General features: G+C 38.4%; 5 protein-coding genes across 13 annotated transcripts; 3 read left to right on the forward strand and 2 right to left on the reverse strand.

Annotated features, from left to right (window-relative positions):
- Positions 1 to 9193: 9193 nt before the first annotated feature.
- Positions 9194 to 27611, forward strand: CCNJL (cyclin J like). The gene is made up of 6 exons (XM_026681648.2): positions 9194 to 9498; positions 10227 to 10340; positions 18451 to 18661; positions 21284 to 21583; positions 23177 to 23336; positions 25137 to 27611. Exons 2-6 carry the CDS (start codon positions 10263 to 10265, stop codon positions 25582 to 25584), a joined length of 1197 nt encoding a protein of 398 aa, XP_026537433.2. The 5' UTR covers positions 9194 to 9498; positions 10227 to 10262; the 3' UTR covers positions 25585 to 27611.
- An 8277-nt stretch (positions 27612 to 35888) lies between these two features.
- On the reverse strand, positions 35889 to 71531 carry FABP6 (fatty acid binding protein 6). 2 transcript variants are annotated; one of them, XM_087955514.1, is made up of 4 exons: positions 71377 to 71531; positions 40991 to 41166; positions 37273 to 37362; positions 35889 to 36080 (listed from the first exon to the last, which is right to left on the reverse strand). In XM_087955514.1, exons 1-4 carry the CDS (start codon positions 71468 to 71470, stop codon positions 36027 to 36029), a joined length of 414 nt encoding a protein of 137 aa, XP_087811640.1. In that variant the 5' UTR covers positions 71471 to 71531; the 3' UTR covers positions 35889 to 36026. The 2 variants fall into 2 exon arrangements, with proteins under 2 accessions (XP_087811640.1, XP_087811641.1); XM_087955515.1 differs by lacking the exon at positions 71377 to 71531 and adding an exon at positions 41806 to 42029.
- Positions 71532 to 71540: 9 nt separating this feature from the next.
- PWWP2A (PWWP domain containing 2A) lies at positions 71541 to 84630 on the forward strand. Its single transcript, XM_026681500.2, has 2 exons — positions 71541 to 72412; positions 81886 to 84630. Exons 1-2 carry the CDS (start codon positions 71748 to 71750, stop codon positions 83570 to 83572), a joined length of 2352 nt encoding a protein of 783 aa, XP_026537285.1. The 5' UTR covers positions 71541 to 71747; the 3' UTR covers positions 83573 to 84630.
- A 13739-nt stretch (positions 84631 to 98369) lies between these two features.
- TTC1 (tetratricopeptide repeat domain 1) lies at positions 98370 to 117653 on the reverse strand. Of its 7 annotated transcripts, none has more exons than XM_087955513.1 (8): positions 117572 to 117653; positions 115914 to 116220; positions 112688 to 112748; positions 104495 to 104607; positions 103377 to 103413; positions 102471 to 102619; positions 100633 to 100687; positions 98370 to 98939 (listed from the first exon to the last, which is right to left on the reverse strand). In XM_087955513.1, exons 2-8 carry the CDS (start codon positions 116211 to 116213, stop codon positions 98803 to 98805), a joined length of 852 nt encoding a protein of 283 aa, XP_087811639.1. In that variant the 5' UTR covers positions 116214 to 116220; positions 117572 to 117653; the 3' UTR covers positions 98370 to 98802. The 7 variants fall into 7 exon arrangements, with proteins under 7 accessions (XP_087811639.1, XP_026537434.1, XP_087811638.1 ...); XM_026681649.2 differs by having other exon boundaries at positions 117556 to 117592; XM_087955512.1 differs by having other exon boundaries at positions 117534 to 117592.
- A 9724-nt stretch (positions 117654 to 127377) lies between these two features.
- RTBDN (retbindin) lies at positions 127378 to 141082 on the forward strand. 2 transcript variants are annotated; one of them, XM_026681509.2, is made up of 6 exons: positions 127378 to 127659; positions 135629 to 135796; positions 136197 to 136281; positions 136512 to 136640; positions 137851 to 137947; positions 139634 to 141082. In XM_026681509.2, the coding sequence occupies exons 2-6, from the start codon at positions 135631 to 135633 to the stop codon at positions 139928 to 139930; spliced, it is 774 nt and encodes a 257-aa protein (XP_026537294.1). In that variant the 5' UTR covers positions 127378 to 127659; positions 135629 to 135630; the 3' UTR covers positions 139931 to 141082. The 2 variants fall into 2 exon arrangements, with proteins under 2 accessions (XP_026537294.1, XP_087811642.1); XM_087955516.1 differs by lacking the exon at positions 127378 to 127659 and having other exon boundaries at positions 134375 to 135796.
- The last annotated feature ends 722 nt before the right edge of the window (positions 141083 to 141804 follow it).

Raw genomic sequence — 141804 nt, forward strand, 5'->3', positions numbered from 1 at the left:
CAATTGCTCTTGAGTTGGATTGACCAGGAAAAAGAGTTCAGCTCAATAACAAAGCATTATTTTGAAAGCTGTAGAAGACCATATCCCCAGATAGTTTCTTATAACACACAATTTTTGTTTACTCGTGTTTTTCTTTAAAAGTCATTCTTGTTGGTAGATATTCTCATGAGTGGCAGTGTGGAAGCAATGTACATGAAAAGTCAGTATTTTACAGTACTTCAGGATCAGATCGAGACTAGACTAATTTCAAGATGTAATATGTTTTGGGAGCTTTCAGCTCTTTCCTCTCCTCACTTTTGCTGTCCTGCCAGGTACCCAGAGGATGTGCCTGAGTGCCTAGGACATAGTCATCTCCTCCCATCTTTCATTCACAAGGAAGGGAAGAGAATCTTCTGCTAGTCTAAGACCTGTGGGTGACTGTTTAGTGTCCTCCTGAAACAGCAGAAAATCTCAGCAAGAGCTGATGGCTTAACTTGGCTAATTCATCATGTTTTCTATGGCTTCTCAGCTGCAGGTTTTTCATTCATGCCTTAAGTTATGCTTCAGATAATGATATATGTGGCCAGATTTCTAAGCAGGGGTTTCTGATTTATCAAAACCAGTGGCTTCACTGGAATTTTCAATAAACTAAGATGATTCAGGCAGTTATAACCATGTTGTGAAGCCCCTATATATTTGGGAACATATAATGAATCAAACTCGAATAATGAAGCAAACTCGAAGCATTTTATATTTTCCAAAGATCTCTCTGACCACAATTCTTTAAATAAATCAGCAGACTAATTTAAATTAGGATCTGGTAATACCATGCTGTGGACTACAGGATAAAAACTGCTGTTATAACAAGGAATACTATGTGTTATGATAAAAATTAAAAGAATATTTGAATTAAAAGCTATTGATAAGCCATTTATAAAGTTGTCTGAGAGGGAGTTCAGGCTACAATAATGTATTTTCCTGTTAATAGCACAACTGGTTTTATGTATTTCCCATGCTATGGAAAACGTTTAAATCACTTAAAGCCAAAAGTAGTTTTCAGATAGCATTTAACACCAATGTAATAATTGAATTCAAAATCATGGGAACAGAACACCTAACAAATAGAACATTCAAATTTCAGATATTTGAATAAAAATCACCCATATCACTGCAAAGTAAACCTTGTCAGCACAACTTGCATCCTCAGAGATGAAGCAACATTTAAGAAGCCTGGGACAAGGTATTCAGGTACCATAATATGCTTTGAAATCATGTTTCAAAATTGCCAGACTGTAGCTTCCTAGTAGATCATCGTATAGTCATTTACGGGCCTTCCAGACATCTAATCTTTGTCTCATTACAAAATGTGGTGTTATGTGGTTTGTATCTCTAGGGTGAATATCTCCAATGTATGGGCTCTGCTGCTATCTAAATATTGCATTAATTTAACAGTATTAAGTATCATTTTAATAACAAGCAAGAACCAACTTCAAAGTACCTAGTCCAACATAATTAATTCAGTTTGTTCAAAGATGCCTTAAGGCCTATATTGAGTGCAGGTAGTAGGGAGATTTAAGTGGATTCTAAGTCCTTGATTTTTGACAAAATATTGGGATCTCCATGTTCTGATTTACTGGAAACCATACACGGTACAGCTCTTCTCAGTAGTCTATTTTTCCATTAATGGGAATGCTTGCCTCACCCTTTCTCCTGGATCAAACTAGCCATTATTCTCTTCTCCTTTCCCTCACCTCCCCCTTCCTTCAGAACTTGTTCCTGAGTCATGTCTGTTCCTGTATGCATTGTTTAAACATATCTCTGCCTTTCCCCATCCCATGGATACAGTTATAAGAAAAAGCACTTAATTGCAAAATTATCAGAATGCTAGCATTTTACCTTCCCACTCAAATGGATAGAGGAATATTGTTAGATGGCTGGGTAACCTTTACAATCTTTTTTCCTCTTCAAGCATCTCCTGTTTTTGCATACGACCAGAAACATGCACACCAAAACTGTATTTGTACCAAAAGACATTATGGATGCAGGCTGTAGGAATTTGTTTTATTTCCTTTTTCTGTGGAGTTAGATTTTGTTTCTATATGTGGCAGTAACTCTGGGGTGGGATAAAGTGCTGTGGAAGTGCCCAGATGAAGTTAATCAGAAGGTAAAAAACAATAAACTATAGTTGGTAACTTTGAGCCTTTGCTATAGTTGGTAACTTTGCTAAAACAATCAAAATGTCATGTAGCTAAGGACAATGTTCCAAATTCCACAGTTTTCATCAGGCTGAATTATTGATCAAAACTAAGGAGCAGGAGAAAAGTAACAGAAAAATTGTAAAGAGGAAAATTATTTTCTAACATAGGAAGTTGGGACCTGTGTAATAAATGATGCAGAGATCTGCGAGGAAAATGTCTGGTGGATCTCACATCCTTGCATGTATAAAAGATAGAATTCTAAATCCAGGAACGCTTTGATCACTTGTGTCTGCTCTGTGGACACTGGAATCCAAGCAGATAACTGACGGAGGTGAAATTTCCCTGTGGCTTTGCAAATTTTTATAATAAAATATTGCTAGATGTGACTTCCTTACTGAAGAAATACATCAGTATGTTCTTGCTTCCTTGCTTCAGCTGACCTTAAAGTCTGTTGTCAGGCAGAAGATGTTTATGTATCTCAGTGCACCAAAAGCAGAAAAAACAAAAAATCCTCCCAAGTAAATAATGCATATGTCCACCCAAAGTAACTATATAGTTGGAGGAGGAGGATAGTGGAAAAAGGTACAATTTGTGATTTCAGCTCAAAACTGTCCTCTTTAAAAGATGTACCATTTCATTCAGACCCAAAATAAAAATATATTTTGGTAGATTTTTATATGTACTGATGTTTTATCCTGATAGTTCTTACAAATCTAAAGTGAAACTGCTTGGTAAGGAAGGAAAAGAAAAGCCAGAAACTCAGCAAAGTATTGGCCAAATAACCTACTACCATTCTGAAGCTTCACAACAGTGCTTACTGCACAAGGCCATTCAGAAGCTTAACAGATAATGCCTGCCCTCTTTACTTTCCTTTGTGCAAAATGCTGACCCAGAAATACGATTTTGAAGTAATTAAAGCTGTTTCTAAAACAGAACTAAACAAGTGTTTAAGCCCATTTTCTTAATGAACACTTGCAAATAACTGAAACATCAGATGGTTTTCTATTTGCATGTCTAAATTCTGGAAATTTATCTCTTCTGTAAACATAAGAAGTCTGTTGCCTCTCTCATATTTCCTGGGGCTCTTTGAAGTATGCCATTAATGATGCATTCCAGATGAATCAAGATTGAAGCAGGAGAATGTTGTCCCACATATACTAGAGGTGGCATACTAACTTTTACAATGGAAGGATTCCCATACATGATAAGAGAGTGACTACGATACAGCTGCCTCTTTAAAATTGTCTGATGTTTCTCAAGCTTTTGGCTACTTCAATACGTCCTTTTGGAGACTGCAGAATTCTAGAACAAGTATTTAAATTCAACATAAGAAACTCTGTATCCATTAGTATTAATATTCTTATACGAAGTGCTATGACCACAGGAAAAGAGGTGTTTCATATTTTCTAATTTGATGTGAGCTCTATTTTCTTCCTACAATCTTTCAAGCATATTGAGAAGATTTCACTGTTACTTGTAAGCATATGAACAAAAATAAGTGTATCTTGGCTAGACATCGGTGCTATTGGCATGCAAGGTGGCTTACCTTTAAGCAACCTAGAAGGCTTCTCCTGGGTATTCCAAGATTCTGTTGTTTTGACAGTTGGGCAGTTGTGAGAAGTTCTCAAGAGATCAACTTAGGAGTTTGCCTTTTTTACTGATCTCACGTTTGGTAAATATTTCAGTTATTTTTCTCGCATACACACTCTATTCTTTTAAAAGTCATAGGCAATGCACTTTTATGTTGCTTAGTAGTAGTATGTATATATTAATATTAAGTACTAATGTTTACATTTGGTGAGTTGCTAAGACTAGCTATAATCTCTTCTGTACATTGTTATGAATCAACCTTACACACTTACAAGAGAAGCTGTGTGCAACTCAGCACTATAATTAAACTCTAGGAGGTAAAGTATAATATACACAACACCACCTTTGTTGATCCTGGAGTTTTTAACTGCATAGTCTTCTTAGAAAAATAATTTTAAGAACTATATTCTGATGAAGGTCTTGAGAAAGGTAGATCCTATCAATTTCCATGTCATAATGTGATTTGTGCCCTCAAATCAATATCATCTCTCAGCAACTACATAGATCTTCAGATAATCTGTCTCCAGGTTGACCCTGTTAATGGTTCATTCTTCAGTAATTGAGACCATCTACCTTGTTGGTGGTCATCTCTTTTTTCACATCCATCTTTTCAAGCAAGGACATATAATTCCAATAACAAAGTTACCTTCAATGAATAAGTCAGTATTCCTCATTAAAAGGAATATTTTCAAGAGATCCAAATCAATGATATTTAGATAGTTTAGATTGGTGATAAGATTACAGCTAAGAGTTGGCTTCTTGCAACCTACTAATTAGAATACTCTCCCTCTCGCGATATGATAGATGAAAATCTAACAATGTTTGGGGTCTATAAATTTTCTTCATTTATATACTTTCAGGGCAGATTGTTGTGCAATAAGGCCAAAATGAGGGAAAAAAGAGTACGATGTTTTTTTCTGACACCTTCATGATATTGTGCTGGAACTCTTTGTTTAGATGTGAAGAAAGTAATGGGTATGGTTATACTCTACGCTTAAACATAAAAAACTGCCTTATAAGTTTTTTTATTCATGCAGGTTTTGTTATCTACACATTTTGTTGTACAATACACATACTTGGATTTTCCCCAGCCAGTGCTATTGGACAAAAAAACCCTGAAGTGTAAGACTAGAAAATATAACTTTCTCCCATCTAATATCCTCCAGGACTACTCTGGTTTTCCTCAGTCAGTGTGCCAGATTGACTGCAGACAATGAGAGATGTAGTCCAATACATCTGATGGGCACATGTTGAAAAAGACTGTTCTATACCTCATTATTTCTGAGAGTTTAGGGATATATGAAAAGAATATTGGTTCTTCTTCTGTTAACTCGCTTTTAGCTCTTGATTCTTTGTACTATTCAAATATATATTCAAAGCTTTCTTGATATATCTCATTTTCATCTGTATATATATAAGTACCATGATTTTGCAAAAAAATGAGATAATACATTGATCTAATTGTGTGAAAATATTTGATGTTCTTGCAAAAATTGAAAATGTTATTTGGGAATACCTCATGAATAACTCGGAAGTAAATGTACATATGCTGTCATTTGGTTCATTGTTGGCATTATTTTCTTTATCTAATTTTAAATATGTTCTCAAGTGTGATTAAAAAAACTGCTGAGCAAAAGTAGGAAAGAATCAGTTCAATGGTGTTGTAATTCAAAACTTGCTGTATGTTTTATCCCTCTATCCTGCCTTAGAATGTGCCTTAGCTGGTAGCTGTGGAGGTAAATTAGAATGTCTGATCTAAAACATAATAATGAAATAGTTTATCAACTCATGCATATAATTCCAATGACAAAGTTACCTTCTATGAATAAGTCAGTATTCCTCATTAAAGGAAATATTTTCCATTTGGGTCAGTCTCCCTAAATCTGTCTCTTTGAACAAAAAGTTTTATTGATTTTAACAACAAACAAAAGCACATAAAACATAAAAGCATCATCCTCCTTCATAAATTTACAGACAGTGTATCGGTTGGTTTACCACTTTTTTTTGTGCATCCATTTCTTGGTCTCCATTGTAATTGTATTAAATAATAACTCATATCATCAATCAACAATTATATAGCCTGATATCATTATTAAACAATCATTTGACTATAATTTTATTAATTCATACTTTAACGAGATAACTATAATTTACTTAATTTATTTTATAACAAATCATAAAGTCATACCAAGTCTATCTTAATAAAATTTTATAAAAATAGTATCAAAGAAAGAAAGAAAAAAAAGTTTCTAAATATTCTCCCTAAATCTGTCTCATTGATCTTCTATAGATAGTCCTTGACTTATAACAATTGGGAGAAGAATTTCCACTGTTAAGCAAAGTAGTTGTTAAGTTGTGCCTGATTTTATGACATTTTTTGCCATAGTTAATTGAATCACTGCAGTCGTTAAATAAATCCAGCTTCCCCTCTTGACTTTGCTTTTTGGAAGCCAGCTGGGAAGGTTACAAATGGCAATCATTTGATCCCAGAACACTGCAACTGCTACATGCCACGCACTCAAATTTTGATTGTGTGACTATGGAGATGCTGTGATAATCATAAGTGTGAGGACCAGTCATAAGTCACTTCTTGCTCTGCTGTTGTAACTTTGAATGGTTGCTAAATGAATAGTTGTGTTGAAGACTGCCTGTATTTCTCAGCAATAACCTATCTGTTCTATCCTTTCTTCTGTCTGTTTGACAAAATAAAGGATAACAATAGCTACCCAACAAAGTCTCCCTGCTTGCACCTCTTCATAGCATAAACATGTCATGGCTTTATCTATCTATCTATCTATCTATCTATCTATCTATCTATCTATCTATCTATCTATCTATCTATCTATCTATCTATCTATCCCTGTCCCTAGACCATAAGAAAGCATCCTTCAAAGAAACATTATCTATTTCAATATCATTCAGCAGCAGTTTCATGGTGTATAAAATTGCTAAGCTTTTGCACTCATCCTGTAGGGAAGTCAAATGACTGGATAATGACTGAGAAGAGAAGCAATTGATATATACAAATCAACAGTAGCCAGGTTCTTGTCAGTATAGTTTACTGCAGATTCAAGGATGGTAGAAATAGCACTCAATGGTGAGAAAAAGCCTCAAGCAGTATTAACTATAACAATTTTTCTCAGTCAAATTTGTAGACCTCAACTTCAGTAAGTATTTCCCATCCCTTGTACATTCCAAGTTGGTTATCTGCAATAAGATACCAACACCTTAAGTCTGAATAATTTACTATATTGGCATTAGACTGAGATAAATCCTTAAAACTCAATATCTAAGAATTTGCTGTTGGTGATATTGAAAGCTAGTTTGGTGTAAGGCACTAGTCTAGTGACTAGGCTATAGAAAGTGAGACACTAAAAGTTCAAATCCCACCTTAGGCACCAGCCAGCTGGGTGATTTTGGGCTAGTCACTTTCTCTTGGCTCTAGGAAGTAGACGAGGGCATTCCCAAAAAACTTTGCCAAGAAAACTGCAGTCACCAGGAGTCAAAATTGACATGAAGGTACTCTTCCCAAATGACCATATTGAGTATCACTGTACATCTAAGCACTCAGTATTGCAAATTGCCCGGATGTTAAGCATGTGTCTGCAGTCCTTCAAGATGGCTTGATGTTTTTATGTTTTGTTTGTTTATGTTTGTTTTAAAAACCAATAAAAACTTTTTTTTTAAAAAAAAAAAGAGAAGCCAAGTCAGAAAACAGATTCCACAAGAATGATCACAACTCTTATATTAGCTATAGTAACAAGAATCTTGAAACCCTGTGTTTTCTCTACCCTCCTCCTCCTTAACTCAAGGCAGTTAAGGCAGAAGTAGTATGAGTTTGTTTCTAATTGTCCTACCTACAGTAAAATAATGTTTTTAAATGGATCCAAGCAGTTTCTCCAAGATCATCCCTGTGTTCCCTGCATTTAATATCAGTAACCTCCTACAATCTGGCACTGTTTCTGGGGGGAGTGTGGATCAAAGCTCTGTTAGCAAGTTAACAATCTGGGTCTCCTGCTTGAGGGGGGGAGGGGGTTGGACTAGAAGACCTCCAAGGTCCCTTCCAGCTCTATTCTGATTGATTGCTCATTAAACTATAATTCCTAAGATGCACTGTGTGAAGTCAAACTTCAGGTTTGTTTAAAAAGTGACTATTCCCTTGAGTTGAGTTTGACTTGTTCTCTTGACAAAAGTCTAAAGTTATTTTGACAGATTTTTTTCCTACTGTTTGGTCTACCCTACAACCTAGGAATTTCCAAGTGTCACCTGCTAAGGCCACTGTCTGGAACCAAACAAAATTAACAATGAGATATGCCCTAGATTGCCTTTATTCTCTTTAAACACTGGATGCCACCAGCTTCGGCAATTAGCAAGAATTTAATAGGATGAGCTTTTATAAATTTATCTTCCTGCAGAGCACACTTGCCTAGTAATTCAGTTGCCCCTCAAATTTCTGTCCTTAAAAACAAAATGCTGTAACAATGCAGCATCAAACCAACAATACAAGCACTGCATCTCTCAGGTGGTTTCCAAATACTCTCTAAAGAAAAATAGTAGTGATTTGCTGCTCACAATTAATGTGAGGAAAGCAACAATAAAGCATTTTGGGAATAACTGCTAATTTTTTCAGGCTAAATTTTATGAAGTTTCCACGAGTTTGTCCATATTCAGGAATTTTTAAGAGCACTTTGCTCCAGTTTACACAATTCATGTTAATTGGCCAGATCATTTCTCATAAAAATCCTTTATCATTTATTTTTCTTATATGTACCCATTTCATGTATTCACAACTATGTATACACTTATACTTATTATCTTGTAAACAATTGGCAAATCAAATAAATAAAATAAATAAATAAATAAATAAATAGCAGTTTGTTTCAGTAAACGTGCATATTGCAAATCCATATTAATTTAATATCCCGAGTGCTGTCACACCTGTTAAGATAAAGGGGCGTCAAAAGCAATGCTATGCGATGAAATGTCAAAGCAGGGCTGATCAAAGCAAAGGCAAAACTTAGGGTGGGGATAACGAAACTGAGCAAGCATCCCCTGTAGTTAAGAGATATAATTCCATTACCACGACTCAATGAATAGCAGCTGAGAGGGGCAGGAGCCATTATTCTTATTCAAGCTCAAGCGGGCAGAACCCCATATTTTGATAACGCTCTATCTTAAATCCCTTAGAAATGGAGAATGGCGCCAAAAATGGGCTGAAATGCAGCAACAGAACCGCCCAGGCGGCTTCAAGGTACATATGAAACAAGCATCCGCGAACAAATGAGCCCCTTGGGCGCGCAGACCGCGAGCCAATCCAGCGCTCGCCCAAAGCCCAGCAATAAACAGAGGTGGAAAGTGTAGGCAGAGGAAGCGGGGAAGGACTACAACGTCCAGAAGCCCAGTGGGCGGTAGGTGTGCGCGTGCGTAATGTAGAAAGCCGGTGTGTATGTAACCTCTCCAATAAATTAGGTCGTTTCTTCAAGGCGGAGGCGAGATTTGGGGCGCGAGGTGGTCTGGGGGCGGGGAGACATCCTCTTTCCCTCCGCCTTGTACCTTTGGGTCATGCAACCAATTGCTGACCTTCCCTGCTGGGATTAGCAAAGGGGGGCGGACAGGGGTGCAGTTTGATTCTCCCTTCCCTTTCTCGGGGCTCTAGGATTTTTTTCCTTGCAAGAAGTCGTCGGAGTCAGGAAAAGGACAAAGGCTGTCGCTTTGCGGGCAATCGGCAAAGGTAACGCTTAACACGGGGTTTGTGGGCAGCTTGTCAGAAGTTTCAGTCCGCGGACTTCTAAAAAGTTTCGTGCCACTTGTACTTGTAAAAAGAGGAGGAGGGAGATTGAAATCAGCCCGGGGAAAATGCTGTCTTGATTCTCGGCGATCTCAAAGCAGATTGGGGGCGGGGGAAGCGAGTTGGATCTGAAACTCGCCGTTTGTAGTCGGGTATTGGGTTTTGTTGCCAAAAAAAAAAAAAAAAAAAGCCGGGCCGCCGGGAAGTCGGTGCCGTTTCCCCACCACAAGCCGAAAGAAAGGTGGGCGTGAGTCGGAGATCAATAATGACTTGTATTGCAATCAATACCTCTTCTTTGCTCTTGTTTTGAGCAAGAACAGAGCTACAGGGGTTGTGCTGAGAAGATGACTTGATGTTGGCCAAGACGGCTTGAACCCTTTTGCACAGATTCAACTCTGAAAGGGGCATCCAGGTGTAGAGAACTTTAATGGACTGAATTATTTCCATGCTGGGGGAGCGGAATTATATAGTTAAATTTGCAGCCATCAACGGTATCTTGTTAAGCTGCACCTACATATCCCTAATTTTACACTGCAATATGTTTTTAGGCTCCTTTTTTTTTTTTTTTTTTACAAAGGAGTAGGTGGGATTGTTGAAAAACAGTGGGTGAAGTTTAAATGTCTCCATGTTTCATTTGTTAATTTACTTTTTGATTTCTGCCTACCTTGTAGGGGCTGTCTGTTTCACTAGAGGACACTTTTCCTTGGATGAGAAGTCCAAGGATGGAACAGCCATGGTGGAAAGGAGACCTTGCAGCTGATGTTCATCAGACACTAAGACTGAAGGTTAGTTTAGACAGCTGCTTCCTTTTCCCCCCCTCTATCCTCTATTTTTTACTGTTGCTACAATTCAAAACAGGTACAACCGGCTGTTTAGTTGTCCTTCCAAAGTAACTTCCAAATAAGAAAGACTCAAGCAACTGGAAGGTTTTTTTTTTAAATGACTGAAATTAAACTAAGGTTTCAGATTTGAAGTAACTGAGAGCCGAACATACATGGCAATTACTTTACTTAGGAAAGATCTGTTTGGAACAGATAGGTAATAAATTGTTATTAAACATATGTACTTTATGTATTAAGGAAGATGACCTTGACAGAGAGAGGCAAGGGAGAGGCTGAGGCTGAAGAAGGGTGATGCAAGTCCATTTATGTCTGTTGTATTACCTTCCCCTGTCCTCACATCACAATGATATCAGGCCTTGCATCTCTCTATCAGTGCAGTTCTACACATTTTTCAGCTGCAATCCGGCTGGCTGGATCTGCCATGGATGTAGTTGAACCACAAACTTGGTGACAGAAGTAAGGTGTAAAACAAGTTATGTAATGGAAAAAACCAAACCTGATAAAATGGAGACTGCCCTCCTCCCCTTCCCCCTTTCAAATATAGCCAAAGTCAAACCCAGTTCCTCTCTTTGCCTAATCCCATCATAGCTAAGTTGACCCTCCCTACCTCCTGAAAGCCTATTTGCCTAACAATAGAACTAACTCCAAGGACAGTGCAAAGACCTGGGCAACTTTCCCAAAGGCCAACCAATCACATCCCCAGGGTTTCCTGTCTTGTATCACTCAATTACCATTAAAATCTTTGAAAATTTTGTCTGTTGTTCAGGGTTCCTCTTTCAAGCACTTACCCAACATAATTGCAGTAGATATGGCTCTTCAGAGCTGTGCTTCTTCCTTTGACAAAACTCCACAGCAGTTATATAATTGCCATTACTATGACATCCATGCACCTTGAAGATGCTAGTATAATTATTTCAAATAGTGTGATAAGCATACATCTGGGGTTTTATTTATCTAACAAGGCCACCCATCTTACCTTCTTCAACTAGGGGATATATGGATGAATGCTCTATTTAAGCACATTTATGTTTTCTTCTGAGTAAATATGGAAAGAATCACTTTCCATGGGAAAATAATAGACTTAGTACTCTTAACCATAATTAGAACCAGTAACTTGGTTGCTAAGCAGAAAATTGTGTGACTGTGATAGGCCTCCTGTCACTTATTGTCATTAGGTGATTCACACTAGTCATTAAGGGAGACATCAAGTGACCATGACTTGTGATTTTACTTCTGTGTTCTCCATTAACTCTGGTTTTCTGGAGCTAATTGGGAAACAGGCAAATGGTGATTCTGTGACCAACTATTCTAAATTCACACCAGTTGCAAAGTGCCTGAATGGCAATCACTGTGATATATCTAAACACATGAACAGATGATTATTTAATAATTTTGACAGTTTTATCTTGAAATATACTCTCTGAGGGGAAAATATTTTAAAAAATCTATATAGAGATGTGGTATAAGTGCAGGGATACATTCTTCGCACTGATTCAGGAGCCAATTTTGAAGCCCCAGGAGTATATGTGAACGCTGGTACATCTACAAAACCAATTAGGCTACAAAATAAGCATGGTTACTTGGTGCCAAATCTTGTTGATCCTTGGCTTGGTTATTCCTGAGTTGATCCATCAAACAAAGAAAGGTGGTCCTTACTCAAGCTACTATAGTTTTAGACCTAGAGTCAGCAATCTTCTCTTAACACAGTTGGATTTACTTCTCAAACCTGCAATGGAATCCACTGAATGAAAGATGACTATTGGTCCATTACATATCTCCTACAATTGTAAAGATTCATGAGAAGAGTTCCTGATACTGCATAGCAGATGTCTTTTAGCTCTGAATAATTCTCTGGTGGTTTTTAACCATTATGGCTTTGGTATGGAAATTTGCACTTCAGGAATATTCATATTTATGTCTGTTAAATAACCTACTAGTTGGGATAACCTTTTATTGCCAATACTTCATGAGAAAAAGACCTTTTGGAATTTTTTTTAATCTAGCTGTGTTTTTCAGCACACCGCATGAAAAACAAACTGGTTTATGTTTCTCAATTAAGATGAGTGAACTGTGTGACAGGTGTGTTTTCGAAAGCACACATGGCCATAGGTTGCACATTTTTCAGCTTCTTTTGATTTGGATATCCCATTGTTCATTGTGTTGCCAGTATTGCATATGCTCATGCTTTTTTCAAAGAAACATGCAGAAAAAAGTAAGCATGAGTTTGATCTGCTTTGAACATATGAAAGAACATCTCTTTCCTAATTTGAATTATTCAGTAACATAATGTGACTTGCAATAAGAAACAGTCAATGCTTAGAATCTCCTAAGAGGTTTTATTTCTCTAAATATTTACTTTGATATATGCTAATGTTGTCTTCTGTCTCTTTGAGCAGGCCATTTAATTTTCTTTTAAATTATTTCTCCCCGACTAGAGGATACCAGATTATTTTCAAAGAACCATTTCATTCTTGAAATGTCTTTTTTCCTTATTAGCTATAAACCACAATAAATTAACAGCTAATGAAGAGGATTTTGCAATAGGAGAGTTTTCCTAATACTTTCCATGTGTATACAGAAAAATATCATGAATTAGTGATCTCTGGTAGATCTTAGCCTGAAATTTTATTTATTTACAGTATATCCGCCTGTGAAGATGCTAAAGAATTCCACTACACCAATGGTGCTGCTAAGATCCATTTGCATTATTTTTATGTCCCACACCCTTTTTGATATACTTCAAGGACTTGTGGTTGTGAATGTGCTCATAGTGTCCAGAGCTGTCCAGTTTTCATAATTTCCTAGGACAGAGATATACATACTCTAGAATGGCCCCAGAGCTATGTTTCCCCCAGAAAGACTGACACCAAATTGTAATTTGTCATGAGATAGAAGAAGAATATTCATAGAAAGTAACATCAACTGTATTTGAATTTAAACTGAGACCAAATTTATTTTTACTAAGTCCAGTATTTGAAGTCTGGTACATCACATCAAAACAAGTAGAAATCTTAGTATAAAGCTGATTGTGTACCTCTGCTCTGTGGAGTTGGACACCTCTGGAGAGTGCTAGGTAGCAGAAACAGATTTCTTCTCCCACTCCCCACCCCCCAGCCCAAATATTCTCCTTGGCTTTTCAGTGCCTGATTGATGAAAGATAAAACTATGTTTTCTCAAAGCCTGAAAGACAGTTGTTAACACTGATAACAGTGTTGAAGGATTAGCGTTATGATTGCTCCTCCCATTTATGTCTAGTGAGTGGGGAGATCTGATCTAATTGGAAAAATTAACACTACCTAGGCAGAAGCAGCCTATTGGCTAGACATTTCTATAGGCTGGTTGCAGGTGTTACCTGTTTGCATAGATTCAAACATACTGCAGCTCAGATGGTTTCAAAGCTGGTTTTTTCCCTTCTGTTCTAATATCTAATGAAACATTTTCCTTTTAGTGTTTAACTGAACACATGATGTCTTATTGTTGGATATTAACCATACACCTTCCAGTTAATATAAAACATTTTCAGCAATCAAGAAGACGTATATGATACCTACTCTCTCTAATATAGGATTAAAAATTAGGGGTACCCAGGTCTGGCAGGTGTTGGAGTGAAAGATCAGGTCTACACATTCAATTAAGCTGATTTAGCGCTAGAAGCATATGCACATGATTTTTCTTAACTAAAGATCAGCATCGGGTTAGAGTTAGATAAGGGTCAACAGCACTCAAGGAGAGTCAGACCTAGTTTGCTTGTGGCTATGTAGGGATTTTAGGCTGATTCCTCTTTTCACACTGCTCCCGGGTTCTGCTGTGCCTCGTACAGCAGGACCCCAGCATCTCAGCTTTCCAGAAGGTCTTAAGAATATATACGCTGGCATTAATATAGGCTGAGGCTGGAGCTCAGTATTTATGAACGTTAGCATATGGGGAAGTATTATTTTGCTCCTCTGAGAGTTATTTGGGAGGGTGTTGGTTTTTACTGTTTTTATGTATATTCTTATCACTATTGTGACCATATAAACTTTTTAAATCAATACATCTTTATTTGGATTGTCAAGTGACAGCATCGAAAAGTAGTCATTAGTAGCTGTTTTTCACCTTAGAAGAAAATATCCAAGGGAGTATCCATGGCTCTGTACTGATGTCTATGTCATGTAGCATTTTTATCAATGGTTTAGAATAGATGGTGAACTGATGGAACATTTATAAACTGCACCAAACTGCAAGGTGTGGCTGATGTTGAATGAGAGGAAATTCCAGAAACTCCAGACAAGCTTGAACTGTGTGTTAAAATGAAATCGATGGAATTTAACAATATGTTCTATACCAGGTAGGAAAAAGACACAAGTATAGGATGATGGAGATCTGACTTGGCAGTAGAACCCGTGAAAAGTAATTAAACATGAACCAATAGTGTGCTGCAAATTAAAATGGTGTTGTGGGGTACATTAGCCAGCCTAAAAAGCATATTGGGGGAAGTAATTTTTCCAACTTTATAGTGCCTGATCAGATTTCATGTGGAGTAGTGTGTCCTGTTCTACACACTGCAGCTTAAAAACAACAGGGGAAAAATGGAGCAAAAGGTGAAGGGTTACCCTATGAGTAATGTTAGAGAAGAAATAACAGAGATCCAAAAGCTGTCACTTAGATGAATGAGTAGATGTTTCTTTTGTTATTGAAAAAGTCAGGATTAAAACTGCAGTGTAGTTTATTAAAATTAGAGAAAGCAAATTCAGGCTAGACATTAAGGAGAAACTTTGAACTCTACAAGCTCTTGGGGAACAGGCTGACAAATAAAGTTGTGAGGTCTGCTTCCCTTGAGGTCTTCAGACAGGCTTGCATGGTCATCTGTTACAGTGGATCCTGTACTGCAGGGGTCCCCAACCCGGTCCGCGGAGCACTCTGTACCCGGCCGCAAAGAAAATAAAATAAAAAAAATGGCAGCTTTCTTTGCCTTCGGTGAATGCTGCTGGGATCAGGGATCAAGGACACAAATGAAAGAAGGGGAGGGAGGAAGCAACCAAAGCCTGTCCTGCTCTCCGGCTCAGCGGCTTTGGTTTCCTCCTGCCTCGTTCCTCTCAGTCGCTCTCTCGCTCCTCCACCAGCCCAGGAAGAAACTGCTTCAAAGAAGCCGGGGGGGGGTTGCTTTTCCTGTCGCCGCAACTCCTCCAAAGCGCCCGTTCACCCCCACCCCGCCCACGCGCGGTTCAATCCAGTGCTCCGTTCTGCCTGCCTGCCTGCCTTCGTTTCTGGTTGTTTGGGAACAGCTTCGGCTGAGAATAATAACTATTCGCCTCTTTTTATCAGCCGAAGCTGCTCCCAAACAACCAGAAACGAAGGCAGGCAGGCAGAATGGAGCACTGGATTGAACCGCACGTGGGCGGGCGGGGTGGGGGTGAACGGGCACTTCAGAGGAGGTGCGGCGACAGGAAAAGCCACCCCCCTCCCGGCTTCTTTGAAGCAGTTTCTTCCTGGGCTGGATGTTAGAGGTCCATCGTAGCTCTGAATGATCCCTAAACAAGGACTACAGGAGCTTCCTAGGGAAAACACACTGACTAAATGCTCCTCATTAAATTCCTGTTTTCACCAAACAGAGATAAGAGAAACATCAGCATGAAATTTTGTAGCTACACAGCTGGGCAAGACCTAGAACTAGAGAGACTGCAGTCAGGTGTCTTTAATGCTAGTTGTAGGGTAAACAAAGTTTTGGGAATGGAAAATACAATTCCCCCCGCCGGTCCTTGAAAAAGTGTTTCTGCTTGAAACTGGTGCCTGGTACAAAAAAGGTTGGGGACCACTGCTGTACTGAACTGTGGAAATGATTAGATTATCTCCGAAATGGTTTTCAACTCTCTGTGATTCTTTGTGGTGTATGCTAAACCAGTCAGTAATTAAATTGTACTTATATTTCTGTGTTAGTGCTACTTTTAAAAAAATGAAGTGTCTTCTCTGTGTCTGGTAGCACTGTATATCACATCTATGTGATTGGTATTTCAAAAGATCAAAGCAATGAACTTCATTGTCCTTAAGTTCTGCTCCCTTGATGATGGATAAAAGTAGCTTTTGAAGTATAGAATAGGCATTATAGAATACCTGCTTGCCTGCCTGCTAAATATGGTGTAGTTTTCTGTGAATTTGTATCCAGTTTTATTTTCCAGCCAAGTCAGAAACTGCAAAATACTCTATCTTTGAAAGGAATGTGTTGATTCCTTTCAACACATTCCATGCTTCTTGAACAAAGACTTGTGGGAGCATCTAATCCTGTTTATAAGTGCATCTGGTACATCCCAGTAGATAATTGAGCATATTGACCTGGGGAAATCAGGTCTTCTTTACCATGGTATAAATATTTACTTGTGATCCTTTTCTTTAAGAGGTTTTATCAAGTCTTTACAAACAGGGTAACTTCACCATTTTAGCCCATGTTAAAAAAAATGAACAAAGTGAGTAGAGCATATCTGGACCTGGATTTTAAATTTCAGGATTTAGTATCAATAACATGTTATGGCAAAACTGAACTAATATATAGAATTTCTCAAAGGCATTAAATTGTTTTGTTCCATTTTGATGGCAGTGCCACTGAAGAGCTATCAGGGAGTCCTCTGCTTCTGTTATGTTGTCCATGCCTCCCACAAACTTAGAGTGAAAGTTGGGAAGAGGCAATAAAGTTTCATCCAGTTGTCTTCTTTGATCAGAATGCTAATGGCATGGCTTTGGGCTGCACTGTTCATTGGCAAAATTAGCTGCTTGAGCGCAGCTAGTTCTTCCAGCATAAACAATGGCCATTACAGCATGCACTGGTTCTAGAAACTGAATTATTTGTGATCTGGATGAATATCTAACTCTTTCTCTGTCCTGTTAATTGGAAAGGTTGGAGAAAATTTTCATCAAGCTTGTCTTTTGAGGGAGATTAAACCACATACGTTCACAGACACCTTCCAGGCTCATGTTCCCGCTTGAAAAATGTAGACAAGTCAATTACATTTACTTAATCCATTCTTTTGCTCTTGGGCATTGAATTATTGAAGCAAATGCACCTAAATTTAAAGGTAGAAGTTGCATTGTCAAGAGTACTGTTAATGCAAAACTGCTTTCTATTCTGACTTTGCTTCTGCTTGAATTCCACAAAAGTGATGTGGAATTCATTTAAAACAAGCAACATCCTAGGAGGTTGTGCTTTTTGTTTTTATATTCAGTTGGTATAGATAAATTCTTATGCATCATTTGTCTAACCAATTGAATATAAGAATAAAAAGCACGACCTAGGATATTGCTTGTTTTAAGTTGAATTCTACATCAACTTTGCCTTCACCTCTGTCTTCAAATATATAGAAGAGTATTCTTTTGTGAAGATTTTATAGTAACAAGGTCAGGACGATCTCCTTAGTTGGTAGCAGTCTTTCTCATGTTTTTTTTTTAATGTTGGGGGAACCATTGGAGGAACCATAATTTTCAGGTCTTAGGAGAACGCCTGCCTAAAAATATAAAAACCTCACAATCAAGTAATTTCTACCACTTTTATGACCTTTACAATAACAGGAAAGGAGCAGGCCCACCACCAAGTAGTATTATTTGAAAATTCCCACCTTTATCAGCTATAGTTCGAAAAACAATGTTTGTTTGTTTGTTTTGTCTATCATGATCTCTCGTAGAACCTCAGCTGGAAAAAAAAAAACTAGTCCAGAGTCTGGTTTTCATAAGTCAGGATTATCAAATGCCGCTGTTAACATGCTATTTTGTAAATAATGCTTCTTTGTCAGAAATGTGATTTTAAGTATTTAGCATAATATACAACGTAACAGTTGTTGGGTTTTGGTTTTTTTTAAAGATCTCTATACACAAGTTTCTTATTTCTTAGAATATGGACAATTTGTTATAAATTTAATTGTTTTTCAATTCCTAATTATCTGGACAGAAGGGTGGATGGGACTATTTTGTATTCCTGTCATTGTTATCAACTTGCCAGAACAGGTGGTGCAATGTTAATCTGGATGTTCTCTTTACTGAAATGGCTATTCCCCTTTTCTTCCCCGCCTCCTTGTTTGTGTTGCCATAGGAGCTGAAACTGCCTGTCTACAAGGCCCATTCTCCGCAAATCGAAAGACGACGCTATTTTGCTCACCTCCTTACTGTCCTCAGCAGCCATTGCCAACTTTGTCCCATGGCTCGGCACCTTGCTGTTTACTTGCTGGACATTTTTATGGATCGCTATGATGTTACTGTGAAGCAGTTATATGTTGTCTCAATTGCATGTCTTCTCCTTGCAAGTAAGTCACCTTACCTAATGGTAGAGAAATCATGCAGTAAGATTTGGGTGGGGTCTTTCTCAAGTAAATGCACGAAGAAAGCCACTATAAATCGTGCAGTATAATGCATCAAGAGATGGTTGCTTTTAAGACAGCATTTCAGTAATCTTTGGCTTGGATTTTTTAGTGATGTCTTCAGTTTCTTGTAGCACAGAATGATTGTTCAAATTACAGGTAGTCCTTAAGACCAGTGTTCATACTATAACCATTGCAGCATTCCCATGATCAGAGTAGGGGTGCTTGGCAAATGGCATGTATTTATGACGGTTGTAGTTTCCTGGGGTCATGTGATCAATCACATTTTGCAAATCTTCTAACATGCAAAGTCAATGGGGAACCAGATTCATTTAATAGCCTTGTTACTAACAAGTGCAGTGATTCACTTAACTGTTGCACGAGAGGTAAAATGGGGCAAAATTCAGCTGTCTTGCTTAGCGATAGAAATTTTGGGCTCAATTGTAGTCATAAGTCAAGGACTACCTGTACAGTCCAGAACAACCAGAACTACACTAAAGAATGTTATGTATTCGGTGTGGTGGCCTTTAGATAGTCTTGTAATGACATGAAAGCTGTTTTTACCCACTATATTGCTATGATACTGGAAGACCTAAAGTAGAAGTTAAGCTACCCTTGTATTTGTGGCTAAAAATCTCCCAGACTTGTTAACCATTGACCATCCTGTCTGGTGCTGCTGTGAATTGTAGTTCAGCCACCACCTGCTTCCCCATGGCCTGTCTAACTCTGTAACGCATCCTTATAAGTCTTTAGAGGTAGTGCAGACATTTTAACAGATTGTCTAAGCAAACATATTTCAAGGTTGTAACAGATTTTTTTTTCAGGTTGTTAATTCCTTGTTGGAAAGCTGTCATGGTCCTAAACAAATGAAATGCACACAAAACCATTTTGAGCAGGCTTTTTTAAGGAGAGTGTTGCCTATAGTTATTGGTGCAGTTAGATTTCAAAAGACCAATCTGAAAAGGTGGAGATAAGCAACAGCTAATAAAACAACAAACACAAGCGAAGGGATCAGTGTGTCTTCTAGTATTCATTGTCCGCCCTTTGTTCTCTGCTCCCATAGAACATTTTTTACATGTTGATTTTGACCCCCACAAGCTAGAAAAATGCTGATTGCAAATGTGTGAAACTTAAGGAAGAAGAAGGAAAAAACACTTTTCTAATTTTTTATTAATATAGAACAGGACCAGAGTTTTTGACATTCATACTTCTATAGTATCAGTAATCCTCTAGTGAGACTCTGATTCATTTTTTGAGAAACCAGAATTCTGGCTTGTTGGGAATGTACAAGCTGTGGTGTACTCTGGACTTTAAGACAAAACTCTTTGGCTGTCGCCTACTGTTCTGAATATGGAAATGGGATATTTTCATCTGTATTATTATTAGCTCATTAGATAATTCTGAAACCTGGATGACGTGCTTTTGGGGGACTCTACAACAAAAAGGAACAACTGGAAGATTAGAAGCCATGGCCAATTATCTAGAGTTGCCAGATCTGGGCTCCAAGTATCTGTGCATCTATTAGATAATAGCAAAGAGGTCCAAAAATGCTAAATCTTTGTTCCCATCTAGTGATTGTTTGCAGAGCAGTTCTAATACAGGTAGTGCTCAACTTACAACAGTTCACTTAGTGACTGAAGTTACAACAGCACTGAAAAAAGTGACTTGTGACCATTTTTCACATTTATGACCACTGTAGCATCCCCATGGCCACATGATTTATATTCAAATGATTGACAACTGATTCACATTTATGACAGTTGCAGTGTCCTAGAGTCTTGTGATTCCCTTTTGCAACCTTCTGACAAGCATTTAATAGAGAAATCAGATTCACTTAACAACTGTGTTACTAATTTAACCACTGCAGTCATTCACTTAACAAAGGTAGCAACAAAAGTCGTAAAATGGGGCAAAACTTAACAAATTTCTCACCTAGCAACAAGGTTTTTACTGTCACCCCCTTTTTTTTCCCCTGGAGCTCTTTTGAGGATGGATGCAGATGCTTTGCTATTAAATTTTCTCTCTCTCCACCCCGTATTTTTATGCTTGATTGCTTTGATTTTTATACATTGCAAAGTTTGGAAATTATCAGGCAAACCTTACAGTGTATTTATTTTTAACTTCAATGTTTCAAAGAAAGAAAGGCTAAATTTATGCAGTAGCTATTAATGTTGCAATATTTTAGAGTAAATATTTCCAAATTCCTGCACAATTAAGAAAGAATGCAACATCATTGAGCCTTTATATTGGTTGTGTTTAGCTAGCATTAAAAAAATCATGCTGCAAAAAAAAAAAATCCTTCCCTTTCATGCTTCAATTACCCACAATGCTTGAATTTGAAACTGGGATTTGTCTAAAGAGAAAAGGTAGAACGTGGTCTCAGATCCATCTTATATCCACAAATTCAGACATGATGGAACTGTGGTTTGTTTTTATAGCAGAAAAAAAATTATCGGCCTCTTGTATCCACGAGGACTAATGAATCTACAGATGGCTTAAACATATAGTATGATGGTATAAGATGGATATGGGCCTTGAATCAATCTCCTTGTGTTCATCTTTCCTTAGGCAAATTTGAAGAGAAGGAAGATAAGGTGCCCAAACTAGAGCTGCTGAACAACTTTGCTTACATGTGCAGCCTTAATCTAATGCTTACGAAAAAAGACCTACTGAAGATGGAACTGTTGCTCCTGGAGAGCTTCAATTGGAACCTGTGTCTGCCAACCCCGGCACACTACATTGACTATTACCTCTTCGCCTCTGTCAGTGCGGGTGACCTCCACAAAGGCTGGCCCATCACATCTGTCACTAAGTTCAAAGCCATCATGGAGAAATATTCTCACTTGTTCCTAGAAGCTTCACTGCAAGGTAATAATCGGGTCCTGGTTAGGAGCATTTGAGGTGTAGGAAATCTCCTAGTCGCCTTGAGGACTAAAAGAAAGTGTAATGTTACCAGAAGGGATTAAGGCAGGGATTCCCCAAGCTGTTCAACCCATCAACCCCTTCATGAAATTTCAGACAGTTCATTGATCCCATATCACATGAATAGAATAGAATAGAATAGAATAGAACAGAACAGAACAGAACAGAATAGAACAGAACAGAACAGAACTTTATTACGGTCTTAGATCAGCAATAGACATCACTATTTACAATATATATATAAAAATACTGACACATAATATATTAATGGTGGCCCATATTATATGAAAATAATGCTGTACATACTACTGAGTATTACTATGAATGAATAGAATAGAATACTTTATTGGCCAAGTGTGATTGGACACACAAGGAATTTGTCTTGGTGCAAATACTCTCAGTATACACAAAAGAAAAGATACATTCGTCAAAGAGTCAAGAATCATAAGGTACAACACTTAATAATAGTCATAGGGTACAATAAGGACAACCATTCAGATAGTCTCATCGAGTTTTCGGGATCAGTGTTGACTTTGGAAAACCCTGAAGAGGCCAATCATTTAAGCACATTTTTAAATAGGAGTGTGAGAATGGGAAGGAAAAGCCACTAGGAGGCAGTGTTATGCCTCTAACCATTTTAGAAAAACTCATCAATCCATGATTCAGCTCTATGATCACAACTTTGGCGAATTTTGATTCTTGGGTTTTTTCAACGTAGAGGTAATGCAAGACTGAAGATAGTTAAAAAGCACATTTTATCAGTTCTTCCTATGCTATTAAAGAATGTAAAGCACCAAATAGTGATTTACCTGTTATAAAGTATCAGCAGAGTGATCAGTTGCATGTTTCCTTGACAATGAATTTTGTTGGTAGTATTCAAAGGACCCAACTCACTAAGTCAGCTATTCATTCTCCTGTGCAGCTACCCACATCACATGATTGTCAATGTCGTGTGAAATGAGGGGGCAGAATTGCTAGGCATTGGGCAGCATATAAATTTAACATGTTATTGGTAATTCCAACGTTTTCCAATATTGCAAAGGAAACTGAGAAGCTGTCAACTCTTTTCCTCACCCTCCATAAAAGCAAATTTTAAAATTTTCAGCAGTCTGAACATTGGAATTCAGGGAGAAGCTCAGACAGACCTTCTCATTTTTAACTTCCCTCCATTCAGCCAAGAGAGTGGGGGGTGGGGTTTTTTGCAAAATATCACACATTTCTGGAGCAGTCCTAGCTTTGCAGGGCATTCCAGAAGCCTCACCGTTTGGACAGCATCGGAATTTGGTTTAATTTTTAAGTAAGCATGCTCATGTTTGCAGTGTTAGAGGTCTAAATGAAGCAGTAAATTAAAGGAAGCCTATTTAAGAGCATTTTTCATACCATGAGATATTATCTAGCACACCAAGAGATTTCATGATGTTCCTTGCAAACAGGCATGACACCTCAGTATTAATCAGTTTTGTCCCAAAGAGAATTCATGTTTAAACAGCAGTCTTATATGTTTGTTTCTTCTCTTTCCCCTGTTCCCCCCACTCCCAGATCATGTTTTTCTCTCTTTTCGGCCTTCTCTGGTTGCTGCTGCTTGTGTGGGTGCCTCCCGCGTCTACCTTGAGATGTCTCCCCCATGGACCACACAGCTTCAACTGCTGACATGTTATTCCTGGGAACATCTTGTTCCTTGCATTGAACTCCTGCTTGGGTAAGTTTCAAAGTGAAGTAGACCATTCTCCTGAGCTGCCAATACAGTGTTATGGAGCAGACAATTGCCGTGTTTGGATCTAAAGTAGGCAGGAGTGGGTTCCTTGTCCATTGGCTGCTCCCACAAAGAAATTATAGCCTTTTCTGGTCTCAAAGGGGAGTTGCATGAGCCCAGGAAAATAGGTGCAAATTAGTTAAAAGGATTTGCTATTGGTGATTAATCTTCAGTGACTTACTGTATGCTTGCATTCGGAAATAAAATGTTGGACTATAGATAGGGGCACTGTTGTTGCCCTGATCCAAGATTTTACTGAGTGACACTTCCTCTTGAATGATGTAGTTCCTGCTCCCATTGTCCTAAGCCTTTGCAGTGTGTTAATATAGTAGGTGATATTATGTGTTAATATAATAGATTCCTGCATAGATATTTGCCACATCAGCAAATTGATGGGCAACTTTTAAAATAAATTCTTAGCACACCATAACTCTAGTTCATCAGTTTCTCTTTCCTGAACTTGAAATAAGAGAATGTAAATGGTATTTAGCTATAAAATTACTGAAAACACAAAATATTCAGGAATTTTAATTTTTCTCCAGCAGCATATGGGTTATTATGGGGAAGTTTGTTTATTCAGCAACCAAATTTCATATTTTTTTAAAAAGAAAATTGCATTTAAAATTATAACCGAAAAAAACCCAAAAGGTCAAAGCAAAAGATAAACACATTATGAAAAATATATAACACACTTAAAAATATGTAAATAAATAAAATATAAACTGTAACTTGTAACAACAGTTACAATTTTATATAATCTAATATTTATATTACATGTAATATTATATTACAATCATGCTTTTTAAAAATCTAATGTACTTTGCTGAATGAGTCCTATATTTCATTGTATTTATCCTTACAAAGTCTATGTCTATAAGCAATCCCCTCATAGGTAGCAAGTGTAATTATGTCTTGAATCTATTGAATAAATGAAGCCATCTTTCCAATGATGTAATGTCAATCTTTTAGTTGTAATATAGCACAGAGAGTTCATTCATGTTGTCCATTTGTCAGATTCTGTGTACTAGATATGTAATTCAAGAGAATACTAATCTCTGAAAATATTAGCTGTTTGTTGTACAGTCAGATTTAGAAGTACACCACTATTTTCTCACAAAATGTAGTATGTTAAGTATAGGGTAATGGAAAAAGATGTGTTTTTATTTCCAACATAATGCTCTCCTGGACAGTTTTCAATACAAATGTAATGGAGTCCAATTATATTTTTGTTGTATAAGTCATAGTTTAAGGTCCACTGACACACTAGGTATAGAAGTTAAGACACTTTCCCATTGTCTAGGTAATACAGAAATTTCTAACTTTGTAGTTTATTAATCTCTTAGCATCTGTATATAAAATTGATTTACAGATAACATATATATAGAAACTAATTGTACATGTTAAAAGATTTAACCAGTTCTATTGCCTTATAGGGTATCTGGGAAGCTGGAAATACTTTTGTCCAATGTTGTTAACAAATGTAGCTATAAATATTGCCCTTGAGTTAAATCTGATAAATGATACTTGCCAATAAAGGAGAATATTTGTAGCTCAGAAGTGACAAGAAGGGTCTTTGGTGCTCTCTGAGCTTGTTCTTTTTTTTTTTTGGCTGAGATTTGATTACCCAAGCTAGGTAACATCATCAGTGCTAGTTGATACTTGTTTCTTAGCACAGCGTATGTTAATTAGTTTCACATTTCTTTTCAAAACATGGTTTGATTGTGTTTTTTATTTATTTTCTCCTAGCAAAGTTCACAGTAAGGACCCCAGAGAAGACACACGGGACAAGGATTCCCTAAGCCTGTTGCAACAGCAGCAGCAGCAAATTATGGAAAGCCTAAACCTCCAGACGCCAACTCACGTTCTCTTCCAACAGCCACAGTACCACCCCCTGCCCCAGCCCTCAGCTGTCCTGTCACAGTTCTGTTCTCCGATACAGGATCTGTGCTCCGCTTATCGGGACTCCCTGCAAGCTCCTCGATCCAGTGGTCTCAGTTCAGGGAGTAGTATGCTGAGTACTTACTCCGCCCTGCAGGAGAATTTCCAACCTGTTTTGCAGACCATGTCTCTCCAAGGGCCAATCGCGATGCAGGTAGCCATTTCAACAGAATCCAGGCATTGCCTCTCATTGGTCTATGGCAGCAGCTACTTCAGCAGGCATCACTCATACCCAGCAGGCTGTTTTGATGGTTGAGCGCCTATGGAAAAAGGTAGCCAGAGAGAGGCAGGATGTTTTGTCAGGAAAACATAGGAGCACACAAACCAGATCGCCCATGTAACTATCAGCAGGATCTCTATGACGAAATGGCTGAACAAAAAACAGATCCAACTCACAAATGAATTTTGATTTCTCAGTATGTGTGCTTTGTAAGGAAGCAAGACTTTAAGAAAAAAAATTAAAAAAATATACCTCACTGATTTGCCAGGCTTCATTTTGAGGGAGGAAGACCTGGAAAAGCTACTTCCATAAGACAAACTTTTGCTGTAAGGTAACTTCCCTGTGGCACATGTGTATAGTTGCTTCCCTGATGAGTTTTGCAGGTGGATGATTGTAGTTTTTAGGCCTGGAACCTTCTATTGGTGATAAAAAGTCCAGTGTTTGTTGCACTCACCTTGATCTCTCTCTCTCTCTCTCTCGATCTCTCTCTGGCAGAATACTTTATGAAGAAACTTCCTTGTTGCTTATTGGAAAATTCGCACAGCAATATATTAAACATGAAAATAGGGAGAGAAACACTTTGAACTTTCTGAATACATTTAGTAGGTTAAGTGCCACTTGAGTTTCATATGTATAGTATTTTTAATTGCCTTTTTAAAGTACCTCTAGATATTTGAGATGCTGCTGCCTTATATCACAAACAGTCATTTGTTGAGAAAATATGGTTTACAAGTTATATCAGGGATTAATGTTTACTTGAAGCAGTCCACTGTAAAGAAAAATAGTTAAATCCCTTGATTTTTGAGGGAATTGCTGCCTTTTATTGTAGGATGTTAGGAATTTAGAAAAGTAGACAAAAACATAGAAGGACTCTTAAAAAAGGAAAGAACTCTTAAAGGGTTCAAGAATAAAGAATGCAAGGTTAATAGAAGGTGATCAAACAACTGAAAAGTTGCATTCCTAAAAAGTTACTAACTGGAATAATACTATAAATGACTATTGAGATAGGTTGCCATGCAAGCTATTTTCAAGACAATACATAAATCAACATGACAAAGTAAATAACAATTCACTTTGAATATTAGCATTTAAAGCAAGGGATGAACCACCATGATAAGAAAGCTAATCTCTATCTACAAATGCTTCTCTAGCACCTTGACTTGGTTCTTTCTAGCTGGACTCCAGAACTAGGAAGTACTGTAAGTTTTGAAAAGAGGAGAGAGATAAACATTAGCAGAAAATAATTGATGGAAATGGGTGGGCTACAGTACCGTGCCCCCACCACTGATTCTCTTCTAAAAATATAGATTTGACAACACTTTGCCAGATTTTGCCTTGCCCCAGTGCTCCAATATTTCTATATAAACGTACTTTAGAATCATGGCCTTAAACAATTTTGTATGATTAAGTTTTGTACTAGACTTGTGTGGCTCCAATTTCAAAATATGTTGAAGGTGTCTACTGTGTGAATTTGCCACTTGATGTGGAGCTATTGTCACTAAATGACAGTATTTTTATGGAATGTTTCTCAGGATTGCAATAACTATGTGCAATATGCTTTTATTCTATCGAATATATAGAGTTTGTGTTGTTGAGAATGCAGTGGTAAAATGTTAATTGTTCATTTTGCTTTAAGTTATGATTTTCAGAGAGAAAGTGAAGAATTTCTAAATGAAGAAGGGAATGCTGCTTTTAATGTAGGGGAAGAATGTTTCCTTTTATTGAAAAGTCTAGTGACTGGGCTTTCCCGCTTTTGATGATAACATATGTAGCAAGACAAAGTTGGAAATGTTTTTGTATGGATTTTCTTTCTGTGTTAGAAACATCTTTGTCAAAAATTGTAGCTGGACTTGTACGTTACCTTTTATGTATTTATATACAACTTTTTAACTACAACATTTAAGCAGACAATAGTCACTTAATTGTATAAAAACCACTGGAGAAGCTCAAGCTTATAGAATTTGGCCTGGTTATTTCATGACATCCTGTAAAGATGTTTTTGTGTATTGAAATTTTCTGTTTCTGTCTTTAAGAAGTTTATTGAATAAACAGCACAAAACGTTAATGGTCTTGTCTCCTTTTGGGTGCTCATAATCTTCATAGGCTGTACTACACCCTTTAATCAAATGTCTCCAGTTCCTTCCATACCTGTAATAAGTTTCATAGTGGTAGGAGGCAAACATTAAATTAATCTAGAAGCTATCCAATGACTCTAGTGGTTTGCCCTGTAAAAAGTAATAAATAATAAGACCATCCACTTCAGGAAGAAACACACACAACATGCCAAATATAAATGAAAGACTGAACTTACTAGGCCTGGGAGAACAGTCAGGTTTTCAAAGACATACAGATCTCGGGCCAGTGCTGCTCTAGAAAGTACACAACACAATAGAAGAGAAGGCCTTTGAACCTACTAATTTATTTAAGAAGCAGGCTTTCTTTTGATGTTGCTGAATATGTGCAAGCTTGCCATTGCAAAGGTGCACACTATACAACATATGTATCCTAGGAAAGCCACCTCTTGACCTGTTTTAGCATCTGATTAACTCCACTTTGCAAATAGACATTCAAGACTTCACCAAGTCACTTATAATTAAAAATAATTGAGTTGCTTTCCAATTTAGTTTCCTGGAAGCAGTTCTCAATTGTGCAAATAAGGAATTAAATTCCACTTCTAGCTGATGAGAACAAAGGAATCTCAGCACTGCAATAGAGCACTTTTAAATAGAATGCAAAGCCTTCTCTCATGTTTTATTTGCAGCTCAGAATTTCTACTCAAAAGCAACTATTATCAAACACAGGTTCTTTTTATTAGCTTACTGAAGTTAGCATCTATTCATGATGCCTGAGTACACTTGTTGCTATCAGTTGTACATTATATCAATGAACAGCTCATTAGTATAAAAAACTAGTTCCTGAATATGAGCAGGGAGTGGAGAGAGAAATGGGTATTCTTTCCTGAATCCTGTAGAGCTAGGAAGCTTTGCTTACATGGTGTTCCTATTTTCAGGAGACAAAAGGAACAATTGCTAAATTGACAGCTATGAAAATTTTTATGGAAAATTATGTCCTATCTAAAGAAGTTCCTAGTGAGGTTTTCTGGAGCCAATTGGTAGCAACACTGAAGACTGAGTTTCTGGCCAATCCAGACACCCAGTGTCTGTACTTTGTTCTATCTAAGCCATGGGTGTCAAACCCAAGGCTCGTGGGCTAGATTCAGCCCGCAAGGTGCTTAGGTCTGGCCCACAGTGTGCCCTGGAAACAGCAAAGAACTGGCCCGCAGAGCCTCTGTAGCCCTCCTGGGCCCTATTTTTGGATGCGACAGCCTCCTGCAGCCCTCTGCCAGTGGAAACAGGGCCCAAGTTCCATTTTCGCTGGCAGAGAGATGGAGGCCATCATGGCCAAAAATGAGGCCCTGGGGGGGCAAGCACGCCCCCCCCCACGCTCCATTTTGCTGGCAGAGGGCCAGCAAAAGAAACTAAAAGCAAAACAGCAAAAAATGTTTCCCCTTTTGCATTTCAGCATGTTTCCCCTTTTGCATTTCAGCATGCAAGAAGGGACAGGAAAGGAGAAAGGGAAAGAGGAAAGGCAAAGAAAAAGAAAAAGAAGGAAAGGTGGGAAGTGAGCAAGGAAGAAAAAATACGGAAATAGGGGAAGTAAGAAGAAAGGAGAATGAAGAGGGAAGGAAAAAGAAGGAAGGAAGATTATAATGAGAGGGAGGGAGGGTCTAAGGCAAATAATGCCTTAGCACTTGGCCACCACAGGTGACCCTGACAGGAGTGGTGTCAAACTGGCCACGCCCCCCCCCCATCCCCCCCCATCCCAAGGTCAAACAACCCTGATGCGGCCCTCAATGAAATTGAGTTTGACACCCCTGATCTAGGCACTTGAGAAGAGATTTATGTTCCCTTATGTGGCATTCTTCTTTTTCAAAAACTAAAACTGATAGGTCCTCATGCATATGGAGATTGGTAAGAGACAAAGAAGAGAGAGATTGAGGGGCAATGGAAGCAAATTACAAAGAGCTTTCCTTTTCCCAAGATCTAGCTGTAAATTCAACTATGGCAGACAGAAATGTAAGAAGGCAAAAGGACAATTATCAAATGAAGCCTTTTTACAGTTTGGTTAGGCATTAGTGAAAAAACATGTGGAAAAGGTAACTAGAAATTATAATTATAATCAACTGATAATATTGAAATGATGATGAAATGACGATAAAAGTGCTTCCAGATATGTGATATTATTCCAATAGACACTTGATATCAATGTTATTATCATCAATTCATTTAAAAGATTTGAAAGAAAAAAAAAAAGCAGGGAGATGTAACCCTATCTTATCGGATTCATGCTTTTTTTTCTCAAAAATTCTGCCTTTGGTCCTAAACTGATATCATTTTATGCAACAAAGAATTGTTCTATAACATTTGGTTCATGGCGTTTGAAGAAACACAGAAGCTAGAAAAGATAATTCCAGAAGATGGCAGGAATACATTTCCTGAATTTCATCTCAAGCATTAAGCTTCCCAGAAAGAAGAGTTGCCAAGAGATTATTTGGAACACAACCAGTTATGTTCTTTCTTTTTTCTGTAATAGTTATTTTCTGAGGGGAAATTAAAGCAATGCTTTATGTTAGCAAAAGAAATGAAGATATGGAGAAAATCTGAAGAAGTGACATTACAATTTTAGTACATGAAAGAAGCACAGAGTATAAAGCAGTCTATTGCCAGAGGATAGCTTATTGAAAATGTAATAACAGCAGGAATCTTACATGGGACCCTGATTCCAACGCTTGGATTGTTTCCCTAGCCACCTTTTCAATTAAATCTCTAGATTGATGTAACACCCCATAATAAGTTACGGACCAGATGAACCTCAGAGTCTATGAATTGTCCCTGGCTATGATGTAGCATAATTACATCTACCACCAGGGCAGGGAGAAGGGCAAATTACCAATTTGTACTCTGCCCCCCACCAAAATAATATTTGGGTCCTCATCACCAGATTAATGCTGAAGTCTCTACATACTTACATCTTGGGTATTAGATTGGAGGCAATATGGTGATCAATCAAGGAGTTAATTCAAACAGTGAACCTGGATAAATTCTCTGAACTAACATCATAGTATTTCATATTTGAAAAGAGCCTAGGATTGTGTATACGTTTCTACTAGAGAAAGAATGTGACAGGATTTACACATCACACTAAACCATCTCTATCTATTGGACCGGATGGAATATGTGCCTACTTCTTAAGAAAGCTATCCACTGCCATAGCCAAACCTCTAAGCATAATCTTTGAAAAATCTTTCAGGACCAGCTCCTTGCCAAACCTATGGTCACAAGCCACAGTCATCCCCATCTTCAAAAAGGGAGACCCAAGCCTAGTTGAAAATTACAGGCCAATCTCCTTATGCTGCGTCACCTGTAAAGTCATGGAATCAATTATTAACCAATCCATCATCCTCCACTTAGAGACAAACAACCTACTCTCCAATAAACAATTTGGTTTCAGAAAAAAACTATCCTGTAATCTACAACTCTTACACTGCAAAAACATATGGACGACACAACTCGACAGGGCAAAGCAATAGACGCAAATCTACATAGACTTCTGTAAAGCCTTTGATTCAGTGGTACACGACAAACTACTCCTAAAAATAAAATCCTATGGTATCTCTGGACAACTGAATAACTGGATAGAAGCATTCCTGTCAAACAGACAACAAATGGTCAAAATCGGAGCGTCCTATCAAATCCAGTACCTGTCAATAGTGGTGTCCCCCAAGGCAGTGTTCTAGGACCAACTCTCTTCATACTCTACATAAATGACCTCTGTGATCATATTAAGAGCAATTGCGTTCTCTTCGCTGATGATATAAAGCTGTTCAATACCACAGACAATACTGCTACCCTACAAAAAGATCTTGACTATGTATCAGAATGGTCAAACAAATGGCAACTTCAAATCTCAACAAATAAATGCTCTGTCTTACATATTGGCAAAAAAAATCAGAAAATAAAATACAAGCTGAATAGTCAAGAACTTGTTGATGACCCAAGCTCTGTAAAGGACCTTGGAATGCTCACCTCTAATGATCTAAGTGCTAGAGCCCACTGCAACTACATAGCCAAAAAGGCATTAAGAGTTGTTAACCTAATCCTACGTAGCTTTTTCTCTGGTAATATCACACTACTAACCAGAGCATACAAAACATTTGCTAGACCAATACTTGAATACAGTTCATCAGTCTGGAACCCACATTACGTATCTGATATTAGCACAATTGAGAAAGTCCAGAAATATTTCACAAGAAGAGTTCTCCACTCCTCTACTCGTTGTAGAATACCTTATGCCACCAGACTTGAAATTCTAGAACTAGAAAACCTTGAATTACGCCGTCTTCGGTCTGACTTAAGCATGGTATATAAAATCATACATTGCAATGTCCTACCTGTCAGTGAATACTTCAGCTTCAACCATAACAACACAAGAGCACACAATAGATACAAACTCAAAGTAAACCGTACCAAACTTGATTGCAGGAAATACGACTTCAGCAATAGAGTGGTCAATGTCTGGAATACTCTACCCGACTCTGTAGTTTCTTCCCCAAACCCCAAAAACTTTAACCTTAGACTGTCTACTATTGACCTCACCCCTTTCCTAAGAGGTCTGTAGGGGGCGTGCATAAGCACACCAACGTGCCTACCGTCCCTGTCCTATTGTTTCTCTTATTCTTTTATTTTTCTTATATGTACCCATTTCATGTATTCATAACTATGTATACACTTATACTTATTATCTTGTAAACAATTGGCAAATCAAATAAATAAATAAATAAAATTAAAAATAAATAAAATAAATAAATAAAATGCACTGTTCAACTCTTACCTATTAATAAATAATTGATAAATCACTTTATGATGACCAAACTGGATTTTTCTAGTATATAAAACATATTAATCATTGGAAGCTGATAGGGCCAGAATTTATTTATTTTATTTTAATGTTAATTTTATTTCCCTATGAAAGGTGTGAGAGAACATCTGACAAAGCACACTGAACTTTCATCAACCTCTAGTAGGGACTTAGCAGTTTTTTAGTCATGAGAAGGGTAGCTTTTTGGCTAGCACCTTCCTAACCAGGGGTAATTAGCAAACAGATGCCTCACGTGTTCTGATGCCTGTGTAACATATACCGATCAACACATTTGATAGTATATTTATAAATTCTGCATTCATATATTCAAATATAAAAAGTGGAATTTCTTAAGAGGATCAGACACATACTTAAACTAATGTATTACTTGAGTTGGATCATGTTGGAGACATGTTCTAAAATTCAGTTTTCTCTGAAAACCTACACAAACATAGGCCCATAGTTAGTGTTCAAAACATTTAATTGGGGCAGAAATTTCTATCTTCTTTACATTTCTTGAAAGCTGTTGATGATTTTTTTTTTTCTACAAGGGAAGGCAAACTTCTTTTTGCATTAAAATTATGACTGCTCAAACAATCTTCCTCTCCCAACACTGAAAAGATTTAAATAATATTTTTAGCCTCAACTGCTTGTCAATGTCAAGAAACAACTATAGGAGGGAATTAAATATAACTTCAGATTTGATTTGCGCTAAGCAGCCACAGAAGATATCAGCACAAGTGTATTCAAAACTGAAAACAAAGGGAATTGTCCTGTATTCAGAATATAGAATTAGACGTGGTGCGGTTTTTCTCCAGACTGATGGTGAGTTTCTTTGTTATAGTTGATTGGGAGGGTGATAGGAGGGTGTTTGTTTTGTGCTAGCTGGGAAGCTTCCTTTTTGGTGCACTGTCTAGACAGTCAGAAACAAAGTACTTACTTCTTGTCTGAGTTGGAGTACCATCTTCAAGGGAGGACAAGTGGGCCTTTGGGGGGGGGAGAGAAACTGGTAGTTGTATAAAGGTGCAATAGAGCAAATCATTCCATGCAGCTTTGTGGAATGACAGCAAAAAGCCCTAGTTTCAGATGGAAATGTGGCAGCATCTACATAGGAAAGCAGGAGTTTAAAGGATTGGCACGTTTTGAGCTACTAGTTGGAACACATGCCCAGGCTTGGTTGCTAAGTGACACAATGTAAGACTGAGTTTCAACACATAGCTTTCCTATCACGGAGAGGGCGGTGTTGGACTGTGCCTTGTCTTGTCTTCTGAAAATGCAAAAGGATAGCAGAAAACCACTGGCTGATTCCTCTGAGTAACAAGATGTTAGTTATTTGTGCTTTGTGGTATGCATTTTTAATTTCAAGAAGTCAAATCATATTCAGCTTCCAGGGTGAGTCATGACAGACTGAAGAGGTCTCCACGAACAAGTGGTGGCAACAATCACTGTGAAGAAGGAAGGATCGGCAAGTGGACTGATCCTCTGTATTTCTCCAGAGAAGGAAAGATGGGAGATCACCCATGAGTGCTGTGAATGGCAGCTAAGAGGAAAGCATACAACAGTGGTATCCCATGGGTCTGAGCACCAGGAGCCAAGGAAGATGACATCTTAGCTCACAGCAACTGCAGAGCCTTTAAGAACAACATTAAACCAGCGAAACTCATTTTTAATCAAATTTGGAAATGTTTAATTGAACCACTTTATGGATATTAAAGGCCATCAAAACAGCAAGCTTAATGTGATACCTGGCAGGTTTTACCTTCTTTGGATTTCAGAAATGTTAAATACTTAAGAATTTAAACCAATATACAATTGGCAAAAAGAAAAAAGCATTTTGATTTAAGAAAGTTTTAAACAGATTAAGAGATTTGTCGTATTGATTATTTTTGCTATAAGGTTTGAAAAGCGAGTATATAACTAACCTAATAATGGGAAACAACTGAAGCAGAATTAAACCCTTATTAGGAACTTACAAATGGACACTAGAGGAAACTAAAAGACCACACAGAAAAGAGTTAAAATGGCTAAGCCAGCTATAACTTTTTCTAATCTTAAAAGTTATTTTGAACATAGACTAAAATAATAGTAACTAATATTTTAGAAGGATACAGATTTCAGTGGATAAACTTTTAGATGATGAAATGTTAGAAAATTTTTGTTTGTTATACACAGTCTGAATGCATGGAAGACAACAAAATTGAGATTACTAAAATGGGAATATAGAAGACAAATTTAAAAAATATGACCTGTTAATAATATTGTGGGTGATCCCTATGTAGGATCACAGCTTCTCATCACAATATTCACTTTTTTGCAAATGGTCACCAATGACCATGTATTCATTATGAAGAGAAAAATACTTCACCATGTTCACTGTTCTTTGTCATGCACAAAACAACTCACAAAAAACATTATGAGACCTCAAGCTAGCTGGAACACATGGAACAATTGAGATACTATTTTGAAATTAGAATAATGCAAGCTAGCACCTAGATATGGCAAATGAAATACAGTTTTTAAAATGTAGGATTTGTAAAAGTAGCTGTTATGATTGAATATGTCAGTGTCCTATAGGTAGCAATACGGAAGGCTTTCTTACAAGTTATATGATTAATTGAAACACTACATGTACAATAACCACTTTTTAAAAAATGACCACAAGTCATTCTTCTTAAGTTTTATATATATAGATAAACCAGGCTCACATTGCTATAAATAATTTTTTGTACTAATTTGTTTATAATCGTATGTATTAGATCAGGGATCCCCAACCTTTTAACGCCGCGGCCCGGTTCCGGCGTCAGCTGGCGCCAGCGCCCGGTTCCGGCGTCAGCTGGCGCCGCCATCTTTTTTGAAAAATCACTTTCGGTGGCGTCACCGAAGTGATTTTTGTCAAAAAATGCGGCGCCAGCGCTCGGTGAGCTTTTTCCGGTGAGCTTTTTCGGCTTTTCCGGCTTTCTACCCAGAAAGCTCACCGGAAGCGCTGGCGCCGCCATATTTTTTGACGAAAAATTGCTTTTTTACCAAAAAGATGGCGGCGCAGCAACCAGTGGCCCGGTAAGGCTTGTTCCGCGGCCCGGTGCCGGTCCACGGACCAGCGGTTGGGGACCCCTGTATTAGATGGTTTATAAAAGCTATCACACATCACACTATGCTCCAAAACATGTTTCATGAACTATTGTGGCTGGAAGTACAGAATGTACTAAGCCAAAATGTAATTTGCTTGGTTTTGCTATAGCGCATGGTGGAAAACAGCCACAAAATGATGGCAAAAAGAAAAGTGTTAATTCACTCTTTATCACATGTGTTACAGTAGGTTTCCACACAGCAGTGCCTGAAATCTTGCTCTTCATTAGGAATAGTTAGATAATAATTCAAGAGTCCACCAACATGATATATAGAGGAAAAATAGAGCAGTTACATATGGGAAGTAAAAGATTTATTTTATTTGTTTGCAAAGCAAATACAGACTTAAAGAAAGGTTTATCACTTTATATACTGTAACTTTGTTTGTTTCCAGTATGGCTAAGGACTGGATTATTTCTTCTCCGAGTAATCTCTTATGACAGCTTCTTACTGATTCTCTTGAAGGTTATATCAGCAACTGTAGAAACCTTAAAAGAATTAATAAATTAAATTTATTAAACAAATTAAAATACTTTTTGTTGAATCTATAGAGGAATATCTATATATCTGCTACATATATTTAAGCTATCTTGAGTCACTGAGAATGATTTGGGTGACCATATACATTTTCATAAATAAATCTATAACTAGTACCATGTTTTCATCCTGACATGTACAGCTGAAAGCTTTCTTTTTTTGAAACTCTTAATGACTTAGAAATTCTTCATTAGATCTTTATGGCTGAGCAAATGAATCAAATTCATCAAGGCATTTTAGAACGCCAGTTTCTCCATTGCTGCACCTTAATTCATACAGGTCTCTTTATTTCCTAGAATGTCTGATTATAAAAAAAGAGGATTTGTGTAAATCCAGGTCAAGACTTGATAAAGCTTCTTAAGAAAATTTAACAAACTCTTGATAAGTCAGCTGTTTTTATCTCTGTTCATAGCAAACATTTTAAATATTTTTTATAGTTTATTCATATGTTGCATTTTTATATTTTTATTTTCAGCAGGTGACAGACTACTTTGGCTACACTAAGTACATGGAAGGAGACTATCACAATCACATTTTTAAAAGAATGTGCCTACAAAGCATGGACTTTAGTCCTCCTTACTCTCTCCTTATTCTTTGATTTACTGATCCATTTACTGCAACTATAAAGAAAAGTAATGGTTTCCCTTGTCCAGTCATGTCAAATTCTAGGGGGCGGTGCTCAACTCCATTTCTTAGCCAAAGGAACCAACATTGTCTGAAGACATTTCCATGGTCATGTGGCCAGCATGACTAATACACCGAGGCTCACGGAACGCTGTTACCTTCCCACCAAAGTGGTACCTATTTATCTACTGGCATTTGTATCTTTTCAAACTGCTAGGTGGGTGGAACTTGGGGCATGTAACAGGAGTTCACTCTGTCATGCAGCATTTGGGTCTCGAACCTGGACTGTCAGTTTTCAGCGTCTTTTAACTGCTGAGCCAGCGCAATCCCACTGCAAGTATATTGAGCCAATTGTCTATAGGACTTTTTTTATCTTGGAATCAGCAATGCTGTACAATCCTTTTACTCTTGCTCCTTCCAGAGACATTAATATTGAGTTAGTTTTCATGTTAATATATTTCTGTCAGTCTTTTTGACATCACATGTTCCAACTTCTAAGAGTTATTTTTCAAGATTTACCTCAATAAGTTTATCCCCAGCGATTTCTGCAGTATAATGGTAGTTTGGGAAGTCAGCAATCAGTTTGCCATTTTCTTTTCTAACTATTGCCTGAAACAGATTGGCATGCGTTAGTTATCTGGTTGACTGAAGTTCATTCAATAGCATTTAGATGGAAATCTTCTTGGGCAGGAGGAATCCTCCCTGGGACTGAAAATAGTTTTGATTGCAAAGTATACCTGAGAACAACTCTACAAAAAAATAGCTAGAAATAACCTAGTAAGCACTTAGCACTTGTTCAGGCAGTTGCTGGAGTCTTATTTTAGCAACCATGTTCATGTATCAAAAACAAAAATACAACCCTAACACACTAATACGTAAGCAGAGATGAATGGTAGAAGGTTGCTTCTTCTAGCATAAAAGGGGTGAGTGGCTTATATTAGCTGAGTATAACCAAATAAAATTTAAAGAGGGGGGGTTTTTATGGTTTTTTTTTTTTTTTTTTTTTTTTTTTTGTTGGGGGTAGGGGGGTTTAGGGGGGGGGGTTTTTTTAATTTAGGGTTGGTTTATTGGTTTTTTTTTTTTTTTTTACAACCCTCTTTTCAAGAGTAATCAGTATACAGATAGTCCTTGACCTGCTACAACCACAAATGAGACCAAACTTTCTGTTGTCAAGTTAGACATCTGTTAAGCGAGTTTTGTCCTTTTTTTACAACATTTCTTGCCACCGTTGTAAGATAAATCACTGCAGTTGAGAAGTTAGTAACCCAATTGTTAAGTGAATCCGGCTTCCCCATTGACTTTGCTTGTCAGAAGGTCGCAAAAGGTGATTCACATGATCTTGGGACACAACAACAGTCAGAAATATGAACCAGTTGCTAAGCTTCTGAATTTTGATTACATGATCATAGGGATGCTGCAAAGGTTGTAACTGTGAAAAACAGTCATAAGTCACTTTTTTCTGTGCCATTGTGACTTTGAATGGTCACTAAACAGTTGTAAGTCGAGGATTATCTGTACCAGAGGTGGTATTCAGCAGGTCCTGACCAGTTCTGGAGAACCGGTATCAGAAATTTTGAGTAGTTCGGAGAACTGGCAAATACCACCTCTGACTGGCCCCGCCCCCATCTATTCTCTGCCTACCAAGTCCCAGCTGATCAGATGGGTTTTCTTTTGTTGCCCTACACAAGAGAACAGAGCTGGAAAGCAGGTTAGTGAGATGGAGACGGAATGGGGATTTTGAAGTATCCTTCCCCTGGCATGCCCACCAAGCCATGCCATGCCACGCCCACCAAGTCACCCTCACAGAACCGGTAGTAAAAAAAATTGAATCCCACCACTGAACTGTACTGAAGCTACATATAGAGCCTCAATTTTTTTTTCTATTATTGTATTATAACCGCTTATATCCTAGAATATTTGGTCACAAAAAGGTTCCTTGGAACTCCAGACCAAGAATTTATAAGAATCTTTATAGTCTTATGAAAATGAGTTGAAAGAACGAAGACTGGCCCAAATTCACTACATTAATTTCTATGACTGAGGATCGACTTGTGTATTTCAGTCTACACATTCCTTCTCCAAAACCATACCTCCTGGGGTTGTTGTTGTTTTTTTTGAAAAGATTACAAGTATCTCAGAATAGTGAGGTGGTGATAAATGAAACTACTTTTTTCCTCTTTATTGTTGCCTCTTTTACAGGAGACAGTGCTACATGAATTGGAACTTGAAGAAAAATGAACAGAGGTGCCGCTATTCTCTCTACTTGGAAAGCTATCATTTTGGGAAAAAACAGAGCTATTCAAAATTAAATGTACGATTTTCATATTTTTGGTATACAGTATTTTTTCAGTATGTAGTATGTACAGCCTGTAGGTTTGATATCTGCTAACTTATTCCCAGCTTTCTTTTTTATCATACTCATCTGCTAACTTTGTTTTGACTTACTTAACTTTCATATCTGCTACATTTATTCCAACTGTTATCGCTTTTATATAATAGCAGGAAGTTGTTTCCAAGTCACTGGTGTTTTCTAAGTTCTTCCACTATATTTCTAGAGTTATTTAAATTTGTAGATTCCTCCATGGTGCTCTACAGGTAATGCTAACTTCTGCAACTGGGTAAAAGGTAGGAAGGATGTAGATTCAGATAGGATGTCTTCAAAAGGCACATAATAGCTTATTGGTTATCATTCGAGCACTTCTCTTTTCTCAAGATCATATTGATCCTTTTTTCCACCTAGCAAACTATAGGAAATCAATGATTTCATCCAATGCTGGAGAAAGGTGTGAGAAGTATAACCTTGCTTTCTATTACTGATTTGAGCAGTCCCTAGGAAGATGTGGAAAGCAATCTCTGCTAGCTATGCATTAACCTTCTTGCAAATTATAGTTTCCCCTGTGAGAAATAAGCCACATTAAATAAGGAATCATGGAACAACTTGGTCAGTCAAGTTGTCTTCCTTCTAGTTCTCCTACTTATAATTGGTTTTCTATTGTCATTAGTGGGGGAAGCACCAATCTGGTCTCCAACATAGGGAGTCAGTAGCGTTACTTTCTGCAACCCGGGATTTTATACAGGTCATTAATTATCCATATCTGAGGCAGACCTATGGGCATCCTAATCCAAATCCATAATCCACTCTTGCTTTAAGAGAGCTTTTTGACCACTACTGGAAAGAACAAATGCAAATTAATTATACAAACTGGACTGGATTTAATAATAGCCATAAAAATCACTGGCACTGGACCTCCAAAGTTCAATTTGTTTCATACAGACTACATTGAGTACAGTATAAATAAATTGGGATCCAACAGTGTGTTAAAGAAACAGAAATGTTGCACCAAAGCTGCAGCTACTCCATAGCGCAAATATATCCTAGCAACCTCTTTTTTTCTGACATGATTTCATGATATCCCTCATCTCACCCCAACCTATTTCTACAGCAACTTAAAGTCATCTATGCTCTTCCAGCATAGATATGTAGTATTTTCCTCTTTAAGTAGGCAACAAGCTGGGGTAATTTGCCATGTTTACAATCTAATACAATTCAAGTTTGTGTCACAGTCACAGTGTGCTGGAGCTGGCACATAAAAACTGATTGTTTCATTTTCTGGGAATTTTGCAAGTTGGTTGAGAGCAGAGCTGATCCACAATGCCCATTTTGTTGGCTAGCAGGGAAGCGATAAAGGACCCACCAGACCCAGTTGTTATACATTTATTGGCATATCACTACATTCAGCTGATTTATGAGAATGAGACCATTGTGGCATCTTTAGGCCACTTCTGCAGGGACACCCCATCCCTCCATTGCATGGGTACAGGTTTCCAGGACCACTTGCCTTTGGACAATCAAATTCACTAATCCCTGTTCTTAAGAGTACCTTATAGGTGTACAGGCTGCCCCATTTCCTGGCATGGTGCTTATGATAAAATATGGAGTGGCAGTGAGGGTTGCCAGTGTTGTACCGATATATTTTTCTGCTGGCCAAAGGATCTGCAGATAGCATTTTTATCAAGGCCAAGAAATAACTTTCTGTCAATAGGGTCTGAAGTGCTGAGGATGGGTGGATGGGTAAAAAAAGAGAATTCAAACGCACAAGATTCCAAATTTGGAACCCTAACAATTGTTGCTCATGTTTCAAATTTCATAAACACTTAAGATCTGGACCAGGAACATCAAGGAACAGGGTCGTCCAAATCTGCAAGATGGAGGTCATGGTGCTAAACAATTGTTTACCTTGAATTTTTTGCCTCCTACTGTCTCCATTTCTGATTCCTTGCCAATAACGAACGTATTAGTCAAAGTATGCCCTCCTGGATAAATCTGAGACCAAGTGAATTCATCATTATTCTGTGCTATTTCAGTAATGATCTTGAAATTTCTTCCTTTTTCAATTGTATCATGAGGAAGACCTAACAGAGAGGGAATAAAAATCAGTTATTAATCAACACTGCATCTGTTAATTGTTTATAAGGGTCCATAAAAGTGCTGCTGTTTAATTAGTGTTTTTTTTAAGTTAGTGTTTTTTATTTTGAGTTTACATTTATCTTGAATTCATATTTATAGATAGTAATGAAAAGTCACCTTTCTTATATGGGAAGTTTGTCCCTAAAGGTATTGATTTGGTAGAGCCAACTTGTTACATTTCATGATTATTAGTGTATAAAAAAGGGACTGTCTAACCAGTAGCCACAATACCTATCTGCAGTCTTTCCTGCCTGCTGATGAAAGCTTTCTCATAACTCAGTCTAATGTATCTGAAAAAGAAGATGGTGCAAGTTTTTGAATTACAAAAATCTGAACTGTCAGAAAAAATCCTACAGACACTGTGGGATTCTACAGCACTGATGTACATTTTGCCCTCATCCAATACCGACACCCCAAAAAACCCGATACCATTAAAATCCTGAAAGCTTGCACGCTATTTTACTAACTAGACAAAGTTAATACAAAAACAAAGTTTTTCTCTTGAAATGCCCAGGGCAAGAACTCTCTTTATCTAGCCAAAGAAACATCTAATTAATGAAAGAGAAAAAAATGTACACACGCACCTAGGCGCTTCATAAAGTTGTCATAGTTTTCTTCATTTTCCATCTCATATTTTCCAGTGAAACTCATTTTCTGCGGGACGGCAATGAAAAGCTTGCAGATGAAAGTCTTGATGAAGAAGATTCTGATTTGGTCCAGGAATGGAAAGCCCCAGTTTATATAAGGCTTTCTTAGTTCAGATTACCCACCTGAGCACCCCACAGATGTCCTCACAGAGTTGTAAAAGGAAGTTAACTCTTTTAATGACTGGAGTATAATTTAGCATGAATCACTAACCCTGGTGTTATTGACCTTGTAAAAAAGTTCATTCTGACAGGTCCGTATTTGGAAATACTGGAACGTTCTACCTGAACTATGTCAAAATTGATAATGGGTTTTTTTTAAAATTCACCATTATACGTTTAAAAAAACAGAAATTATACTTTGGCTAATTATGAGAGAAATTTTACAGTGCTATATTAATCCTCAACTTTCCTTTTTCTTAAAATCATTTTTTCTGTATCTTTCAGAAACCATCTAAGCAATCCTTTTTAGTTTAGGGGAAATTTTATTTTATCCAGACTAAAAAGTTCTAGAATGAATAGTCTTTATTTGTGGGGAAAGTATTCTGACCTCCTGGGAATCATGGTCGTCCATTTTTACATAGTTTGCTGTCCAAACCTAATTTTTTGTTTAAATGGAAGATAATCATACATGTATACAATCTCCTTTCAGATATGGTTATGGAAAATATGAGTATCTCAATATTGCCATTCATTGCATGCATTGCTCAGTTATTATTTCCCCTGAGTTAACTGTTTGCTGATTCCATAACTACAGGTCTTGGGAGGCGAAGACAAATTATTCTCAAACACTGAACAGTCTTTGGGATCAGGAAGCATCGCTCAGCATTTGTTTTGCTTGAGGATACCTGCATTTTGCAGTATCTAAAATCCCTTGTAGTAATCAAATTGGGTAGAGAAAGTGGCTTGCTGAGCAATGCAATATTGAAATCCATGCAGCAGTTGTATCCTGTTACAGATTTCAATGAATAAAAAATAATATGCAAATATCCACTATCTACTCATCCTCTGATCAACAGAAAATTATATGGGCAAGAAATCTGTGAGCTCCATTGCCTGTGTTTTATCTATTGTGTCGGTTCTGACTCAGTGGTAACCCTTTAATTTGCAAGTACAGCTCATGCTAGGTAAATGGCGCTCTTGCAGAGGTATATTCAGCAGGTTCTGACCAGTTTTGGAGAACCGGTAGTGGAAATTTTGAGTAGTTCAGAAAACCGGCAAATACCACCTCTGACTGGAGATTTTACAGTGTCCTTCCCCTGCCACGTCCACCAAGCCATGCCCACAGAACCGGTAGTAAAAAAATTTGAATCCCACCACCGCATCTGTTGTCTTCTTTTTAAAAATTATACTGCATTGTTTTAATCATTAATAAGATGTTCTCTCAACCCATCTTTACCAGAAGAAAACTTTACCCCCCATTTTCAAGGGATAACATTCTCTTGAGAACAGGAGTCAAATATTAATTTCTTTCCCAATAATTTCCAAAGAAGCCCAGCTATCTGCATTACTGGGCATGCAATAAAACTTCTGTTTCCACTATAACCAAATACTTCCCGCGATTTCAATGTGTTACAGATAATGACTGCTTAATTATAACAATAGTGGTAATCATTCTATCTCCTTTTCATTCATTAAAAAATACAAAACAGAATATGTGCACCCAAGAGTACAACGGAAAATCAGGATAATTACACCCCACTCCACCCCATTACACCCCACTCCACCTTGTTATAATATGGGATGTGCAGATTGAAGAGAGTAAACCTTGGAATCTGAACTTGCTATGGTATTAAAAAAGTAATCATTAACTTAGCAATTTGGCTAAAGAACCTAGTTTAAAATGGAATTTAATATGGGCACATATACCTATATCTATCTATCTATCTATCTATCTATCTATCTATCTATCTATCTATCTATCTATATCTATCTATCTATCTATCTATCTATCTATCTATCTATCTATCTTCTCTCTGTCTCTCCATCCATCCATCCGTCTATCTGAAAGCCAACTTAAAATAATGGTTAAAGGTGCTGGGTTAAAGATCAGATACTGAATTAGAGACCAGTCCTATTCTAGGCACAAAGAAGGAGGCAAGTCACTTCTGAAAATCTTGCCAAAACAAACTCTGCAGGGACGCATGCAGGCAATCACCAAGAGTCAACATTCACTCAAAGATATAAAAAAATTACATACAAGCATATTTTAAATATTTTTAATTATTATTCTACAATTATTTTATTATTAATAAATAATAATACATGCTATACAGTTTAACATATTGACTTCTACCAATGCAATAATAATCATCCTCGGATCCTTCCAAAAACCCAAACAGTGAGCAAAGCCCCTTTTTATACATTATCCTCAAAACAACATTCTCCCTCTCTTGCATATTCCCAATCAGTAGGGGCAACATCTGCCAAACCTATTGCTGCAGAAGGAATGGGGCACATCTGGCTACAGGAATCTTTCTCCATTATCCCCAGCCTCTTCTAGTGCCCTTCCTTATTCACCTCATTTAGTTGTAACTCATGCTGAGGAACTATTATTTTTTAGCAACAAATATAAAGAGTGACAGCATTCATGCAAGACCCATTGACTACGATCCATAAACAAAAATAGCCTAATTAGTGGCTTTTCACATTTTCTTCTTTAAGAAGATCTGTTTCTCTTTCACAAGGGCCTAGCGGGACATTCTTCACTTTCCCCATGTGAAAAACAAAAGGTGTTAGGTCAAAATGACCAACAAATAGCTGTGAACAAAAGTGCTTTCATGACCTGCTATAAATACATCACAAGTGCAGACAGTATTTACAAGGTTAATTTTCCTCCAAAAGAACAGCCTGAAAACAGGATGGCTGAAAGAGAGTTGAATGGCTAAGGAGCTGCAAATAATAAAAGCAAAAGACTTTGGGGACAGAGAGAAGTCACGGTTATCCCTTCTCTGAGTAGGACTGAGAAGAGTATCTTACTCCTGATTTCCTTCTTCACACATAAGGGTGAGAGTCTGTAGACCTTCCTTCCATTAAGGCATGGATCAATCTACTTCCCTCTTGTAAGAAAAGACAGTACAATGCCCCAGGGATCTCTTCTCGAGTGTTTACAAGGAATAACTTGGGCTAAACAGATTTTTGTAGTGTGTGCATGTGCTGTATGTACTTGTAGATATGCGTTCAAAAGTAGTCTCTCTGCAACAGAATAGTTTGCTTGTGTGCATACATGCCAAGGAATGGATTGATTTATGTTAGGATACCTTATCTGACAGATTTAATTTCAATTAATGTTCAGTAAGTAATGTTACAGTTTTGGCTTGGTTCTATCTTTTTTGGCATGGTGGTCTCTGGCCCATGCATATAAATGCATGCAGATATACTGTACATATACAAGTGAAGTTTATGCAGCCATTTTATTGTGAGGATGGAATCTCTAAACTGGGTTCATCAGGAATGGGCAACTCCAGATGGCAACATGTGATGGTGGGGAACCTGGGTAGTGTACAGTATTTCTGTAAGTGGATATAGCCTTTTTTCTGTCTAAAGTTTTAGGGAAATTTACCTTAAATTCAAGGTTATTTCTCTTGCAGGTATTATAGGTAAGTATTTCTGAGTTTCACTAATTATCCTTAGTCAGAGCTTGGAAGGTGTTTCAGATAATTGTTAAAAATTAACAGCAATGAAAAAAGCTGACTCAATTCATTAAAACTCTTCCTTACCATAAATGAGAAATTATAGTTACCTTATCCACTTTTATTGTCATGATTATTATTTTATGTCTTTATAATCCCTCCACACATTTAGTTTCTCATGGAAAAGAATGGGAATTTAACTGAAATGCTCTTACCCATAACACTTTGGCAATTTCTGAAAGTTTTGCCATTTTCAGAATGGCAGAGATCTTCTGATAATAAAATACTACTTCCTCATTAGATAGCAGCAAACCTGGAGCATGATGCAAGAGAAATTAACTAGAGGTATCCATTGGAAATGGGAACAAATGGGGGCGTGCATAAGCGCAGGGGGCGTGCATAAGCGCACCATCGTGCCTACCGTCCCTGTCCTATTGTTTCTCTTATTCTTTTATTTTTCTTATATGTACCCATTTCATGTATTCACAACTATGTATACGCTTATACTTATTATCTTGTAAACAATTGGCAAATCAAATAAATAAATAAATAAATAAAATGAAGGGATCCTTTATCATATGGACATGTAAAAAAGCTTTTAAAATGAATTCAAATACATATTTTGATACAACGGATTTAACAGGTGAATGTTCAGTTGACATTGGAACTTTTTGCCCACTCATCCCCACAAAAGAAAAAGAAAAAAGAAAACTATTTTAAAATCTTGATTCCATCCATTTTGCATTGTTAATATACCCATTCCCTTTCAAATAAGCAGGACAATAAATCCCAGAGTTTGTAATCAACATGAAAAAAGGTATGGCTAGAAATGCTCAGAACCCAGTATTCCTGTAGGAGGCATCCTGATTCTATAGCCGAAACTGATCTAGTTGATAAACCAAAACACCAAAATAAGAATCTGTTCCTTCAAAAGAACACAAACCCATTCATATTTCTCTGACATCCCACCCTTTGCTAACTTCAGCTTTTATTGGGATATCACTTCAAATTATTTTTCTTTTCATACCAAGAAATGTGATGGTGTCCAATAAACTGGAGATGAGCAACTCCTCTCCAGTTTATTGGACACCATCACATTTCTTGGTATGAAAAGAAAAATAATGTACATTAATAATCCAAATACCAATGGCATTACAATCATAGCCCATTACAACTTTCTGCAGTAGGTTCCTGATGGAGTTAAAAAAATACGACAAAACTGTTGTCATGTAGTAGTTGGCAGCACTCAAAACACAAAACTGAACCCAGAGTTTTCATAAATAATGGAAAGACGTTGTAAAAGCAGATGTTCTGTAGGCAAAACCTAGCATGATCTACTTTGTTCAATGTAAGTCCAGCTATGAAGATAGATGGCGGAGGAAAACCCTTATTTTAAAGGATGTGTGCCAAGATGGCTGGATTTAGTATTTATTACCCAGAGTATGAACTGAAAAAGACAAGAGTTATCCTGTTTGCATATGGGATCCACAGGAGGTAATAGGAGCAGACATAAACAATTGGTTAAGAGTTCCCTTGATGCAAACAAAATTAGAGGTGGATCTTAAGAGAGAATGGAATGAATTTCAGGAATGCAATGATTCACACACACACGCACACCACTTTTAAAATGAGAATTTCATACAAAAAAGGGTTCCTCCTCAATCCTACTGTATATTCTGAAACTAGGATAGTAAGTACAGTACAGATTTGGGAAAGAGTGGACAAATTACAATTTTACCGCTGAACAAGGGCTGAGTTTCACATAACACTAAATAAGAAGTCCTGGGCTGGGTGACCTATACCTGGGAAGGTTTGAGTACAGCTCTCTGAGATTTCCATATTATTGGGAGAAGTTATGAATATATGACTGCAGGGGGAAACAGTATTCCTCCCTGTATTTAAATTAACCATATTTAATTTTAATCACATGTTAACGGAAACAAAAGTTCATTTTAAGTCCTTACATCTGGCATGCCATTCAACAGCAAAGCGTAGCCATTAGCCTGGAAATAATTATGTCCAATACTAATTGTATATATTTTTTTCTTTTTAACATAATTTATATAGATAATTAATTGTCCCTTTCACATTCAAAACTGAAAATGAAAACCAGGATCAATATAAAATTTTTTCATTTTATGCATCTTCTACCTCCTTTCCTTTCAGGTTCCAGGTTGTATTTTCTTTGCAAAAAAAAAAAGTTTTTTGGCTTACAAAAATGAATGGACACGCCATCCCTCCCCCACCCCCACCCTAGTCATCTGGCTACCTATTGGGCAGGCCAGCTTTACAATCCATCATAGCATCCAGAAGAGCTTTAAACCATGTTCAAAAGTCAGCCACACAACAGCTGATAGATGCAAGTGGAGTGGTGGAAAGAAAGACATTATCTCTTGTTTCATCATGTACACAAAAACACAGACGGGGCACTTCTGATTGGCTGCTCAACAGGCTGATTCCAGTGTCCGAGCTGGAAATAAACTTAAGACCAATTTGTATTGGGTGGGGACTGGGGGGAGGAGCCAGTTTGAAAGAAACTGGCTGTTTTACTTTCCAAAGCAGAATGGCCATGGATGATACTTCCCAGAAACCAGAATTAGGACAAGGCCCACCCCACTCTGAACAGGCCGAGGGATGATTACTAGGTTAAGCATATCAAGATGTGCTGCCTGCAATACTTTAATACCAAATTAATTACAGACAACCTGAGGCATAAATTGAGGATGAGATAAAGGCATGTCATGAGGACACGGGCAGAAACAAGAGATTGTTGAGACATGCTCATGCTAACATTGGTGCAAGTGACAAAAGGCCCTAGGGCAACATCTTTTCAATTCTAGCTTGGAAACTGAATTTGCCTTTGGTATTATTTAAGACTTCAAAGTCATTCCAAAATCGTATCTGCTGGCCTTTCTTGTTCTAATGAGATCCAGGTGTCTTCATTGGTCTTTTTATAGTTCTCAGCCAACATGCCCGATTCCACTTCTATTTGGAAATTACAATAATTGTAGCCCAATCTATCTGGAAGGGAAGTATGCTCAGTGAAATCAGTGATGTATCCACTGAGCAATTAAAATAAATGTATGAGATGGTGCCATCTGGTGGGAAATACCAAGAACTGAATTGACAACATTTTAAAAAAGAGGCTTTATCCCTTTACATATTAGAAAATTGGAGAAAAACGGTGACAAATCACCTTGAAACTTCACTGCAACGTGCATAAAGGAGAACAAAATAAAGTCCAAATAAGCAGGGTAGTAAGGCTCCCCATTCTTCTGGAAAGACTCATCATGGGGGAAATAAAGTCTTCAGGATAACCTCCCCCCGCCCCACCCCTGCAAGGTAAGGATTTTCCATCACATGTGTATCCCTCACCTCAGAGGGATTGTGAAGCCTTTCTTATGGCCCTCTTGACAGGTGAAAGCAAAATTCTAATTGCGTCATCAATCACTGTCATAACACTGTGGCACATCCATTCGGGAGACTAAAGGCACGTTGGCAATGCTGAGAGCACATCTGCCCGTTGCACAGAAAAATGTGCAGCTGCTGTGATAAATGCTTGGGCAGTTCTGCAACAACATTTGGGAGGCACACCACTCTGCACTGAGCTACAGCCTTCTATGGCAGGGTGATGTTATCCTGCAGGATCAGCAAAATGGCACTGACAGAAATTTAGTGGAGGGCAAGAAGCTTCAAGGTACAATTGCTGATTTCCTGTTTGGCAATCCCTGAAAATATTCTCTCTGTTAATGATACTAGGAGGGAGGTTCCTGCTGGAGGGGCAGTCCCCTTTGTTATGTTCACAGGATAAAGGAACTCTGGGTCACAATAGGAAAGTTAGCTCTCGCTAACTGCATTTCTTGAGAAGCAGAAGACTCCTCATCTACATGGGGAATGTGAGCCCAGGAGAATATGTCCTTGTGGCTGGCTTGCTGCCTTTCCTGGGTCTTAAAATTAAAGGAGGAGCTCAAATCTTCAATTCACATTGCAAATGAAAGAAGAAATAAAGAAACAGATTTTAAGCCATTAGTGCAGTAGAGAAATGAGGGATTGCCCAAATCTGTATAAGAAGCACTGGGTGTTTTTTCCATGAGAAAGGAGCATGGCTCACGGTTGCAGGAAACCATTAGGGCTGGTGTGTCATGTGATTCCATTTGCTCTCAAAGAAGGTGGGTAATACAGCATGTCAGTAATCCTGAGTGTTCCCATTTAACGGTGGACAATCTGTGACAGAGCACAAACATAAACATGGGTGGAATTCAGTACTTATTTGCATTGAGTGTATTTGAACATCTCTACTTATTCAGCAATGAATGAATAAGTAATGTTGAGCATCAATCAATCAATCAATCTTGCTTCCACCCTGAAGCCTGCCAGATACGTTGTGCCCATTACTACTTTGATATGCACACGCTTCCTATGTGTAAATATTTGTACATATAGATTCATTAACATGGAGAAATATATATGTAATATTTATGTGCTTAATTCTATGGATATGTATATCACATGTACATACAAATGCACCACAAGCACCTCAATCAAGGTCACCCTTTGTGGACTGTATTCCACCCTGCAGAGATTTTGCAAATAGTTTGTATAGTTATGTAAAACTCCTAACCTCTCCTGCAGCAAAATGTGGTGTTATGCATTACTTGGACCCAATGCCCAATACCAAAGATCTCATAGGGATTACCGTATACAAGTGTTGTTCCAGCTTGTTACTCAGATCAGCAAAAGAAATACTAATAACCAATCTGTGCATCTTGAAAGGATATCTACAACTAATTAAGAGGGAATGCAGAGACCTCCATAAAAACATGTAAACACAAACTTGGGAAGCAGGCTCAGACCTGGTTGTATATCCCCTTGGGCTCCAAATCTTGGTCAAGGGCGTGTTCTTTCTTAGTTCCCTGCTCTCCACCTCTCTTTCTAGTTCATGTTCCACTTTTGGTTCCTTAATATTTGCCCATTTATAAGGACAAATGGTGTAACATAGTAAATATGACTGGTATAATTGGAATGTTTTGCATCCCCCTTCCAGATCACGACTGGTTTTGGGGCAAGAACCTATCACCATAATTGTTTGGTGGAACCTGCTGGGCATGATCAAAATTTTTGTCTTGCAATAGCACATCTGCATCCTCTTCCTCCTCCCCAAACTCAGGCACATCCTCTTGCATTTCCTCCAGATAGATCTTACCCTCTACATTCTATAAGCACCGGGGAAGAGAAAGATGTTGAATTATGCACCATGCTTCCGTACAATGTGCACAAGGTTTCTTCCTTTCTGCAGTCATCAGCAGTGATGTCAAAGTAGTGTGGTTCATGACTGAAGCTCATGTGTGCTCATCTTCAACCTTTGCTACCCTGCCAAACATATATCACATGTTAACATTGCACTTTACTTTCTGGGACTTCCTAACAGTTTCTGGTTGAATCCAAGTGCCTACGTTCGCACGTTATTATAGGCAAACCATTGTAGTAGTAGCATAATAGCCCAGCTATGTATAGAAGCTCCTCTGACTTCCCATCGTTCGTGGAAGCCCTGGAATTTTACCAGGCCTCTTATTAAATTTGCTTACCTGATTGCTAATTGCTTTGCTTTTGGGCGGGGAGGATGAGGCAAGGATTGTACCATATGGCTATTCCTCCTGCTTTTTCCAAGGAAGGCTTCCATTAAAAATGTAAGAAAAGCTTCAGAAATCTCACCTTGGGGAAGATCTTTCTTGGAATAAGTAATTGATGATCATAAAACAGATGATGTCCACTATACCTTCTGAAAGTACCCATGTAATAGGAGTAACAAGGAAGTTTTAGAAAAAAGTAGACCTGATATTGACATTTGGCAAACAGACACCAATCTTAAGCCCTCACCTGCATAATCTCCAATATTGTTGTGTGATGGTGTCCGTGCTCTCAGAGTTGTTCTGCAATTTTCTCTAAGACTTCTAAAGTCCAGTGGTAGAACTTCAGCTCCCTCTGTATCCTTTTCCTTCAGATTTCCAGAAGAACAATTATTCCATTCCTTTTCCATGTCCTTCCCTGTTGGCATTTTGTTGGGTGCTTTCCTTGCTTGGTCATGTTTAGAAAGATTATCTTTAACAAACACACAAAAAGGGTAGGCATGTGAGTGATCAAGATAGTGAGGGATCAATGAATCTATTTCTTACTTGTGTCTAACATCCAAAAATAGTTGGTGGGCAGCCCTGGAAAACACATGCACCTGAATGGACTTTTTCGGCTTAGGAGTGACAATAGCAATCACCACAAACCAAATGATGGCGAAGTCATCAGATTGGAGAAAGTAAAATTGTGCTGCCCTATCACCTCCAAGGATGACATGGGCAACTATGGTGTGTTGTACAAACATCTATGGGAACTAATCAGAGCTGCATAAGATTGATCCCAGAAACACTGACCATTCAAGAGTAATAGTTGTAGCGCTCTTATGACAGTTTACGAAAGTAATAAAACCAAGAAACCTCTGGGCCATACAAAACTTGTCATCAACAGAACAGTGATAAATTTGTAATGCACCCATAGGGACCTAGTTAGCAAGAGACACCAATGTAAATCAACCCTCTGTATAACATATGTCTACCTGCCAAATAATGACATTAGGATTCTTTTCAAGAATATGAAACCCATAATTCAAAGACTTGGTTAGCATGATGCAAAATACCAGTCAGGAATTGCTGAGACAAATGCCTTCACAAAAACCAATGTCCAGTTTCTTCAGTAACCAAATCCAACATGGCTGCAGAGGGCCATGATCTTCAACCAAATGGAGGGGATAAAGCCTAAAGCAACAAATGGAAGATAGACAGATCTCAACCTACAAGCACCTCAATCAATTAAGGGTCAAAGTGGTTCATAAAGTTATGGCAAAAGTCCTGGCTGAAAAAGAAGAAAGACTACTTTAGACCAGAAGAGTTAAGGACTTTAGGTTTCCTTCATTACCATAGCATGTAAGAAAAAGCCAAACAACCACTAATTCTGCCTGTTCCTCAACCACTAATTTTGCCTGTTCCTCAACCACCTGCCATACCATGTAACTGGAAGGAAACCAGCTCTCTTTGATCTCTGTATCAAAATACAATGGAAGATTCAACATCTTAAGCATGGTACTTTGCAACTATTAGATCCTATTAACCTAAATAGAACTTTACAGATATGTATGTACAGAGAACAGTTTCTCTAACAGTTTTGCATAGAGCACAATTCTAGCTTTTCAAAAATAGTGCACTGTTTTCTTTATTTTATTTTATTTATTTTGTCAATCGCTTACAAGATAACAGGTATAAGTATAAACACAGTTATGAATACATGAAATGGATACATATAAGAAAAATAAAAAGAAACAACAGGACAGGGATGGTAGACATGTTGGTATGCTTATGCACACCTCCTACAGACCTCTTAGGAAAGGGGTAAGGTCAATAGTAGACAGTCTAAGGTTAAAGTTTTTGGGTTTTGGGGAAGAAACCACAGAGTCAGGTAGAGTATTCTAGACATTGACCACTCGGTTGCTGAAGTCGTATTTCCTGCAATCAAGTTTGGTGTGGTTAACCTTGAGTTTGTATCTATTGTTTGCTCTTGTGTTGTTATGATCGAAGCTGAAGTATTCATTGATAGGTAGGACATTGCAGTGTATGATTTTATATATTATACTTAGATTGGACCGAAGGCAGCGTAGTTCTAGGTTTTCTAAGTCTAGAATTTTGAGTCTGGTGGCATAAGGTATTCTGCAACGAGTAGAGGAGTGTAGAACTCTTCTTGTGAAATATTTCTGGACTTTCTCAACTGTGTTAATATCAGATACGTAATGCAGGTTCCAGACTGATGAGCTGTATTCAAGTATTGGTCTAGGAAATGTTTTGTATGCTCTAGTTAATAGTGTGATATTACCAGAGAAAAAGCTATGTAGGATTAGGTTAACAACTCTTAATGCCTTTTTGTCTATGTAGTTACAGTGGGCTCTAGCACTTAGCTCATTAGAGATGAGTACTCCAAGGTCCTTGACAGAGTTTGGATCATCAACAAGGTCTTGACTATTCAGCTTGTATTTTATTTTCTGATTTTTTTTTTGCCAGTACGTAAGACAGAGCATTTATTTGTTGAGATTTGAAGTTGCCATTTGTTTGACCATTCTGATACATAGTCAAGGTCTTTTTGAAGGGTAGCAGTATTGCCTGTGGTGTTGAATAGCTTTACATCATCAGCGAAGAGAGCGCAGTTGCTCTTAATATGATCACAGAAGTCATTTATGTAGAGTATGAAGAGAGTTGGTCCTAGAACACTGCCTTGGGGACACCACTGTTGACAGGTACAGAATTTGATAGGACGCTCCCAATTCTGACAATTTGTTGTCTGTTTGACAGGAATGCTTCTGTCCAGAGATACCATAAGATTTTAGTTTTAGAAGTAGTTTGTTGTATACCATTGAATCAAAGGCTTTACAGAAGTCTATGTAGATTGCGTGTATTGCTTTGCCCTGATCAAGTTGTGTAGTCCACATGTTTTTGCAGATTACAGATTACAAGATAGAGTTGCAGATTACAGGATAGTTTTTTCCTGAAACCAAATTGTTTATTGGAGAGTAGGTTGTTTGTCTCTAAGTGGAGGGTAATAGATTGGTTAATAATTGATTCCATGACTTTACAGATGATGCAGCATAAAGAGATTGGTCTTTAATTTTCAACTAGGCTGGGGTCTCCCTTTTTGAAGATGGGGATGACCGTGACTAGTGACCATAGGTTTGGCAAGGAGCTGGTCCTGAAAGATTTTTCAAAGATTATGCTTAGAGGTTCGGCTATGGCAGTGGATAGCTTTTTTAAGAAGTAGGCACATATTCCGTCCAGTCCAATAGATAGAGATGGTTTTAGACTGCGTAGTGCTTTTTCAACATTGTCTTCTGTAAAATTGATATGTATTAGATCATTGTAGTTGTCTGTGATTCGACCAGGAAATACTGGGCATGATCCATTGCTGTTTACAAATACTGAACCAAAGAAGGTGTTAAAGAGGTTGACTTTAATGGTGTCATCGTTGCAGTCTTTACCATTAGGTCCTTTCAGGGGTGGGATGGATCTTGAGTCTTTTAGTTTCTTGTTTACAAAATTGTAGAAAGTGCGGGTGGAATTGGTGCGTAGAAGGTTTTCCTCTTGTTTAATGTTATCACAAAGCCAAGCTAAGGTCAGCTATTGTTTACAGGTGAAGGTGCCCAGCTTCTACATTTGCAATAGTGTCTCCTTTTAAGACTGGTTGCAAATATTTGCTGTATTAATAATTGTTTATTGAAAATGAAATCTTTCTAGAGGGGAAATGACAATGAAAAACAGAAGTAGAACTCATGGAAATACCATTCTGTGGGGAAATCGCTTTAAAACAGTAAATAGTGGTGAGGGAATAGCAATAAAAACAAGAAAAGCATTCAGAGAGGGCAGCCTGAGAGCTAGAGTCAATGGGAAGTGGCAATGCAGATGAAGACACAATCCTCAGGGAAAGGCCACTCAACAGGGAAACAGCAGTTGAGGGGCCAGCAATGAAAGTTCCACAAAGCACTCAATGGGGAAGTAACCGTCAATGGGAAGTGGTAAGGAAAAAGGAAGTATCAGTCACTTGGGAAGGAGCTTTTCAAGAGAATATAATCCTTTTGAGAGAACAGCAATGAAAACAAGGATAGCATTTACAAACCACTCTGTGGGGGATGTAACAGTAAATGGCAATGAAGGAGCAATATAGCCTTCACAGAAAAACAGCTTTTAAGCAGCCCTGAAGGAACCACCCCTGTGGATTAGCAGCAGTATTTAGACAAGGAAGGCAAGCTTTGTAGGAGCCCTCTTTGCTTGAGAGAGGGGGGAGGGAGGGAGGGAGGGAGGGAGGAAAGGGAGAGGGAGAAAGAGAGAGAGAACAAGTTAGCTTCAGGAATCATCAGGAAAGGCAAGAAAAAAGGAACAGGGGACCTGAAAAGCAGCCTATATGTAACAAATGAGGGGAGGTGATAGAAAATAGATGAGGGAAAAAGAACTAGGGGCTGAGAAACCTATTGAGATGTAAAGACTGAGGAGGATGGGGGGGGGAGTTGTTATTTTCAAGGGCTGGAGCCAGACAAAGCATTAGTAAATTTTGAAAGGAGGGTTTGGGGGAGGGGAGGATGCCATGATCACCTGTTTTTCAGCTGGATCACCTCAAAAAAAAAAAAAAGGCCATGGTTCTTCTAGAGTTGAGACTTAGACCAGTGCAGAGAATAGAAACTGATCTCCTGCTCCTCTGGACTGGACCCAGCTAATCATCCAGGTTATGAAACCCAACACAGGCAGGATTGCTCCAAGGACCCAGCAACAATGTTCTTCCGAGGTCTGAGGGAGCCACATATGAAGGCCCAGCAGCCTCCATAGACTGAAAGTGCAAGCCAAGCTTAATAAAGGGCCCTGACAGACCTCTGTCTACTTTGCGGTCATACTGGCTAGGATTAAACCTAGTCTGTTAAGGTAACCATGCCTCAACTGGTTCCAAAATTGGTTTCTCTTTGTATGACTTCAGTTATTTGTGGAAAGAGAAAATTAAGCTGAGATTTCTTTTACTGGCTGACTGCCCCCCCAAAAAACACCAGGGATTATATTCTGTGCCTATCTACCCAAAGGAGTCCTCCATTCCTTTGGGGCAGGTTCACAAAAGATTTCCCTTATCTGTCTATAAAAGATGCCCTTCTTCCAGAGTGAGGAGCACTGATGAGATTTGTAATCCAGTCAACAGAAGGTCAATGTGTTTCCTGTTTCATCTTCCCTTATTTCCAGTTTTATCCCTAAAGATAGCAATGGCCAAAATGTCATATTTACAGAAAAAAATGGAAGATTGAGAGGCAATAAATGACTTTCTATGCATGTATGTATTTACACAATTTATAAGGCCACTTGTTTCACCACAACAACTCTAGGCTAATAACAATTAAAAAAATTTAAAAAATTGAAACCTGTAACAGCGACCTTGCCTATTACAATTAGTACTTGGGTGCAATCTCAAAACAACTGGAACATATTTGAACACCATTGGCATTGACAAAATCACAACCAGTCAATTGCAAAAGGCAACTTTACTCGGAATAGCTTACATCCTGGGATACACCTTAACATAATCAAACATTCACATCTATGTAGCCCAGGTCCTTGGGAAGGAAGTGATAGGTGGGAAAAAAATGCCAAATCCTGTCTAAACATCTGGCTGATTGTGTGACAAGATATAATAATAATTTTGTCCTGTTGCTGGTATGAGAGTGATGTTTCTTGGTACGGTTATGGGAACACCCCACCAAGCACCTTCTCCAATTTCCACACTAATCAAATGCCTCACCTTGCAGTACTCATAACTATGTAAACATGGCTCAAGGCGTGATGAATAAACAAATAGGAGGGGAGAGGTGGCTGGAGAAGTAAGAGAAAGTGAAAATAATTGACAAAGTAAAAGAAAAGAGAACAAGTAATAGGCAAGGGTAGTAGATTGACTAGATTAAGCATAGAGGAAGAGGAAACCCTGGGTGGCCTTTGGTAATGAGAAGAAAATGACAGTACATGAACATGGAGCATTACATGGCTTTAATTGTTACCTGAAATTGTTCACACTGGTTTGCAAATGTATTGTCTCTCCACTGCAAACAGAAAATGGGGAGGTATAACAGCAAAGTTGCATCAGACAGCATAACTGACTAACTGAAGGATCTTCAAATTCATGTCTTTGCATCAGAAATGTAATTAGGGTGGCTACTTCTTTTTGTGCCATTAACCCATTTCTATTGAACAGCAATCTTTCTTTTCTCCTCTTCAGTTGCGTGGCCAGTTAATAAAAGAAAAGGCAGACTTTTTTCAATGGACATGTAGAGAAATGGAGGTCAAATAAAGAATCCTTGGGGTTTTTTTTAATCTAGAATTTTCTGCTTTTGTTTTTATTGTGCTATAAGTTTAATGGGAAATTAACGTGTGCTAGTAAAGGCAGCATTCAATATTTGCCTGAAACATAAATTGCTCCAATCTGCCTCAGTCTTTGTTGATGTTAGGAATAAACTAGCATTAAACTGCTAATTTGAATGTGTGTGTATATGACCCAAGGACCCACACAGTATCTATGTTGGAGAGATTTTACTTGGAACCCCATTGTTTATTATGCAATGGCAATCATGCCTAGAACTCAACATGCTATGATACATAGGATGTGTGGCCTGTGTGCTGATTTGGCAATAACAGCCCTTTCAAAACAAGGTTGGGAAGTGTGAGACAAAGCAGACGGCTGGACATAATGTGCTGCATTGAGAGACTGAAGATCTCAATACTTCATGGGGATGCAACAGATCTCAAATCTGCATTCAAGGGTTAGCAGAGAGGAGCTGAGGACACGGCTTAGGTAGTTAAATCACTTTTACTGCAAATACAAGAAGCTGTAATCATGAAGGAGGACAGCCACTGTAGAATTATGCCCGCTATTTATAACAGCCTTAGATTTACATATACATATTTTGCCTCTTACTTTCCTGGCTCAGCTACGGATGTGGAGGACATCACTATTACACTCTCATAATAGTCTGGTCTGGTCTCAAGTTCTGCTCCTGCTTGCCAGCTTCAAGCTTCACAGAGGTGATTCTCTGGGAGAGACAACTTCACGGGGTGGGGTTTCATTGCAAGCTTGGTTTCCCTGACTTGTTATTTGCCATCAGGCACTGGAAATAATCAGAAGACAGAAAGATTTGGGGCAAGTGTTCTTTTTACTTATGTGGGGGTTTTTTTCTTTGACAACCAAAATGTGAATATGATTAAAACAAAACAAAATATTAAAAGCCCAATAAAACAAAGCAACAAACATTCATACAAAGATAAAAACATGCAAAACCATTTGAATCACTTTATATAACTACAATTCAGATGCAATAATTACATCTATGTAAGCATTACTATGACTCATTTTTTTAAACATTAAACCTTGATCACATGGAATTGCACTGCTTAGTTATTCCTTTCTACCAAAAAAATTCATTTCAATAGCTGAAAGTGGACAGATTTCACTGAGCCAATCTTTAGCGTTTGGTATATAAGCGACTTTCCAGGAACACAGGGTAATCATTCTGCCAACTGTCTAAGCACAAGTTCAGAGCTAATCCTACATGGACCAAGTCCAGATTTTTGAACTATAATTAACAGCACATAAACATCTGTGAATCTGAACTTTCTCCCAGTCAATAAGAAACTACCACTACAGATAGTCCTCATTTAGGACAATCAGAACACAAACACAAGTCAGTCATTAAGTGAAGTGAAACTGTGACTGCTTATGATCTCCAGTTTTCTTTTGTTTCACAGACATGTGAAGGTTGTAAATATAAAGATTATTTTCTCATCATCACTAACTGAATGAGGCAGTCACTAAAAAGGAGTACCTATATACAGGATCAAATTATATATGCCTTCAAAAAGTACTGCATTTCCAACATAAAGACTACAACCAAACATTTCTGAACATCCACTGAGAAGTCAAGTAAGCCTCCATTTAAAAAAATATATATTTTATTTTTTGCTGAATTGGGGGAGGGGACACCCAACACCTTAATTTCTATCCAGTAACAAACCAACTCCACAATATTGGTGTTTTAGGATAGTGTTATCTCAATTAACATGAAAGCTGCTACAGCTGTGTACTAGTTGTAGTTTCCTGATTAGCATTAAAACCAATTTTGAACAAGCTAGAGCAGGGGTGTCAAACTTGTGGGCCACACCCATACCTAGTTTAGAGAGGGGGAGGAAACACTAAGCCCTGAGCTAGAACAGGGATATCAAACTCAAAGCCCGCTGGCCAGATTCAGCCCGTGGGGTGCTTAGATCCAGCCCATGAGGCCGGCCTGGAAATAGAAAAGGACTGGCCCGCATTGCCTCTGCTAGCGAAAATGGGCTTCAGGCACCCCCACCACATCCTATTTTGGCCAGCAGGGTGCTGCAGGAGGGCATCCATCCCATCTCCTCCTCTCCCCCAGCCGGCCTGCGGAGAACAATTACAATGCTGATCCAGCCCTCCAAGAAATCCAATTTGACACCCCTGAGCTAGAACATCATGGTAGCTTCACACCAAGTCCGAGGCTGAAATGCAGGAGAAGTACTTTCACTTTTAAGTGAGAGATAATCAGTCAAATTGATCGTGCAAAGATTCTCTACACTACAGCCTCACAATCAAGTTGCTTCTAGACTGGCATGTTATCCAAACACTGTTGAAGAAAAACTCTTGCTGGCTCCTATTACTTGGCAATCATATTTTTTTTTCACATTGCCCCCTATGTCTGTGCAATTACTTACAGGCTATATTTACCTTGCTGTGTTTTTAAAAAGATTGGCCTTCCAGTGCTCATTTTATCTTCTGGTTCCTCTATCCCACCCCAAAACAATACTGAACAGCTGCAACGTCTCTTCTGTTCTCCATTTCACAGCTGGAATGAGAAACCCTAGGTTCTTCCTCCTAATTACTTTCTGTTTGTAGTGGCAGGTGCAATGCCAAATGTGCTCAAAGAGGAAGGACTCAAGACTGCAGCCCACCATTTCAGGAATACTCTGCAGGAACATCTCCAGAAGAGCCTCAACACACTTCAGGTCTTCTGCAATTTCATTTGCACTGGTTCAAAATATACTTATGTTCTGACATGTGACCATAACAGATCTCTGAATTGAAAAACCTGTAGATGCAACCAAAATCTGGAGTGGCACAATTAATCTCATCCTTTAGTCTATTTCTACATTGCCATTTTTTGCTGAATTGATCCATTCTCTCTTCCTGAAGAAACTTTTATTCTAGAGATCAATCTCCCTTAAGACAAGCTTGTTTCTGGTGTGTCCATTAACATCCACAGTTTCCTTGGCAGAAATATTTGCCATTGCCTTCTTTTGGGATCCTATGACTTCCCAGTCTGGCCTATAGCCCTGATATTTCTTCCATCTAAGACCCTCCTTAGCTGTTTTTCAAGATCAGTTAAAATTTACTAATGACTTTCTATCGTTGCCCTGTCTTCTCTTCCTTGGTAATTAAACCACTGGTAAGCTACAGTGGAGAATTTCTCAAGCCTTTGCATTTTCAATTATCTAAGCCGAGATATGAGCCTATAATTGAAGCAGTAGCTTCAAAAATGATTAAGAGGCTTCTAATAAACCATTAGCAGAATCAGGTTGGTTAGTGATTAAGGCATCAGGCTAGAAACTAGAAGACTGTGAGTTCTAATCCCACCTTAGACCCAAAGGCACCTGGGTGACCTTAAGTCAGTCACTTTCTCTGAGAGTGGCCATCAAAAATCAAACACCGATTCAAAAGCATGAAAAATAAAATAATAACATAAACTATAACACTGAAAGAACTATATTATTCTGAGTCAGCCTAGAAGCCGGAGAGAATTGTCCCACCATGGCCATCACCCAAAATAAATGTAGTCCAATTAAATAATAGGTTGCACAAAATGGTAAAAATATAACTATGATGATCGCCAGCCCAAACAAGCAGCTGACGCTGGATCAGAGAGGTTTTCTTTTTATCTGCACAGAGGGGAGTCTGAGCTGGGTTTGGAAAATATGGAGAGAAGCCAATTCTGGGAAGCCGGAAGAGGAGTCCCTTTGTGCAGCAAGTCTCACTTCCTCGGTCTTTGATGAATGGGGGTATTCTGTGCTAGAAGATTCTGGACTAGGCCCGAAAGAGCAAAGACCTGAGGTTTCACCCTCTTCCAGAAATACACAAAGGCTGCTCAGCATTGATGGTTTCACCATCCATCTTAGCCATTTGCAGTTGCTAATCAACCCCGTTCTCCTGCCTCATACCCAGGGTGAATGGGCCCACTGTTGTGAATCACAATTGTCACTTTAGAGGGACTTGATAGCGGATGCTGCGTTTTATCCTGAAGATGTGCTTGTAGAAACAAACCAGATGTATCCCTAGGAGCAAACTCAGCATAAGTTTGTGGCAATTCACTGTTTCTTTATATTTTATATCTCCAAGTCTGGCAAAGAGGAACAGGAAAAGAGTGTGCTTGGTTCTAACATTTCAACCTCTTGCTTACAGGAAAACTTGGGTTTTGTATTCAGTCTGGTTTAAAAAAAAAATTTTTTTCCTTGAGCAATGTTATATTACATCACTTTCATTTGCATATGGGAATATTCCAAGCTAAATTCTCTTGTGACTTTTCATTTTTCAACAATGCAATGCATCATCTAAGATTAGACCCTTCATCAGCCTTCTGTTTAATTATTTTCCTGTGAGAATTCAGGAAAAAAATAAATTGGTTTTTAATGAGAACAATGAACTATTTTCATTTGATGTTTGGAATTCTAAAAGACAAGAATTTTGTTAACCGTTACTCATGAGCACATTTCTTTCTAGTTCTTCAGAAAGTCAACATGCAGGAACAGGAAAAGGTTTCTGCATAAAAGATAGTTACAGCACACAGATTCTTTTAAAACAGCCACCAGGAAATGAAAATATAGCCACCCAAATCTTATCAAATGCCAGGGTTATCCATAGGGTCTAAAGAAAATAATCAAGGTAGTTGTGACAAGGAGATTGGAGTGCTGCCTGTTTTGTTTTGTTTTTATACATGTGAGGCAGAATTTCAATCACCCTTGATTTTTTTGATCACATACCACAGCTATCCCTGAAGACAACCCCTCAGATAACCAGATACAGAGCCACATAGGGCCATAAAAATTATAATTAGCATCAAAATTATAATCAGCATACCCAGAAGTTGACTGGCAACCAGTGCATTTCCCAAACAGTGACATCATCCAATAATATATAGTATTTAACTGCCTGGCCCATTCATTCGGTACCAGCTGTAGCTTCCAAATGCTCTTCCACAAACAGCCATACTTATAGCTCAGCCCAATGGGAGGTGACTAGGAAATACTGTCAGTAGTGATTGTGAACAGAGCCTTCCATTTCAGGAATAGATGCAATTGGTATACACACTACAGCAAAAGCAAAAGCTCTCCTAGCCAGAGTTGTCGGAGTTGTAAATCTAAAGCAGGAGTCTTCAAACTTGACAGTTTTAAGGCTTGTGGACTTCAACTCCCAGAATTCCTCCTCCAGTTATGTTAGCTCAGGAATTCTGGGAGTTGAAGTCCACAAGTTTGCCAAGTTTGAAGACCCTTGCCAAGTTTGAAGACCCTTGCCAAGTTTGAAGACCCTTGATCTAAAAGAACCCTCAAATTGCAGCTATTTCTGAATGAGGAAGCACAACCCCAGAATCAAAGATGAACTTTACTTGGAATCCATAAATCTAAAACTACTGTTTTTGGAAGGATTCATTCACAGTCTACTCTTCCCTATTCAAACCTGGTAAGAGTCCAGGCTCTAGGTCAGGAGTGTCAAACTCAATTTCATTGAGGGCCAGATCAGGACTGTGTTTGACCTTGCGGGGCCACGGTGGGCAAGGCCAGGGTGGGCATGGCCTGCTTGACGTCACTCATGTCAGGGGCGCCTGTGGTGGCCTGAGTGCTCTGCCAGCGAAAACGGGCTCCCGAGCTCTGTTTTTGGCCACGACGGCCTCCTGGAGTTCCATTTTCACTGGCAGAAGCACCACGGGCCAATTCCTTGCTGTTTCCAGGGTCGCCCCGCAAGCCAGATCTAAGTACACTGTGGGCCGGATGTGGCCCCCGGGCCTTGAGTTTGACACCCCTGCTCTAGGTCAACATTTCCACCTCACCCCCCACTTCAACCCAGTGACAAGATATATAATTGGCTATCATTAGCCAGTTGATGATACTGAACCCAATGCCAATGGATGACCTACCCCAGCATTGTCTTATAACTTAAAATAGAATGGAGAAACTCATGAGGCCTCCCCAAAGTAGAACTCTCCAGGCTGATATCTTGTCTCCCAGCACCAACAAATGGAACTACTTTTAGTAAAGAGAATCATAGCAGATAGTCTCTTGGAGATGGTTCAGAAGAATATCATGGTAAGTGGTATAAAAAAACCAAAGGGGACCATGGTGGTGCAGCCCCACTACCTGTTAGCCCCAAACCCAGATGGCAGATTTCTGAGAAACATTTCTGAACTCCCTTTCTGTGGAGCAGCTTCCAAACTGATGGTGATGCATCCCGGTAACCAAACTGTCCCAGGTTACATTCAGATTTCTGTTGATAGAAAGAGGACCACACTGTCAGGAAACATGTTTCTCCAGACCATACACTTAAATGATTTATTGCTAATGTTCAATTCAAAGCCAAGGTCTATAAAGTAAATTTGCCCAGAAACTCAAACTGAGCTTATTTATAAAAAGCAAATATATGAGTTGTGGTGGCGCAGTGGTTAGAATGCAGTACTGCAGGCTACTTCTGCTGACTGCTGACTGCCTGCAGTTTGGCAGTTCGATTCTCACCAGCTCAAGGTAGACTCAGCTTTCCATCCTTCCAAGGTTGGTAAAATGAAGACCCAGATTGTTGGGGACAACCTGCTGACTCTGTAAAACTGCTTAGAAAGGGTTGTAAAGCACTGTGAAGTGGTATATAAGTCTAAGTACCATTGTTTGTTACACAAGAAGCCAGCACTGATTGACAAGCCTAATTAAATGATGTCCATCAACCCGTCAAATCAGGAAGTGACTGAAGCACTAAACAACAAATGGGACTATTCTATGAGGGACACAGATTTATTTTTCTCATGGACCAATGCACCTATCATGATGGTTTCAATACTATTCTGCAAATGACTTTGCCTGCCAGGCAAATGCTACAAAACTTAAGACGTCTGCCAAGAAGAGGAGAACGTAGCCCACAAAGGACTTACTTTTCTAATCATGCAAATTGACTGAGTTGCAGGAAATAAATCTGCTGATTAAGGCAGGGTGTAAAGAGTGCCAGGAACTATTGCTCATGCTAAGAGTGGAATAAAGGAAGTAGAAGAGAGGTTCTATAAGTACCCTACAGTGTTTAAAGGCTTCCTCCACCTATTAATTACCCTATTCCTAACATCACATTCTGTAATTCCTATAATTCCCAGCAGGAATAACTGATAGGCTATGCTAAATCCAAAATGTTTAGATTGTATTAAGTAATTTGATGTATAACAGAACACAGTTGCTGAAGAATTCATTTTCAAGATGAAAATCTACAGTTGTGCTAGCAAGTGTTTATTGATGCAAGTATTTCTCCTTAGATACGGGCATTTGCCTATCAAAGGAGAAGCTTGTTTTGCTGCCTGCTTCTTCTACCACTGAAGCCCATTTCTGACTGCTGGAAGACCTCCAGTGGAAAAAAATGTTTGCACCATCTGGATACTGGGAGAACTTCTACTTTCTCAATTTTTATTTTCATGGGCTCCTAAAGGCACAGAGGAGCCTACAAGAGAAAAGAAATGGGCAATGGCGGCCCTAATTTTTGAATAACAGAGTTGGTAGGGACCTTTGAGGTCTTCTAGTCCAACCCTTTCTTAGGCAGGAAACTCTATACATTTCAGATAAATGGCTGTCCAATCTATTCTTAAAAAATTCCAGTAAAAGAGGATCCACAATTTCTGGAGGCATCTTTTGGTCCTCCATATGATTGAATGCTATCATTCTTCTTTCATCCTCTAGCTAATGTTGGCCACCACCGAGACAGGAAATACCTTTTTATCTCTTATAGTAACAAAAGCTACAGGGCTTCCAAAATACCTCTTAACAGATACTAGGCAGCAGTCTACCCCTGAAGACTAATGGGGTTGGGCTTTCAGTTCAACAGACCTTCCTGATCAACAGATTTTCCTGTAGAACACTTGTTTAGGTCTGTCAGCTGAAAAAAATACACGCTTGTCATGCTTTTCCAATCAAACATCTTATCCAAGAGCTAACTTTGTTCCCTATAATGTTTTTGTAGGAGGTTAACCACAGAGGCACACATTTTTCTTGTGCTGGGGTGGGCTCCCCTTCTCATCATTTTCATAATGATCTGATAGCTGTATCATTTTATTGATTTCTCCTTTCCTTTCCTCTTCCTTCCTTCCTTTTCAGGATGTCTTCTACGGCAAAAATACTGTACCAGTATTAGCAGTAACAAAGTCCGTCTTCTTGTGGAAAATACTTCTTTTACTTTCAACCTTTCCACAATAACACTGCAGATGTTTTGATACCAGATTAAAGACAGAGTACCACGGCTATCAGGGTTGGGGGCGATTTTTCTGGGCCAAGGGAAAAATATCATGAATACGACTCACATAATTCTTCAGCAGATTTATATTCCATAGTACAAAACTCCACAAGAACTGCTTACCAGGCCAACCTCACACAAATGAAGGCAGGAACTCTTTATCCTAGAACAATATTAACCTTTGTGTGACATGTTAAATAACAGAATTTTTCCACATAAGCCATGTGGACTGGCTCCCCTTTCATTAGAGGCATAGAATATATTCACATAGGTGTGTTTTCTTAAGAGTCATCTGCCGGTATATCTATTTTAGTTAATTCAAATGCAGTCATAACTGCAATGCTAATCTAGAATACTTCTGGCTTGATTAGTTCTGACATAATATATTGGATCAACTCAGCCAACTGTAAGTTGTAAACCATTGGTTATATAGTATGTGTTCTGAGAACTCAACCATTTGTGATTAATTAGGCATATCAAGGTTAAGCAAACTACAGCTTTATATGACATGCAAACTTGCTCTCTGTTGGCTCTCTTAATTTTTGCCAGTTTTTTTACTTATTATTCAGGACATTTCTCCCCCCCCCCCCCCCCCGCACCATCTATATAGAGACAGATACAACACAATACACTAGAAAACTGCATCACACATGGCTTTTGCATAAATAAAGGCTAATAAATGGGTGCATCATGTGACTTAAACATTATGATTTATGAAATTTATAAGTCAACATGTATAAACCTAGCCAACTGTGGTCCATTCATGTTTTTAATTTTTTTAAATATATTTATATCACACCTTTCATTCAGGATTACAAGGCGATCTACACACCACTCCTTTCAATGTTCCCCCCAAAACCAAGTCACTATATAAGTTCCATCAAGCTAAGAACAGAGCCGAACCTGGATCTCCATATTCCTAGTGAATAACAACTTCCTAAATATATTCACTGCTGCCTCCTTAATTTAAGGAGTATTCTACTTTTCAACAAATTTTACTTGGGTGAAAATCCTTTCAAGCATTCAACAGATGAAAACACAGAGATACTTAACTACTTTGTTAATAAAGGCTGACTGAAAAGTTGACAACCTTATTTCCATCTTAATGGGGCTGAGACACATCTAGGTACATTTACAAACATTCAGAGATAATTTGCATTAGACCAAGTGCTTACCAACCAATGTGTGCAAGATAAGCTCAGAGACAAGAGGGTGGCATTCATTTATCATTGCACCTTGCATGATTCAAATTAACCTTTGAGGAAATATCAAACATTATGGTTGCACGATTGGCATACAGAGAAAACATCCTCTGAAAAGGGGGCTCCAATTATGTAATGCCACATTATGGTATTGTGTAAGTGTGCCCACCATAAATCATTCAGGAATAAAGAAATTGTCAGCCTTCAAGATCTACTGCTTTGCATCTTTCCTACTGCCTTGCATCTTTTGGCTGCCATAAGTAACGTGGGGAGGAGAGGGGATATGGTCTGGGAAGAGAGCTGGAGGTGTTACATTCTTGTGTTGTGTAAATGAGGAGTTGGGGGGGGAGTATAAATTCCTGCTTTTAGGTTTCTATTTCTTGCTTAGCTTTCTTTTCTCTGCGCAGCTGCAAACCTTTATCAAAATATGCCAAGGTCAACGGACAGAGGCCTCATCACCACCTGAAGATGTCCACATGATCATATTCAGAACTTTTAATTGGAAGAATCTTTTGAACTATGGGGGGTGGGAACAACTTTATCACTTTGTATATGTGATCTGCGCGCCTAAATTCTCAGATTCAGAATCCTATTTGATGCTACCACTTCATTTCTCAGTAAAAGAATTATTTTCTCTAATTTATGGAGTCTAAGTATTTCTTTCTTGGATTTTGAATGGAGCACCGACTGACAGAAATATTCTTCTTGAGTTATGCAGCAGGTTGCTGTTGTGGGGAAAATAGGAGCAGGAAAGCGTACAGGGAGTTCATTGTACAGGGAGTAAATTACTCTTTAAAGCTGTTGTAAATTATTTATGTTATATTCACACAAATTACTTTGGTGTAAAGTCAGTCAACAGCCCCAGCAACAGTCTACTACCCAGCAATCCCCCAATCGTTTCTTATCCAGTTCTAATCTAATCAGACACTGTTTAGCTCCCCAGCCCAGACAAGCTCAATCAACTGCTGTCATTGCTAAGAATGCAGAACCTCCCATAACAGCAAAAAGTCATAGTATAATAAAGACAGAGAGAAGATGGTTGGAGGTGGGCTATTGGAGAGCTAGAGTCATGCCCCTACCCAGCTATGGAGATTGTGGGTTTACATGGGGCAGGTTTTCGCTGGCAGAGAGGTGAAGGAGGCCGTCACAGCTGAAAATGGAGCATGGGGGGGAGGCGTGTACAGCCCGCTGTGCTCCATTTTTGTTGGTAGAGGCACTGTTGGCCGGTCCCTTTGCTGTTTCCAGGCTGGCCGCTCAGGCTGGATCAAAGCACCCCATGGGCCGGAGTTTGACTGACTTAGGCCCTCCTAAAACTAACAAAATCCCTTATTTTGTAAACCATACCTCTTTCCAGCTTTCCAAAATTTTAAATTATATTGCGAATAAGATACTTTACATCATGATTGAGGCAGAATCAATTCTTTTCATTTGCTGACTCTGTGGCAATGAAAAGAGTTTGACTCCCTCCCATTGATCTGTAAACCCAGATATAATACCTGTATTCAATGGCTGAATTAAAAGATATTCTCAGCATTTGCTGCTCAATCCTCTCATTTATATATAATGAGAGGATTGAGTTTTTGTTATGGGCCCTCTCTCACACAACACTGGAGGTTTTTAAGAAGAAATTGAGCAATCCTTTGTCTGAAATTATATAGGCTTTCCTTCCTGAGCAGGGATTCACTAGAAGACTTCCAACGTCTCTTCCAACTCTGCTATTCTGTTATTCTGAATTTTTGTTTGGCTCAGTACCTCTATTAGTTCTGACCAAGTTTGCATACAAATCCAAATATCCTTACTCAAGGTTTTTCCGAGTAGGAGGGCTACTGTACAATCCTACTCTTTAAAACACACTGAACTAAATGGGACTTAGTATCTGACTCAATGTGCTTATTTGAATCCCAAACATTCCTTATATTATACATTTTGATTTTAAAAAGTTTATGTGAAAAAAGGTAGCTGCAAACTGACACAGCTCTCTCGCAGGATGAGAAGTTATATAGTACATCTGATACACTACAATCAGGATCCAACGAAGTGTGCAAATGATTCCACACATTCCATTTTTTCCATTTGTTTTTAAACAGTAATTCTCTAGGCCTTCTAACATTGTAGGACAGCCATGTTATTCTATAATGGCAAAAAAAGGGGTGGATCTAGACAACACCTTTCCAACTCAATGGAAAGGTACCCTTGTGGGCAGTGGTGGGATTCAAATTTTTTTTTACTACCGGTTCTGTGGGCGTGGCAGGGGAAGGATATTGTAAAATCTCCAGTCAGAGGTGGTATTTGCCGGTTCTCCGAACTACTCAAAATTTCCGCTACTGGTTCTCCAGAACTGGTCAGAACCTGCTGAATACCACCTCTGCTTGTGGGGTACCACAAGGTTCTGTCCTAGGCCTAGTACTCTTCAATATCTTCATAAATGATTTAGATGAGGGAATAGAAGGGGAACTTACAAATTTTGTGGATGACACTAAACTGGGAGGAATAGCTAATATCCTAGAAGACAGACTTAAGATCCAGATGGATCTTGACAGACTTGAACAGTGGGCCCTATCTAACAAAATGAAATTCAGTGTAGAGAAAAATAAAGTCTTACACTTAGGTAAGAAAAAGCAAAAGTACACATATAGACTGGGTGAAGCCAGGCTTAATAGCAGTACGGGATCTTGGGAGTCTTAGTGGACAACCAATTAAATATGAGCCAACAGTGTGCGGTGGCAGCCAAAAAAGCCAATGCAATCCTAAATGGCATTAACAGTGGGATACAGTCAAGGTCAAGAGAAGTACTAATACCACTCTATAAAACCTTAGTAAGACCATACCTAGAGTAGTGCATCCAGTTTTGGTTACCACACTATTAAAAAATGTTGAGACTCTAGAAAGAGTGCAGAGAAGAGCAACCAAGATGATTAGAGGACTGGAGGCTAAAACATACAATGAACAGTTGCAGGAACTGGGCATGGCTAGTCTAGTGAAGAGAAGGACCAGGGGAGACATGATAGCAGTGTTCTAATATGTGAGCAGCTGCTACAGAGATGAGGGGGTCAAGTTAATTTCCAAAGCACCTGAAGACCAGACAAGGAATAATGGATGGAAACTGAACAAGGAGTGGTTCAACCTGGAAATAAGGATAATTTTTCTGATAGTGAGAGCCAATGAAACAGCTTGCCTTCAGAAGTTGTGGGAGTTCCATCACTGGAAGCTTTCAAGAAGAGACTGGACTGCCAACTGTCAGAAATGGTATAGATAGATGACCTGCAATGCCCCTTCCAACACTATTAATCTAATTATGTTCTCTAGAAAAATGCTATCAGACTCCTGATTTTTTTGCCATCCTTTCTGGAAATATGTTTTTGAGACTGAATCAAAACCAGCTCATTATAAGACATGTCAATTTGAAATTCAAACAAAAAAGATGTTTGAAGAAGTTCATCTTGCAGTGTAAAGCAAATCATTATTCACACATTGTATTAAATGGTGTAGTCAACTGATTCTTGAAATTTTACAATGATTTAAGATACTTTAAAAATGATTTTTAAGATTTTATTGTAACTATGAGATTACTGTCTCTTGAAACAAGATGAAGAATATAGTGCAGTAGGATTAATGGAGAAATGTTTTTATGAGTTATGCAAGGACTGAGCAGCTGGTATGCTGGGTTAGCATAACCTGATCTGATAAAGTGGACTGGTGTTTACTTCTTTGTAATAGGCCCAGTGAGGCTTATAGCATTTTCTTCAAGTGTGTGTGTGTGTTGTACTTTCCAGTTGGGTTTGTGCCAGAGACATGCTTTAGTTCAGCATGTGAGAAGCTAGACTAAGATAACACGTAGTTTATTGTACTACATAAGCCATGAACACTGTGTTGACTACAGCATGTTCATTAACTCTAGGAAAACGATGTCGTAGAAATAGTTCCTAAAATAACCTGGAGACCATGTTCTTAACACTGAATATATTCTGAAAGGAAGAAGCCACAGCTGATGCTAATCCATCGTATTGTAATAACACTATCTCATTCCTTCAAAAATTAAAGCAGAGAGAAAGATTTCTGATCACGTGCAGCGACAGCGAAACATTTTAGTCGCATCCCAAGGGCTCCCTCAAAAGGCGAACTCTTCCATTCAATTGAGCATTCCCAAATCCGGGTGTAGCGTTTTCCATCAATATCCCGGGTCCCACCTTCTCTTTTTCCAAGACGGCCTATGGGCCGTGTTATGCTTTTCTCTCCCCGCCCTCAATCCCCTTCTCTGGGCTTCTAGGGCTGGCTTGGTTAACGCTAAGCAGGGCAATTTCCATGTGTTTCGTTGGTTCGAGAAGCCACAGTATAGGTTCGAGTTCTCTCCCACCCTGGAAATTGGACTGGCCGTCCCAAGCACGGTTATCAAGCGAGCGCAGAGATTTGGATGTGGGGGGGAAGAGAATCCGTCCTTGCGTTCTCCCCACCTCCTTCACACGACCATCCTACGGGACAGCCTCGGGAGGGGTGGTGGTGCTAAAGATAACCACTTTCTAGCTTGCTTTAAAACCTACATTTCACTAGACGTCTTGACAAGCCAATGAGGCGCTTCCGCGAGAGGGGCGGGCTTTTCTCCTCCCCCCCACAAATAGAAGAAGAGCTGCTCATTAACCTGCCCCCTTTTGATCTTTGTCGACACAGATACCGGGATCTCCGCCCTCTTTTTTCCTCTTCCTGCCCTCAACGTCAACGTTTCCTCCCCGGGCCAATGGGAAGTTACATCTGCGCTTGATGGATCTGTGCCGGACCCAATAGGAGCTGGGGAATCGGCAAGATCCCTGCCTCCCCCGATAGGCGGCGTCCCCCTCCTAACCAGGCGGGGGAAGAAGGCCACGGTTATCGATCCTGCTGCTGGTAGAGGGAGGAGGAAGCGACACCAGAGAAAATGGCGGCCGTGGCTGCGACTGCGGCGGTGCCGGGTGATGGGGGAGCTGGCGAGGTCGAGCCCATGCCAGGCAGCGAAGCCGGCGCAGACGCGCTCCCCGCCGGCACGCAGGCTGCCGTGGAGTCGGCGGTGCTCGACGCTGCCAGGGAGGATCCCGAGCCAACTCCGGGCGGAGAGGCTCAACAGCCGCCGCCGCCCAAGAGCCCAGCGGGGACCCGAGACCTGCCGCAGGCCCAGCCCAACCCGGGCCCCGTGGGAGAGCCTCTTCAGCCTCGCTCGCTGACGGCCACGCTCTCCGGTCATTCTGAAAAGGAAGAGGCAGGCGAGCAGCCTCCGCAACCGGGCTTGCCGCTGTTACCTCCGCTGCTACTTGCAGCTGGGGGCCCCGCGGGGCCGGAGCCCAGGGAGGAGCCGCCCCGGCCGGAGGAGGAGGAGCCGGATGCTGCCGCCGCCAGTACCACGGCAAGCGTTGCAAAGCAACCGGAGCTTTCGGGGGCTGCGGAGCCGGGGGTTGCCGGTGCAGCGGGGGAGGAGGAGGAGGCGCTGTTGCTGCCGGGCTCAGAGGTGCTGGTCACCCTGGATCACATCATCGAGGATGCGCTGGTGGTGTCGTTCCGGTTCGGGGAGAAGCTCTTCTCCGGAGTCCTCATGGATCTCTCCAAAAGGTGAGCGAGCCTGATCGGCCGCGCCCTGACCGCTCTAAGCCTCCCTCTCCCACCGGACCTCCGGGGTTATTGAAAGGAGACGCATCGGGCGCTGCCCGGAGTGGCTTTGGACCTCCTCTATAACCTGCCGCTGCCGCCTTCCCTCCCCTAATAATCTCCGCCGAGTCGAGGCCTCGATCGCCTCCTGGGCGTCTTGCACAGGAAGGTGGGGCGAGCCATGAGGTGCAGGGCTTTATGGCTCCGCCAAGGGGGCGCGAGTGGCCTTTTAGTGAGCCTCGTGGCCTAAACCCCGAGCCAGGAAAGTCATCCATCCCCCTTCCCTTTCCCACCTCAATGACGACTGCTTGCCTTTTCGTCCTTCGTTTTGGCTTAAGGTTCATTCACTCCCATCTTTGGTTTTTATTTTTAAGCGAAGAAGTGGTCTGTGAGGGTTGCTATCCATCCCACAAGGAGTTGGCTGTACAATTTTCCCCATGTCTCTCGAGCTTGAAGAGGATACTGGCAATGTTGTGGCTGTGGCCAAAAAAAAAAAAAGTTACCTTATTGCTATAGATATTTTAGCATTCCTTCATTTGGTTCTTCCTTCCTAGCTTTATAGAAGTGCAGAAATGATCAGTTGCTACTATGGGGGAAAATGATAGAATGTCTTCTGATGCAGGTAATACATATTTGAAAGCTGCTGCGTATATAGCTTTCTTTCTTGCAGGCAGAATGAAAACTGCACTTATTTGTATATTACAAAGCAACTTGTTCTGGCACAAGCCTTAATTTTTCTGGTTTTGAGGAACTTGCACCAGAGCATGCTGTGACACACCCTTTAATTGAGTTCATCAGGTAAAAGGTATATTTGTAAACAATCCCAGTATCGACATTAAAGCTTACTTTGGAAAAGATTTCTCATTTTTACATGCACACTCAATTGTGTAAAGAAAATACATGGCACTGAAGGAAGCAATCTTTTTTTGTCTTTTCCACAGTATACTTGATTAAGGAAATGCATTCCTATGTAGTAAAGCTGAGCTGCTTCCCTTGTTTACAAAGAAACAACAAAAGATTGTAGCTTTAAATTTTGTCTAAAATAACCCAGGTCATCTAGCAGGATTTCTGAGAACTTGGGCCCACGTATCTTTCCATTCTGAAGAGGAAGATGAATACTGTCTGTATCATAAAGTCCTACATTTTTAAATTCATTCTTGTGGGTTAAGTATTTCCAGGAACATTGTATACTTCATTGCGTTGCCACTTAAAAATACATGTAAATGGAGCCTTGTGAGATACAAAAGGGCTGGGAAGCCTGAAACTTTAAAAAATGGAAGGAGGAACTTTGGCAATTGAAAAAGATACAGCTATTGGGGCCAGTAGCCTTTTAAAATTGTAATACTGCAAATTAACACAATGGTTAAGAGGATAACAAGGTGGATGGTTTCAATTACACCGGTAATAGGTGTACCCTTGGGAGTCCTTAATAACCAGATTGGGGATACATCATCCTGGAGAAGATTGTTTATGTGGTTGCTAAGAGTCGACACTGACTTGATGACATGTAATCACACTAGGGTGCATTGCTTACATATTTAATCTAACTACCAAATTTCTGGTACATACTAAAATTGCCTGATGGGCTTATAGAATTTTTGATAGTGTATGACCATTCTTACTGCCTTACTTATAAACAAATATAGGTAATGCAGTTTCTAACTCCTTCAGAGTGTATAGTAAGATTATAAAATGTAATTGTATTATAATTATGCCACAGAGGCAGCTATAGGAAGGCTGGTTCTTATAATATTTGAGAGAGTGGTATAATGAATTTCCAGTATGCACATCTTCATAGTCCACAAGGTATTTAAAGGTCCACAAGGTATATAGAATTGATCATGTATTGCCATTGATATTGCCATATGTTTTCTGTGACAAATATACCACATATGCTGGCTTTCAAATTCTCAGGTCTGTCAGCCCATTGGTGCTAGTGGAAAGGATAGTCTGACATTATCCACAGCAGTCTAAGACCTAATGTCCTTGTGTTTTTTTCCTTGATATATAGCCTTAATAGATCTAGTAAAGTGTCTTACCTTACTTTTTTTTTTGCAGGTATGATATTCGAACTATGCAGAACTGAAATAGGGTTGGAAAACAGTAACATCAGTGCTCTTTGCTGGATAAAGTGAAATTCAACCCCATAAGATAAAAAAATTAAAACAGCAAGTTGTTTCACATATCAAGCATGTATACTGCATACTCCTAAACAATGCTTGTATTAGTAGCTTGTCTATGCTCTGATGTTTCTAGAGCTATCATTAACATTCTTCTTTAACAAAGAATGGGAAACGTTGCCTCTTCTCTTGCATAGTTGATAAGCCATTTGATACAGGCATAAGTAGGAGATGTTACTGTTTCATTTATTTCAGTACTTCACAGTAATGCTTTTTCAGCTGTTATATAGTGGATGGATGGATATACACACACGCATACACATACTGGAGAAAGAGGATAGGAAAAGAAAAGAACAGGCATATAGCTTTTAATCTGGTTGACAAATTTGAAGCATGTTGTAGCTTCAAAGTAAAGCACAAAACATCCATTCGCAAAATGCAACCTAGAAATATTGCTATTCATTTTTGTTTTCTTATTTTGTGCACTTATTTGAAAATGAAGTAGTGAATGCAGTATTCTTAGAAATAAACATCATGCTGCATGTTAGTATTTTGCTGTGTAGTGCACAACTATTTAACATGAAAGAATCTTAAAATGGTACAGAGAAATTGCTGATGCTAAGAGAAGTATTTGTGGGTTGGTGTTTTTAGTTGCTAGGTGCCAGTTAAATCTGGAAATAGTTAAGATAGCTTTGCAGTTCTATACAGTTTTATAATAAAACATGACCAAGGGTTAACGTTTTCATGAAGTTCATGTTTTCTTACAAATCAATAACAGTTGATGCAATTGTAACAGACACTGTTATAGGGCATCATCTTACAAGGCTAAGATATAGACTTGCTCATGGTAGGTAAAGATTCTTTGGAATTTGAAGACACTGCGCCTAACACAGGGGTCTTCCAACTGACAGTTATAGACTTCAATTCCCAGAATTCCTCCTACAGTAATGTTAGCTCAGGAATTCTGGGAGTTGAAGTCCTCAAGTCTTAAACTTGCCAAGTTTGAAAATCCTTGGCCCAACACCATGTGGTTTATAAAATGATCTTGTCTTATTGAAATTCATAGTAAAAATGACTCCATACCACTTTACATTTCAATAGTGATGATATCATTTAGAACAAGTAGGTTTTAATTACCTTTTCTTTTTTGTCCATTGAGCTGGTTAGAATAATTTTTAAAAAACAGTCTGTTGTAAGTAAACTTCCTTGTGTGGAAGTCATAGCGAAGAATTTGTGTTCGAAATGTGTTACACATTATAAATGTATTATAATGAAAAGATAAGCAATTATTTGATAGCTGGAGCTGCAGTATGCTTGGCAAACGAATGGGCAGAACCATGTGGCATGTATCTGTGATTTCTGATTTATTATTTCCTGAGTTTTGAGTAAGAAGTTTTAAGGTTTTTTTCTAAAAATTAAGCTCTCATTCTTAAGCTAACTCTGCAAGTTTCATGCATTGCTTGCCTCAAACTGATAAGAAATTTATGTTCCCAATTTTTGACAATTATACAGTTGGTCTTTGACCTACAGCCACAATTGAGACTGGAATTTCAGTCACTAAGCAGTGTGGTTATTAAAGAAGGCATCATATAACTGGACTTGGTTTTACAGCCTTTTTTACCCCCTCTTAAGCGATTCACTATGATTGTTAATAACGTCATACAGTTGTTTAGTAAATCTGGATTTGTTTGTTGAAAGCCAACTGGGAAGGCCACAGATATAATAGATTAACAGTTGGAAGGGACCTTATAGGTCATCTAGTGTAACCCCTGCCGAAGCAGGACATCCTACATCATTTCTGTCAAATGGCAATCAAATCTCTTTTTGAAAACCTCCAGTGATGAAGCTCCCATAACTTCTGAAGGCAAGCTTTTCCATTGGTTGATCGTTCTCACTGTCAGAAAATTTCTCCTTATTTCTAGAGGTTGAATCTCCTTGATCAGTTTCCATCCATTATTGCTTGTCTGGCCTTTGGCTGCCTTGGAAAATAGCTTGACCCCTTCCTCTCTATGGCAGCCCCTCCAATATTGGAACACTGCTATCATGCCTCCCCTGGCCCTTCTCTTCATTAGACTAGCCATGCCCAGTTCCTGTAACCCAGTTCCATATGTTTTAGCCTCCAGTCCCCTAATAATCTTCTTGCTCTTCTCTGCACATTTTCTAGAGTCTCAACATCTTTTTAATAGTGTGATAACCAAAACTGAATGCAGTCTTCTAGGATGGTCTTACTAAGGCTTTATAGAGGTTCAGTACCTCACTTGATCTTGATTGTATTCCTCTTTAATGCAATTTAGGATTGCATTGGCTTTTTTGGCTGCTGCCTCACATTGCTGGCTCACATTTAACTAGTTGTCCACTAAGACTGTAAGATCCCTCTCACAGTTACTGCTATTAAGCTTGGTTTCACCCAGTCTATATTGTGTACTTTTGCTTTTTCTTGCTTAAGTATAAGACTTCACTTTTCTCTACACTGAATTTCATTTTGTTAGATACAGCCCAGTGTTCTAGTCTATCAAGATCCATCTGAATCTTAAGCCTATCATCTAGGGTATTCGCTATTCCTGCCAGCTTAGTATCATTCGCAAATTTTGTAAGTTCCCCTTCTATTCCCTCATCTAAGTCATTTATAAAGATATTGAAAATTACTGGGCCTGAGATGGAACCTTGTGGTACCTCACTATTTACTTCCCTCCATGTAGACGTAGACCCATTAAGGACTACTCATTGAGTTCAGTTTGTCAGCCAGTTACGAATCCATCTAGTGGTGATGCTAACTATCCCAATTTTTTTCCAGCTTACCAAGAAGTGGGTTGTGGTCTACATTGTCGAATGCCTTGCTAAAGTCTAAGTATATTATGTCCACAGTATTTCATGGATCTACTAATTTAGTCACTATGTTTAAGAATGAAATAAGATTGGTTTGGCATGATCTATTTTTAACAAACCTATGCTGACTGCTAGTTATTACTTTACTGGTCTCTAGATGTTGGCAGGTCTGTTTTTTAAATCATCTTTCCAGTATCTTCCCAGGTATTGATATTAGGCTGATTGCTTTGTAGTTTCCTGGATCTGTTCCCCCCCCCCCTTTTTTTTTAAAGATGGGAACCACATCAGGTCTTTTTCAGTCCTCTGGTAGTTCCCCTGGTGTTCCAGGATTTTTGAAAGATGTGGTAGAGTGATTCTGAGATGATATCTTCCAGACGTTGATCATATGACTGCAAGGTACTGCAACCATCATAGATACAAGCCGGTTGACAAACTCCCAAATTATAATCACATGCCTTCAGGGTGAAATTGTCATAAGTCCTTTTTTTGGTGATGTTGTAACTTTGACCCTTTGTTAATCGAATGATTATAAAGCAAAGAGTATCTGCAGATGCATTCAGGGATATCAGGTTATAGAATTTTTGCATGTTATTACCATGATGATGAGGGCTAGTATAATCAAACGACTGCTATGACACTCTTTTTGTAAAAGACTTTTTGCCCACTTTGCCTTTTGCATATGGCTTAGTTCTCTTAAATCAGCTTAAGATGGAAAATGCTTTCTGAATTATTCAACCCAGCCTAATTATGTATGTCCAGCCAATTTTAAATACACCATTATATAAGTAATTTTTATTTTCAGATATTTAATTCTGGACATCAGATTTTAATGGCAGGATAAACCTTCAATTAAGAAGACATTTCATGCAGTAGAAGATTATACTCTTAAGATGATACCTGTCTGTCCAGATATTGCTGTCCTTCACTTCTAGCGGTCCAAGAGGTTCGATGATGAGGAATGCTGGGAGTAATACTTTTCTGTCCCTGAGCTGCAGTAGGCATGTTTTTTTTCTCCTGAGTGTTTACAATTTTATACTGCCATATTTTAAAGCAATCATATACAAATAGTTACAGGATTGTGCTATAAAAGTATCATACAAAGAAATATGTAAACATCCTTTTGTAGGATCTGATGAGCACAGAGAAAGCTTGGATTCACAAAATAGAATAGGGAAGGCAGTAGTAGCATGACCAGTCACAAAATATTCATTTACTAAGAGAATTGCATCATCATGAGGCTCTCTGCTACTCCAGAAGGCCTGCTCTGGAACAGAGATGTAGCTAAAACTAAAAAATACTATGTTGGAGACTAGCACTTTTTTAAAAAACATCAAGTGAAATAAAGTCTATAGTGCAAATAAAAGTAAAGTTTTTGTAGCCACAGGCAACATTAGGATAATATTTGGCCCTAAGCAAGCAGAGTTGAGACATATAGTTATTTTACCAGGTTGACTACAAGCCATGAAACAGCAGCTACTCTGCCACTCCTAAATGTGGTTGTAGGAAAGAAGCAGAGAAAGGTATGTCTTGAATTATGGCAGCAATACAAATAGATGAAAGGGAGGAGGAGACCAGTTAGAGCCTGGCGGAAGGGAAATTATGTTTGCATATTTTTTGAAGTGTTTGCATGTACATAAAACAAATATGGCAAGCTAAACTGCCTTGAATTCTGTGAAAGAATCTTAAATACTGGAATTAATAATAATATGTTGCATTGAATTCTGCTGGAAAATGTACATTGGCAGCAGTTGGGGCTCGCTGTTCATAAGCTATTGTACTGTACATTGGTATAGATCAGGGGTGTCAAACTCGTGGCGTCATGTCACGTGACATATGACTTTCCCCCTCTTTTATTAACCAGGGATGGGCGTGGCCAGTGTGTGATGCATCCGGCCTGTGGGCTGTGAGTTTGACACCCCTGGTATCGATTTAAAAACCAATAAGGCCTGGCATGTCATTTTCAGATGTTAACTTCCCTAGCTCAGGAGTTCATGAAAATAATTAATAGGCTATAATGCGCTTGATAGATGTCATCATAGAAAAGCTGAGTGATAGTCTGATGGACTTGAAAAGAGCTGGTTAGATGAAATATAGTCCAGTATTAGATTTCCTCACAATTGTCAAGTGAGGACATCGAATTAGTGAGTTAGTTAGAACGCAGCTGATCTAATCTAACACTAGCTAGAATAATAGATGCAGTATGAAGCCTTAAGCCTTGATTTCAATGAAAAAGTTAAATATACATATTCTTTTAGTTCTTGAAAAGTGCTTAGCATTATCTAGATTATGCTCAAGAGTTCAGTATATATTTTAAATTTGGATCATATCATTGTCCCTGACTATGCTGGATTTGACTGATTGGTTTTGAGATGTTGCAAATCAGTAGAACTTTCACATGGAAAAAAATATGGCAAGTTTAGTAAGACTTTTTGAAGGAGTTACTAGTTATGACTAGGCTGCCAAAATATTTGCACTATAATAGGTAATTTGAACACAGTAGAAAAAAATGCTGAGGCCGTAGAAATAGTGCAGGCAACAACAACAAAGATGATAAGAGGCCTAGAGACCAAATGATGTGATGAATGGCTAAAGGAACTAGATATGTTTAGCCTTTGAAGAGAAGGCTCAGGGGAGACATGATAGTGATCTTCTAATACTTTTGAATTGTCACAGGGAAGAGGGTGTCAATTTAGTCTCCATCACACCTGACGGCAGAACAAGAAGCAATGGGTAAAAGCTGATCAGAGGGAGATTCCGTCAGGAAATAAGAAATTTTCTGACAGTGAAAATGATTAATCAGTCAAACAGCTTGGCTCCCTGACTTGTGGGTGCACTATCACTGGAGGTTTTCAAGAAAAGATTGGACAACCATTTGTAAAGATTCACAGGGGAAAACAATGAATTTATAGATGTAGTGTTTCCTAATCAAAAATTAGGTCTTAAGTAGATGATTTCTGTGAAATTATCTTAGGTGCAGAGGGAAGATGCAAGGGAGATTGTAAGTAGGACGAACATATATTCAGTCATAATGACTAATTGTTCTAAATGAAAAGAATAGCAGAATTTCCATGCTTAAAGTGAAACATTGATAGTACAACAATAAATATTAAGTGATTTGATTATTTAAAGTCATAGTTCCATCAATGGAATGGTATTATAAGATAAATAGCTTGGGAATATCTTAACAATTGGCAGACTCACCTGGCCATCTCATTATACCTCTCTTATACTGTAACATATGCTGGAGTATGTATTCCACCTATCAGTAGTACCTTCCCCTTTTAATATGTTAATACCCTCAGTTTATCTGTCTCTCCACAATTTCACACATGCTCCAAAGTATACTTATGTCAGGTCTCCATTCCTCTTAATTTTTAAGTGACTTGCTGCCAATTTTCCCATTATCAATACTTCGCTTCTTCCCATCAGCTTGCCTGGTGTTCCCAGTCTGTTTGATTTCCGTTTTGAAAAACACTGTTTTGTTAATGCTAAGTTTTCCAGAAAGTTTATGTCATTACAAAGATCCTATGGAAATTCTTTATGTCCCATCTCCAGCCATTTTGGAAACTCCTGTGTAGATAATATTATTAACCGCATAATAATAAGGAAACAAATGATCTTGTTTAAATCATGTTGAGTGATTATTAAGTTATTATTATTAAATTATTAAGCCATACTCTTTCATTTAAACTCTATAAATTATTTTTATGCCAGTTAAATAATTCTCCAGTATAGGTATAAAATACTGCTACTGTCAATAGCACTTCAGTTATAAAACAAAGTTATTTCAAGCTCGTAAAGTACAGTTGAGAAAACCAGTTATGGTTACCATTTATGATTATGTTTTTGTGTTCTTTACATGAACTGACTATATTGTTTGAAAATAGATGAGGCCAATGCAGTTCAACTACATTTTCATTATTAATTTCAGTTATCTACGTTATTACCAAATAGAACGGAAAGAAATATTTGAGTTGTCATTAGATTTTGTATATACAAGCCAAAAAGAATCTCCTGTGTATTAAGTTTTGTATATGGACTGCATAACCATCTAGTGAACTGATATTTTGTGCTTAGAAGAGTAATTTGTTTGAATGAGAACTTGCCTATCCATATGTTGTGCAGGGACCATCCTCCCCACCCACCCCGTTGCAGTCTTCTGCCATTTGACTTCCCTTCCAATTTATATGGAGTTTGGACAAATGGAAAGATATTTCAGAACTGACAATTTAGAAACTATTGCCTTAGATCATAAAGTCAAAAAAATGTGAACATCAAATTTAAACTATTGATGAATATAAATGTATGATCATATTTTAAAGCCATTCAAGCCAGTTGAACAGTCCTTGTTTGGTAATAAAGATGCAGTTGAGCCATGAAATGCCCTTTAAATTTGAGTATATTATGGTATTCAAAATGTTCCTCATATAAACTTCTAAAAGATAGCAAATGGAGATTGGCAGTTAACTGTGTGTTTCTCTCTTTGTTAAGGTTTGGACCTCATGGAATTCCTGTGACTATATTTCCCAAACGGGAGTACAAGGATAAACCTGAAGCCATGCAGCTCCCAAGTAAATCATTCCAAGATGAGATGCAAGTGACACGCGAAGCTAACGGTGTTGTCCCAGACTCTTCTCCCATCCAGCCATCAGAACATAGCCTGGTTAAAAGCCTATGGACTTCCAAACCGCCTCCCCTTTTCCATGTGGGGGCACCATATCCTCCTCCTTTGTTTATCAGGGACACATATAACCAATCAATACCTCAACCTCCACCTCGAAAAATTAAGCGGCCCAAGCGAAAATTGTACAGGGAGGAACCCACTTCTATTATGAATGCTATCAAATTACGACCCAGACATGTCTTATGTGACAAATGTAAGAACAGTATTGTTGCAGAAAAGAAAGAAATTAAGAAGGGCAGCAATGCAAGTGACTCCTCAAGATGTGAGGATACTAGGAAACGAAGAAATGAGAGCATAACTACTGTGAATAAAAAAATTAAAACTGATCATAAAGTTGATGGGAAAAGTCAGAATGAAAGCCAGAAAAAGAATTCTGTGGTCAAAGTTGCAAGTATTGTCCACAGCAGAAGTAGAGTAGTCAAAGTTCCCACTCAAGCAAATACATCAAAAACCCAATTAAATACTAAAAAAGTTCTTCAGAGCAAAAACATGGATCATGCAAAAGCTAGGGAAGTTTTGAAAATAGCCAAAGAAAAGGCACAAAAGAAACAGAGTGCAACTTCAACTTCCAAAAATGCACATTCAAAGGTCCACTTCACACGGCGTCTTCAGAACACCAGCTCAGGTTCCCTGCCTCCCCGATTGCGTCTGAAGCCACAAAGGTACCGAAATGAAGAAAATGACTCCTCTCTCAAGACAGGGCTGGAGAAATTGCAGAGTGGCAAGATGGCAGCTAAGCCCCAGTCTCGCTGCTCGTCTACCCGCTCAGCAGGTGAGGCCCCTTCAGAAAATCAGAGCCCCTCAGAAGGTCCTGAAGAGGCCAACAGTGAGGTTCAGGACACAAGTGAAGTGCATGTACCTGTTGATCAGGATGAACAGCAGACCATGGGCAAGAGAGGCAGCAAAAGCAATATTACAGTTTACATGACCCTTAATCAAAAGAAATCTGACTCTTCCAGTGCATCAATCTGTAGTAGTGATAGCACAGATGACTTGAAGTCCTCCAATTCTGAGTGTAGCACTACTGAAAGCTTTGATTTTCCTCCAGGCAGCATGCATGCACCTTCTTCCTCCTCCTCCTCCTCCTTCTCCTCCTCTTTAAAGGAAGAGAAAAAGCTCAGTAATTCTTTGAAAGTCTTTTCAAAAAATGTCTCTAAATGTGTCACACCAGATGGCAGGACCATATGTGTAGGAGACATTGTTTGGGCCAAGATATATGGCTTCCCATGGTGGCCGGCCCGTATTCTTACTATAACTGTGAGCCGAAAAGATAATGGCCTATTAGTCCGACAGGAAGCTCGTATTTCATGGTTTGGGTCCCCAACAACATCTTTTCTTGCTCTTTCACAGCTCTCCCCTTTTTTAGAAAACTTTCAGTCGCGATTTAATAAGAAGAGAAAAGGTCTTTACCGCAAGGCCATTACAGAAGCAGCCAAGGCTGCTAAGCAGCTAACTCCTGAAGTTCGGGCCCTGCTGACACAGTTTGAAACATGAACAAAGTAAGGTAGGCAAGAAATGGCGAGGCACCACGAAATGTCTAACCTAGTTAACTATTTTGAAGGACTTGGGCCAATTAGATTTAAAAATGCACTCAGTTGGCTGCTTTTTATACTGAAATTTCCATTTGTAGCAATGTCTTGACTGAAAGTTAACCTTTAAAAAATTGTACATGCAATCAGATTAACCTAAAGCGAGAGCTCAGTATTTTTCAAGAGAACTCTTTACATTTCTTTGTAAAAGAAGTTCCTTTGCTCACCCCAAGCACAGGAGCCATAATCTCAGCTGAAGAGCAGTTTATTTGCAGGGAATTTTTACTAGTTTCTATCCACTATATATATACCATTTCAATGTGGAAAGAGGGGAGGGAAATCAATCTAAGTGATGGGATTTGCAGGCATAACTGGACAGCCCACCTTAAATGCAGAATCTCACTTGTAAGCTTTATTTCTGTGATTTTATCCAATGGAAGTGAGCCCAAAGAGTTCACCTATGGTTCTATGCCTAAAATGCTTTTGTTCCTGCCAGCCACTTTAATTCCTTTAGAAACCAGTCTAATTGGAATTCTGGTAGATTTGATCATTAATAAATAAGTTTGTGATCACTTTTTTTCAAATGCTCAAAATTACGCTATGCACCCATGGATAAACATACACTCTTCAGGTTTTGGCAAGTTTTAAGAGAAAGCTGGTTGCTCACATTAGACTGGACAGTCCTTCCATTTATGGGATCAAGGACTGTTAATGCTGCATTAAGTGTGAATTACATAAATTTCCTGTTGGGGAAACATTTGTTCTAAGGGTTAGCTTGAGAATTTTGTGTTGTGTAAATAATTAATTTCCCTGACTACTTGTTCTTAAATCCTTAGGATACGTCCTAGTAAATTACACTTTGTGAATTGTCAGATGTGTAATTGTTGCATTTGGATGTATCAGACTGCATTTTTTAAAGTATTTCCATTTAAGGTATCTGTTTGCAGGTCAGAAAATATGGAAAATGTAATTGTGTAATGCTCTGAAATGTACAAAAATGTAAATAAAATTGACTAAATCTAATTATTTGTGTGTGTTTCTCAAAAAGCCCTGAAGGAAACTCAGGAAGTGAGGCTGGTCTGTTTATGCAATGCTTAGGAGACATTCTGAAGGAAATCATTTTTTTATTGCTCATCATTAACTAAACTGGCTTCAGTCGCTGCTTATAAAATAATGGTGTTCAAAATAACAAAGTTTCTATTTTTTATAAATTCAATTGTTTTTCCCTAAATGTTTATCAGTAATTCTGTAAGAAGTGCCTTCCTATATTTCTAATCTATGTTACTGAATGTTTTCTTGCTGTTAAATATTCTGCTTGTCTCATGCTCTGCACTGGGCAGTGAAATGGAGTTAGTTCAGTTCGATAGCCTGTGCAACAGATTCTACTACTTTGTAGTTAACTGTTCTTAGAGGGCTTAACTTTATTGCCCTAAAATTTATACCTGAGTTCTACAAGTAGATATTTTCTAAGAAAAAAAAGTGTTAAACAAAAATCAGACCAACATATGGAGTCCAAAGAAATAATGACTAAAGGCTCTGTTGTGACTGATGCTAAGGTATGTCTCACATAATAAAATGTTAACTCAATTTTTCCAAAATACTTAAGCTTTAAACTGTATAGCTATTTTAGAAATATTCTTTAGAAAGTCTCTCTGTTTTCCTGAGGTACTCCATTTGACAATGCTCACAATCAATTGTAAAGTTCCAAATCTATTAAGAAATGAACTTGTATTCAGTCTTTTTGAAATTAGAAAACACACAAAATGGCATTCAGTCCTATTTCAGTCTTATACTGTGTATTCTCTTTCCTGCAAACAGAAACCAATGTAGTAGTTCAAGGAACAAAACATGCTATGTCTTTTTGAAAGGCAGGCTATGCTCAGGATTTCCTAAAATACACTGCCACTGTTTACCATAAACTTGAAAACGTAGGTTGGTTTAGGGTTGCTGTGGACAAAGTTTGTTTTAAATTTGTAATGGGTGGACTAGCTCTCTAGACATAATCAAGTTGAACATTCATACTAGTTTATGGAAGTACTCTTAATAGATGCTTGCTCCTTCTACCTTGAAATCCTATTTCCGAACCACATATTCAAATAGATTCAGAAATTAATTTAAACTGAATGCATATTTTTTTCCCAAGCCAAGGAATGGCTTTGAATACATTCCCAAGAATTATCCTGTGGCCAGGATAAATGTTTGACTTCTTTTCATTAATACAGAAATTTAAGGAAAGATAATGAATATGATTATTCCCAAATCAGGTATTTAATCTTTCTTTTTGCCACATTAAAAAAAATAACGTTAGAGGTCTCTGGATCATAACTAAGGCTTACAGGAGCCACACGTAACTAGGTGGTGCACCTATGCTATGGAAATGAAATTATTGTGTCAGAATTCTTAGTCTGGAAGGTAATACACCAACTTACCATTATCAAAAGCAGGAATTCTTATTTTAAATATTTTCTCATGTACAGTATCTTGCTACTTCACAGATTGGTGCCTTTGAAAAAGTTTGTTCTAAATATGTTTGAATTTTTAATGACATTATGATGTCTTTGGCCATTGCTTCATGTCATTTTATGTCCCATGAAAGTTTTGATTTATGTGGTTAACTTTAAAATCATAAATGTCATGTGGTATATAATGAATATTCATTGCAAGGCATCAAGTTAATGGATGTAATTTATTCTGGCTGTTTTTGGAGGTTGAAGCACCAAATGAAATAAACACTTGTTTGGAATTCCATTCTTTTCAGGAGAAAGTGCCTCATGCAAGAGTTAGGGAGCATAATTTGGATTTCTATCAGCTACAGTTTTGTGGCTCCCAAATTTGGGGTTAATCTCCCCTATCCAAGAAGCTACAGAGGAGTCTGTAACACACATACACAATTTTTATGGGCAGCTTAGTTGTATGCCAATTCAGATAAGGTAAAAATTGACTACATCTTTTAATTAAGCTTGGTATTAGGGACTACTGCAGTTTCTTGTAGTTTGCATAGTGTATTGGACAAATTGTTTTAAGGCAATTTCTTGTGCTATTTCAGCAATTTTTTTAATGAAAGAAATAGTGATGATGGTCTTGCATCTGTACGACTGAGGTGAAACTATAATTCATATATATGTTAAACTTGATTTCATCTTACTGTGAGAACATGATCCTACACGAGTTGTATGCTCAAATTTTAGTGGAAATTAGTTACATTTGCTGCATTGGTTTGCTGAATTACAACTTCTTTAGGGCTGTCGGCAGATTAAAGAAAAACTTTTCATGCAACTTGTAATTGATTTATTTTCAGTCTGCATAGTGGTTGTAATTATAATGAAAGCTACAATAGCTTACCAAAGCAAAATCAACAATCTAGCTCTTAAACTATTGCTCGTTTCATCTCATTTTTAAAGTTGATTATTTATGTCCTGCTTTTTTGTTGAAAGCCCATTCTCAGGGTACAATTTTTTCCCCTTGATTTCATCCCCACAATAATCCTATAAGTAGGTGAGACCAGAGGGTCACCCACTGAGTTCCATTGTAAATAAAACTATAAATGTGTACAACTATAAATTATATATCTTATATTTTATATTCTATGTGTACACATATACATACATATATTCATATTTTTTCACATACACCTTTTTTATATCCTGATGTATTATATATATTCAAGTGGAGATTTGAGCCCAATTTTCTCTAGGTCAAGTCTCATATATTCCTCCTCTGCTTATTTCAATTGTGTCAATAGACCATGTTTAATTGCACTGAATTGATCTGTTCAAGCTAAAAATCAAGAAAAACACAGAGTATATCCTAGCTCCAAGAAATCTTAACATCTCACATATCTTGGCATTTTTCAGATTCAGTGTAATTCCGCTCAGATGTTTACCTAATTTACTGGCTACAGAGCAATCTTTAGAGTAAACAGTACATAGAATGTATGAACATGGCTCTGGATTATAACCTTGATCATTTATCCATAGAAATGTTTTAATTGGGATTGTTAGCATGTTTATTTTAACAAGTTCTTACTGAATATTAATCTCAGTAAATGAGTCTCCTAGGAGCCTGGTGGTGGATCAAAAGTGTACTTGGGGAAGGTCAAGCAGTTAAAATAATACACTAATTTAATGAAATGAGAAATCTAGTTCCTGCTGAGGAAAAAAGTGATAAATACTCCAGAGCCTGTATCTAGATGAGCTGAAAGTGAATAAAAAGGCACTTCTGTGCAAGCAAGGGGTAGCATAAAATATGAAAAGTAGTGGAATTACTCCAACAACTTGGAATGAGTTCATACATAAGTGTTCCGCCCATGCCTTAATAGTAGTCCAGGTATGGGGAAAAAAAACACTGGGTTGAACTAAAATTAAGTGCAGTAAAGTGCAAGATTTGAATTTATAATGTGAAAGAACAAATATCTCCGTGAGTTAGGCAAGCCAATAATTCACTTTGCCAATAATCTCTATAGGAGGGATGGTCTATGTTCTTTAATGCTCAAAAAGCATTGCCATCTATCCAGCGAGAACAAAATGCATGCCTTATTGAAGTATATATAGTAGTATGACACATAATTGTATGCATTTTGAACTCAGTATATGTGTGCACATACACAAGCTTAACCTGATGTTAATTTTGTTATCAGGGATGAATTTAAAGTTAAGTACTTATTAGACAAATGTATAAAAGATAAGCAGCCCTTTAATCATGGTAAGATCAAAAATGTCTGAAAACAAGCAGTGGGGAACAGGAATGTACTCATGCCGGATATATCTCTTTGATTTTGTGTAACTATACGGTTGGCCAGTTCAAATAGAGAACACTTAATAAACTAGGTCTTTGGTCTGATTCAACATGGCTCCTCTTGTGCTATTAAACCACCATAAAAATGTTTTGCATTCTTAATGGTTGGAGCAACCCAAGATAAGGTCAAATCAACTTGAATCCTGTATTCTTTCTCATGCATCTGTCAAGTGGGCTTCCTTGTTGCTAGCCAAAGAATTACTAATTTTTATATAAAAAATATTTCTTTTAAGTGATGAATATCAGTGAATCAAATTAAGGGCAGATAGTAGTGTAAGAATACTAGAGAGAGGCTGAAAAATTGGATGTGAAAAATTACAGGGGGATTAACCATCATCTTAAATCAGAATTCTTTGCTGTTTCTCCCATTAAATAGAACTGATGCAATGGAGACATCTTCAACATCATTTGCCTCTACTTACTGAAATCGAGCCTGTCTGAAGATTTTCTTTTCTTTTTTGGTACTGTATGGTTTTCTAATGTTCTGAGTTGCAGTTATGATTTTCCTCATTTCCAGTAACTTCATTATTCAAAATCCTTTTGAGGATAACAGTTCCTAACAGTACTGTCTGAAATTAGGACATTCTGGTTTTTTAGAATATAAGTGTCCTTGTTAATTATTCCCTAGTTGGTCTACATTCATCATGGACAGGGTCTGGAGTAGTTAAGAGTGGAACAAATATAGTTGCTGCTGTTCCCAGTTTGAGCAGCGGGAAGGAACTTCTAGAATATAATGCCTCTGTCCTTGGACTATTCTAGCTGCAGTGCTAATCCCAGTTTCTCTTTAAAGCTAAACTCTTTGCCTTATAGAGTGTCCCCCCCCCCAACTTATCCTTCTTTGCTTCCTGTGTCATTTTAGCTAAAGACACCAGTAGCTACGTATATAGCATAGTATATCAGGGAGTCTATTACTTAAGTCCAAGATACAGAAAAATATTAGCATGAGATTTCTATTGGCTATATTAGGGTTTCCTGGTTTTGCATATGAGTTTAGGATTGCTCGTATCAATGCAGGTATTAAATATCATGGCTAACTTTACAAATAAATGCTGGCACACATTATTTCAAAGCAAACAATAGTATGGATAAAGGTCTGGCAGATCTCATTATGCAGAGGTGGACATACTTGCTTTTAATTTCTGAATAACACCTTTTGAGACACATCTATATTTTAGAAGAATTAGAAGATACTGGATTTCAGAATTTCCTTTTTTTCCATATGATTTTCTGTATCTTTTTTCTATAAGTTTCATATATTAATTATAGAAAATACATTTCAATGCTTTTGTTCAATTAGTTACTTGCTCTTTTCACCTTTTCTACAATATCAATTTCCAGCAGAATTCATCTTTATGGCAGTCAATAAACTGATTATCTTTTTTATTAAAATATCCCCAATACATTCTCTTAGGTTGCATGGGTTCCACCCAAATATTCATTACTTCACTTTTCTATAAAGACTTTTTCTCCAATTAAGATAAATTCTTTTGAGTCTTTTCATCTGTTCTGTCCTTCAAGCTTTTGTCAATCCAAGCGTTATTTTCATGTCATCATAAGTACCCAGATGTGGGGGGGAACGCCACATGCATTATGTTACATACATTATACAAATTAAACAATCTGCCTCTTGGCATGACTGTATAAAATATCTCTGTAATTTGGACCTGATGCTATGGTCATGATGGCTATAATCTTAAGTCTATAAATTATGATTCAAACATGGATTAGAGACTTGGTTAAAATATTTTGTGACTAGCCATATCCACCATGGCTGGCATTTGATGAATAAGCAAGTCTCTATATGGCTATTTTGAGTGGGTACCTAACACATGATCTCAAATTCAAGTGAGCTTCCCCATGCCCAGAAATGTGGCATATTCCTGGCCTAAACATACATTTACCATCTCTCCCCTTATTTGTAAGATGGCAGTGGAATACAACTGACTTTTCTATAGATGTTGATTTTTCTTCTGCAAGACTTGTCTCTCAGATTAGATATTGACCCAATTTATCTGTAATTTCCTAGCATTATGCTATTTTCCCCACTTGTTTTAATACAAAGATAACCTATTTTTATTTTTTAAAATAACCATTTTACGTTTGAATTAAGAACCCTTTTTATGAATACCATCTGGATCTAGCTTTGGCAGGGAAGGGGATATATCTGGATCTAGCTTTTGGGATAATAATTTTTATTAGAATACAATCCCTGCTCACAAATATTTACCTGAATTGCTCAAATAACTTTCCTAAATGCAGTTTTGATATGAATATTTACAAGACTAATTCTATATGAACTGCAATGAATATTAAGCTTTTCTGCAATTGTCTTTTAATATTATTTTAACATCCTTGATGCCAAAATCCAGCTGCCTTATTTTCCTAATATATATTTTTTTTGTTTGTCCATTTTAATGTTCTAAAGCCTTCAAAATCAATATGTATGTTATCAAACATATTTTTCTTGACATCTAATTTAAATATTTTAACTTCAACAAATCCAATTATATGAGAACTTTTATATCATTAATGGTATGCCTCAGAAATGAGACAATTGGGTATTTTAAACTGTTCAGTAAAATTAGGTTAAACTATATTATGAAATCCCTAGATCTTCAAAGTACACTCGCCTCCATTTTCCTATGGAATCCAGAATCATTGGAAATTATAAAGGTTACAGAATATAAGAGAAAGGAAAAAATGGTGATGATACATTGTGTTTAGCTTTCATATTGAGTTTAAATATCTAATATTGTTTCAGTGGAATAAGTTTATATCCATTTTTTTAAACGGTTCTATAACAGTATGAACATGTGGAAATAAGCTTAAACTATAAATTTGTATTTTTCTTTTTCAGCTCAGAGACATTAATCATCTGCTGTGTTTATGGAATTCTCTTGCACTGGCATGAAGTCTGTCAGCTAACCAGAAATTGCATACATCTGATATGCCACTTTCTTCTGCAATCCAGAACATGGTGTATACTGAGATACTTAAAAAAAAAAAAAAGGACTATAGTCCATTTCCAGGAAATCTGTATGTGTTGTAGATTTATAATTTCAAATCTAAAATGTTGATATTTTATAAACTATTTTTGCAATAAACAAAGGCATGAGCCAAGGAGCCTATTCAACGCGAAAGAAACCACTTGAAGTACCAGAATGAAGAATCACAAAGTGTAATATTACTCTTCAAATGCAACTTGTCTGAATGGGTGCCGGTAACTGATTGAGACACCTGGAAAATTGGCTGTAAGGTTCTGAACATTTGCTTTTGTTCTTTGTGTGTTACATTTTACATCTTAACAAACATTAGTCTTTAGTGCAAGTGTTAGCAGAGCTGTAATCCTTTATTGGAAGCATGTCCAAATTCAACTGTGTTATTAAGGGCTGACAGATGTGTTCTGAGACTTACGGTTTTCCATAAAGCAGCAAGGGACAAAAATAAATAACTCTACCTTGAGTAATTGTGGCAAAGACCATCCCTTTTGGAAATAGTTTAGTGGCTAAAATAGAGGCTGCATCAGAAGGTACAGATTTTCTATCTCTTCTGTTCACCCAGCAGTATCTGCCACAAGCAGGTACTGTTAAGATGAAATAGTAATTGGTATCCAAAGTTATGACATTTCTTTTTATAGCATAGTGATGTATTGCACATTAAGTTAGTCATAACTAACATGTTCCACTGAGACTTCCTTGGCATTTTAAAGATTAGCTGGTTTACACTGGAAAGTTTCCTATCCTAGGAAGCCTCTAATCTTTTTCTCAACGGGACTTGAGTTTTTAACAGCAATGTGGTTTTACATTTCAATGAGAATAAGTTATGCCAAATTTTCACTAGATTACACCGAAAGCCTAAAAGAATTACTTGTTCAGTATTTCTAAAACTGCTTATTTTAAAACTTTGCAAACCCTTGCGTCGGGCAGCAAAATTCAGCAATTAGCTTGAAAAAGTGATGTCAAAAAATGCACAATATATAGATTGATATAATTAACAGTTTTCATGTCAATACAAGGATGCCTTCTAATATATAGATTTCAATCTTTAGGATATTAAAATACATTAAGATAATTTTTTCTAAAATTATATATTCCAGCAAATACAGCAAGTGTCCAATTCATATTTTCCAAGTTGCAATCATAACTTTTCCTCTTTATTTTATTTAGTAACAGATTTATATTTTAAATAGCATTTAAAACAAGGGAAATGTTTATTACAATACAAGTCTATATTAAAAAGATTTAATAATTATCTGTGAAAACATTTATTAGTATTTATAAAGATTATAAAGATTCCAGAGCACCTACTTTAAAAAAGCTCTGCATAATAATGATTAATGGTAATTTCAATTGTGCCCATTTTCATAAGAAATTTGGTGCAGTACTCTTTTCACTGATGTTAAAGCAAAAGAGAAATGGTGAAGGCTTTTTTTTTACAATTTTTCATTCAAAAAAGATTATTTGAAACCAGTTTGCAGAAAGTTAAAAAGAAACTTTGATGAAATAATGCAGATAATGCATCTATTCTGAAGGAAAATGTTTTTTTAAGCATCTTGATTTAAAATGATGTTTTCACTTGAAAAAATGTATAAAGCTTGAAGGAGTCATCATGGCACAAAGTGATAGTTTCTACTCAGGAAAATGGTATCAATCTATACAAAGGTACACATATTATGGGCGGAGCCAATAGTGCCTGCATAGACAACACCCACTGTTAGCCAGAACTGATTTTATTTTTCTTCAAACACACCAATTCTGCCTATTTTACCACCATAATTTAATGATGTGGAGAAGCCACAGCTTACTTTATGTGTAGAAAAGAAGGGGGCTAAGTTTGAAAAAGAGACAAGATGACTATTTATATTGCTCATGAAGAATTGAATTTCAACCACCTTGGTTTTCATTTTGAGATTATGCTGTCAGGGAAATTTTTAGTGGTAGAAGTAATGTATTGCTTTTCACTTTTTTCTTTAGTTGCTTAATATTTAAGCTTTGCTCCATGTTGCCTTTTATGTCCATATATTATGTCACTATGCCTCCTTTATTTGGTAGACTTGAATAAGGAAAATTATTAAACTTTTACAGTTTTGCCTGAAGTTAAATATTCAAGAATTGTTGTGTACCATGTTTTGAAATAAAACGTTGATTTGTTCTTTCTGCACTTTTAAAAAGCTATCCCAAGCAATGTTGCTGTCTCTTCATCTGTTCGTTTCTTTGACAGTAAAAGAATAATGAAAGTTGTAATATTAAGCAGAGATAGCTAACAGCAATTCCAACAGAAGACAATGGCTTTCTAAACAGTGTAGATTACACCACTTCTAGAATTTATAATTTTTCAGAACAGGTAATGGGGAGGGAGTATTCCCTCCACTGCCACTAAATCTAGTGAAATAATTCTGCAGAATACAACATGCCTCCTCACTTTTAAATAGATGGTATTACTTTCCTTCTTATCCTCCAGTCTACTTTGCTTATAGTTGTAATTTAATTTGTCTCAGTGGTAAGTGGTTAAGCCATTGAATGGGCTAGACATCTTGAAAACTTTGGTAAAACACTGTGGATTGCTTCTCAGTGCTGTCCAATACCAATCTCATTGAGAGTCCAGGTGGTCTTCTATTGCCAAGCTGTGGGAAATTATTCAAGTCCCATCCAGAATCCACCTGAATCAATAAAGCATCTGGAACAGGCAGTATGAATGCTCCTTCACCCCACAGAAGTCATGGACAGCAATGTTATCTTGGCCAGGAAATGATCTGATCAGGCAAAGAACTAAATGTTATATTCTCCATATGCAGATCTCTGAACAACTGTTCTGAAGTTTTGTCAATGTATCAGGCCTGAGATTACAAGGGACAAGCTGATGGTGCCTGGAGGTCATGTACTCCCAGATCCAACAAGACATGGCATCTGAAATTGCCCAGTATCAATAAGCAAAACAACTCCAATGCCAACAAGATCGGGTCCAGAAATCATTGAAAGATTATGCTGATCAGCCAGCAGGATACTTAACTTGTTCTTACAGCTCAGTGTAATAAATTGGCATTAACATTTGCACTGTATTTTTATAGATCAATCCCACTACTCCCAGATATTGGTTGATAAAACAACATGAAACAATAGAACGAATCTCCAAAAAAACAACATTGGTGCCCTTGCCCAGAGAGGTCCAGGTAAAACACATGAGATCTACCTGTTCATCCTCAATCAAGCTATAGATAAGCACGGGCTTATTAAAAATGCCTCATTAATGTTACAATCAACTTAAGGCCAAGAGCATTAACAATCCAGCTGCCAAAAGCTAGATGAGGGGCCACTGTGCCAGAAGTGGAGATTATCAGCAATCTCTCCCCTAGAACAGCAAATCTAGCATCCCGCATCATATCTTCCCCAATCTGTCACTAATAGGATCACATTACTCTCTCCACTTCTATTCCCTTAATCCAAGACCACCAACTAATTTTAATCATCCTACTCAAACAATCCACCAGTCACATGGGGAGATCAATAGTCTGGTAATATCACTTATACTTATTTGTGCCCAATTCACTACTTTTCCCCCACCATCTAGCACTTCTTGGGAAGCTTTAATTTCCAGATTACCATCTCACTACTACTTTGAGAGAATCCTGCCTCTTCCAGCAATCTCAATCAGGTGGATCACCTATCCATTCAAACCCAGTGAATTTTTGTATACAAAGGCAGCATTTACTTTAAAAATATAATGTAGGTGAAAATCGGGCACCACTAAGTATCATGAGACTCTGTCTTCTAAGGGTTCATCCAAAAATGTTCAGTACCTTGGCCAGACAATATACCTCTCTTTGTACTAAATCCCAGATTGTGAAGGCAGTAATCTGTGTTGTGACTTTCAGGCCCACCTAGGGAGAAATAATAGGAATTTCCATTCCCAACTCCAGCACCTTCTAACTCAGGGGTCCCCAACCACCAGGCCGCGGACCGGTACCAATCCGTGGAACATTTCCTACCGGGCCGCCAGTTTGCTGGGCGCCGCCATCTTGTTTGACGAGAAAGTGCTTCCGGGTGAGCTTTTCCGGTTGGAAAGCGGCGTTTGGGTCCTGAAGGAATCCTCGCGCCTTAGTTTCATCAAAGGGGGGGGGCTTCGAACGAAACTAAGGCGTGAGGATTCTTTCAGCACCCAAGGCAAGGCGAGCCGAGTGACCGTCCCGAAGCCGTCCCGAAGTGAAGCCCATCGACAAAGGTACAAAGGAGGAGTTGAAGGTGGCGGGGAGAAGTGGGGGACGGCTGGCTGGCCGGTCGCTCGGCTCGCCTTGCCTTGTCATGCGTACTGATGCCGGTACCAGGCCGCGGATCATTTTGTGATGCCGGTACCGGGCCATGGCACAAAAAAGGTTGGGGGCCACTGTTCTAACTGACAAATAGTAGCACATACTAATGTGCCATTGATGTTCTTGGTCTCTTCTATTTACTGCTAATACTAGACCGTTGGACAATTCTTAAATTCCCTTTCCAATTGCCAATTCATCAAATACCCTGTATCTTCAACCGCTAGTAATTGCAGGTCTGCTGGTAATGAGCTTCTCAGGTACTTCCCAGGTCCATCTTTGCCTCTCCTTAAAAACAACTTAAAAAGATAGTGTGTAATGGCTATCATATCACACATCTCTCAAGCAATGCCAACATCTCTGCTCCTGTATATTTTCACACCGAGCAGTCATATAATCATCTTTACAGTCCCCACTCCAATATGAAGGTCAACTGAAAATATTTGCACATTCCAGCAGAGCCAACAGATCTTGATGGTAGGGAAATGTCACTATAGGTGTAAAACAGCTTCTAATTATAATCTGTCAGTCATGTTTCCTTTTGTTAACCTTAACCTATCCTAATTCATGCAGCTCCTTTCAAACTCTCTCCTAACACTCTTAAACTATTTTCTTCCAACCATATAACGAATATTTAAGCCAATTAAACCAAAACCACACACACCATCTCTTACCATAAATGCCATCTTGAACAAAAATGCATATACATGTTTAGGCAATTATAATCAGAAATTATGTTTTAATGAATCCCTATATGAACAGAAGCTAATACAACCTCTACATAATAAAATTAAACATACTGTATTACCTTTCCATTAATTTTGAACGTTTTTTCTAGATTCAAAGTAAGTTAATAGAGAATGCAGCAACCGCCAAAGTCTTATTTTAAAACTCTTCCTTCCATATACTTCTGTAGCCAGCTAATAGTCTATTACAAACTTGGCATTTTTTTCTCATTCTTGAAGCTTCAAACTGAAACTAATTATTTATAATTCTCTTTGTATGCACTCCCTGGGTGGGCCTGAAAGTCACAACACAGAATGCTGCCTTCACAATCAGGTATATTGTCTGGCCAAGGTACTGAACATTTTTGGATGAACCCTTGGATCTTACAGACTTTCAAGTCTGGAGATACTTACAGGTGTTTGTCCTGCTCAATTACCCAGCTTCTTTTCAAATTCAGTTATTTTATTAACTATGGACAACAATTTCTAGGGATCTTCATATTTGGTTTAACCTCTTCATTCTTCCACTCACAAAATGCTTACTTTGTCAGTGGCTGCCATATAATTCCAGAGCATAACAGAGAGACCCTATGCTAACCATTCTGAAATGTTTCTTTTTCTCCAATTTTTTCACCTCTTTTTCCTCTTTGTGATTGTGGCTGAAGATTTCAATTTTTGTTTCATCAGCCCAAAACATGTTTTCCAAAATGTTTCAGGTTCATCAAGGATTTCTAGATAATTATTTCTGAGATGAGGTTAAAGAAAAGGCTTTATTATGCCAGCTCTCCCATGCAATTGACATAAACAACTTGTGAACCATGAAATACTTATTAGAAACAAATATAAACATTTTAGAATTCTTGAGCTTGAGTATTATTAAAAATATGTGGGGCAATCTCAAATAAACAGCATGTGGGAGAAAATACAATAATCTTTTCAACTAAAACTGTTCTGCATGGAAGAATAAGAAAAATTCCAAAAGCAAGAACAGAAAGACCCAGTTAGCTACAGGAAATATTTGAAAGCTGTTATTCTTGCCAAATATATTACAAAGTACTAATAGAAAGGATATATACATGTTTCATGTGCCATATTCACTGCTTTCTTACTCTGAATATGTTACAATTCCATATAAATGCTAAGTATGTATTCAAATTTGCAAAAAGATGTTTTAATCATGTAGAATTTCAATCGGCTGCACTTAGGGATTCAATGCTTAAATTATTGTTTACAACTCTCTGTGATAAGATTTTTGAATCTGAAAGAAACAATGTGGCTATGAATTGACAAACAACTCATATAGGAAGAACTCAGAAATAAATGCACTGTATTTTCTTTTTCTTTGATCAAAACAGTCTATCTTGAAGTCTTATTGAAATGAAGGCTGTGTAGTAGTAATGTTTGAACACCATTGGTGAATAATGGTGTCTGGTACAAATTATACAACTGCATACCTTTCCTTAAAGATGAAACAAAATATAATAAAAGCATATTTAAACACCATAATATGCTGTTTATGATACTGGTAGAAATTACAAGTTGTCTATATCTTCTGCAAGAAAAGACACATTTTGTGGAAATCAGTCCGATAAAGATAAAGGGTTTAGTAGACATATCCAAGCAGGGATAGGTAGCTTGCTTTATAACTAGAGAATGTTGCAAATAAACTAACATATCTTTTGGTGATCAAGAACTTGAATTGTTTTACCAGACACCCACTCATTTTTTGGGGATTTACAAAATAAATAAAGAAACAGATGTATTTAAAAGCCCATCAATGTGTCTTCTAAAAAAGCATAAAATAAAATAAAATCACCTGGGGAGGGGAGCTTGGAGTAGTTATGCAGGTGCTAATAACCACTTTCCCTCATTCAAGAGAATTTATGCTGTTATGCAACATTTAGCACTGAAAAGGCTACTTTGAATTAAAAGACAGGCACTAATACCATGAATGATTTATTAATCTGTAAGGTAAAAGTAGATTCTCTAAATAGAGAAACACTTCTCTGCCCGTCAAAGAGACTTACAAACTTCACAAATGATGAAATGATTGTACTATGGGGCTACAGGCTTAGACACACTGACATTTTTCTAACTTGCAAAGCTAACCCCCACCCTCCTCAGAGGGAAGGTGCAGTGCCCAAAGTGCATGAAACATCGCTGCGAAGGTCAAATAACAGTCTTCTTCTGCCCACCTCTTTTGAAAGAATCTCACACACACATACACAATGCATAGGTCTCAGTTCAAATCCTCCCAGTTTAAAGAATGATGTTATGCATTAAATGTTTACTCATCCTTTTTGCATTCACCGAAACCACATCACCATTAAGCCTCAAAGCCCAAAATTTTGCCACATGCCATTTGGGCTAGTGTTATCGGTTGTTATTATTTGGATTTTGAACAAAGTTGATAGAGTAGGAGCCAGTTGAGGAATCTTGCTTCACTTGGAAGTTTTCCGTTGATAAGCCAAATGGACGGAGAACCAGGTTCCCAAGATCCTTCAGCTTGCCTGCAATACACATGCATAAAAAAATTCACACCATCAACTACATTTAAAAAATTATCACAATAATGGAAATAATGTCTTCTGACAATGATACTTACAGAAGAAGGAAGTCTTAAAAAGGCTGTTAAGAATTCTGTTCAAGAAATGCCAACATAAGAAGGGTGGTATTCTTTATATCATCCACTTTCAACAGTAGACAGTCATTTTAAGAGACACCAGGGGGAAAGATGCTACATGTCCAAAATTTGCCCCACCATTATGTATTTATTACATGCAGTTTTCCCCTTTGAATTTACATCTCCACTAGTACAACTCCTATGGGTTTCATAATGCCCACAGCATGTTTTTGACAGACTAGAGGTAAACAGAACACCTGCTTTTCCACAAGACTTTTTAATCACAATTATTTAGAGCACATCCTCAATTATTTAGTGTTCATCCTCAATTCTAGAACTCCTTAGTTAACATTTTTATTTTAAAAAGGGTGAGAAGAACCCATGCTGCCCTCTAACATAGTACTGTAATTAGACAGTACAAAGGTTATGAAGAATTGAAATAATTGAAGCAGCCCAGATTAAGCCCAGCTTTAAGGCCACGAAAAACAAAATCGAAAGTAAGCATGTGGATGAACGATAAGAGAACAAAGATTGAGCTGGATAAGCCTTCTCTTTGCTTCACAAACCATTTGAGTTTGGATAAACTGAAATCAGCTGTTCACAAAGAGTATGATTCAGTACAAGCATAAAACTGGCATAAAACTCAGCTCTATTGCTTTGAAAAAAAGTACTTTAAATATCAGTTTCACTATTTAACTGTAAGAGCATGTTGAAACTAAAATCCAGCTAAAAATTACACTACTACTAGTATTTTTTTTCAATTTCAGACAAAAACATTGTTCTATTGTGTTTTGAACCATTCAAAAAATGACTTGGAGAACTTCATAAGACTTAAATTAAGAAAGGACCTATCTCTTCTGGGCCAGTCCTTTGCTGTTTCCAGGGCAGCCCCGCAGGCCAGATCTAAGCATTCCACAGGCCGAATCTGACTCCCGGGCCTTGAGTTTGAGACCCCTGCACTACATTATTATATCTGACATTTTGGGAAAGACCTTTATGTGTATGAAGGTCAACACTAGTTAAAAAACTGGCAACTGTGACTTCACATTGTTATGAACAAATTTTACTATTTTCTAAGGACTATAACAATATCACCATCACAATTGGCTCAATGAGAACAATAGTTGCCTTTTATACCCAGATACTAGATATAACTTAACATCAATAAAATTTGCAACCAGCCTCTGTATCCAGTCTATTATTCCTATCTTCAGAATGACTTCAAGCTGTAGAGCCTATGGTAGAAGCAATTTTGCTGTTTGCTTTAATATAAAAGTTTGTTTCTTACAGCCAAAATGAGTAATCTGTATTTCTACTGTGGCAGTAGTCAGGGTGTTTCTATTTTTGTAGCTGTAGAGATCAGGGTGACCTAGCTCCAACAGGTTTTTTAACGATCTGACAAGATAAATATACATAAATCCTTTCTTTTCAAACATGGCAGAATCTGAAACAAGTCCGTGGTACTATGGAATTCTACAAAGTCTATAGAAAAGGCAATTTTAAAAAGTCACAACACTATGCATATCCCGTTACAGAAACCATTCTCCTGCATTAGCAAACTATATACAAAATTTACTTACCTAACATCTCAGCCTTAAGTTTTTCATTACGTTCCTCTATTTCTTTTGGCAATCTCTAAAAACAAAAGCAAACAGAAGACCAATTCCAAACACATATTAAGCAACTTTATTTATTCTTTATCCAATGTGCAGATTGATGCATCACTTGATGATGAAAAACTACTTGTTAACCTAGGCCATTATCTGATCTATTAGAGACACATGCATACCTGTCAAACAGTGAATTTGCTTTCATCTAAGTAAGAGAAATAGCTCAGTGGATGCAATTTTGGGCTTCCAAATCCAAGACATGCCCATCATACAACTACAGATTTTCTTTCAAGTCATATAATTCTGAGACATAGAGATCCCCTTCACAATAGCATTTAAGGAACTTCAAAGCCATTATTAAAGCCTATGGCTAGTTGTTGATGATGTTATGCAAAGAGTGGAACATCTTTATGATACTCTTTCCAAAGAACATTCTGATTTTATGATTTTTCCATATTTTAGACAACTCTCCACACCAGCTCGTTTTAAAGGGGCTATTAAGACCACACATTTGCTACAATTAAAAACCAATTTAAAATTAATTTTTTTTGGAGGGGACCAAGAAGCTACAGCTTTATCATCTGTTCTGAGAATCTGATGGCAAATGCTCTTCAAAAAGTCACAAAAACAAGTAAGGAAAGAAAGAAAAAAATTAAAATGTCCTTTTGTTCCCTCCATAGCAGATTTTTCCCACACTTTAACTCTAAAGCTATGTTTGCTCATATCTGAAGTAAAAGCTATAATTCAAGAATAATTCATCTCATATAACCAGTGATGGGATACAAATAGTTTAACAACCAGTTCTCTGCCCTAATGACTAGCTGGGTAGGTGTGGCCAGGTGATCATGTTACTGGGTGGGCGTGGCCAACTCAACAGTCATTCATCACACCCAGCCATGTCTCCATGGGCCTATATGCAACACCTCCAGAAATGAAAGGGTTAACCAACTCTCAGTTTCTTGGTGCAAATGCCTCCATCACAGTGAAAGGATGGGGAGAGACCAGCAAAGCATTCTGCTCCCATCGCCAAGGAAAGTAAGACATTGGAGGCTGAGCTTATTAAAAAGCAACATATTGTATCATAATAGCCAACATTTCACACCTGGCAGAGGCAATAAATCCCATTGATTCCTCAGAAGCAATTTACAATTAAAGCCCATTTGCAACCCAAAAATAATAAATAAATAGCAGAAGGAGAAGAATTGACAATACTTCTGTGCAGGCAATTCTGAAAGAAACTAAGCTAAAACTGGATTAACCCCTTCCTTCCTTCCTTCCTTCCCTCTCTCCATCTCCTCATTACCATCTCCTTCCTTCCTTTTTTGACCTGTTTTTGAGCATTTTCCGGGCCATTTTCTGGACATTTTTCGGGCTGTTTTTAACCCCATTTTAGGCCTTTTTTGGGGCAGTTTATTGTCCGGATTTGGGCTGTTTTCGCCCAAAAAAGGCCTGAAAAGGGCCCAGAAAACGGTCTGGGAAACAGCCTGAAAACCAGCCTGGAAAATGGCCCCCAAAAGGCCGGAAAATGGGTGGGGGTGGGGCCAGCCAGTGGTGGGATTTGCTAGTTCGCCGAACTGGGCAGAATTTCAACAACCGGTTCACCCAAACCAGCTTAATCCCACCTCTGCTTATAACTGATCCTCCAACTTGAAAAATCAGGATTATGATTTCAGAGACAGCCTTTCTCTTCACTCCCTATTCTTTTGGATCATGCTTCTTTGACTGCCATCTTTCACTAGTGTCCTGAAAAATTCTGTGCTTTAATGGTATTACTATAATCATCTCCTTGATTACAAAAATAACTTTACCATGCAAGCTTCCCTTGCTTGATATACCGATGGATCTTTCTCCAGCAGATTTTTGTAATCTTCTAAAGCTTCATCTAACTTTTCTGTTTTTTCATACAGTTCTGCCCTCCTCAACAGTGCTTTGATATAGTTTGGGTTTAACTCTAGAGCTGAAAAACAAAAAAAAGAGCAATAATACATCTTACTTGCAGTATTTCTACAAGATACCTGTAAAACCATGCTACAGTATTATTTAACAACTCCATTTCTAAACAGTAAATAGATTAAGCAAATATACACATCAAGGTATGTCCTTAGATGTACATTGTTTAGAACCCAACATTATTATCATACTGACCTTTGAATTCATAGGATTAAAAAAAAAAGTTTGTCTGCTTTCAATTTCACGTCATATAAACCAACAATGTAGTTCATAAATTATTTTACCTGATTAATGTTTAATATTCTATGTGAGCCCAGTTCATTGTTATATATTCAACAAACCATAGGTTAGTATATATCTTGGTTAGCTGTGATGGTAATCAATCTGATTTCACTGTTCCTACCTCTGCTCCATTCTATCCTGCCTATTTCCAGTCTCTCTAAACCTGTCCAACTCTTTTCTTCTTTTAAAATCAGATAAATGGAGCCCAATTATTTTCTATGTACTGTATCTTCCTAGATTTATACTCAGTTGAAAACTTCATGAATAATTATTTAGCCCTCTGCTTATTTCAGTCATCATATGCTCCTTGTGTAACCCAAATATTTGAGGGAGGTAGACTCGAAAATTAACAGTGCCATTGATCAGGCTTCATCCTAGTAGATAATAAGATCAAATACCTGTCAAATTTCCTATATTCTCTCCCATGTCTAGTCTCTAAACATAATATTCTGACCAAGAGCAAAAGCATGAAAAGAAAATACCTTTGCTGCAGTCACTTATAGCCATTTCTTTCTTATCCTAAATGAGAGATAACATCGACATTTAATATAAAATATAATTTTTTGACATTCATAACAACTGGGAAAGATAACATGGTAACATAAAAACTTTATATGCTCAGCATCTACATTCAGAACTATGGGACAAAAAGTCAGTGAAACTAGAGGCTAAGAAAGGTATTCTTTTTATCTGTAGGCCGGCTAACCTACTCTTATTTTCCATTTATAGAAAATAAAACAAATAGCAATAGCACTTAGACTTATATACTGCTCCAGTGCTTTATAGCACTCTCTGTTTGGTTTACATTAGGATATTGCTCTCAACAATCTGGCTCTTCTTTTTATTGACCTTGGAAGTATGGAAGGCTTGAGGCGGTCAAGATCGAACTCCTGGGTGTAGGTACAGTTAGCCTGCAATCCTGCATGCTGACCACTGCATTTTAACTACTGTGCCACCAGGTCAGGTAATAAAAGATACAACATAATTAATATCAATAAGCCTTGAGTCCAAAAAATTTATTACCACCTTCAATGTATGCAAGAAGAGATTTTAAACTCTTGAAACTGTTGCTGTGGTGAGTGAAGCAAATACACACACATACACACACACACACGTTGGCCATTTGGGGACAAGCCTCCATCAGCTTTTTCCAGGGATCATACCAGAGAGAAGGGAAGAAGAGCTGACAGAAAACCTTTTCCCTAAGTTAGCAACATCCAGACCTCATTCACCATCTGTCCTAAACATGTCCAAGAGGAAGGGCACTTTTCCCAGCATACTGACTAGGGAATTCTGGGAGCAGAAGTCTGAAAGTTGCCAGATTGAAAAAAGTTGCTATAGCAAAAACTCTTTCCCAGCATTCCTTTCAAGTGAGAGTTGAGATATGGCAAATGACACAGCTTCAGAGGAAAGCTGGTCAATTAGCATGTGCTTGGCAATACTCTCACTCTACTGCAGCAGATCTGTTCAAACTTAATAAATTTGCACCGGCATCTGACATGCCAAACCAACTCCCCCCGTGTTATTTCCGCCTGCAACTCCCTGCACATAAAAATTCTGACAAAACTAATCACTTTACAATCTTGGAAATTAGTATTACCTGTTTCATTCTTGCTGCAGCTCTATTTGAATACAAAATGGATCTATCTGTGTTACAGGAGGCCGGACAAACCTGCAGTGCTTTTGCATACGAATCTTCTGCTTCTTTATACTCTGAAGTTAGGGCAGAAAAAAAAAACTGAAATTGAAAAAAAACTGAAAAACACAAAACAATGCAGGATATTTATATATTTATATATTTTTAATATTTTTTCATTTAAAAGTAATAACAGAAAAAGTTAAAAAGAAAAAGCAAACAGTGCAGAAATATGAAAAAAATTAACCCTAATATGACTATGACTCATTTGTGGGACACAGTATACTTTTCTAGCACACTGTAAATTCAAAACAGTATTTTTTTTTTCCTTTTGGAATTAAAAACAAAGCATCAACCCATAACTTTAAAATTAAATTGGATTCAGGATAATCCAATCTATAAATAGTATCATTCAATTATGAAAAATATTTACATACAAGGAGATTCCCAAGCGAGGGAACGTACAGTATGTTAAGGTTATGCTAACATGCAAATATTGCATAACAGAATTTGGATTTTCTGAGATTATACAGTTATGTTAACACTTAATTTAGATAGCCGGAAGATAATTAAAAACTAATAAAGACTTCTCCTTGTTCTTTATGCTATTCCTATTGTATTTTGTGGGATCTGCAAAAGCAAACTATTTACAAAGCCTCTGGAATTCTAAGTAGGAATACAACGATACTATTGTCTAAATAATTCAACTTTGTTCTATGCAAGATAGAGTTTGTAGGAGATAACTTCATACACACTACAAAAGGGATGAACTCACTGGCTGAGATTAGGAACTCTACTATTCTGGTTAATGGGATTGACATTTTTGGAATCAGAGCAATTTCTGGAAAAATAACAGCAGCAATAGATTTTTTTAATCACCATTAAAACTGATTTCAGTATACTGGGAAATGTACATTGAGCTTACATTGTCTTACTGATAATATTAATATGCAAAATACACCCATTTTCCAGGAAAGAAAATCTACAATTAGTGAACGTCTTCTGTCTGCAACTTTTCTAATAAAGGGTGCACACAATTTACATACTGCATATCTTCTTTAATTTCTTTTCTTGGCACTTCAGTGAAAAATAAAGAGAAGCACAGTGGCTCACAAGGTTAAGACACTGTGCTGACAATTGGCAATTTGTGTTCGGGATCTGGTTGCTGCCGTGAGACAGGGAGAGCTTTCGTCACACGCTGCAGCTCCTGCCAACCCAACAATTAGAAAGCAGGTGACTATGAGTAGATAGATGGTTATCACTTCAGAAGGGAACTTAACAGGGACATGAAAAAAGCCCCCAACAAGACGTCCCCCAGGCAACAATGATGTTACTGTTCAATCTTTTCACCCCAAAAGCACTTCAGTGCACCCATCATTGTAGTAGTAAAAAAATAAGAAAAACCAGCTTATATCTGAAACTGTACAGAGGTGTGGAAGAGACCAAAAGTACTACCATTCATTGTCCAAACCTCCTTCCTTCCAAATCTCAGCAGAACAACAATCCTAAACTACACTATACATTGACAGTTTGGTTAATCCATGAACCAACAGATCCTGCAACAGCAAGCAACAATTAGATAATAAACATAGCATAGGTGTGCTTTCTGCATTAAAACTGTCAATTCTTTTCTTATTTCTTGGTTTATTTTCCCTTTGTAGAATGATTTTGGACAATTGTTTATGGAATTAAAAAATATTGATAAAATGCAAGACCGCATATAAAAAATCTTGGTTTAAAAGGACCAATTGAGATAAGAATACCCTTTGGTGCTGAAAGGCATTACATAGGAATATACGGTATGTGTGTGAGCATTAATTGCAAGATATAGGTGTCGTTTTAAACAACTCCCAGACTTGGAGTTTGATGAAAGGATGAAAAATAGCATTGAGGTGAAAAATGTCTGTTCCTCTTCCTCAGAATCAAAATACATCCCAGTGTTAATCATTAATAATCAAAATAAATATTACTAAACATAAAACTATACTTTCCTTCCAGAGTTTCAGCCACAGCCACATGATATAATACTCTCCAAGACAAGTGCATAAGGAGTCTATAATAGTAGGCCGTGCCATTCTGAAATACTGACAAAGAACTCCATGTGTGAAAGGGTTTCAAGGCAATAAAGAAAAGCCAGTTAGGAAAGTGGGTTAGAATAGGAGCCAAGGAGAGGATTTGATAGCAACCAAGAACTCAATTCTAGCCACGTTGGCTCTTTATTATGGTTTTGTTTTATTTGCTATCTTCAGGTGGCATGTATCTTTTTCCTCAAGAAAAAACTCAGGTAGACACTAATATGCAAGAACACTAATTTTTAAGGTGGTAAATACAGCATGTTTCAGCAACTGGCTAGACTAGTGTGGGCTTAGCAGCTAAACCGAGCCAGGCCTAATTAGTATTTGCAGAGGTACCATCCCCAAATCCCAGAGCTGAAAATTAGTCTGAGTAATTTAAAAAGCATCCAGAAGGAAAACAAGAGCAAATTATTTCCAATACTGTTGTCTGGCCTGGAGGAATGTTGTCCATGGTGTCACAATGGGTCGGACATAACTTCGCAACTAGCAACAATACTGTTGTGAAGAATCATGTGGTCTCCAAGACTGAATTTCTACCTTTATCTAAGCAAAACATCCAGGAAACTGAACTCTGCAAATCTAAACAGAAGCAGATAGTCTTCTGATAAAGTAGTCTTCCGGAGAAGAACACCTGAAAACCTTCCTGAAAAATACACCCAACATCACTCCTTCCTAAAGAGTCTTCCCAATTCTTGGAATTGATTTTTTTCTCCTTATTTCTTTTCAGAAATTATTATTGCCTTTACTACTTTCTTCTACCTTTGTTACAAAATATGCCAAGAAACATTGCCAAGATGCTTTTCTATTTAGGCTCTTGTTTTATGGCAAACACTTTCAACGGATTTTGTTACCTTGCTGTTTATCACATCTGTTATGTTTATGTAGAATTCCTCTGATACAGTATCATTCTCGGTTGAATAGAATAAGAATAATAGAATAGAATACTTTATTAGCCAATGGTGATTGGACACCCAAGGAGTTTGTCTTTGGTGCATAAAAGAAAAAATAAAACTCATCAAGAATCATAAGAATCATAAAGATGTGCAATGTTAATGTGTATTTGAAGCTTGTGCTTTGTTTTTTCTTTCAAAACCCAACTATCACTCACAGAGCTTTTTCTGCAGTCTTTTGGAATACCTTAAATAAGATTTTCATTAAGTGCTTATGAATCAATATCTCAAGTTCCTATGTTTAACGGGTATACATAAATGGATACATGAATGGATTATAAACAAAGATACAGGTAGTCCTCTACTTACAACCACAAAAGGGACTGGAAAATTCCTCTGTAAGTGGTGAGGTCGTAAAGCAAGATGTCATGTGAGCAGCTCCTGCCTTGATCTTGCTTGTTAGAAGCCACCTGGGAAGGTTGCACATGACTGCAGGAGGCTGCAACTGCCATAAGTGCAAGGATTGTACAAAACTCATTTTTTAGAACCTTTGTAACTGCAAGCTGTCACTAAATGTATGGTCATATATCAAGAACTACCTGTACTTTCTAAAAGCTCCCTCTAACGCACCAGGCTTTCATAAAGTATAATGTCAATAAAATCCTATTCTTGCCTTTACACCAGTGGTTCTCAAATGGTGATTCTCAGGAGACATTACATTCTTCAAAATGTTTGAGGATCCCAAAGAGCTTTACTTTATGTGAGCTATATCTATTAATATGTATTATATTAGAAATTAAAACTGAGAAATATGAAAACCCTGATTTGATTTCATCGGTCCCCAAGCAACACTGTGACAGCCACTGCTCTCAAAGATGGTTCACAGTTATTATTATGATTGATTATATGCCATGAAGTCATTTCTGACTCCTAGCAACCACATAAATAGACTTTCTTCATGAGAGTCTATCATTCCCATAATTATGCCAAGCACACATTTTAAAAAGTACCAAGACCAGGAAAAAAATTGTGGGCAACCATAGTAACAGATTCATTTACAAAGGGCCAATTCTTATATAACCAAAACAGCACCACTCAAGAACCAAAATAGGATGTGAACAATTTGAAACCATCAAGTACTGTATTTCCTTGGTTTGTTATTTCAGACTAGCTTTGCTGTTCTCTCTCTCTCTCTCCCTCCCTCCCTCCCTCTCTCTCTCTCTCTCTCACACACACATATTATGGGGGAGGGGACAAGCAAGTAGGTGCAGAAAAAAAGAGTAAGAAAGAATAAATCAAAGAAATTGACTCAAGGCAAGAAGAAAAAAGGAAATACAGCCAAATCTAATTTACTTCAACACCATTCACTAACCTGTCATCTTTTATTCCTGCAATCAGGCCTTGCTTCCATTATGTCCATATACTGTGTTACCCATTGATTTTTATTGTTTAAATTTCCCACTTTTCTCTTTTTCAGGATCTCATTAACTCCATCTAACTGCAATTTTTGTGATCCTTCCCTAGCTCTTGACCCCTGCGTTATTTAATTTTATTAATTCTTTCAAAACACCTAACACTTTTATGTTCAATCCACATTCATTCACATCATTAATGCTTGACACTCACTTTTTGTTTTATCACATAGTTTTTCAGTATTCAACTCTCACTGCATTCTGTGCATTTTCCTGACATACTTGCCAACTCTTGCTTCCTTTGGCAAACGTTAATTTCTTACAACAGGCTACCTACCATCCATTGCCTACCATCATTTGAACATTTCTCCATCCATTATCCTACCTTTAGTAAGAAGTGTATCAATGTATGAAAAATGTTATCATTTTCTCCCATTTATGTACAATTAGCCATTTTTTCACCCAATTTTGTTCAGCAAGCCATTATCTTACTTTTTGATACATTAATTTTGAGGACCATATTCCTCTTGATTAATAGAATCAATCAACATTTGTTACAAAAGAAGTTGGTTTCTTAGCCAACAATTCAGCATTGTCTGTATACAAAAATGCATGCATATTTGTATTCCCAGCCAACACAGCTCATTGTTCCCACAAGCATTCCTTATTCAGCCATAAACACATAAACAACCAAGGGGAAAATATATAATCTTAGCTCCCTTCAAATAAACTATATGGCAAACCTTTATTCTCATGTGTGTTTTGCTTCCATCTACAGCATTCAACAACTGACCCTCAACTCCCATTATTTGTGAAAGCATTCCAAAGTTCAAGCCTATTTATCTTACTCTCTCTCCAAATCAATAAATGAACAATAAACTTGTTTTCTCACATTCATATTTTTGCAGTGACCTTGGTTCTATAAGAAAGGTGCATAGGAAGATATATTATGTAAGGGAGGATAAAATATATTCTACTTGGGTGGAAGTGGAATAGCCTTGTATTTCTTTAGAAGCAGTTTACTATACTTCTGTATTTCTATACAAATGCACACTATACATATATTCAATACATATATTAACATATGTCTAATGGTTAAGGCACTAGACTAGAAACTGGGAGGTTGTGATTCCTAGTCCTGCCTTAGGTATGGAACACCGTCTGGGTGACTTTCAGCCAATCACTCTTAGCCCAATCCACCTCATAGGGTTGTTGCTGTGAGGAAAATAGGAGGAGGAAGGAATATTGTGTATTGAGCCAATTTGAGTTACTTATAAAAATAAAAAAGGTGGGATGCAAATGCATAAATAAAAATTATTTGTAGATCATAAAAATTGAGATTAATAACTGAAAACTCTTGTTTTTTATCACAATATCTACTGCTAATTAATTAAAATATAAGCAACAACTTATAGGATAGCTCCTTAAAAATGTCCAATGGCATGGCCATAGTGAGAGCATCAGAAACTAACTATTAATTCTATATATGGATGGCAAAAATCAAAGACAAAGAAAGAAAATTTACAGTAGATAGGAAGAATGCATTATCCATTATCTTCTGGGAAAGAACTGACCACCCTATCAACTAATATCCCTGTAATTCATAAGGTATTTAACCTGTTCTCAAGAATATGAAAGATTATATCATAAACTAATATTATACAAGATCAAGAGCAGGAGACATATGATAAAGACTCCAAGGATCTTCCAAACAAAGAACAGAGGCCTTGATGCCACTATGGCCATGTTATAAGAGCAGTCATAGGAGCAATAAGGTCTAAAAACCAAGCACTTTTAATGCCAAGAATCTGCCAATTCTTAGACTTCATTTTTGAAGTTGAACCTAATTTGAAAAAGTTCAGTAGACTTAGGTATTGAAGAATCCAGAAACACTAAAATCCAGACTGGACATACGATTGGCTACAGAAGAATTCAAGGTTCCAGTAAAGATAAAGGAAATGATGACACTGCTGCCCTTTTTCCATTTTCCTCAGGTAGAAGAGAGATTTCTTTTTTTGACTCTCTCAGTTCCAGAACATGATATTTATGTAGAATCGCCTGTGCTGTATTAATTCCTAGATTAAGATAGTTAACTCAGCATAACCCACAAGTACCTGTGTTGAGATATTTGTGAAGAGCCAATTAATTGTTCTGCCAAGGGCAGAGGCCTTCAGCCAATGGAAGCCAAAGGAAGGCCAATGGTTGTAAGGTCAAAAAGCACACACTCCGCAGAGCATGTTGGAAGCTGCTGATCATTCATGAGGCTTTCTTCTTCCTCCTCCCTCCAACTGTCTTTTTGCAAAGCACTCCTACAAAACTCTCCAGGGGCGTTTTTGGTACACTTTGCAATGCATGCCATTGACCATTTGTCTTCTTCTTTCTGCAAAACATTCCTCCTGCACAGCACTTTGCCGGAGGAAGGAGAAAACCTCACAAATGGCTAGCAGCTTCCAACATGTACTGCAGAGTGCACACCAGAAGTGCCCTTGGAGGGATTTGCAGAAGTGCTTTTGTAGGAGGAAGAAGACAGCCCAAACAACAACCAGCAGCTTTCAATGTGCAGAATGTGCACCAGAAATGTCCACATGCTCTCTTGAAAGACAGCAAAAGCAGTGAAATAAGGCTCTTCAGTCACCACAGCTGGGCGCAAAAAGGCAAAAGGTCAGTGTGGGGAGCTGGGAAAGGTGGCAATTGGGCAAATGAACGCTTGATGAGGTTTGTTGGGGCTTCCTGGGCACTGCAGCTTAGTGCCACCTTGCTAGGGCAGGCTGGGGTGCTGAGGCTTGCAGATGCCAATGGGCAGAGATGGGTGTCAGACAGGCAGCTTGGGGGAGCTGGAGACACTCCCTTATCTTACTTAGGCTTGAGGCTGGGAGGAACCAAGCCCAGAAGGGTTTGGATTTGGATGGGCACTCACTCAGCAACCCATGATTCTTGGTTAACAATGGCAACAGTCACTAATGGATGCAGCCACATGACGTCTCACTTTATGACATTGCTTAGCAACAGAAAGTCCAGTCCCGTTTATGGTTGTAAGTCAAGGACTACCTAGACTGGGAAAAGCAACTAGGAGAAAATCCAATAACAATATGCTTTCTTTTCAGAATCACCTTAGTTATAGCAAATTGCCAATCAACATAAACCCAGGTCCCGATGCACAAAGGATATTTTTCAACCATTTTAAGACAAAAACTTGGAACCATCACTGAAAGATTATGCCCAGGAAACCTGTGTTAACAGCTGGCAAAAAAAATCAAGTTTATCTCTACCAAGACGTGGCTCTCATTGAATCTAACAATCCTAACATCTAAATGCAAGCAACCTTGTAGCTTTTTTCCAACATAGGATGTTTTTCATCAACATAACAGGAGGAAAATTATTATCATCCTCTATCACCTCCCACCTCCAAGCCAAAATTGCACTGGATTAATGTGGCAAGTTTGAAACCGATAAAGCGTCCTTAACCCTACATCCTTAAGTTACAGAGCCTTAAGGTAATTTCTAAATACTATGGTAAAATCTTATATTGAAATGAATTCTATATAGCCCAAAGATAGCTAGTTAAAAATAAGACTAGATAAATTCTTTGAGGATTTCCTTGATTACTATGTAGTCTTGTACTACCAGATGTCCAGATCTGTTGGATTCTTATGGGCCATACTGACTGGGATAGATATTCTGGAAGAATTATTCTGCACACCTTAGAATCTGTCTTTAGGCAGCATTTGGAGGCCCAAACACTAATAAAAGTTTGGGTATTATCATAAGCCATTTGCTTACCTCCATTTTTAAACTGTTTATTTCCTTCTTCTTTTAATGTTGTGCTTTCATTTCTTCTTTTCTAAAACAGAAATGTTTGAATACAATAATTAACATTTGATAGCACTGTCTGAAATTAAAATAAAATTTCCATGACATATAGCAAACACTACCAAGTTTTTTACTAATATCTTACCTCCCTTCTTTATGGTTATTTTTTAAAATTCATAGGAAGCATACTTCAAAAATTTAGATGGCATCTCCTAACTGGTACTACTACCAGATTTTATTACTTAAAAGTCTGGAAATGAATAATTTACTAGTGACATCTAGAGGTAAACTATAACCATATTAATGTTTTAAAAAATTTAAGAACCAACTGGTATCTAATAATACGAATTGTCCAGATACAATTCAGGCTAGTTCCCAAGCCTAAAGATAGATAATTTTGTACATAATAGATACTACTGCTCATATGAAAAGCACTTTTATTTTATAAGACTTTATAAAGGTTTGTAAATAAGATTTTATAAGCCACAATAAACAGTAAAAATAACAAAAGAATCAAAACCATAAACTAAAAACTGTGGAACCCTGGGCTGGCTCATTCAAACCCTTACAACCCCCAGGGCAGTGGGCCAGCATTGGGGGACAGTGTTGCTTGGCCAGCCAGGGGTAGAAATGTGTAACTGAGTATCATCGGCATATTAATACCGCACCTTGCACTGTTGGATTACTCTTCCATATATCTCGAGTAAATATTAAAAAGAAGGGATGACACACACAAGCCCTGAGTCACCCCCATATTGTGGATTTAGTCATGCAACTCCAACCCTTAACCACAAAATCTAGCCACAACCTAAAATATGACTTCATACATATAAACAAGTTTTAAAAAACAATTTTTAGTATTCCTATCTCACTTCTAGCTCTGTGAATAGCAGTCAATCAACGTTTGTACAAAAACAAATGTTATTTGCTACCAGTCTCAAGTACTTCTCAGTCTCCAACTCTTGATAAAAATTACATGAATAATTTATGAAACCACCACTTAATCAATAGCTAAACTGGAAAAGAGGTTGGAAGACTGGAAGTTGTACAGTCCCCATTGTGTGTACCTTTGTTTCCCAATTTTTCACAAGACCTAGCTTCTCAGTTCCACTTCCCTTCACCTCCTCATCCCCTCACTCTTTTTATAGCTTAGTTCTAATTAATCTAAACGTATTCTCTATCCCAATTTCTCTCTAGCACACAATCCTCCCAGGGTCCTTTTCTCCTTACATCCATGATTGCCAGACTCCAGTCCTTAATAATATTGGCTATGTTGCAAATTTGTTTCCTTGATCAGGTGTTATGACATCACAAGAACTCAAGTGGTTTCAAGGCAACAGTCTATTCCTGTACCATGGATATAACTAATACATACCTTGGGTCCTCTTTTAATAGAGCACAGTAAGACAACCCACATCTAGCACTGCTATCAAAATATTGATAATCATCTATAACATCAAATAGTTAGGCTGATTTTAATTTTAAAAATAGACTGCTTCAAATGCATTAAATTACACTAACTTTCCACATTTCTACATTTGAATTTCCAAGTACATTAATTTTAACAATGCTGCAAACTATATCAATACTGCAAGCTATATCAATGTTTCCTTTTAGAAGCTCAACAGCAAAAATATTTAATTCCACCCTCAAACAATACAGTATCCAATTAATGAAAATTAAACTAAAGTACATATCGAGAGGGTCAAAATTTAAGAGTCAAGGAAGATATTCAAAGGGTAAAAAATGGAGTTTTGTTCAGTAATACAGTATTATTTCTCCCATTTTTATATTAATTCAGAATTAATACAAATTGAATAAACCCCAGAATAATCTTTCATTTCAAACATACTAAACTACAATTCATATCATTTCCACCTAACATAGCTAATATATCTGGAAGGAAGATGGAGATTATCAGTTCAGGAAATAGCAGATTCAACAGTCAGTTTCAACATTTGCCTAACTTCTCAGTAACAAAAAGATTAGACAAAGCAAATCTCTACAAGGTTTTTATTGTGTAAATATTTCATGCGTATCTTTAGCCTCTTCAGATATAAGTTGTAAGCTGACTGGACAAGCTTAAATGGAAAATTCCAAGCTTATGTACATATTTTGCTGAATCACACATTCTTTTTCCTCACATGGAAAATTAGCTCTCTGCACATAAGTAGTTCAATTCTATTTGCAGGCAAGAACTTTAAACAATGCTTCATCTATGCTTTAATTCTTAGAAACTGGATTTCATTAAATAAAAAATAGAAAATAATCTCTCATCAGCGTGGGAATTTAAAACTGTAAGACAATAATATTGCTGCTTCTGTTAAATGAGAAACAGACTGCAACAAAATGCTTAAATACTATATGTATGGACATTCTTAAAGCTAAACAAAGCTTAAAAAAACATGAATCTAGAAAATTAAGCTGCAAACAGGTCCTATTACTTGAAAGCATTATGGTTAGCACTTCAATGAGGCTATTCTCACTTCAAAAGCAGTCTTCTGTACAATGGACTAGTACAATGAATCCAACCACCAATATCATTTCATATTATTTCATCCAGCTCATTTTTAAAAGTCCATGAGACTTGGATTTCTTACATTTGAAATCCAAGAAAAACACAGACTGCATTCAGCTCTGCACACTGCCCATTTCAGATTTAGAGAATGACAAGCAAAATGTAATATATGGAACTGAAATATACAGAAGGCAAGCAAAACTAATAAAGATTGTGATAAGAAAAAAACAACCATGATACAGGACACTTAAACTTATGAAAAAATGACAAAGCTTGCAATTATACACAACAGGATCCGAAATAATTACGTACGAACCAGAAAGAAAGGGAGAAGAGACGACAGAGTGCTGATCCAGTATTTATCCCCAAAATGCCACATATTAAAATATTTAATGTCTTTACAAATTAACTAAGAAGCAGATTCCATGAAGCTCTATGGGAACTATTCTGAATAAATATGAAAATAGGCTGCAAATTCTATTAAAAATTCATTTTGAAAGAAAAACTGTACTGAACAAGGAATGTTTAACAGCCTAGATATTAGCATTCCAAATAGAAATACAGAAACATTTTTGTTGCAAACTGCAATTATTTCCAAGCAAGTATATACAGTCACAGTAATAGTAAACAGCTATTCACTAGTATTTTTAAAAAAATATTTGCACCTTTAAAACATACCTCTTTTTCTTCCTCTGACATGTTTTTTTCCAGTTCCAGCAATTCTTTTTCATCTAGATCCATCTCATTTTCTAAAGAATCTGTCTCAATGTTGTGATTCTCTTCCACCACTCTTGATTCAAGAGAGTCTTTGCAGTCATGGAAGAGATCATCATCCTCTCTACCCAAGTCAGACAACTGACTCACACCTTCTTCAACGACTCTGGGGATATATGCATGATGTGTAGGACTGCTCTGTTTTTCTGAGAGATTCAAATCCTCAATTAATTTTTCAGGAGCAACAGCATCTTCAGACTCCATGCCGAACCTGCAATGCAAGACAAAGAAATTACACAAGGCAGTAACTTTCTCAGTATCATTAAAGAAAGATAGAAACATATTTCTTTAAAAAAAAGAGATGGAGAATTTTGTAACAACTGATTTTTAATGGTAAACATTTACCATTTTTTTTTTTGTTTCATCCAGAAAACCCTATAAGAATATTTATCTATTTCAAGGCATAATTTGGGGGCAGGTTAAATGATAAAATGATCTATACATATTTCAATATTGAAAAAAAGTCTAATTATTTTACATGTGGCACTATTAATGTGATAAATGAACTCAACATCAAATGGCAAAAAGTTAACCAAAGAACAAATTAACTCTATTTTGCAGGAAATTATCACTAACTGCAACTATTTTCAAGAAAAATATTAAACTGTAAAGAACTAGATTGGTTTTATTTGCAAGATACCTGTACCACACTTATCCCTATTTAGCAAAGCCTATGCAATACCAACTATACTGTAAGTACATTATTAAATTATGTTGTGCAAAATCAGGAAAGAGATCATTGAGAAGACCATGCTTTAGTTAACCACTGGCAAGCAAGTTGCCTTCAGTCAGATCATGCTGGAGCAACCCACTGCTCTAAATGCCATTAGGTTTTTTTTTTGCAGTCTCATACAAGACATTTCCAAACCATGTTCTTTATTGTGCAGTACTGGAGATACCAGGAATTTAAAATTTGGCAGTTTTATCATTTAAAGAGTGGCCCTCACCAATTAATTGTTTATTTAACAGAGACATAATTCAAGATTTCCCGCCCCCCAAAAGTTTAACCTCACTTTTACCCTCCCCCCCAATACACACACGCATATGCTACTCTCTAATCTGAATCCAGTAATTTCCATTTCTAAGTAACAAGCCCGACCTAAACTGCACAGAGTGGGCACCAGAAGTGCAGCACCTTTGCCAGCTGATCCCACCATCTTCTAACCGAGATACAAAACCAATGTGACTGGAAATCAAGAAAAGCCAAGCCTCCAGCCCTCTTTCATAGTGCAATTCAATGCACAGAATATTAAACGCCCTGGACATATTCAAAACAGGAACCATGCCCTCCTCCCACAGCATTTTCCAATGCCAGTCTGGAAGGAAAGCATGATCACTAAAAAAATATCGAATTCTCTGGCAAGCTGCTCTGGGTCGTACGCTTTTCCAAACCAGACTGGGACACCTCCTCCCCTTCTTCCCTATCCCTCTGCTTGCCTGATCCTACCAGGTCTCTAACTTTTCCCCCTCATCAGCAGCTTCCTCGAGCTCCAACCCCGCGCCCGCACAAGCACGCCCCTCCACCTCGCGCCCCCGCCCCGCCGACCTGACTTCTTGCGAACTTCTTCCTGCAACTTGGTCTCCCGAAACCACGCCACTTCCGGTTTCCGGGCCAAGCCGATTAATATACGTAAATAGCCCGGCGGCGCAGAAGGGGGCTCCAGTCAAACGTCTCCGGACTAAGAGCCCGACGGTGACGTCGCATGTCAATCATGGGAAGGACCAATTGCCGCAGGCGAGGCGGGATGTTGGAAACAGGAGCAGAAAACAAAGGCTTTTTTTTTTTTTTTTGGTCACGGAGTGACTTTCATGCTGGTTATTCCAGATTTGATTTGTCTATATTGTTGCATCCTACATTAAGTGATTTATTCAATGGATCAATCAGTAATGATCATTACGATCACTGCTCCGCCCAGACCAAAGTCATTCAAGGGAAACTTCTGAAGCGAGAGGCTGAGATTTGTTATTTTTTCTTCTCTTTTTCATTTGCCTGAAGTTTCCTCTGCTGGGTTTTGTATTTCTGACCATATGCAGAGTTTTTTTCTCCCTTGCAGTCGTCTATTAATAAAATCTCCACTCTCAGTCTTCTATTGCCTTTTCTAGCTACTTCTGCTGACTGCAGCTGTCTGCAATTTGGCAGTTCGATTCTCGTCATGCACAAGGTTGACTCAGCCTTCCATCCTTCCGAGGTCGGTAAAAGAGGATGCAGATTGTTGGGGAGTCAATATGCTGACTCTGTAAATGGCTTAGAGAGGGCTGTAAAGCACTGTAAAGCGGTATATAAGTCTAATGCTATTGCTAAGGTGCTATTGCTACTTGGCTGGGAATAATTCTGTGATGAAACCAGGCAATTGAATTTCCAGCTACTTTGCCTGTAGGTCTGCCTTCCTACAGAATAAGAATAGCTTTACTAGTGGTAGTCTGACATAAAACAACAGTCTGTGCACTGTCCACATCAAACATTTGGGTGTATTGTACCATCTGATTGAAAAGCAAGATTAATATAAGAAATATTTTTTACAAGGCCACTCAGAGTCTTCCTCTCATAGGTAAGCCCTAATCTATCAGGTCACAGCAGGTGGCTGCACTTAGGTGACTTTGGCTAATCAGGATCAACTCTGGCTAGTGTTTAAATGAGAGTCCTTTAGAAAATCTCAGTGCTATAGCTTAGGAAATTTGAAAAATACTTCTGAAAGAAGGTGGCATCAAATGATTTTTGTTGCCGAGCAGACTAGATTAACACAATAGACCTGAAATGCATAAATCCAGCTGGCAGCAATGTGATTTAGCACACCTCTAATTTTCTGCAGCCATTTAATGGTCATCTTGGACAGTTGCTACCTGCCTCTGCTAGCCCTATTAGGTAAAATGCTCCTTGGCTTGAAAATGAGGGTGGAAGAGTTGCTATTAACAGTTTTGCTTCAGAGCAAGTGCTTCTCTGCTTCACAACTTTGCTAAGTAGACTTCAACTCCCAATTCATCCATCTTAAAGTTGCCAAGCTTGAGAAACGGCAGATTAGAGCAGCACTGTCACACTCGCATCCCATGGGCCAGATGCATCACGCACTGGCCACGCCCATGCCTGATTTAGCAAAGGGGGGAAAAGTTGTGATGCATCACATGCCGCCGTGACGATGAGAGTTTGACACCCCTGATTTATAGGATAGGAGTAATTTATTCCCCTCTCTCCTTAATATAATTATTCTGAATAGCTTACAGACTGTATAAACTAAACTGAAAATAACCACAATGAGGCTCAAAACAACCATAAATAATCATTGTCACACAAGCTCTCACATAAGGACAGAAAAACAACAAAGAATAAAATAAACAAAAAGTAAGATGGTAATAGGCATAATGCAGAGACTCAAGGAAAGATCCTCCAGATCAACAGATATCTTGAACTGAGACAGCCTAGGACTTTCTCAATGTATCTTGAGAACATTGATGCCCTTAAAAAAAGAAAGATAAAAAGCAGTAATATGCTAGCCCTTAGCCAGAGCAATGTCCACAAATCACTAAGCCATGGTTTATAAGGTACAGATTAAATCAGATGGACTACAACATTCTAAACCAAAATACATATGTTCATAGATCATGATGGCTGGGTACATACAACACATTAAGCCAAAGCCAACAAACTATGCTTTAACCAAACATTGTTTATCCAGCTCATGTGAAAGTGTAACTAGAGAAGATGCTTGTCCTCTGCTTTAAAAAGTCAATAGATGTAGGGTTTAAAGGGGCGGCCTAGAATTGGGGATAACCAAATTCAATCCACTGTATTATGAAAGTATGTAAGTCTCACTAACAGATGAAGTTGTCTACACTGCTGTTGTGTGAATAAAAGGAGAATGGAAGCATAAATGTTATTTTGCACCCTAGAGAAGTTGAGGTAGAAATGTGTAATTGCCAAATAAAACCAGAATAAAACAATATTTTATTAAAAGTTGTACTTCCTGGCTTCCTCTAGGACTAGATAGACAAAAGCCAGACTGTTGCATTTACCCATAAACTATGCTGAGGTACCAAATTTATAGGCAGTGGTGGAGCCAGTGCACACACAGGCCTGCTGAATCTATCTTAAAGCTTTAGAATGACCTAGAAACTGGCCTAAGCTTCTTTAAGCCTTTCCAAAAGAGACATCATTCAATATCCTTTTAAGACAGTTGTCATCTGTACAGTTACCATTGGAGGAAATGCATTGAAGATGCAAAGTTGCAATTGAGTAAATGCATACATAAATGTATCGTACACCTTAAGACTACATCAGTAACTGATTCTTATATTGTAACATAACATACAGAACAAGAAGCGTGTTTAACTCCTCTATCACGAAGTAAATGATCTGATACTGAGCTGCAAATCTTGGCAATTCACTCAATTTCTCCAAGTAAACAATTTGTTCCTTTTCCTTTAGATATTTGGAACTGCTGTCATGTCATCCATGTCTATTTGTTTTCTGTAAAAATGAACAGTCTTTAATTGCATTTCTTGTGCTTCATGATCTAACTCTTAGTCATCTTTGTTTTTTTTCTTTTTGGTCTCCCTTTTTTTTTAAACTTTGAAATGGTGACAGGCTGCATAAACATTTCAAAGCTTTGCAGAACAATATAGCTTCAATTGGCCTCCTGCCTTCTACAGCCCTCTGCTGACTGTGTATGCAATCCTTGGTTCATCTTTGTGCCTCAATTATTACCTGTATGATTTCCTACCCGTGTTGATTTTTGAAAAATTCTTAAAAGGAATGCATTTTTTTTAATTGTAAGAACCAGATGTCCAATATCTTTCTTGTTCCAATTAAAAGAGCTCACCATCTGCAGTAGACCCAAAAGTACACAAAATATCCTTTTCCTATGAATGAATTTACATATCATAGATCGATAAAATAAATCGTTGATCATTGCAACATGTGGCATATATACATAGACACCATTTTTGACTAAACTCTTCTGTATTTCAGCCACAGATAATTTATACATCTGATTTGTCACTAAAAGATATTTATTCAATCTTACTAAGCTATGATATCATTTGATTTTAGATTAACATGTTTGAATCCAGTTCATTGTGGTAGCCATAAATTTTCAATAAACCCTAGTTACTGGACAATATCTTATTGCAGTATGTGATCCAGCCCATGTATTTCTGGAAACTAAGATAAGGTCAAAGCTGGCTTTTAGATGAATTAAGAGTGCAAGTTTCTTAACTTAAAAAAATAGACACCCTCCCCAATAAAAAATATACTTCATCAGAGAGCCCAAGTTACTTAGACATATGTGGTTCATTAGTTCTTAATAGTTTTGAAAATGTAAAGATGATTAAATATGCCAGTACAGATGGATGAATTTTAAAATTCTGAAGTAAAGGAAATAATTTTGACATGCAGTACAGTAAGTTATTGTTTAAAGGAGCTCCTAATTTACTTGGCCATCTGGGCTAACTACATTTGGGATATAAATGGTATTTTGACCTCACCACAGTTTTGGTTGAAATCCTTTTAAAATAATTTACATTCTCACAAGGGAGAGGGGGGGGAACTCTTTTTATAGTGTTGGAAGAATTATCCTTCTGGGTTCAGTTCCAAGTGGGGAAAAAGACACTGGAAACATGGAAGCTGTTTGGAAGGTTTAATGGTGGACAGGACCACATGGCCTGGAGCTCCAGAGTGAAAAGGAAGGATGATCACCTGCTTCAAGGTGAAGGAAGAGATCAAGAAGGGCTGATATGCTGAGAGTGGCTGGGTTTTATAACCTTTGTTGGTATTTGAATTGGAGCTTGTATTCTGATTGGTTGTCAGACTCCCATGGGGCCATGCAGGGGCAACTCTGTAGGCTGTCCTGAGCTCCAGGCTTGGTTGAGCCTTGCTGGATGATGATGCACTGAAAAGGGCTTTTGAGCAATTGCTATAGCTTTACCTGAAGATCTTTGTTATGTAAAGTATTCTGGTCCAGGCCTTAATGGCCCACCCATTAACAAAGGTGGGTGGGGGGGAGCTTCTACTTCTGAGGTAAGTTTCTGCTTCTGAGTTTCTACTCTTTTTAGGGGAAATATTCTGCCTTTTTTAGTATTTCCTACGATATTTCAATTTTCTAGGAGAGGTGTGGGTGCTAACTTCCTACAATAGAAAGGAATAAAATATTAGTAACATAAATTTATTATCTGCATAAAATAACATAATTCTCATACTACATTAAGCCATAATTGGGTTAACTGTGGTTTGCTACATAAACCAAATTTACACAGCATGCTAAATTTTCAGCTCACACATCAATGGACTAAGATCGTACAACAGGGGTGGGCAAACTACGGCCCGTGGGCCACATCCGGCCCGTTGGTCTGTCCAATCCGGCCCACCCCTGAAAAAAAATCGCTGGGCGTGGTGTATTGCCCTGCGCCACGTGGCCCCCAAAGCTGCAAAACAGTGTAGAGCGCTCTCGGGGTAGGAAAGAAAAGAAGAACTTTGCAAAGGCCTCGGCTGGGAGTTCGAAATCACCTTCGAGTGCGACCTCTCCGAAGGTGAGTCCCCGCCGATCCCCCTTTTTTTTGGGGCTTCAGGCTTAAACTTTGCAAAGGCAAAGTTTGCAGGCGGGAGCGTCTTCCGGCCGAGGAGCGGAAGGGTTCTGCCCAGTGGGCGGCCGGGCTGCTTGGAGCGGGCTGCTTGGAGCCACCTAAAGCTAGGCCGCTGCTGGTGGAGCCTTGCCCTGCCTTGGTGCCCCATTTCCCGGCTCGGCGGTCCTGCTCGGCACTTTAAAAGCCTGCTCCCAGCACCCGAGCAACTTCCCAGCAACTTGCGGCTTCCTTTTTCTCTCGCAGGCGCTCGCGCTGGCCCCGAGCAGCGCGGCGGAGGGGAAACCCGAGCACCGCCGGGTCGCTCCTCCAAGCAGCCGCCCACCCGCCCACCGGGCGGAACCCTTCCCGCTCCTCGGCGGGAAGACGCTCCCACCTGCAAACTTTGTCTGTGCAAAGTTTAAGCCTGGAAGCCTCGAAACCCGAGCAACTTCCCAGCAACTTTCGGCTTCCTTTTAACTCGCGGGCGCTGCACCTGGCCCCCAGCCGCGCGACGGAGGGAAGCCCGGAGCGCCACCGGGTCGCCTCCTCCAGCAGCCCGCCCGCCCGCGGGCTTCCCCTCCGCCACACGGCTCGGGGCCAGGCGTGAGCGCCCGTGAGTTAAAAGGAAGCCGAAAGTTGCTGGGAAGTTGCTCAGGTGCTGGGAGCAGGCTTTTAAAGTGCCGCCTGAGCAGGACCACCGAGCTGGGAAACGGGGCACCAAGGCAGGGCAAGGCTCCACCAGCAGCGGCCTAGCTTTAGGTGGCTCCAAGCAGCCCGCTCCAAGCAGCCTGCCCGCCCGCCGGGCGGAACCTTCCTGCTCCTCGGCGGGAAGACGCTCCCGCCTGCAAACTTTCCCTGTGCAAAGTTTAAGCCTGGAAGCCTCGGAAACCCGAGCAACTTCCCAGCAACTTTCGGCTTCCTTTTAACTAGTGGGCGTTCACGCCTGGCCCCGAGCCGCACGGCGGAGGGGAAGCCCGGCGGGCGGGCGGGCTGCTTGGAGGAGGCGACCCGGTGGTGCTCCGGCAGCAGCAACACGGTGGTGCTCCGGCAGCAGCAACAGGCAGTTCTGCCCGGCTCCGCTCAGGTGTCCGGCTGGGGCTGTTAGGAGTTTCCCAAAAAATCTTGTGCTGACCCAGCCCGTCTGTCAAATTTTAAAAGTCAATGCGGCCCCCGAGCCAAAAAGTTTGCCCACCCCTGTCGTACAATATGGTAACTGAAAATAACCAAAGCATATTATCTCTTAAGAGCTTATGTGACTCACATAAGATGGGGGACCACTAAGGGAGTATGGTGTCAGGGTCAAAGCAAAAAGACTTCCCTCAGCTATGGAACCATGTTAGGGACTTTGGAATACTGTAATAATTCTTTAATCGTTCTCTCAGCACCACCACCACCCGCCATTTTCATGGTGGTTTTTCTTGAGGGGACAAATAGGAGGAGAGTGCGCTAAATATGCCCTCTTGAGTTTCTGAAGGAATGATAAATAATTAAATAAATATATTTTACTTAATGAACAAACCACAGCTGGCTCTATTCCCACACTAGTTTCTTGATTTGGTTTAAATACATTATGTGAACTCAAACAACTTACAATAGCTTGTCTTAATTTATGGACTTGGCCTTAGGTATTGCACCCACCTAATCTCATGTAAGACTAGTTATTCTACATATATCTGTATAATCATCAGAAGCTGATATTAATTGATGGCTAAATATAAGATAGGAGTCATACATCTTGCTAACCCATGATTTAACAGTAGTATAACAAGCCACAATTAGCTTGATTCACACAGCCAAAAGTCTTTGAAATATTAATTCAAATCACATCTAGTGTGGGACATACCATTTGTAATGTTTTAATCCATTATTAAATAAACCTTAGCTCATCATAGTGTGCAGAACCACTAAGTGTCTTCCCTAGTATTGTAAAGGGTTTGTTCAGTTTTGTCTTTGTTACATGAATCTGAACATGAACCACATCAACTAAAGCATAATGAGTTTGCCTTTGCCATTGCACACATTGGCTCAAGGATGGAAACATTACTTTCAACCTGATCCAGTTAAAAACACTTCAGACATTCTCATCTGTGCGTTAAGGGACCAAATGAAGATTCCTTGTGGATTAGCAGGAAAAAAAAATTATTCTAGGACACATTTACATCTTGGTTAGGTGCAAAACGGGGGTGGGTGGGGAGGAGCCCATGTATACTTTGTAATTTATTACATAATTACAAATTCAACATCCCTTTCGTAAGTGATCTTGTAAACTGGGTGGGATTTTCTCTTACTTTTTTCTGTTATATAAAGGACTGTACGTGTATTTGTAATACATGTATTTGTATTGTATTGGTATTAAAGATAATTTTCAGCCCACTTTTCCAATGTTGAAGAACAGTTTCAATATTGATACTATCTTCTGGAGCTGTAAGTTAAATTCAGAAGCCTCCAAAAATGCAAAGGCAAACCGTTTTGTATCATGCCAGGAAACCTGTATGGATGTCATCAGGATTTGAGTTTGTCTCAAAGGCAACCAACCTTTTTGACTTCTAAAGTAGTGTAATAAACATTCCCAAAGACAAAGGAGAATCCCCCCCTCCCTCTTTGCCTTTTTTTCTTTTAATTTTTATGCCTGGAAATATTAGTCCCCTATAGCGTCCAATTTCTGAAATTACAAAATCTAAAATGTCTGTTACAAATTAAGTTAAACTGAACAATTTAGTTTTCATGGAGGTACTGTTTCTTTGTCTATTTGTCATAAATGGTTTATTTGAATTGAATTAAAGTCTGATTTAGCTTTTTATAATTTGTTTCAAATTCTAATGATTATATTTAATTTTTCTTTAATTCTGGAACTATGCTAAACTCATCATCTGGCTTTGCAAACTTGTTGTTTTGAATATTTCTGTTAGCCTTCAGACAGCTTAAAAGGTCATTTTTTAAAAATGTGATTAAAAAGTGAGGTTAGCAAACCCAAAGGTTGTGTGTCATAGTTGCGAGTGTCATGACTTTTCTTCATCTCTGCCATTCAGCCCCATGGGAAACCACTATCCGGATTGCTCTTTGTGAGGACCAGCCCTGCATGTGCGTGATCCCCTGTCCTCTCCTTATCCAGAGAGGTTATGTGTGACTGATCTACTAATCTTTGGTTGTGGCCTTGGCATCATCTTTTCTCATTCAGAGTCATCTGGCTCACCATTCCTCACCCAGACATCCTGGGTGGTTGAATGGTTTCTTGTGGCATGGCTGTCAATGCACCCACCTAGAATCTGGCAAAGGAAGGACACTGATGTAATGGCAGCTGTGCTGTTAAATTCCCATTATCTTGACAAACTAAGCAGGGCTGGTGCTGAATGTATAATGTATGTGAATGAGAGACTTAGAGCAAAGCCCAAGGAGGTAGTCTAATAAACATCCCAGAAAAAAACTGCATTTTTTTTTTCAGGTTGGGGCCAAGAAGCATCCATGAATGCATCCATGAAGTCACTAGGAGTCAGTAGGAGTCAAGCCTATTTACTTTAAAGCAGTAAAATTAGCTCTCCACTGCAGACAGTGAAGATAAGGTGATTCTTTAAATGGAATTTACTGTTTGTATTTTGCTTTTTAAATGCACTATATTCTTTTTCATTCAGCCCTGTGAACCATAAGTATTATCATTAATTATGCAGGCAGTAAGAAACGTGGTGCTGAATGCCAGGCACCTATGCTGAGCTTGGGGCTGTTGGCCACATCTTAAAGACTCATTTTTATTAGGGGTTAAGCTGTTGTGGATAACAGCCCGCTTACATATATGTCTTGTGAAATGGTTTGAACTATATTAGACGTGAGTCCTTATTTATTTATTTTTCAGCTGGATCAGCAACTTAAAAACATGACAGAGCTATGTCAGCCTCTGATGATGGCTGAGTCAGAACTCAACAGGGTTCATAAAGCCGAATCTCCTATTTCCAGTAGCTGAACTGCATCAGAATGTGTGATGTTCCCTGCTGGCTCAGACCAAAGGCCAGTCTGGCAGAATTTCTTGCTGGTGAAAGCTGCGCCTCGCATTTTAAAAAGAGGATCATACTGTGAAGGCTCAGAGTTCCAAATTACTGATGGACAAAATAAAAATAGTGGCTCTCTATCTGAAGAGCTGCATAAACCAATAAATTAATTTCATGTGGTTCTGTTGAATGTGCATTGCAAAACACCTAGAACTGTATGGTGTGAGAGACAGATAGAAGATAGATAGATAGATAGATGATAGATAGATAGATAGATAGATAGATAGATAGATAGATAGATAGATAGATCTATATTGGTAGATAGATAGATAGATAGATAGATAGATAGATAGATAGATAGATAGATAGATAGATAGATAGATAGATGACAGATTGTATAAGTTAATTTCATGCAGTTAATTCTGTTGATCCTCCCATTTTAGTAGCAGAAAGAAACATCTTAAACAGAGATCAAATGCAATCTGCTTATGCAATAAAATAACTTTCTTCTTTCCCGATTACTTCAAGTGAGGCAGTAGATCCAGGCGAGCGATTTGTGAGGTCTTTCGGAACGCATTGCCACAAGAAGTACCGGGGATGGTTAAACCCAATTACTACTTTTTGAAACATTAGATAACTTCATCTACCGGTGGCTGTTCATCTGAATGGCAAAAGTCATTCCTCCTCCTCCTCCTGCTGAGGATAAGAGACTTGCTTTGGGAACAGCGCGTGGAGCCCGGGCCAGACGCCCTGCCTCGAAAGTCCTCGGCGGAGAAAGTGTTTTCTCCTTTACCCAACCAGGTGCCGCCTTGGGGAACCTGCCCGAGAGCTGACGGGCGGGCGTCTGGCGGCGATTGGGACAGGCGAGTGAGAGCCAGGGGGGCGGAGGTGGGGCGGGGGGCGGGGGAGAGGGTTGGTATATTGCCGCAGCGGCGGCGGCGGCAGTTCGGCTTCTTTGCTTCAAAGCAGAGCGCGGTGAAGAAGAGCAGCGGCGGCGGCGGCGACGCAGCTCCTCCGGATCAGAACCGGGAGATCGGGGGCTCGTTCGGGCGAAACTCTCGCCCAGGGAAACGAGGCGACAGCCTTCGGATCGGGCAGGCGGCTCGCGCGGCTTCCAGGTAAGGCGTCCCGCGGAACGGGGTTGCCCTGCCGGATCACAACTGCGAAGCCCGTCCGGAGTCGAGAACAGGGAGGCGATCGTCGCCCCCGCGTCCTCCTCCCCCCGCATGCAACGTAACCCCACAGATGGCCCAGGAAAGGGGCGCAAGAAAGCGAAAGCCGGGAGAAGTGGATGCGGAGCGCGGGGTGGGTGGGGGAAGCTACTCGGGATGCGGAGAAGTCAGCTCGGTTTGGATCGCGGGATTGGAGGGGGTTGCTGAAAAGTTAACTCTCGATTCTCTGCAGGCACCCCCACCCCACTCCGCGCCCACCGGAGCCTGGATGGGGTTGCTGAAAGTAGAGGCGCCTGTAAATTAACGTGCGGCTGCAGTGCGGCTTCAATTCACATCTGAAGACTACTACTGAGGAGAGACCGGGGTGCTATTTGCCGAATCGATTTTTCGGAAGGAAAAGAGAGAAAGAGAGAGGGAGAGAAAGGGAGGGAGGAAGAAAGAGAGAGAGAGAGTGCATAAGCGCACCAACGTGCCTACCATCCCTGTCCTATTGTTTCTGTTTTATTTTTCTTATATGTATCCATTTCATATATTCATAACTATGTTTATACTTATACCTCTTATAATCGCTTGACAAAATAAATAAATAAGAGACAGAGACACACAGAGAGAGATTCTTCAGGTATCCATTTTAGTTTAGTCTCAAAAGATTTCAGGGCAAAGGAGAAACTCTTGCTCGGTCTTTCTTCCCTCGGTATGAGGAGGGGTGTGATTTTTTCTTACCGACCTAATTTTAATTTAAAATAGCTTTGGATGCATTGGGGGGGGGGAGGTGGGGGTTGGCATTCGAATGCAATTAAAATCGTGGCATTGCAAAATTATAACCAAGGATAAGAGGGAACCCCTCATTGGCATAACGCATGGAAACCTGCTAGGTTTGTAAAGTATGGGTGTCATACCAAATGCATTCATTCATTCGGTATCGGTGCACCGAGGTATCTAAGATTAAATGTTGGGCTGCAGTTTAATTCAGGGGATTCATTATCATAGACTATTGAAAAAAATTTGTTTTTTAAATCCTGAAATATAGGACACTTCTTCAAAAACTCTTATGAGTGACAAGAGGGGTCATCCACTATTCCAAATTGGAACCACCCACCTCAACTGAATGGCCATAAAGTTTATCTTTTGTTTATTGAGCTACTAGACATTTTATATGACCACCTGTATATGAACACTGGGCAGCTAAAAACAAACAACAAAGACAATATAAATAAACCTCTAAGGAGATTTGTTCAACTCCAGCAAATGACACCCTATCAAAACAGTCATAATAAGATCACCAGGCACCATAAACTCTATCACACACACCATGCCTATATTGGGCTGACTCTATATTCTTGCCCAATGCCTAGGAGAAAAAAAAAAACACAGGTCTTCACAATCTTCTGAAAGCCCAGATGGATGGGACCCTCCCGATCTGGGGATTGTGGTGTGTGGGGAGTGTCACTTCACTAGACAGGCTGTGCAACATAGCCTCCCCTCCCCTCCCTCTCCCCCTTTAAATTGTGCATAGTGGAGTTTATGAACAGTTAAACTTATGAATAAATGAAATTAATCATAATTTTTAAACAGGTCTTTGTTGGCAGCAGTTTTAATATAACCTGCATCCTAAAGTAAATATGGAACTCTATGATGGTTATGGAGACTTCTGCAATAGGGTAAACTCAAACCAGAAAAGGGTATTCAGTTGGAGTTTATGCATACTACATCTATGTAGATAAATAAGATTGTACTCAAAAGCACAAGAGTTTGCTTCAATTTTTTAGAAGTATGTGTGTGTGACTCTGTATGTGTGAGAGAGAAACAGACAGACAGACAGACAGATGGGGGGGGGACCCTATAGGGAGAGAAAGGCACATAGTTTATTAATGAACTATTGTGTTGAACAGCACGAGCCCCAAATAAGCAAAGTTTACTGAGTTAATTTCTAATAAATTTTAGATTAAGAGGATTAAGATTAAGAAAGCAGGCAAATACGAAATGAATAAAGAACTTGTTACTTGTTATTTTGTGAAAATTGCTCTAAGGAATAGGGCAGACTTTAAAGTAAGCACCCATTCTTAATTCATTCTGCATGTTTGCGGACTCTTAAATCAATAGATGGTAGTCTAGTAAGAATGTGATCATATATACCCAGTGGTTGGGAGAGAAATTCTTTTGAACTTCATGAGACTTCTTTTCAGAAAATGATGCTTATAGTTACAGATTCTAAAGAAAGTTTATTTTTGTGTGTATGTTATTTTCCATGTGCAAATCAGTGTTATCTATAGAATATATTGGCAAAGATTTTTGGGTTCCTGAAACTTGAAAAGTGAGTTGCTACGTACACATGGTGTAGGGTTGAATTATAATTTGAGTGAAACCATAAGCATTTATCTTGAGAAGGAGAAAAGCATAACCCCATATCCATCGATTCCTTGCGTATCTGTCTGCTAAAATAAGAAAATTAAAATGCCGGGATTTTTGTCCATAAGCCTACTAAAATATTATGGATACATAATCAGGAAAAGCACTTTATGAAATCTTTTCCTCTAATTTAAAACAACCCCTTGCCCCCGCACAAATATACACACTAAATTCTGGAGGTCAGCTTTGATTTAAATAAAATCCCAAGTAAGATGCTCTTTTAAAAGCTATATGGATGGAATCCTGTTAATTCTAATCTGACCTGATATGTTTTTGGCTGGTTTCTTGAAGATGTCTTGCAAATCAGACTTGTTCATAAAACAAAAAATGAGCAAGGAAGCCTAATATCCTTGACATGTGTTCATAGAACTTTTTACTTCTAAGGGTTGCCTTCTTGTGCTCCACTGTGACCACTGGAGAAACTGATCACCATAATTGCAGCCACAAGAATGACAGTTGCTCAGTGAAACTTGTCCCTAATCTGTGTTGGGATTGAGGCCATCAGTATTTTCCAGGCTGTGTGCCAGGGAATAAAAGGATGGTTCATAATAAAGCCATGGGAGAGTCACTGTTCAATGTCAGCCAAGAAAGGGAGGTTTAATAATGGATGACCCCTTCGTGCTCCTAGGCATAGAGAATATCCCTCCATAAAAATTTAGCTATTTAGCTCTAAAGTGGATCTTATTGGGTGCAGAAGCAATGGAGGGGTTGCCTCCAACTCTTAGGATGACAATCGCTTCAAATTTGAATTCATTCAGGCTAGCAAAACTAGTCTTATAAACTAGGATGCCATTATTTATTTTCAAACAGCAGGTCTCCTACCTTTCCAGTTTACGGGACTACTGGAGTCACGAAAAATACCATAAGGGAAAGCAAGTTATGTTTGCATAGGATGAAAAAGGAAGCATGCATGTAAAGTGAGGTTAGACAAATATTCCTATTCCAGGTCTTTGAGATTTCAAGAAAGAGTCTGGAACTGGGATTGCTTACAATCAAATGGGGAGACCATAAAAATTAGAAACCAAAGGAAACTTGCTGAAGTAGACTCCAAAGAACTGGATTCATAGCCAAATCCATGGCTACTTGGAAAGTTCCTGGCTGTTTTCATTATCTGATGCCACATTATAGGTTATTGACAAACCCTTACTGATCTTCCACAAGCAGGCCAGCTAAGATGGTACAGATGACACCAGTCATGCTTTGTTTAATTTATCATCTGAAATTGGAATTGTGGCTTAGTCTTTTCAAGCAATCCAGAGGTGGTGGGAGGGGAATAAGGAAGAGGCAGAGGTTTCTGCAGCTAGCCTTGATAACAGGCAAAGGTGGAAACATGTCATACCATCATAATCCAAATTCTGCCTTTTTGTGTAAGTACTAAGAGATGAAATTTGTACATAACACATTGTATTACTTCCCTCCCCTTTGTATGCACATGACCATGCATGACAGGAAGAACTATCATTCTTCTTTATGGTGACCTGCGTACTGTATATGTGTGTGTTGTATTAAAGGTAATATGTCCTTTGAGTTAAGCTTGGCTCCTGGGGATTTATAGACGTGCATTACATTTCTTGGCAGCAGCATGAAAAATGGTTTGTTGTTGCCTTCCTCCAAGATATCTTTTAATCTACAGCCCTGAAATTTCCTGATAGTCTCCCATCCATGTACTAGCCAGGTCTGACCCTGCTTAGCTTTTGAACCCAGACAAGTTCAATTAAGCGCTGCCACCTTTTGCAGCAGAGAGGGGGAAATACTGACAAATACTTCTGAGCATCAAACCAGCCTGTAATTTGTATTTTATGAAATAAGATTTATGAGACAGGGCTTGACATGGAAGCACACGGTTATTAATGACAGCTGAAACAGAGATGTGACCAAAACTTTGGAGTAATAAATGCAGATAGGATGATTCTGCACTGATGGTTCTCCCGCCCATGGTTTTTCAAAGCAGTGCCATATTTTTTTTCATTTTTCATTTCATTGAATGTCAAAGCTTTATTGATGCATCTGGGAGGAAAAGATCCCCGACATCATGACACAATTCCCATTCCCATTAATCTTGTCCTCCTGGAAAGTTTGGGAGAAACCACAGGAAACACAATTCATTCTCCTTTCCCAGACAGCTAATCAGTTGGGGTTTGGTTGAAATTAGGTATTTATCTCCACAGGCTGCTGTGTTTCTCCAGTTTCATATCCTGCGACGTAGTTTCTTCTGTCTTAGTGCCACCATTAATATTCCACACACTGCATCTATATTCTTTTTCAGTTCTCATGGTATTTAATACTAGAATTGCAAGCGCCCTAACAAAACATGAGATAAATTAGACTACTGACAACTTATATACAGGCAGTTCTCGACTTACAACCACAGTTGAGCCCAAAATTTATGTTGCTAAATGAAACATTTGTTAAGTGAGTTTTGCCACATTTTACGACCTTTCTTGTCACCATTGTTAAGTGAACCTCTGCAGTTGCTCAATTTCGGAACATGGTTGTTAAGTGAATTAGTTTCTCCGTTGACTTCGCTCATCAGAAGGTTGTAAAAGAGGATCACATGACTCTGGGATTCATTAATATGAACCAGTTGCCAAGTGTCGGAATTTTGATCACATGATTATAGGGAGGCGATGTTGTGTGAAAAATGGTCATAAATCTCTTTTTTCAACACCTTTGTAACTTTGAATGGTCACTAAAGGAAGTTGAGGATTACCTGTATTCGTGTTTTACTTTTAGTAGCACCATGAATGCTATCATAGAACTTTGAATTGGCTGCAGGTACCTATCACTAAAATTTCTTTAATACTAAAGGAGATATTATGTAGATCCTGCTTGAGCTAAGCTGATGAAAATTAAGCATTTCACTCTTGGCATAATAACCAATTATTTGGGGGTGGGGGAAACCCTTGGTTTTAAAGGTAACATGTAAAATTTAAAAGTAAATAAAATTGAAGTTTGTAAACCATGATTTTTTTATCTAGAGTGCTGGATAAACCCCATATATTGTGTTTTAATCAAAAAGTATATCTGAGAACTCATAGCATACTATAATAAGCAAATCTGGCCAAAAAATAATTTTATTGATTTTGGCTTAGCATAGTGCTTAAACATAACCAGTTATGTTTATTCATCAACTGATTTAAAAAGCAATAGTTTAATATGAGGAAATCAGATCATTTTGTCTTAGCCATATCTTAGCTAGGAGGCATTAGGAAGCTGATTTTATTCATTATCCATTGCTTTGAAACAAAGATTTCTTGTCAAATTTCTGCATCCTATTACTTAAGGTGACACTGTTTCTAGGGAACTGGAAATCTAGACTCATATTTCATGGGCTGCCTCACCAAAATTTGATATCACAAAAGAAAGGATGGGGTAGAGAGACACCTTGCCTTGAAAATAGTTGCTGTTGTGAGATTTTACCCTCAAGGACCTAACAACAAAAGCTGCAGGAAGTATGGATCAAATGTTTTTCGTTCACCAATGTATGTTCCCCTCTGTAGAAAACGAAAATCCTCTGTAGACAATGTTTGGAATCTATAACTTGGAAGTGGGGAGACTTCGGTTTTATTTCTATCATTTTTAACAAAGGCTCATTACTTTTCAGGACCCGCAATTGCAGGAAGTATATGCGGAATTTCACAGGGGACAGAAGAAAGATAACATGCTAGGAAACAAAGTGATTTCTGAATGTGCAAAATGCACAGTGTCGAGGTCCCCAATATTTTGGACTTTATGAACTCGATTACTCATATGACTAATATTTCTAGAGTGGGCAGGGATTGTCAAAGAACTAAGTTGCAACATTGGAAAATTAAGTTGACATTTGGCATACAACAGTGGAGCATGGATGGATGGATGGATATTTTGTCAAAGTTTACACTGACTTTCTTTGCAATTACATATTACCATGAATTTTTTTTCTTCTCTAATTGCATATTACGTAGGGTATTTGTAACTGTTACCCTTTAAATATATCAAATTTGACATTTATATTTTTGTTGTACTGGTAATATTTTATAAATGCAATAAAACAAAAATAAACAGCCAAATTTGAAAGAAGGTGTACAAGCTGCATCAGGAAGCAGGCGTTAAGATGTGATGGGCTTTATATTGTCTGTTAAGCATCTTATGTCTCTGCTGTTTCTCTGTCTCTGGTGCTATCCTCTTCCTCCCCCCGCCGCACAATTCTACTGCAATGCTATCTTCAGGCTTATCAGAACACTTTGCAAACATTAATTAAAGCCCACATCTTTCCACAGATGAGGCTTAGACAGAATTGACAGACACAAGACGTGTGTGTCCATAGGTGGTAATGCACGCTGAGCTTCAGGAGACAGACAGGCTGGCTTAGTGGTGCTGATACACCTCTGCAATGACACGCCATCAGCCTCAGGTCCCAAAGCTGGTTTTTTTTCATCACGCCATCAGCTTCAGGCTTTTTGACTGACCATAACTACCTCCCTTTCATCTGTGTTTCATTTCGATGGGTTTTTTTTTTCCCCATTCCACGAGGGGAAAGAAGAATGATTACTAAGCATCTGAAGGAACGTTTTTCAACCCAAAGAAGCAAGGAAAATAAAAATGAAAGAGATGTGAGGTGTAGTCTCAAGTGGCCAAGTTTTCAACACTCCCATATTAATATTCTATTCCTCAGATGGATCAAACCTTCCTTGGGTTCTTCTGGTAAAAAATTGTCCTTTCTCTCCATATTTAATCTATCCCTGAAGGTGAGGTTTACAGCCAATAGCAAATGCAACCGAGAAGGTGTTCATTTAAGCAAAATATCATTGCAAGGCCAAATTGCCCTCTAGTTCAGGGGGCAGATTTATAACAGGGACACCTCTCCACACATTGCTTGTGACATCCCATGTAGTTACATTCCTCAGCAGTGACTTTTATGTCTTGTCATAAACCAATTGGCACTTTCCACAGCCTGGTAATCCCTGGAAAATTCCTGCAGGCTGAACTGGGGTGAAAACCACAACCCTCTTTTTCTTTGCCCACCTCGTTCGTATAAATCTTTCCTGGAAGTGTGTCCTTCCCCGTTGCATGCTTGTTTACATAAATGAGCTATTTGCTTGCACATTTCTTAATTTCTCCATGAAGAGGGAAGCATTCACATTTTTCTTAAGAATATCTTCTCTTAAAGAAGGGAGCTGCTGGTGTTTGTCATGACAGCTAGCCATCATCTGGGTGCTGTAGAATTGCCTACAGTTGGCTGCCTTGAATTACCTAGCAATGAAAGTAGACCACAGCTAGAGATGAACAATAGGAATAATGCAATTGCAGCATCTTAGTAGCTTATCAAGAAAGAAGCAGGATTCAGGGAATTGTTGGGCAGAGATGAAAGTACAATGTATCCAGGGCATTACTGGGGGAAAGATATACCTGGGCCATGGGGACCCATCTCCTATAACCTGATTGGCTGGCTAGCATGCTTGAAAACAGAGAAGTAAGCCTCTCCACAGATTCATTTTTTCCGTTTCCTCTGCCCTTGATATTCCAGTCATGAGAGGTGGTGGCAATACCAATTGGATAATGGTGATGGCTTTGGCACTGACCATGTTTTGGGTCAATGCAAAGGATACAGAAGATCACTGCTTATCTGGAGGGATGCACAACATCAATCCAAGCGCAAAAGAAGAGTTGGGCATCTGCCAGATTTATGCAGAAAGTAAGTATGGCTTCTCTATAGAAACTTGTAGAATTATGTAACAGAGAGAGAAAATGAGAGTATGGTAGGATGAGGGGGTATAAAATATCCATAATATAGATGGTGATGATGGTGGTGGTGATTTCAAGGCCCTTCACACCAAAGCAACTGGGTGCCTTACAATTAAAATCCTGAAAACAAGATAAGTCAAAATAATATACATACACACATACACACACATACACACACACAACTTTTGTCTTGCTGAGAGTCTATAACCAGATTTTGATTGGGTTCATCTGGCATACATCTTCCTTGGTCTGGACTGCAATTGTTGGAGGGGTAGTTTTCAGTAGACTAATACTATAGCTATTCTCAACCCCAAGACATAGAGATAATGACAGAAGATTTCTTTCCATAGATGCCTGTTGCTCATCAGAAGTTGCCCAGGAACTTTCCAAAGTCGGTGCTGGATCTTGGAATCGTTGTGGAAGCCTCAGCATCAGGTCATCCCCAAGGCTGCTCTTCTGAAAAGAAGGGGATCCCACCTATGCCAGCCATGGGCCCCTATGGCTTGTGAAGCTGGGTCCTGTCTCATGACCTTTCCTCTGCCAGCCTTTCCGATCACTAAATACCAAGAAAGCGGGGGGAACGGGACTGATGCCTGCCTTACTTTTCTCCCCTGCATTTTAGGGTCAAATATTTAAGCTTGCTGTTGTTTCATTCATTTTGGCAGGTGTGAGGAGTACCTTCAGCAATTGGACTGTTTTTACCACTGCTCCCCCATTGCTGCTCAATGGCCTCACCCTGAACAACCCACAGCCCTGATGGCTGTACCTCTCTGCCAGAATTTCTGTGACCAGTGGTAAGTTATCACGTCTTCACATCTAGAAGAAGACCTGCTAGGGAGGAAGAATTAAGTACAGTACCTGTTGAAGGTAGAAGACACAAGAGAAACTTAACAAATAGCTCTGTTGTCGTGATTGAAAGCATACATATGTACATCGGGCTAAATAGAACCGTGATCCTTTACCTGTTATCTGAAAAGAAGAGCCCATATTTCTGAAGAGACACATATATTTAAGGCCATTATTTATAGAAGTGTTATTAGGATTTATTTAGGCAGTTCGGTGGTTCAAATCCCTAGCACCCCGTAACGGAGTGAGTTCCCGTTACTTGTCCCAGCTTCCGCCAACCTAACAGTTCGAAAGCATGTAAAAATGCAAGTAGAAAAATAGGGACCACTTTGGTGGGAAGGTAACAGCGTTCCGTGCACCTTTGGCATTTAGTCAGGCTGGCCACATGACCATGGAGACGTCTTCAGATAGTGCTGGCTCTTCGGCTTTGTAATGGAGATGAGCACTGCCCCCTAGAGCTGGAAACGATTCGCATGTGTGTGCAAGGGGAACCTTTACCTTTACCTATTTAGGATTACCATGATTGGGGTGCAAAAATCTGGATAAGCACTAGATGGCAGCATAGGCCTTTGCTACCATCTACAAAGCAAACATATACTAATCTGATGTAGTCATTTTAAATTACTGAATATTTGAGAAAACTAGTGTCCTATTCTCTATTGGTTCAACCTTGCTATTAGGGGAATAATATTTTTAAAATTTTAAAAAAAATTTCCTGACAAGATTAAGTGATTCCATTCAGGAAAATTAACATCAGGCAAAAGGAAGGATTTAGGTTTAGAAATTTGACTTGGGTAGCAAGGGAATACAAATGTTGCTTGGAGAACATTCCCATCCTTTTGCTTTTATTATTTTGTGATAAAGTATATTATTTTAAAAATGAATAAATCTGTGGGGTAGGGTGTTCAGAGAAGGGCAGAGAAGCTACTAGCAACTAGTGTAAAAATTAACCCAGCAAGTGAAAGAATGTCAGCTTTTTTTGGTTTAATATAAAAATCTGAGGTTCTCCCCTAAATTGAAAAGGGTAGGGGCTTACTCTGGGGAGTTTCAAATTCAAATTCTTATCATAAGTCTCACTGAGTGAATTTGGGTCTATTGGTATTGAGTCAAATGCCAATGAGCTGTCTTTCATATCACTCAAACTTATTGTCCCCTCAGGTACGACGCTTGCAGAGAGGATCTGACCTGCCCTGGCAACCGGCCCTGGGGAGCTGACGGACGTAACTGTAGTCAGGAATGCCATTCCTTTGGCCAGGTGAGGACACTAAAGGTGCTGCTTAGCCACAAGCAGAACCGTCCTTCTGTTTCTTGCTACAGCATAAAGGTATCTGTGCCAAGGGCCACTTTGTTGGAGACAACATTCCCAAAAGTAGGCAAAACCAAGGCAAAAGACAAATTGGACCAGAACAAACAGACAAACATGCACATATACATACAATCTAATTAAAGCTACTTTGGGTGATTAATCTCTTTCAGCTGAACAGTTTGCCCCTTCAGAGGGGAAGGGGTTAAAAGTACAGATATCTTCACATATGGAGTACAGGAGTTTCAGAAATACAAAAAAACCTAATTTCAGAATTCAGACCAATGTTTTTTAAAATGTGTATGCATTGGATGAGATCATAGTATGTTTATGTGAGGGAACATATGGCATATGTTTATACAGGGCCTGAAAATGATGCGTAGGCTGTGGCTTCCGAAACTGAAGCATGTTTGAGAAGAGTAACTAGAAAGTGGGGAGAAAAACAGGAACTGCATTTTCCTGAAAGGCACCAATTACACTAAAAAACAATCCAAAGTTTTCAGTGTTAAGAACACATGCCCAGAACAATTTGAGTTTAACTCATGTGACTTTTATAGCAAGCCTTGCTTTTCCTCAAATCTGAATGATTTCTAACACTCAAGAAAAACAAATCAAAGAAAAGTATTGTCAGAGGGTAGGGATAGGAATAGGAAATGGAAAGAAAAAAATGCCAGATATAGCCAAATGTTTATAGATAAATGTTTTCTTCCTTGTAGGTTTTTTGTTTCCTACATCCTGCCATTTCCCAATGGTCTTCATGAACTCATTACATACTGTTAGTTTATATAAAATTAGCTTTCTATGAATACTAATGGTGTTTGTGACTGAAAAATCTGCAACTGGCAAATTCAAATGAAAAATATCTGAAAGTTAAAGCTTTTGTAGCAGTAACAGCTCCCTTATCTTTGCTAACTCCTTGCCACAATTGTGTTTGTTTTCTTGAAATATTGTGGAACTTAGAAAGCAACAGTTTGATCTTTGGTTATAAACATATATACAGGACTGGAATAGTTACTGATAGACAAGGGTTATTTACCATGAAATATAGTGATTGAAAGAAGCAAGAATTGTCCATTATTTTCTACTAACCTCTCACTAAAAATGATTGGATTGTCTCTTTCAATAACATGTAACTTGTATACTGAAATTGAAATGCAGGCAAAGGATGATGGTGGCTTGTCTTGAAGCTGATAGGAAATATACTTTTGTTAGAAAGTGGTGGTAGCTGATGGCCATTTTATGGATTCACCTGCCACTTTTAACCCTTTTTTAACCATAAAAGTATCTGGGCAACATTAATAAATGAAGTGTCTTTAATATTATGAAGCCTATCATAGTATTCCCACATAGAAATATGAGTTATATTCTACACAAGGAATAGAACAATCACCATTAGGGACAGGAACATGACTTCCTGAAAAAGTTAAATAGCAATGGTTCTCATTTTTAGAAAACAAATCCTGCTGCTCAGGTTCTTTGCATCATGCCTTTTGGGGGGGAAGACTGCAATACTTTTTATATTCCTAAGTTTCTAAACTTCTATTCCAGTTGCTTTCCAACCTGAATAGGGTTTGAGGAGTACCTCCCAAGGAAGACTTTTTTTTTTTTTTGTAACACGGGCCTCTTTTTTCCCCTTAGATGTATAAGGATGGCAAGGAGCTGTGTGAGAACATCTGGGATGATGCTTTCATAGTAAGCACTGACCCTTGCCAGTGCCTGATGCTGGATGGCTCTGACACAGCCTTCTCCACCTCTTATTCTCACCTCAAAGAGAGCAACAGCCTAAAAGAGATAGACATCAACAAGGCAGGCAAAGAAAGAAAAGATCGCGTGAGCCCTTGCAGAGGCAACCTGTTACTTCAGCGCCTAAGAAGGAATCTGCAGAAGCATTCTATTTTTGTGGAAGATATGGAGGGAAGTGGAAGTGGATTCTAATCCAAGGTAACCATCCTTCCAGAAGAAAAAAAAGCCCCCTCTCCAGTGATTGCCTGGAGCTTGGGGGGGATCGCTTGTGATCTATGCAATTCTGTCACATCCTATACTACCAGCTTCCTGCCATCTTCTACAACTCTTGTGCATCTCATGGCGTAGGCTGTGAATCTGGCACCTTCCAGGACTCTTGAGCCCTATGCCCTAGCAATAGAGGTTACACCATTAGGGCACCTCTTGGGAACTTGCCTGGAACCAAGATTCCCCAAATACCCAGAGTAGAAAAGGTGTTAGAGAACAGTAAGCATTTCCCTCTCTGTCTTCTTTGTGTCCTAAGAGCTGTCTCAAGGAAGAGTCGTCATAGAATGCAAAACTAATGAGCATTAGTTGAAGGGAAAGCATCCTTCATAAGCAATTAGCTAAAGGATAATATCTGCACGGTGAGAGAATGAACAGGGGCCAGGGGAGGATGGAGTGAAATCATCAGTGCTGGAAAAGTTAGCCTCGGTTGTTGCCATGGCTTCAAATACAATTGCAAGTAGGACTCAAGTATAATGGAAGGATCTCCCTGAGCTCAAAGAAAAGGAAAAATAGGGGAAGTTAGATTAGAGACCAGGATGGCTGACTTTCCTGTTTCATTTGTATGCTGGAAAGCAATGGTTACTGGAGGACCAGCATTGCTAGGTTACTAAACTGGATTACATCCAAAACAGATTTCTTTTTCAAAGCAACCCAATCTGAGTGGGAGGGAGAGATATATTGTGCAAAAGTGCATGATTACATAATAAACAACCCATGTCAAGGAAAGGGTTTCAAATCCTTGGATAATATACATAGCATCTAAACAGAAGTGGTCAGTGTAGATATATGCCAGTCAAAAAACATCTAATCAATGGTGGCAGTGAGAGTCCAAGAGTTGTCATGCTCATGCTCATATCTTTACATAGTGCTCCTTGAGCTTCTCCCACCAACTATCCTCTCACTCTAAACCTCCCTTATATTATACATCCAAAACAGACCCATCTTTATCTGTCCATCCATCCTCATTTATCAGCTGTATTTCATATTGTTTACCTTGGCTACGCTTATTACAAATTTCAAATTATGGATTGATTCAAACCTATTAATATTGTGGGGAAATAAAATAAAAAAGGAGTGCGTGTTTGTGTTTTATTACGAGAATGTGTGAAAAAAAATCAATGTAGAGGATTGAATGTTAGTGATTATTCTAGAAGGTACGTATACAGCTCTGAAAAGAAAACTCTCTGCCCAATTTACCATACACCAGATAAAGGAGGATTAGTAATATCCTGAAATGTTGCCAATACTTTCCTGGTGCAAGGGCTTATGAGAAAATAACATTAGTTTGACAAATTGTATATTCCATACTCCCAAAAGTTTGTTACTAGAACAGGTAAGATTTGACTAGGGAAACAGCCAACCCGGTTAAATGCATAATGGCATTATGGACAGTGGTAAATTAAACAGAAATGTGGTAAAATTTCCATTTATAGTTCAAAATATCATTTTTATTTTTCATATATCATAAACCAGTTGACAAAATATAGTCAAGTGTGCAAGTTACACACTGCATGAAAGCATATTGACATCTGGGCAATTGGCATTGTAGTAAGAGCACTTTTTGAATGACACACGGGATATTAAATGTCTTCTTTCCATTGTTGCACTTGATAACAATCAGAAACCATCCAGATATTGTTGAATTACAACTCCCAATGTATCTCACCATTATCAATGCTACTTGGGAGTTGCTGGGAACAGCATCTGCAGGCCACAAGCTATCTATTTATAGACTAAGCTAAGCTTTCAAGATTGGATTATATAACCCTGAAATAGGACTGTTATGTCCTGCTAAGAGG

Source organism: Notechis scutatus, chromosome 2 (assembly GCF_049901735.1).
Source record: "Notechis scutatus isolate UNSWTSFEM ecotype Mainland chromosome 2, rNotScu1.2, whole genome shotgun sequence".
NCBI classification, from domain to species: Eukaryota; Metazoa; Chordata; class Lepidosauria; order Squamata; family Elapidae; genus Notechis; species Notechis scutatus.

What these genes read in the sequence shown, in the direction of transcription:
- TTC1 (XM_087955509.1), bottom strand. Translation starts at nt 117,311, where the DNA reads ATGCTGTGGGAGGAGGGCATGGTTCCTGTTTTGAATATGTCCAGGGCG. An exon ending in TATAAGTGACTGCAGCAAAG is followed by an intron (nt 102,620 to 103,376) that starts GTATTTTCTTTT and finishes TTTGTTTTTCAG; the next exon opens with CTCTAGAGTTAAACCCAAAC. An exon ending in ACTTAAGGCTGAGATGTTAG is followed by an intron (nt 98,940 to 100,632) that starts GTAAGTAAATTT and finishes TGTGTATTGCAG; the next exon opens with GCAAGCTGAAGGATCTTGGG.
- PWWP2A (XM_026681500.2), top strand. Translation starts at nt 71,748, where the DNA reads ATGGCGGCCGTGGCTGCGACTGCGGCGGTGCCGGGTGATGGGGGAGCT. An exon ending in CTCATGGATCTCTCCAAAAG is followed by an intron (nt 72,413 to 81,885) that starts GTGAGCGAGCCT and finishes CTCTTTGTTAAG; the next exon opens with GTTTGGACCTCATGGAATTC.
- FABP6 (XM_087955514.1), bottom strand. Translation starts at nt 71,470, where the DNA reads ATGAGCAGCTCTTCTTCTATTTGTGGGGGGGAGGAGAAAAGCCCGCCC. An exon ending in GTCAAGACGTCTAGTGAAAT is followed by an intron (nt 41,167 to 71,376) that starts GTAGGTTTTAAA and finishes CCTCTCTGTTAG; the next exon opens with GTCTTCCTCATGATACAATT. An exon ending in TAGGAGGCAAAAAATTCAAG is followed by an intron (nt 37,363 to 40,990) that starts GTAAACAATTGT and finishes AATCTGTTTCAG; the next exon opens with GCAATAGTTAGAAAAGAAAA.
- CCNJL (XM_026681648.2), top strand. Translation starts at nt 10,263, where the DNA reads ATGAGAAGTCCAAGGATGGAACAGCCATGGTGGAAAGGAGACCTTGCA. An exon ending in CCTAGAAGCTTCACTGCAAG is followed by an intron (nt 21,584 to 23,176) that starts GTAATAATCGGG and finishes CCCCACTCCCAG; the next exon opens with ATCATGTTTTTCTCTCTTTT. An exon ending in TGCATTGAACTCCTGCTTGG is followed by an intron (nt 23,337 to 25,136) that starts GTAAGTTTCAAA and finishes ATTTTCTCCTAG; the next exon opens with CAAAGTTCACAGTAAGGACC.
- RTBDN (XM_026681509.2), top strand. Translation starts at nt 135,631, where the DNA reads ATGAGAGGTGGTGGCAATACCAATTGGATAATGGTGATGGCTTTGGCA. An exon ending in CTGCCAGATTTATGCAGAAA is followed by an intron (nt 135,797 to 136,196) that starts GTAAGTATGGCT and finishes TTCTTTCCATAG; the next exon opens with ATGCCTGTTGCTCATCAGAA. An exon ending in TGTGGAAGCCTCAGCATCAG is followed by an intron (nt 136,282 to 136,511) that starts GTCATCCCCAAG and finishes TCATTTTGGCAG; the next exon opens with GTGTGAGGAGTACCTTCAGC.